At 41.6% G+C, this 142,665-nt stretch overlaps 9 protein-coding genes and 1 long non-coding RNA gene across 24 annotated transcripts in view; 2 read left to right on the forward strand and 8 right to left on the reverse strand.

Moving 5' to 3' along the window:
* Nucleotides 1-314: 314 nt before the first annotated feature.
* ark2n (arkadia (rnf111) N-terminal like PKA signaling regulator 2n) lies at nt 315-10,143 on the reverse strand. 6 transcript variants are annotated; one of them, XM_026173472.2, is made up of 5 exons: nt 9,893-10,115; nt 8,170-9,075; nt 1,194-1,364; nt 645-756; nt 315-526 (listed from the first exon to the last, which is right to left on the reverse strand). In XM_026173472.2, the coding sequence occupies exons 2-5, from the start codon at nt 9,008-9,010 to the stop codon at nt 337-339; spliced, it is 1,314 nt and encodes a 437-aa protein (XP_026029257.1). In that variant the 5' UTR covers nt 9,011-9,075; nt 9,893-10,115; the 3' UTR covers nt 315-336. The 6 variants fall into 6 exon arrangements, with proteins under 6 accessions (XP_026029257.1, XP_026029256.1, XP_026029259.1 ...); XM_026173471.2 differs by having other exon boundaries at nt 8,170-9,078; XM_026173474.2 differs by lacking the exon at nt 1,194-1,364 and having other exon boundaries at nt 8,170-9,078; nt 9,893-10,123.
* Nucleotides 10,144-10,807: 664 nt separating this feature from the next.
* Nucleotides 10,808-15,723, forward strand: atp5fa1 (ATP synthase F1 subunit alpha). Of its 2 annotated transcripts, none has more exons than XM_026173475.2 (11): nt 10,808-10,969; nt 12,088-12,166; nt 12,345-12,514; nt 12,900-13,073; nt 13,399-13,565; nt 14,113-14,413; nt 14,508-14,732; nt 14,802-14,909; nt 15,004-15,148; nt 15,260-15,410; nt 15,497-15,723. In XM_026173475.2, exons 1-11 carry the CDS (start codon nt 10,910-10,912, stop codon nt 15,573-15,575), a joined length of 1,659 nt encoding a protein of 552 aa, XP_026029260.1. In that variant the 5' UTR covers nt 10,808-10,909; the 3' UTR covers nt 15,576-15,723. The 2 variants fall into 2 exon arrangements, with proteins under 2 accessions (XP_026029260.1, XP_080159728.1); XM_080303602.1 differs by having other exon boundaries at nt 10,929-10,969; nt 12,088-12,163; nt 12,341-12,514.
* Nucleotides 15,724-16,549: 826 nt separating this feature from the next.
* Nucleotides 16,550-19,538, reverse strand: hwa (huluwa). The gene is made up of 3 exons (XM_080303606.1): nt 18,957-19,538; nt 18,141-18,336; nt 16,550-17,111 (listed from the first exon to the last, which is right to left on the reverse strand). The coding sequence occupies exons 1-3, from the start codon at nt 19,536-19,538 to the stop codon at nt 16,945-16,947; spliced, it is 945 nt and encodes a 314-aa protein (XP_080159732.1). The 3' UTR covers nt 16,550-16,944.
* A 496-nt stretch (nt 19,539-20,034) lies between these two features.
* LOC113025571 (dnaJ homolog subfamily B member 5) lies at nt 20,035-23,935 on the reverse strand. Its single transcript, XM_026173476.2, has 4 exons — nt 23,603-23,935; nt 22,764-23,022; nt 21,886-22,418; nt 20,035-20,974 (listed from the first exon to the last, which is right to left on the reverse strand). Exons 1-4 carry the CDS (start codon nt 23,918-23,920, stop codon nt 20,741-20,743), a joined length of 1,344 nt encoding a protein of 447 aa, XP_026029261.2. The 5' UTR covers nt 23,921-23,935; the 3' UTR covers nt 20,035-20,740.
* A 7,345-nt stretch (nt 23,936-31,280) lies between these two features.
* Nucleotides 31,281-32,689, reverse strand: LOC145430225 (urea transporter 1-like). The gene is made up of 5 exons (XM_080304959.1): nt 32,681-32,689; nt 32,068-32,205; nt 31,741-31,860; nt 31,671-31,703; nt 31,281-31,577 (listed from the first exon to the last, which is right to left on the reverse strand). Exons 1-5 carry the CDS (start codon nt 32,687-32,689, stop codon nt 31,281-31,283), a joined length of 597 nt encoding a protein of 198 aa, XP_080161085.1.
* A 5,370-nt stretch (nt 32,690-38,059) lies between these two features.
* On the reverse strand, nt 38,060-76,097 carry thbs4b (thrombospondin 4b). Its single transcript, XM_026173477.2, has 22 exons — nt 75,781-76,097; nt 71,823-72,020; nt 71,184-71,446; nt 70,964-71,066; nt 70,749-70,831; nt 70,580-70,631; nt 70,059-70,210; nt 58,056-58,193; nt 56,778-56,855; nt 56,531-56,683; nt 56,350-56,454; nt 56,153-56,260; nt 44,723-44,882; nt 43,716-43,834; nt 43,198-43,250; nt 42,912-43,105; nt 40,712-40,890; nt 40,048-40,096; nt 39,750-39,946; nt 39,467-39,639; nt 39,147-39,286; nt 38,060-38,820 (listed from the first exon to the last, which is right to left on the reverse strand). The coding sequence occupies exons 1-22, from the start codon at nt 75,857-75,859 to the stop codon at nt 38,762-38,764; spliced, it is 2,835 nt and encodes a 944-aa protein (XP_026029262.1). The 5' UTR covers nt 75,860-76,097; the 3' UTR covers nt 38,060-38,761.
* On the reverse strand, nt 59,319-66,446 carry LOC145429692 (uncharacterized). 3 transcript variants are annotated; one of them, XM_080303609.1, is made up of 8 exons: nt 66,303-66,446; nt 66,033-66,134; nt 65,710-65,815; nt 63,953-64,023; nt 63,579-63,852; nt 61,430-61,588; nt 61,295-61,351; nt 59,319-60,865 (listed from the first exon to the last, which is right to left on the reverse strand). In XM_080303609.1, the coding sequence occupies exons 1-8, from the start codon at nt 66,357-66,359 to the stop codon at nt 60,612-60,614; spliced, it is 1,080 nt and encodes a 359-aa protein (XP_080159735.1). In that variant the 5' UTR covers nt 66,360-66,446; the 3' UTR covers nt 59,319-60,611. The 3 variants fall into 3 exon arrangements, with proteins under 3 accessions (XP_080159735.1, XP_080159734.1, XP_080159733.1); XM_080303608.1 differs by having other exon boundaries at nt 61,295-61,348; nt 61,887-63,852; XM_080303607.1 differs by having other exon boundaries at nt 61,887-63,852.
* Nucleotides 67,396-70,047, reverse strand: LOC145429693 (uncharacterized). Of its 2 annotated transcripts, XR_013909968.1 has the most exons (4): nt 68,667-70,047; nt 68,421-68,583; nt 68,109-68,301; nt 67,398-67,813 (listed from the first exon to the last, which is right to left on the reverse strand). It is a non-coding gene; the product is annotated as an uncharacterized LOC145429693 (long non-coding RNA). The 2 variants fall into 2 exon arrangements; XR_013909967.1 differs by having other exon boundaries at nt 67,396-68,301.
* Nucleotides 76,098-86,551: 10,454 nt separating the features above from the next.
* On the reverse strand, nt 86,552-92,899 carry LOC113025578 (BCL2/adenovirus E1B 19 kDa protein-interacting protein 3). Its single transcript, XM_026173478.2, has 6 exons — nt 92,654-92,899; nt 89,577-89,727; nt 89,233-89,314; nt 89,044-89,117; nt 88,257-88,403; nt 86,552-87,322 (listed from the first exon to the last, which is right to left on the reverse strand). The coding sequence occupies exons 1-6, from the start codon at nt 92,694-92,696 to the stop codon at nt 87,274-87,276; spliced, it is 546 nt and encodes a 181-aa protein (XP_026029263.1). The 5' UTR covers nt 92,697-92,899; the 3' UTR covers nt 86,552-87,273.
* A 7,292-nt stretch (nt 92,900-100,191) lies between these two features.
* LOC113025579 (uncharacterized) overlaps nt 100,192-142,665 on the forward strand; it is a 45,472-nt gene continuing 2,998 nt past the window's right edge. Inside the window, exons 1-4 of one of the 6 annotated variants that reach the window (XM_026173482.2) lie at nt 100,194-100,886; nt 107,644-111,428; nt 115,076-115,150; nt 121,217-121,804. In XM_026173482.2, coding sequence (XP_026029267.1) covers nt 108,469-111,428; nt 115,076-115,150; nt 121,217-121,238 — 3,057 coding nt within the window. In that variant the 5' untranslated portion in view covers nt 100,194-100,886; nt 107,644-108,468 and the 3' untranslated portion in view covers nt 121,239-121,804. Of the gene's footprint in view, nt 100,997-107,643; nt 111,429-115,075; nt 115,151-121,216; nt 121,805-142,665 lie in introns of those variants that run through there. The other 5 variants (XM_080303613.1, XM_080303611.1, XM_080303612.1 and 2 more) reach the window with 5 other exon arrangements.

Raw genomic sequence — 142,665 nt, forward strand, 5'->3', positions numbered from 1 at the left:
TAAATCATTCTTGTACATTTCCACCTTCACTTGAGGTGCTGTGCCATTTAGATGCAGCTAAAATTCATAGCTGACAAGCAAAGGTTCAGGGAATCACACCAGTTGAATGGCTTTGATACATGATTGTTCAACAGTAAAGTTAAAAACAAAAGAGTGCTTTGGAGCAGGAAGAGCCCACAAGCGGTTACAGGCGAGGCCACAACTCTAGAAAGGATTCAGTTTAGCTTTAACGTGGAGGACAGGCAAGATGGATGAGGAGCAGTTGGGAGGAAGAGGTGTGTAGGGAAAAAAAAGTCTTCAGTGTATACGTTGGGTTTTTTTTTTTGTTTTTTTTTATTAAAGTAGGTATTTGTGTCCGCCGTCCTCGTCCAGCGTGAGGTCCACCACTTCAGGGGGGGACACCCAGTTGGGCTGAGGGGAAACAGTAGTCCAGAGCTGTGATTGATTTGTGCTGTTTAACTGCTCCCCTGAGTTCTCTTTCCAGGAGGACAAACTCTTTATGACCCCCCCGCAAGGATGGGCGCATCTAGATTTGAAAAGGAAAGAAAAAAAAAAAGTAAAAAAAAAAAAGTAAAAAGTTGAATTCAGTGGAGGGGTGGGCAGTAACAGTAGAATTTTACAGTTTCCCCACTGAAAGTCTTTACCGTGCTTTTTCTTGCACTCCGACTATTTCCACCTCACTGTCAGAGGAAACAATGTTAATCTGGCCCTTGTGCTGAGAGCTCTCCTTGTGCGACAGCTCTGCCTCCATGTGGCCTGAAACAAATGTAGAGGAACACAGTCATGCTTTGTGAGGAGGGCCGAAGCAGTAGAGCGCTTCAGACCTCGCTGACACGTGAAGACAGCAGCTGCTTTGACACAGACACACAAAAAACACAAACCCCAACACAAAACAGAGATGAAGCTGACAGTGGTGTTTGTAAAACTGACTGGACAGCATGGAGTGACACATTAGATGGCTGCCTTTATATTCATGTTCTGTCGGCTGCAAAAAAGGTCAAGACTTTTAGTAACATCAAATGCCAGCTGGCGGTGTGTGGGATAAAGAGTGCTTCAAAAGTGTCTTGCTGAGATTAATAAGACCGCCTCCTGCCACACGGCACATTTCAGCTTACTGATGACAACCCATGCCTTTAAAATGTCCTGCCTTCACTGAGAGGATTGGAATTTATTATACCGGGTTTGTAACTGACCTGAGGTAGAGCTCAGAGCTCTTATACACCCAGAGTGAGCTGCCATATCCTGGCCTCTGTGTGTTTTTAGCTCATGCTTTATCACCGTGGGCCGGACTGCCTCCACATTCATACTCTCGTGGTTAGAATCAGTGTCTGAAATATCATAGTGACCCACTACTGGAGGCCCGTCTGCAGAGAACAAAGAAAACACTTCATTATTCAAATCATGCCTGGGAATAGTGCGACTTCTGTTTGAATGAGAGACTGGACACTGCTTCCACAGACCCGCTAAGTCTTAGCATCTACAATAGACACAAGAAAACCCCCATTGGTCCCCCGTTTCCCCTGAAGTAAAGGTCTACATTAACTCTAAAATAAAACAATGCATTATACTCTTATAAATGATGGTTGTATTTGAAGCACATCAACAAACCTTTTGTTCTTTCCATTTATTGCTTTTTAAAATAACAGCCATTCACATAAAAACTACACTCGAGTACAGTCGTTACAAAACACATTTCAAAATAATCTTACTCAGTGAATGAAATGTAGTGGGGATAGTCAAAAAAACTAAACAAAACAAAGCCAAACAACAGGAGTGTAACTAGAAGAGCGGGAGCACATAATTGTTCTACCCTGTAAAAAGGAGTCCCTGGGAAAGAGAGAGAGAGACACACAGACACAGACAGACACACACTCTGCTATCCAGACATCTGTGGGTGTGTGAGAGGGGTTTTGTCTGGACAGCATGTACTGTGAGAGAACACTGCCTATGAATAGCTGATATAGGTAGATACTAGGGTTACCAAAGAAACCAAGCACTTGCCAATATAAAGGCCATGTATTAGAGATAGAAAAGCACTAATGTAGACCAGGTTAGTGTCTTTGGTAAACAATGGACTGTCCTTGCTGTTGTTTTTAATGCACATTTTGATTTCATGCACAGGCTCTCGTTACTGTGCTGACAAAACTGTTGATTTAAAAGTCATTCTAGTTTTAAGGAGTACAGGAAAGCTGACGCTGGATCTATTTAAATCCGTAATGGCAAAGGAACGCTTTACAAAACAAGCAATCTTCACACAACATGAAACCGTTAGGTCAAGGGAAAACAAGGAAAAAAAATATAGAGATAAAATGTCCCGTCAGTCACCGTTTATCAGCATAAGGAAAAGCTATAGCTTGCACACGTGCTGCTGATGTAAACTAATTTGGCCTTGCACATTCTATATACTAATATACTCGCATGCAAACAGGTGGGGGAAACACGTCGCTTAGCTTTAGGCTCTGTAAAAATGACAGTCATAGGGCTACATATACACATATAGAGAACACTTTTGAACATCTTAACTTTAAATATGATCAGGCCAAAGATTCCTTCATCAGTCTCTGTGATGGTTGTTAGCAGTATTTAGAAATAAGACCCAAATGGTCATCTACATCAGTGAAAACAGTGTGGGGGGGGGAGGGGGGTTCAAGGAGGATTGTTTCCTCCCCCCTTTCAAAGACCACAGGATGTGAACCAGAAGGCCACTTGATCACATAGATCTCACTTTTTCTTTTTTTAATTAGAAAAAAATCCGTAAACATTGCCATGCACCATACTGCAGCTGTATTACTGCTCTATATCTGCACGTTTGATGCCTGGGTTTTCAGTTTAAAGTCAAGATGCGAATACGCAGTGCCTGGTGGGGACACTGGATAAACTGGCAGACCAGTGCAAACAAAATTGAAGTAGACAAATACCCATTACTATAATATGACTGAAGATTTGAGGCCAATGCAGCCAATAGCCACAACAAAAGAACCCATGCCTTATATGATGTTATAAAATCTACACCTAAGCTACTAAAATAACCACAAGTTTTCTTTTCCAGATTCCTCAATCACTCGTTTCATGTTACTGCGCAAATGCAGTGCCAGCAGCAAATGTAACAGAAAGGCCTTTATTTAAAAATGTAAACACGTCTAATCCTTAATATAGATTTTTAAAAAAAGCAAGAAATTGTGTGTGTTAGTATATTGTGTTTATATTTATAGGCATATCTATGTTTAAATGTTCTGTTAGTAAAGCTATGCCACCAAAATAAAGGTTGTCACAAGATTTTCCTGAACTGTTTACAAGCAAAGTGCAAACAGTTCAAGACAAACGGGGGGTATGCAGTGGTAAACCTGATTCTTAAGGAAACAGCACTATAATGCTTTACCCATCATGAGTTCAGAATGACAAGGCACATGCTATTACACAGCAGCACCCCACTTAACACTGCAATGATGGCTACCCATCATTATAGTTCATATGCTGAATGAAAGAAATAAAACAGTTACTCTGTATGTGTCAAAGAGGGTATTCAGCTGGTGCTGAAAAAAACGAAAGAAAGAAAGCAAAGCAATACAATAAGAGCCCTGACTCAGTCTATTGAGAAGCCATGTTTCCGTGTCACAGATGCTGCAGAAATCAAATAGGTGAGTTGAATTTTTCTCAGTGTCAAATCTCACAGTGATTCAGTGCCAGCACACATGCTGAGCCTCAGGGGCCCGTGCTACTAAGCAGGATTCCAAGCTAGTTTCAGGTTTTCAGGGTTCCCCCGCTTCCAAATTCAGTTCCTTCTGCGGGTACACTGCCACATTAGACCACACCAAAATACACGACCTCCTGAGTAGGTCATGTTCAACATAACAGATGAACGTATATAAAGCACCAACTACTGACCAATTGGTTGTCTTTTGTGAAGATCCTTTGGGCTGTACAGCACATGTACTGAGTGGGTTTTATTTCACTTATGCCTGTGAGCATTTGAGCCCATTTCTTCTTTCCATATGTCAAGACTCTTTAACTGATTAAATTCCAGTGCTTAGACCTTATAAAATTTGCAAGAATTTAAAAAAATATTTTACCCGATGTCATTCGATTTAACATTACCCGGGTTGTAGCTGAAACAACAGAGCTAAAATTATCTAAATAAACAACCACAGGTAACACATGAATTTGAAGAAATACATAATTGTAATTCAAGTTATATTTTCTTGTTTGTCAGTGATGGAGCATCATCACTAATGGGCCTTTTAGTAAATTGCACATTCACACAAAATGCAATTTTATGCCAATTTTTCCTCCTGGCTTTTTGCCTGGATTACATTTTTAATTTTCTTCATATCAGGATTACTGTTTGTTCTGACTTTAAGTGGCTATAGTCCCATAGTCTTTGCAGTTGGTCATCTGGTGCCACCATTACGCATGTTATGCGAAAATGCTCATAGCTGGGTTTAATTAAAACAAACAAACAAACAAACAAAAAAAAAAAAAAAAAAAGAACCCAACCGATTACCAGACTCCATGTGACTGTGTTTGCTAGGCTTAACAAAGCCATATAAAGAAGACATGTTAAACCTGCTTCATAGCACGGGCCCCTGGTCTGCACAGAGTCAAGTTCAAATGACCAGTTCAGGCCCAGCTGCTGCTGCTGGTGGTGTTTCTGTTTAGTGCCCTCACATCCTTGAACGGGTATACCCCATTGCTTTCTGCCTTAACTATCTCTACACTTGCCGAGATCAAAGTAAGAAACTGCGAGGGGTGAAGCAGAAGTGAAATCTAAACATTCAAGAGACCAGGGTCTGGAACACCTAGATTTCCATTCTGAGTGACAACTTCAGGGTGGATGTTGTTGTTGTTGTTTATAGGGGTGTGGGTGAGACTGTTGTTCTCTCGTGCCAACATGTAGGCAGCCATAGTCTCTGCAGACTCTGAAGATGGCAAAAATGAGCTTGGGGGGGAAGGCCGTGCCCCCTGTGAGGCCTGCTGCTGCCCTTCTGGGCCGTCACTCGAGCGCTTGGAAGAATCGTTGTCCGAGTCGAGGTGTGCAAGCTTTTCCATCCAGACGCGGAAGCGCTCCTCGGTCTGACGCTGCATCACAGCAAAGCGCGTCATGGCCTCCTCCAGAACGCTGCCGATGCCGTTCCTGTCCCACGAGCCGCTGTCCAGTAACCCATGAATCTGGGATCCCACTCTGGATCTCTCCGAAGCACGTCTGAAGCCAGCTTTAAAGACATTGAGGCCAAGCCATAAGAAAATACAGTAGCACTTTCATGCTTCGGAGGTGGACTTTTGCATTACAGAGAAAATGACAGTTTGTTTCAGGTAACGTGCAGATCGACTCTTTTCATGCTGATGGACTACATCATGCAGTTGTAGCACTCAAATCTGTGTGCGGGATGTAAAAAATGGCTGAAAACATTTCATGTCCTACAGATCCCTGAAGGAAGATAATTGGTGGTCTGAGGGTGACTGATCGAGTGATTTGGAAAAGGTTTAAGATTTTAAAGTAAATGCAACAACCCAAAGCAAAATAACTTCAAATCTGAGCCACAAAAGCAACAGACATAACTAAGAGATAGACTTTATATAAACCAAAGTACCTTTACTAATACAAAAACAATTTATTACGGATCATCTATGAAACACAAGAAACTAAAATTTGATTTTAATGTAAAAATGCTACGGTAATAAAATACATCAAGCTATACGCTAAAGAACACAATCATGATCAAAAGATTATCCAACAGTAAACCGAGTGCTTCTCTTCCGTTGGGAGACCTTTAAACACCAGCCTGATAGGAGCTACTTCTGGAGAATTCAACTCACCCAAAAGATTTCTACAACATGTAAGCAAACTCACGGGGTCTAACGTGCATGCAAGCGTTACAATCAGCGTTTGCCAATGAGTGTTTATTCCAGGTAGACACCTCTGGCCCACAGATTCGCAAAAAGCCATTCTCAATTAGATTTGTATATATTTGTATGCATTTACACTTTCAACAGGATGACAAGAACTCACGGGCTCATCTAAGGTGTTGCAAAATCATTTAAAGTATAGGAAAGCACCCAACTACATTTCTGACATGATTCACTGTAGGAGGAGTGAAGTGTGTGATGGGTCAGGACAAAAAGAATATTGAAACATTAAGGAATATTTAGTAAGGACAGAAATGCAGGAAATGCAATACTAAATGCCCAGCAGTTTTCATGTGAATGAAATACTTGCTAAACTCCCTCTAACAAAACAGACTAATTACTTATGAGGTTAGGCAATCTAGTGAAACACAACATTAGATATTGGATTTTATGTCCTTACTCATGTATAAGCCAGTATTTCTACAGCTTACTGACACCAGCAGTGACTGCAGAGTCTTGCAACTCAGTGAGATCATAGTATGTCTATTTAGAGCAAAGGCTGTGTATATTAATGGCTGACTTGTTGAACTGCAGAACTCACAGTAATGGTTACATTAACTCAACTCTTTTTTTACCACTCTGAGCTGGACAATGTTGATTAGACTCCCATAGCAAATCATCAGTAAGAAAGAGTTTCATGACAATGTTTAAGTCTCTTTCAGACATGGGATATGTCAGATTGCTTGCTTTACCATTCTGTTCCAGTCCTGGTTATCACTCATAAGACCCTTTTCCATCAATACCTACTCAGATCGACTCGGATCGACTGGTTTTCCATTACAATTTAGTACCTCCTAATGTGTGTGTGAACGACGCGATTAATATGTGACATGAACGCTACAACAAAGGTGGACGCCGAGGCAAAAATATACCTGCTACTCGGTCTGTGGCTTTTCGCCAGACTCAGGGACCACGGTTTTTTGTAGCCATTGTGATGCTACTGACCAGCTAATCAGTGGCATGCAGTCTGACGGCATCACATTTTAGTACCTGCTCGGATCACTGGAACCCCGGCTGAGCAAGTACGAAAAAGTACCAGGTACCAGGCAGGTACTATGACCTAACAGAAAACTCTGAAAACTGTGGCGAAACGTGCCGAGTCGATCCAAGTAGGTACTAATCGAAAAGGGGCTTTATATTGTTAATTATATTATTAATGTTGCTTAGTTGTTTAAAGCTTCATTGATATAACAGTGATGGGGAGAGCCATGGTATGTGTGTCTTATTTGCAGGATTTCTCCAGCCAATCAAAAAAAAAAAAAAAGAAAAGAAAAAAAAAAAGCTTCCAAAGAGGTTTTGACCTACCACCAAAGAACCAAAGAAGAACAATCAGGTGATGAATCTATATTGAGACCATTTTTTAATGATCTTTAATTTACTTTAAGCTTTAAATATAATTTTATATACACTGTTGGTTTATAAAGTGCCAAACAAAGTGACGAGGATACTTTCAACTCTGAAGAAGTGTAATCTCCTTTTTTGAAGACTTTGTTTCCTCCTTCATCATCACAAGGACCAGGTTCTGTATGTGTGAGTGTTTGCTGTAGCAGCTCCCAAATACAGCATATAGACTGTGTGAGAGCAAATGAGCTTTATTCTGGGTTGGAAAAAGTGAAAATTCTTCATCATGGATGTCTTACCAAGACAAATGCTAAGAGAGATGTGCAAAGTTGCAATTTCATTAATGCAACTGCATATATTTTAGACTTGTGTCATACTGACAGTGATATGCAAATGCAGGTTGAACCTACAGCAGCTTCAGCCTGTAAGAGTGACGCTCTGTTGAGACTTCTAGATAAAACTGAACAGAATGATTGTCCAGCCAATGCATTCTAAGATGATGTCTGTCTGACTAAAAACGGTACATGTCTGAAAGGGGTAATGCTGTATTATGACTAGGTGCTGGTCCTCTAAACATATACTGTATACATCTAAAGACAACTTGAATGAATATAGACATGGATGGGAAAATAACTAAGGAAAAAAATGACAAAACAAACAAAGCAGCCCTGTTATTGATTTGATGTTAGGAAGGATTTGTACAGTTGTTGTATCAGTTTAATGATTTGGTTGACAATTTTTTTTTAACTCATGCAGGCAGACTTATGTCTAACTGATCAGTAGTCAATACTTTCTTATGTTGTAAACCAGTACTAGTCTGCAATGTGAGTTAGAGATTTATATGAAATACTAAGTGGCTGCTAGTGGACAGTGATGGTAGTAGTACTGAGCTCTTAAGCATGCGTTGTAAACATCGGTTATTACCTGGAATATCTGTCTTGATTGTCTTGCTACCCCCTGAGGTGTCATCATCCTCATCCTCGGAGGAGCTGGTGCTGGAGTCACAAGTGAGCTCGCTGTCACTTGTACTGCTGTCCTGCAGCAGGTTGTACTTCTTCCGTGCTGCTGCCTCTCGTTTTTGCCTCAGCAGGCGCATTCGCTCCTTGTGTTTCTGACTGCGGTGACCTTTCACTTTTGAAAACTTGCCATTGGTTTGTTTTTCCTGGCCTCCTGCGGCTGCTATCATGGTGGGCTGGCAGCGGTTCTTCTTTGCAGCCATTGTATTTGGAGGCACCTCACTCTCTGAACGTGACCGTCGAGACTTCCTTCCCCCTGCAACTGTGGCAGATGCTTGCATTCCTCCTGCCTGCCCAGGATCACCTGTAGCTTCCATGCTGCCCTCTTCCTCTTCTCCTATGGGAGGAGCAGCACCTTCTTCCCCTGAGGAGAGTGTATCAGAGTCAGCCAGGTGGCCACTGGATGAAGGCGAGAGCATGCAGGGGTTCGAGGAGTCACTCTCGTAGATATGACGAGACACGGGTTTGTCACTTCCTGTTGAGGCATGCTGAGACTCTGGTGAGTCTCTGCGAAGCTCCTTCATCAAGCATGGCATGGACAGGAGACTCTGCTCACCTTCTGTATTCAAGGGGCTGTCCGCCTCCTTTTCCCTTGGGGGCGAACTGGTACTGGTAGTGGTTTCTGTTTTCAGATGCTCATCCTGCTCTGCTTGAACAGAAGCTGTGGCTGATTGAGCTTCATCAAGGCACTCTGAGGGGCACTCAGCATCTACAAATTCTTCTGCCTTTTCTGAGTCAGCCATCTTCATGCTAGTTGAGCCCAGCGGCCAAAGGTCCAACAAGCATGGACCAATGTCCCTGGACAGGACCTCACCTGCTGGAGGAAACGAAGCATCACAAACTTTAGTTAAACAATCTAAACAAACTTGAAAGAGAATAACAATTGTTTTTAAACCTTAATTCTTTTAAACAAAACAATTACTTTTACAAAAGAATTATATGAAAAAAAACACAACTTAAAATAAATATCTTGCATGACACATAAATTCTTTACTACAATATTTATTTGGAAATATTTAGGAGACTGAATAATTAACAATTATTACTATAACCGTAAAGTTCTTAAATCAAAGCTATACCCTATACTAAAATAAATAAAAGTGGAATATTATAGTTTACTACTTCTTCCTTTCTAATCCAATTACTGCTTTAAGTATAAAAGCACACAGACACGTTAAATGTCGGACAATATTTGGCCAGAATATGTTTTTAACGGTATTACTAGAAGGTGCTAAGCATCTGCTTTAGTTTTAGATTTCACAGACAGCGAAAACGACCCTTTTAAACAAAGGTTTAAACCCATTAAAGTACCCGTGTAAACTACAGGATGTTTATTTGTTCCCGGATAAATTACTTCAGTTAGTTGTGTCAAGGGCTAGCTGGAACTAGCACACCCTTTTAGCTGCACAGTGAAGCTAACCTCGGTCATAACCTTAAGATTCCCAAACTTGGCGACAGGCAGACGTGGAAAAAATATTCACGTTGCAAGATAGCGGCCTATCATTAGCCTAAAAATGGAAGCGCTACGAATCCAGCCAGAGCTGTAACAAGCAGGATAATGTCAGCAGCTATCAGTCAAAAGCGATAACCAACTTAGCCTTTAAAATAGCACTCGGCTAGTTACAACTTACCGCAGAGTTACTTATATTCTTCTTTTCCAAGTGTCACACTCGACATCTTCAGTAACGTGCAACCTCTCTGATATGTGATATGTAAACTGTGCACCGCTGAATGCACTTGACTTATTTACAACTTGGAAGAATTTGAATGTGTTTTGACGCAGAAGACTCGCAGCTCCGCGAGCCCTGTTTAGCAGTTAGCTGTATGTTTTTTTTTAAAATGTCTCCATCGCTCACAAAGCTACGTGCGCCACTTCCGGTATGCGCTACTTAGACGAGCGCCCCCTATTGTTCGGAAATCAGCACTTCTTCTTCTATCGGCTTCTTTCCCCAAAGGGGGTCGCCACAGCGGATCATCTGCCTCCATCTTACACTATTCCGAGCACCATCTCTGTCACCCCCACCCCTCGCCCTCTTTCTCTCTCTTTCCATATATCCGCATTATTCCTTAGGTTAATGATCTGTGGAGGAGTAAGCCACATGTATGTTAAAGTGTTCGCAGAAAGGAAACTGTTATATGTCATAAAAATGGCCTTCATATATTTATGTATATGTATATATGTGTTTTTGTTTTGTTTTTTGTTTTGTTTTTTGTGTTTTTTTTTGTTTTTTTTTGTTTAGTTTCTTATTCAACCTTTTCGAGATGTTGTTGCACTAATGTTGTCTCCCAACGAGAGATTGTAATATGTGCATAAATTTAATTAAAGTATGAAAAAAAAAAAGATCTGTGGAGTGGAGGAGCCACAGGAGCCGTCTTTTAAAAAACATAAAAATTAAACTGAAGTACAGTCAGTATCCAAATGATTTTATTTTACTGTGATCTATGCAGCTACCGACACACTTTTTAAAGGGAACCCGAAGAAATACAACAAAATAAAGTAAAAAAAAAAATAAAAACTACAAAAAGTCTGGAGAGTGGTTTATTTTGAAGTACTTCCGGGTTGCGGTGACCTCTCTACAATTTGCTGCCGTGTCCGCCATCCTTCTCTCTCCTCTCCAGGAGCAGGACAGACCTCGTAGGACACCAACATGCTGTCAGTTCGCGTCGCAGCGGCTCTCGCCCGCAACCTGCCCCGCAGGGCTGGATTGGTAAGCACCTCTACTTCTATATGTGACGTTTTTGTTCACTTCTTTAAGGAAAAACAAGAATTTATTCGCACAAAACCATGGCGGCTGTTGTGCGCGCGCACGTCTTTGCATCGGAGGGCACTGGGCCCTTCACAGTGCCAGTCACTGTTGCTAACATGTTTGTAGTTGACAGACAGCAAAACCCAACTTGAGGAGTCGATAAATGAAAAAAAAAAAGCAAACGCTGGTCCACGTGTTGCACTGCTAGGCGAGTGTCAGTGGAAATGACAAAGCTGTAACTTGGTGTTGAAGGTCAGGTTTGGCCCCTTCGGTATGACAGCTTTAGTCATAATGTATTTATCAAGCAAGCTTTGTACAGTTCTTTCAGTACATAAAGCAACATTATGGTAGACATTTCACTGTTCTGGATGGATATTATAGACTCGATCTGTACCAGTCATCGGTTGAGATTGTCCTATGACTCTATGACCTGAAACCTTTTATATACAGTTTGTCATACTTAGAACCAGCCCAACCTTTTATAAAATTTTAATATAGCTGCTGTGATTAAATGACACGGTAATGCATGGTGCAGTAGTTCATGTGTATTCTGTATGTAGCTTTTTAAATTTTATTTCTGCTTGTCACCTCTGTGACTCAGGGGGCTATAGGTGATTTAAATCCAGTGGCAGTGACACCTAAAACAAGTCCAGTCTGTAATCTTTACTTTGGTCACTTATTTTTTTTTTGCTGTGTTTTCTGTATTTTCACAATAATTGGTGTTGAGTTGACGGTTGGTAGAAAGGTTCCCTAGCAGCTGGGGATTTTATTAAGTTTATCATCTACTTTTTTATAGACAAAACATTAGACATTTCAAAATTAACAGCACAACAAATCTCAAAAATTATCATACAATGTAATTAATAATGAAAGACAGGGGTTTCATTATTATTTTTTATAATGTTCATTTGGAACGATTTATTCCATGATTGACATCATGACCTCTTTAATTTTAGTTTGCCTAATAAGCTGCCAGTTTATATTTGGTTAGACTGTTTTTAAATAATTAATGATTGAAAACTGCTGTATTTCCAGCCTGGATAAAACTAATTCTTTCGCTCTTTCTTGATGTGATAAAGGTATCAAAGAATGTTGCTGCGGCTTGTGTAGGAGCCAAGAATCTACACACCTCTAGCCCATGGCTGCAGAAAAAAACAGGTCAGTGTTTTGGGAAGTCTGCTTCAGCCTAGAATCTAAGAAATGAATTATTTTGGAACATTTCTCCCCAGCAATGTTTGAGGAAGAACCACTATGTAAAGATCTCACAATATCTGTCTTAATTAGTTTCATAGAACTTTATTAACCCTGAAATGTAAACACTCATTATACATTACAGGCACTGCTGAGGTCTCATCAATTCTGGAGGAGAAAATCATGGGAGCTGATACCAGTGCTGATTTGGAGGAGACTGGTCGCGTACTGTCTATTGGTGATGGTATTGCCAGAGTGTACGGTCTTAGGAACGTGCAGGCTGAGGAGATGGTGGAGTTCTCCTCTGGTCTTAAGGTGACTATCTAAGTCTTACATAATGACCTTGTTTAAATACCACGAGTGAATAAAAATATTTAAACAGTTTCTAGATCATTTTAAGTCAAAGGTGTTTGGAGAATGATAGATTTTTACTTTAGCAGCAAAGAATATCTGTAAGCCACTGGGTAAGCATACTGCCTCAAGTTTAAATCCCAGGTTAATGTGTTGTTCCTTGAAATGATAACCTCTGATAATAAGTGGATCTGTTGGCAGAAAATTGAGTTAAAGATGTGGTTTTGATTAGTCTTTACCCACATACTGTCCTTTAAAATGGATTATTAAACACAGTGGTTGTTCAAGTACTTTGCATGGTAAATTCATGCAAACAAAGGTAATAATGGTTATTTGTTCTCCTACCCAGGGTATGTCTCTGAACTTGGAGCCTGACAACGTTGGTGTCGTAGTGTTTGGTAATGACAAGCTGATCAAAGAGGGCGACATCGTCAAAAGAACAGGCGCTATCGTTGATGTGCCTGTAGGCGAGGAGCTCCTGGGTCGCGTTGTGGACGCTCTTGGAAATGCCATCGATGGAAAGGTACCTGTCAGAAAACCAAGAGAGTCTTGTTTTCCAGATTCTAAATTAATTGCGTCATTGCTTATTCTAGCCGAACAGCACTTGAAACTTCAAATATTATAGTTTATGATCACATGGTTAAATGTAGAGTGTTAGGTATGTTTGATAAATGATTGAAACTGCTGTTTAATAATCTATTAGTAAACTGAGGAGTTGGTTCATTAACTTTCAACTAAATTTCAATATGTGTAAAGAGATTTTTGTTCACCCAATTTTGCTTGGCCTTTGGCTTTGTGGAGTTGATTGATGGTACACTTGATGGTTTTATACATCATTTTCTCCACAGGGCCCTCTGGGCTCCAAGGTTCGCAGGCGTGTGGGACTGAAAGCTCCTGGTATCATCCCCCGTATCTCTGTGAGGGAGCCCATGCAGACCGGCATCAAAGCTGTGGACAGTTTGGTCCCCATAGGTCGTGGACAGCGTGAGCTCATCATTGGAGACAGACAGACTGGGTAAGAGGCTCAAAGTGAATAGCTGAATACGACAGAGTATTTGATGGGATTTCCAGTCCCTTTTAAGTGCTTCTACAGTAGTGGAAGTGACGCTTCCAAAGAAGGGGTCACAGATACCCTATTATTATAATAAGTTGTTGTTGTGTTTTTTAGCACTTGACCATTATTTTTTTCACAGACAAGTTTTTTTTGTTACTTCATAAATGACATTGTAAACTCATTAGTTCATATTAAGCTAAGTTCTGCCAGCTTTGTTTCATGTTTCGTTGCAGATATGATGTCTCATGAAGCATCTGATTGTTTTTTGTCAGATGGGAAACCAAATGTGCAAAATAATTCCATATATCTACATGAGCTTACATCACTGTGAACAAGGTGTCATTTTTGTATGCTGGAAGCTAGGATTTCTATTGTGTTTATGAATAATGGATTAGAAATACACTCTTTATAATATAATACACTTTTTTTTAGACTGTTAGATCTTCTAAAACTGTTCTAAGCACAAAAATGTGAACTGGTGGTTTGTGTATCCTCATTTGTCTTGCAGAAAAACTGCCATTGCCATTGACACAATCATCAACCAGAAGCGCTTCAACGATGGGACTGATGAGAAGAAGAAGCTCTATTGCATTTATGTTGCTATTGGCCAGAAGAGGTCCACAGTGGCTCAGCTGGTGAAGAGGCTCACTGATGCCGATGCCATGAAGTACACCATAGTGGTGTCAGCTACAGCTTCTGATGCTGCTCCACTGCAGTACTTGGCTCCCTACTCTGGCTGCTCCATGGGAGAGTACTTCAGAGACAATGGAAAGCACGCCCTGATCATCTATGACGATCTCTCCAAGCAGGTGAGTTTATTTGGTCTCATGCTACAGAGCGTTTTTTAACACAAGCGTAAAAAACTGTGTTTAAAGTCTGTGTCTGGTTCTTGCTTTCCTGCAGGCTGTCGCTTACCGTCAGATGTCCCTGCTGCTCCGTCGTCCCCCCGGGCGTGAGGCTTACCCAGGAGACGTTTTCTACCTGCATTCCCGTCTGCTGGAGAGAGCTGCTAAGATGAACGACAACTTCGGCGGTGGCTCCCTCACAGCCCTTCCTGTTATTGAGACACAGGCTGGTGATGTGTCAGCCTACATTCCAACTAATGTCATCTCCATCACAGATGGACAGGTCAGTGAGTTGCCTTCCCTCATTTTAATTTGGATCCTCAGCCACCATTAAATATGTTTTCTCCCGCAGATCTTCTTGGAGACTGAGCTGTTTTACAAGGGTATTCGTCCAGCTATCAATGTCGGTCTTTCTGTGTCACGTGTCGGATCTGCTGCCCAGACCAGGGCCATGAAACAGGTTGGTCTTTCAGTCTTGCCTAGTTCTAGTCTCTCAACTGATTTTTGTGCTGGGAGTCTTTCACATTAACTTCATTTTTCCTGTCCATCATCAGGTGGCTGGTACCATGAAGCTGGAGCTTGCCCAGTACCGTGAGGTGGCTGCCTTTGCTCAGTTTGGTTCTGATCTGGATGCTGCCACTCAGCAGCTGCTGAACCGTGGTGTCCGTCTGACTGAGCTGCTTAAGCAGGGACAGTACTGTGAGTATTTGCTGTTTGTATAGAAAATGATGCATCCATATTAAAAAAAAATAGAATTTATCCATTCTGCAGTTGTCTTACTTACTGTGCCCATGAACTTCCATCTTTCAGCTCCAATGGCTATTGAAGAACAGGTAGCAGTCATTTATGCTGGTGTGAGGGGACACTTGGACAAAATGGAGCCAAGCAAGATCACCAAGTTTGAGAAGGCGTTCCTGCAGCACATACTGAGCCAGCACCAGGACCTGTTGGCAAATATTAAGTGAGTTTAACATTTCTAAAGCAGTAGCAGATTCTTTATTTTTAATGCATTGGTTACAATACATCTCAATCTGTTCTTCGTTGCAGGGCTGATGGCAAAATCTCTGAGGCATCCGATGCCAAGCTCAAACAAATTGTGTTGAATTTCCTCTCCAGCTTTGAGTAAAGTGGTGCTTTTTGGTCTGGTTGTTTTCATGTTTGCATAGTTCAGTGTCAGTTATACTTTCTATGAACTTAAAAAAAACAAACTCAAAGGGCACTTGATCTTTAAATGTATAGATTTCTCTGAACAGAGAATAAAGTATTCCACCTAACTCTGACTCAGTTTCCTTTTTTGTTTTTACAGTACTGCTGTTATGTGGAGCTTTTGTATTTTCCCAGTTGCCTATTCTTTAATCATTTACATGTAAGCATTGAGCTAAAGCATTTATTTAAAACTGTAGCAGAAAAAGAACTGCTGCAGTTGTATATCCCTCAAATTTCAAAAGACCAGCAATGCAAATAGTTCTCATTTGTATTCATATGATCATACACTCAAACTTTGTTTCAGTGCCAGGAAATGCATAATTCAGCTTTTTATCAGGTCAGACTCATTATTTGAGCTCAGTTCTTTAAAGTTTCCAAACACTGTTTAAGACAAACTTCCTAGAAACTGGAAGTAAATGGTTGATGAGGATGATCGTCTTGTCGTTGTAACCATATCTCAGCCTAGATCAGTTGTATTAGAGGATAAACATCTAGAGCTCATTGTAAAGTTTTCTAAAGGTTCATCGCACGTGCTGTAGTTGAAGCTTCTTTTAAGATCAAGGCTTGAAGACCTTAAACAGAAAGGAACTGTTTAAATTTTCTGTGACTGAGCAAGATGCATTAATACATACAGCCTGTATTCTGAAAACTGCAAGTTTACTTGAACCACATTGCAGCACTGTTTATGAATACCATTCAAGCCAGTGTCCTTTTATTCTGTGTTATTAATCTACTGCAAAGACTCGGCTGCCTTTTTATTTAGACATTTTTAAAAATAAGCACAATCCCATCACAAACCAGGCGCGCCCTCTGCTGGTCAGGAGAGGCAACTGGAATATGCCGAAACAAAGTATGTAAACATGAAGTTGTTTTTTTTATTATAAAGATTAACAATTTCATCAATAGGTACTTTATTATATTTTACATAGTCTACAGATCAAAGTGAATCAAAGAATTTCAAATCAACTGTGAAACTGATTGTTATGAAAATGTTTGTGATACTTAGAACCAGCCCACTGGGCCAGTGCATGTGAAACTGAGATGAATTAACTAACATCAGTGAAGCGTGTTATCAGTGCACTGACAACATTTGATAGTAACTGAAGTCAAAGTGAAGAAGAACATAGTCTGAACAGGTTCTGTGGAAGAGTGAGTTTTACAACAACAAAAACTATGTCAGTTTGTTTAAAGTGTTAAATAGTGTTAATGAGACAAAGAAATTCTAAAAAAACAACAAACTTAATGGAATAAATACATGATACACATTAATAAACATTAAAAGTACAAATTTACACCCAGTACTGTTTCATGTGGATTGCAGGTCTGCGATGTTTATGTTTGGGTATATTATTCTGTTTGACATAGCAGGGGTCATAATAATCCCACTCCAGAGCTGAAGCCAGCACTCCGTTGGACAGGCCGTCACTGTCTGCAGACAGAATCCGCAGGGAGACCCCTGAAAGGAATTGCATTTCCACTTTAGATGTTTATTGGATCAAAGGTTGTACTTTGCTACACAGTCTGTTTTCAGTGATTGCAAACTGGAGGATTCATATCACACAAACCTTGGATTTTTATGTGCATGAATTACACTCCGATATCTTTTCTTCGTCTGCGGTCAAATTCTATGTGGACATTCTTCGTAGTGAAAGGTCAACAAGAAGAAAACTTTCTAATCTTTCCAAGAATTTAGTGTAGATATTACTGTCCGTGATCACTAGTCTACAGATTTCTGCAATTATTAAAGCAATTATTCACACTTAGACACTTCATTAGGTATATCTAACTAGTTCTGGATAGGACTGCCTTAATTCTTCACGGCATAGATTCAACAGAGTGCTGGAAAGATTCCTCAGAGATTTTGATCATTATTGGCATAGTAGTGTCATACGGTTGCTGCAGATTTCATGCCTAAGGTGCTACTGATTTGGATTAAGTGCATGTAGATTTCAGGTGATTACAGTGAATTCATCGCCATGCTCACAAAACCAGTTTCAGATGATTTGAGCTTTGTGATATGGCACGTTATCCTGCTGGAAATAGTCAGTAGAAGATGGGCACACTTTGTTCATAAAGGGATGGACACGGTCAGCAACAACACTCAGACAGTCTGTGGCATTTAAAAGTTTGCCAGTATCCCTCACACCATTGTACCACCAGCCTGCAATGCTGATACAAATCATGGTTTATGCAGCACATTCTTACGCTACCATCTGAATGTCACGGCAGAAATCGACCAGGCAACATTTTTCCGCTCTTCCTTTGTCCGATTTTGGAGAATCTCTGAGAACTGTGGCCTCAGTTTTTGAATTTGATTCTGCAAATAAAATGTCATTTTATTCCTGACATTTTATTTTCAGTCAGGAATAAAATGTGTTTTCAAAATAAATGCAAGCCCCATTTCATGTATGGATCAACATCAGTTATTGAAGACATTTGTATACAGTGAAGTTGTTGTAGTGGTGATCATTGTGAGGGGAAGTACCTGCACTTGCTCCAAAATCACTATCCAGTCCAGGACCCGCTGCAGACGCGTTCAGACAGGACGCCTCTGAATGCAGGTTGGTGTACTCGCACTCCATGTCTATCTTGTCAACCCTGCACCCTGCAACACCTGGGTCCACACCTGGCAGCATCTCATAAGTACTGCTCCTCCGAATCAGACCCACAAATTCGGTCTCCTGCAGAAAACAAAGGGATACAAAAAGCTGCTCATAAGAACACGATCTACTGCACACACACACACACACACACACACTTCAAGGATTAACATCTTCCAGTGATAAACTGCATCACATCACACTTCATTCAAGATAAAATTAGACTTATTTCTTCTATATGCCAAAATACTTGCAAATATATTTTGCAACATCTAAAATAACCCCAAAAGATCTTAAACGTGCAGGCAAACTATATAGCAGATAGATTACCACCAAACCAGTGCTGCCCAGGGCTTTGGACTCCACACAACCTTCAGAGATTCCTTGTGTAACAACTTTCTTTGGTATATTTTTATTTTACAGATAGTTTATTTGGTAACATCAGAGCATGCAACACAAAAGCAGTTACTAATGGGAGGGTTTTGCTGCTTCTAGTGAGGCCTTAAACTTCTCTTTGCATTTGTACTTAATTCAGCTACCACACACAGGAAACCTGTGCACACAATGAGCGGTAACAAGGGGGTTAACGGGCCCTAAATTGGGTTAATTAAGCCAGTTGCGCAGTTTGAAGTATTTGCGACTCAACGCTTAATACTTTGTCAAAAAAAAAAAAAAAATTAGGGAAAGACCCAATTACTCACCATAGGAGTGTTTGGAGGAACAAGGTTCACTCTGGTTTCAGTCCCTGAATCGTGCGGTAAAACTTGTGCACTCCTGCGCCAGCCTGTTTTGCTGAGGCTGTAGGTCCGTGAGCTGGAGGCCAGGTTTAGTCTCGGGGTAAAACAAGCTTCTGGAGAGGTTGCCCGGATGGTGCTCGGCGCTCTCTGAGACCCTGAACCTGTAGCGCCATCTGGCCTCAGAAGCCGGATCCTGTGATCCAGACCGATCCTTTCCCTGGAAGAAGCTCTGGAAGAAGTAACGGGATGAGGGAGCACGGGCTCTGATAGCGATAAATACGCTCTCCGCCCGTCTTGGCGCAAAGGAAACGCCACATCGGACAGTCTGACTCTCTGAGGAGACCGCAAAAGCATCTCCTCCATGCGTTCTGGCCACAGACTGATTTTCTTCTTTGACAGGATCAGTAACTTGTAACCCAGCAAGAGGCAGTTCAGCAGAAGCAGAACGACCACGCAGGGAACGAGCAAGAGAACGACTAAGGTCAGACTCGTCACAGGGTTCCCTTCAGTCAGACTGGATGCTGTGGTTTCACTTACTTGCGACATTTCATTCCTAAACACATGGAGGCTGAATTTCGGAAAACTTCAGATTACAGGCCGTCTGTCTTTACACAGGTGGCTCGATCTCTTAAATCAATGTGGACTGTCTTTTTTTTGTTTGCCAGTATTTTCTATCTGATGCCATCCTGCATCTCAAATGTATGCAGCCTCCAAATATGAGTGTTGTCCTTAATCATTCTTGTCTCCATCACTGTAGGCATGCGCTCTCACTGCTATCAGAGCACTGGCTTTATTTGACAGGACTGTGCAGCGCTCAGTTGGCCGCCACATAAATTACAGACCAACAGGTGTGCCTTATTGTGTGCAGGATGATGTTAGGACTGGCCGCTAGATGGCAGAAGATGACTGCTATATCGCTGAGCAACTTCAAATCTGGTCTGAAGTGTGATTTAGTGGACTGCAAATGTCTGAGAGTTCACTTATGTAAGTTTAGGATTTGAAAATAATAAACTTTTATCCAATAGTGAGGCGGAAACAGAAGTCAAATTGTTCTTTTTCTTTATTTTTCATGCTTCCAAACATCTCTATATCAAGTAATAATAACAATAATAATAATACATCAGCAGGTGGCTCATTGCAGATTATATACAGACATTTCAAATCATTCAATAGAACATTTGACAGATGAATCTCTTTTAGAGACAGTGTTTCAGCATTTTGTACACAAAGTAGATCTTTGTAGACAAGTATGTTTGCTATTGTAATAAATCAATGCAAAAGATCAGTCATATGAACACCATATAACTATAATGATGACAGTAGTAGAAGTAATAATAATAAGAATACTAAAGTTGTGTTATTTCCCTTACATGTTTCTACCATTGAGGTTTAAGGAAGTCTATACAGACTTGAATAGCACACTGATATCCTGCGAAAGGTTTGCAAGTATAACAGTACAGATAACTCATTCAAGAGAAAGGCTATCGAGTCAATGGATGCCCTCAGATACCAAAGACCCCCATTAATCAGCTGTCAACTCACTGCTCGCACAGCACTGCTAAGTTGGTGTGCATCGTGCCGAGCGCCCGCAGAAAGTCATCTCCTCGCAAAAAGTTGCACGTGATCTACAACTTGCTTATGCGCCGCTTGCCGCTTCCAAACACAATAAGAGGTTGTGATTTGGTTGTGATAGCACCTCGGGCAAGGCTGTGTTTGTGAACTGGTAAGAACTGGTGAGAGTCACCCGGCTAGCACTGTGCCAGGCTGTGCTTGATGATCTCTCGGGACTGTGGTGGGATTCTGTCTGGGAAGGCCACCTGGAACTCAACCACCAAGTCGCCTCGCTGGGATGGGCTTTTGGGCAGGGGAAGGCCTTCGCCCCTCAGCCGGCGGACGGCACCGGGTTTGATGACATCGCTGCAAGGCAGAGGCATCATCCGGTTGTCAAGCGTTGGAACGTTTACTGTGCAGCCGCAGAGAGCCTGAAGACAAGAGAAGAAAGAGACAGTTAGCCCTGCAGACCCATGAAGCTCTTAACCTGTTTCACAATTCTTTTTTGAGTGGCCTAATTACGAGTGGAATCCAGTTTCTCTAAAAGTGTCAAGTTGCATAAGAGATAAATGTGGGGTGTCTGTCCTTCTGAAACAATTCTCTGTGTTATTTTCTGCGTTATGCAACAGACCGGTGTTACAGATGTTATAATCGCTGCTCCATTTACTGGCTCAGTGTGGGCGTTAAGTGTTTTAGTGACTGAAGTGAGCCATAGGAAGATGGAGGAGCTCTTTGAAATGTCATTCTCTGTGACTGCTACCCTGCTAATCTGTGTGTGGGCTGGTGGAAGCGAGAGCCAGAGACAGAGTGAGCCAAAAAAAAAAAAAAAGGCGCCTGCCTTATACAAGCAGAGAAGTCTGCAGCCAGCATAGTAGTTGTGAGGGAGGGTGAAGTGCAATTCGTGGGGGCAGTCAGTATTGGGAGCTAAATTTAGCTCCTGCTTGCTCGCTCTCTCTGCAGGGGCTGATGAGGTAAACGGAGGCGTTGGCAGGCTTACTGCTGTTTCTGTGTTTGTGGGGGTCTGTCAGCCCGCTGTAAGCTGAGGGGTTCAGATGCCCATAACAGAACACTCTGTTCTGTTCCTCAGACTGCAATCAAAGATATTGTCCTCCCTCCCTGCATTTGGCAGAGATTGGACCTTCAATCTTATGTATTACTGCTGTTTTTTTCAGGAATCGATTTTCTCTGGCATTTAAGAAAGAACGTTACTCAATGGTTATATAAAGGACAAGAAGTGGTGCATAGATCTTAGCCTTTATCTGAGTAGGTGTAAGTGGTTGTATCTGAGTATAGGCCACTCATATGTTTCATAATGTATCTGATGGTGATGCACCAAACTCACCTCTTTAAGGGTGATCTTGGCCGTGTAGACGAGGTTGGAGCCCTCTCTCTTGTACTGAGGATGCTCCTGGTCCCTGAGAATGAAGGTGATGTCTGCGGGGGCGCTGTTGGGGGTCTCGTCCCCCTCCCTGGGGAAGGTGATCTTGGTTCCCGATTTCCAGCCTTTCTTTACCACCACATTCAACACCTTCTCTTCTGTTCGCAAGGTGCGGCCGTCTGGGTTGAGGCGGCTGCGGGTAATCTTCACATGCTTGGTGCAGCCCTGCATCACCTCCTCCAGGGTCACCAGCAGGTCGTGCACCACCACTTCGCCCTGCAAGTGCCTCGGGCCTTTCCGCAGGCCACCGTCGGGGCCTGCAGACCCGCTCACGTGGCTGAAGGTGAACCGTCTGAAGGGGTTGAAGAGGTCGTCGTCGCCCTCTTCGTTGCCAAAGAAGATGTCGAAGTGGTCAGAGCCATTGAAGAAGGAGGAGAAGGTGGAGTGGGGGTCGCCGTGGAAATTGCTGCGGAAAATGTTGCCTCCGTTTTTAAGGCCTGAAAAGGGGAAAGAAAACAGGTTCAAGTCAAATTGCTGCAGAACGTCTCCTAATTTAATGTTCCCTAAGTTCTCTTCATGCCACCTTTTCTAAAATGTTGTAGAGACCAAGAAAACTCTTCTGTTTCTCCCTCAATAGCTAATCAGCCTCACAGCTGTCACATTTCACATGTTGAGCTTGTTTTATAGGAGTGGGAGTCATCACACATCAATATTTAGCATTTGATGATGACATGAATAGTTAATCTAATCGCCCACGCTACACTAATCACTCAGATGGCAGTTACTAGTGAAGCTATTTAAAATGCTAGCAATCACAATTTCAGATCCTCGCCCTTCCTCACCTTCTTCTCCAAACTGGTCGTATATGCTTCTCTTTTTGGGGTCAGTCAGGATCTCATAGGCCTCTGCGATCTCTTTGAACCTGTCCTCCGCGTCAGCATCGCTGTTCTTGTCTGGGTGGAACTTGAGGGCCATTTTCCTGTAGGCTTTCTTGATTTCATCTTCATTGGATTCAGGGGAGACGCCCAGGACTTTGTAGAAGTCTTTGCCTGCGGGTTTGATGGGCAGACAGGGCACGTCCTGCTCTGACCTGGTGCTTTCCTGCGAAAACACACAAAAATGTCACATTAAAAACCTGTCTTCACCTTTTAAACATCAGCTTGCGCCAACCTTGTATCCCAAGTGTTGCCAAGCAGTGGCGAATAAGCATGCAAATTCAAACCTCTATCACCTAGAATGTTAAACAGAGTAGCTGATGCTCAAGATATCTTCCAAAAAACTGCTGCAGAATATCTATTAATATGCAGAAAATCCCCCCACCTCTAACAGAGTCTCAGTGGGAAAACACCCTTATCTCCGTGCTGCTGCATGTGCGGTCACATATCCATGAATTTCATAGGCTCATGCACAGCACAACGTGATGGGGGAAAGTCATATAAGAGGCAAAAGACTCTTCCCCACCTCAGCGACTGAGATACTCTGCAGCGATTGGCTGAAAGCGAGCCGGCAATTCTTACATATGAATGAATCCGGTACAACAGTAATGTGCCAGTTCTATACACACTGTTTAATTATACGGTGTCGTTCATACGAACTGTCAGCACCGTGCAGCTTTACACACTTCATACATGCTAAAGACAAACAGCCCCAGAAACTTCCCCGCGAAAAATGCGAAACTTACCGCTGAAGACGAGGAGCCGGAGCTGTCCCCCCTGTGCATAACTCGCACTTTGCACTTGACATTGCCATTTTTGTGCTTCACACCGAACTGGGTCCAGATGAGAACCATGATGGGAAACTTAGCTGTGGTGCTACGTGTGTCGCTGTCCTCGGGGCTGGTGCTGAAATCGCTCCGCTCGCTTGCTCCGCTCGCTTTCCGTGCTGTCTGAGCTCTCCTCGGCTCTCCGTTAAATACCAGAGCGGCGGCTCCCCCCTCCTTTCCCACTAGCCGCTCCATCCGCCCACGCGGTGTGACTGAGCTTTCCCCGGACCCGCCCATTTCCTCACGCGCGGCAGGGGATGCCGGTGTCCTCAGCGCTCTCGGTGAAGAGCTATTGGCGCTCGGGCGATGATCACGCGGATGTTGCAGCCTCCCTTTTCCATCTCGAGACTTGTTTCCGGAGTTCTTTAAGGCAGATTTGAGCAGTCACGACTCGGTACACCGAGTCCTCTTTTTTTCTCCTTCCACAGACAGAACAGGCACAGTTATGAAAAAGAACTCATAAGTGCTGTCTGCCCAGACAAACTCCAGACAGAACATACCCTGCTGGGTGATGGAGCCCCTGTCCTCGAGTGCCATTTTTGCATTTAAGCTCACGCCTTGTCGTTCTTTTTACAGATTAAAAACATGTTTTCAGTGGATGGGAGGAACAAAAATGACTAAATCGTCTTTATGTTGGTGGGTATGCAGAATCATTTAGGAATAGCCATTTCTGAAGTACATATTAATAATGCCATAATACCCATATTAGGCAAGATGCCCTCAGGTAAAAGGGCGTGTCCTTCACACCTAGTTTGATTCAGATCGATTCAAAATAATTATATGTATACATCATATTTATATATCATTGCTTTTAAATTCACATTATGAGCCATCACAGTGCACCTTATACTGTAAGGCAATGCTCATTCAGTTGCAGGGGGAATGTATTCCAGTTAAAATGTATTGTGACTATTTTGTTATGTAGATAATAGTACATGATTCTCTATCTACGACTGTCAAATCTAGATGAGGATAATAAGGATGTGGTCCCAGCTATTGAAAGGAAACGAATATGGCACCACCTCAAGGAGCGCCTTGTTATGAACAGTTTTCAGACACATGATGTCTGTCATAAATTCCACTTTTACTCTTTGGACTTTGTTGAGACTATCAGGCTTCCTCCCACTGTCCAAAGACATGCAGCTTGAGGGGGTAGGTTAACTGGTACTTCTACATTGGCCATAGCAGTGAATGTGAGTGCGAATGCTTGTTGTCTCTCGGTGTTAGCCCTGCAAGAAATTGATTACATGTCCATGGTGTACCCTGCCTTCCACCCTATGGCAGCTGGGATAGGGTTAGATAAGAGGAAGAGGAGGGATACATAGATGGGTATAGTGTGTGTATATGTAGGGATCAGTGATGCATCATCTGAACAACTGTAGTTGGTTGGAGATGATGGTTCACACAGAGTTTGGTATTTTAGTCTTTTATCCTTTTAAGAGAAATGTGAGGGCTTGTGAGATGAATAAGAAAATAAGAAGGAGTGACAAAACCATTGTTTAACATGACAGGGGTACTAACTAGACTGCTGCTTTACACGGTAGTTTTAATCAGACATCTGTTATGTTATGTAATTCAAATCTTTCATCAGACAGTTAATAAAAACTGTTATAATACAGTCGGGCGGCAGGAAAAAGGTAGTATAAATTCTAAGTGTCTAAAACCTGACTTAGCTATCAAGCTAATGTAGTATAACAGCAGAGGACGGAATGCAAAATTATCATTTTTTGGGGCAGTATCACAGTGAGTTGGAGTTATTGAGTTGGATTGCACTCTGTCACATCCCAAACTCCTCATATTTTATATATTGACCATAATTCAAAAGAAAACCACATTTAGATGTTCACGTGACCAAGAGCCAAAGCTGATTTTCTGTACTGTAAAGAGCTGCTAATGGAGATTGATTAAAAGGTCAGAATAGTATCCAAATCCTTCTATAAGTAAGTCTTGTCAGCAGATAGCCATCTTCATAACACCACCAAGCACTTATCTAAGCAGTGATTGTGATTATCTAAGATAACTCAAATTAAAATAAGGTTTTGAAATCCTTTTCTCCCCCTTGGAATTTACTTTAACCATCATGTTTGCTGTTGCTGGATTTGTCCTCCTTTCAATGCCATTCCCCCTCTTGTGATGTTTTTAGTAGCCTTTACTGAACGGATAAGATCGTACAGTAGGTGCAGTTGTGTATAATTCTGTCGTCAATAAATGCAAACCTATGCAAGTAAAGCACTGGGCAGCTAGCAGCAAACAGCTGTAGAAGAAAAAGACAGCTTAGTGTTATGTAACTGAACGTGTTAAAAAAGAAAAAACCCTTGTAAGTGTTCAAATATCTTGTGAAAATTTGAGATATTACCTGAACCTGGCTGGCTGTTGGTGTTACATAAATTTTCAACACATCGCTGTCACTTAAATGTGTTGCCACTTGCTTCAAATAAGCCAACAATCGTCTCTGAAAGCCTGCAGAGTCTAAAGGGCTGCTAGGCGCACACTCCATTCTGGTGAAATGTGTCGACAGGCTGGTTCTCAAGTACATCAAAGACTCCATCTCAAGCCAGCCTGGACCCTCACCAGTTTGCATTCACAGCCAAAAAAAACTAAAGCAAAAAATCGTCAAAACTATAAAAACACAAAGCGTGCCATCTCCACAGCAGCCCCCCTCCACATCCCCCATTCAGTCTTCACACACAGTGAAAACAACACTTACCCCCCCCGAGAAACCGTCCAACTTGGCAGTCTGGGCTCATGTTACACACTCGAGACAGTTTGGATTGACAGTCACGAATCCTCAGTTTTTGTCTTGCATTTTTACAGCATGTTATCTGAGTTAGTCTGAGTGAAGGATGTGGCTTTCTAATAAGCATGTAAATGGAACATAGCATAAGACGAGGATTTAGTAACTGCCAACAAACAGACAAACGGGTCATGTTCTCATATTTGAACTTATTCCTAGTGTCAGAGAATAGTAATAATAGTAGGCTGTGATGAATATGTGTTACATCGTGGCAAAACGTGGATACTAAACTAAACAATGGTGCTGGGATGATCCAGAATCAGAGGTAGCCAAATCTGCTGCTTTTGAAAAATGTCATTATGGCTGACACACTGGCATTTTCTCTGTGTATCTGTGCCACTGAGCACCTAGAAGTAAATTTTTGGTTGTAATGACTACATTAAGCATAAATCTGTGGTAGGAAGTGACTGCCCCTCTTCTACTGGTCCTGGATGAATGATTCACATGATGACATGTGCTGATTACTACACAAAGGCCACTCTTTTGATGAAATTCAGAAAGTCATCTGTTTTTAGTTTTTTTTTTTTTTACTCCCATTGAAGAAAAAACAAATTAGCGTTTCTATTTTGGGATCGTACTACACATACTATGAGATTACGACACACACAGCAGACTGCACTCATGGATATGGAGTCGGTGTCACAGAGAGCGTACATACATGGCAGTGCTTCCTCCTCCGTGATGCTTCAGGCATCCAATGGAGGATGGAATTTCCTCAGGATTCTCCCTTCGTCTCACAGGAAGCAGCAGACAAATTTGGTTCGAACATGTTGAGCCAAGAGCGTCATGCAACAGATAGCAGCTCATCCATACTATTCACAGACTGAGCAGGAGAGAGTGAATCAGAACAGCCAGCATTCATAACTCCTGCCCACGGGAACAGTCAGTGTGTTTGGTCCTGTTTGTCGCACATTCACACTCTGTGTCTCTCTCACAGAGACACATTCAAAGGTGCCTGTCAGTCTCGGAGAAAATAATGCTAATTAAAGAACCAAGCAGCAGTAACACTGTTATTGTTAGGTGGTGAGAAGGCGGACAGCTTACACGGAGCCTGGTGTTCTTTGTGGTGTTGTTCGCGTGTTTTGTAGTAGCTGTACTGAGTGTTCACTCTCGTCTTCCTTTGTCCAGGCTGCTGTTTTTCTCCCCCCCCTGCAGTAGTACATACTGTACTACTTTTTATTGTTTGGAATCAAATACATGAAGTTAACTTTAAATTATATATAACATGTCTGAGTAGACTAAAGCAGTGGTTAAACTACCTATTTCATACTATCAATTACTATTACTTCATGAGCTTCCATAAGCTCACTGCAAACCTCATTAGGTACACCACTTTAATTCTTTGAGGCACAGATTCAACAATATGCCAGAAACACTCTTCAACATTATACCATCACACATTTTCTGCAGATTTGTCGATGATGCAAATGTTCCAAAATTCTCCAAACGTGCTCTGTTAGATTGAGATCTGGTGATGGTGGAGGCAATTTGAATACAGTGAACTCATTATGTTCAAGAATCCAGTTTATGACTAGGTGTGTTATTCTGCCAGAAGCATCCATCAGAAGATGTGTGTACTGTGCTGAGGTTATAAAGGGATGGACATGATCAGCAACAATACTCATGCAGGCTGTGAAGTTTGAAAAATTGTCATCTGTTGCCCACAGTGAGTCAGGAAAATGTCCCTGTTATGCTCCCTCTTTCCAAGGAAGGATCAGTACTACAGCAAGGTCTGCAGGCCCAAACACAATAGTTTATTTTTTTCTATAGCGGTAGAAAATGTCAGGGTGAGCACATCCAGAAAAACCAACAAAACATTAGGTAAAGGGAACACAACTAACGTAACCTAAACAAGAGAAAATGTATTAAAAGAAAAAGACTTCCCACCCCTGCATCTACCAGGTGCATTATTTTAACGAAGGATATTTACAATATTTACAGTGTACATAAAAAGATCAAGCTGTTCTAGACACAGAACTCTCGGTCACACAACACAATTATACACACAGCCCAGCCTTGTTGGAAACAGGAAGTAGGCAGTGCCCAGCCAGTGCTGACAGGTACCAATTTATAGCGAGTACCATTCAGTCTCCAACCAATGGTCAGCTGTCGCCTGGAGCTTACATAATCAAAACACAACAGAAACAATGAACAACGCCACCCCCAGGTGTGGAGGAGCGGACAGAGTACGCACAATGATGACTTGGGTCATAACAATCCTCCACACAACTACATTGCCGTCACCTGAACCACAAGCGCTTATTTAACATGTTGTTGCCTTCCTATCGATCCTAGCCGCTTCTCGCTCTACCAGCTGTCTATTATGCTGTCAGTCTGAAGCAGTCTTGCCCACCCTTCTCTGATTTCTGGCATCAAGGAGACATCTTCACCCAGAGAACTGATGCATGATATGTTTTCTTTTTTTTTTGGCCATTCTTTGTTAGGGAAAAATCACAAGAGATTAGCAATTTCTAAAATGTTCAGACTAGCCCAAATCCATGTGATTTGCCTGATTAGACACTAATGAGCAAAGGAACAGGAGGGTTGTGGGTGTAAATCACTACTACTTAAGAAACCATCTTTATGGCAGACACACTCTGTCCTCCAAAAGCATAATACCAGCCGACTCATAATGATGCTTTCAGTTCAAAACAAGGTGATGAAGCAAAAGCAGACACTGAACCCACTGAGCTCTGAGCCGACCCCCCCCCCACACACACACACACACACACACCACAAACTGATGGGCAGGCAACCAAACAACTGATATTGGACTTCACAAACAGATCCCTGGCAGTTTGGATTGGCAGTCACACCACCTCCACTTTGCCCCCTCCTCCTCCTCCCCCCCCCCCCCCCCCCCGTTTTGTGTGCTCAGCCTCCTGTTGTGTCCTTTCTATTCATTCAATTGACTTGTACTTAAAGTCTATGTTATTAGAGCCCTGCCCACGTAAGAGTGATATTCTAGTTGTACATCTTGATGTATTTAACAGCTGTGGCTTACATACTGTTGCATCTTCTCCATGGAGTGCGAGATTTTTTTACCTTTAACTGCATTTTCTGCAGTTTTATTTTCAAAGTTGTACAGCTTTTCCTGTATATAAAGAATGCAAGCTTATTTAGAGAGAGGCTAATAATTATATAACGAGGCCGTGCAGATCAAGAAACTGCAACACTGCTCAATAAAACACCCTTAAAAGAGCAGGAAAAATGCAGCATATTTAACTGATACCATCAGTATTTGTACCAAACAAGTACAAGTGGATAATGTAACTACAGTTATGGAAGACTTTGGCCTACATTTCTGTACCAGACATGCTATTCTTATCTGACAGCATAGTAGACAGCTGGTAGAGAGAGATGTGGCCAAATACTTTTTATTTTCACTCATTTCTTTCTTTCTTTCTTTTTTCACAGCACTCATACAGGCGACTGTTTGCTAATGCTTCAGCCCTGTCTCATTTTTGTGGGAGTATTGGGTGATGCCTGCAGGGGATGCAGAAAGGTGAATCATACTGCTGAGAGCACACGGGAGGAAGCGACGCCAACCTCATCTCACATCATGACACCGCCGCCCTGTCCTTCAAATGTCACCGGATGAATCGACATTGCTTGAAAAGGCCACCGAAAAAAATCTATTGTCTGAGGTCTGGTGTACTTACAGGCCGCTGGGGAAAGTTTCCTTATGTAACGTAATGCACCAAGAGTTTAAGCAGAGATCTTTTTGAGTATTGTGTTCAAATGAGGGCAGAATTAGGGAATGCATATCAGATATTAAGTTTAAAAAAAGACAGTCATAACAAGCCATATTTTATCACCAGGCAAAGTAATGAGACATTCTCATTTGCGACTCTGTCGCCTTCTCCCGTCTCGCACCTACCCCCCGACTGCAGCTCCCACACATGTCTGGGTGTGTGACTGGCTCGTATGTGTCGTTCTGGCTAGACTATAGCCATCCGCCTTCAAGTGCAGCAGATAGAGACAGACAGATGGCAATAAGGACACAGAAAGATACAGGCAGAAATGCACACAAAGATACAGACCGTGACCCAGATAGAAAAATCATTTTGGTGGAGGACAGAAAGCTAGATGAGGACAGATGATGTCTGAACAGAGATGAGCAAAAAGAGAGAAAAGGGCAGAAAGGGAAGAAGTAAGAAAGCGGGTTATAAAATTTATCAGAGAGATGGGGAGGAAATGATAAGAGAAAACATTAAGACAGATTGCGGAGTACAGAAGGCGGAGATGGATTATGTCTGGCAGTGAGGGAGGTGTTTTTATTTTTGTTTCTCTGCTGGGGGGGGGGGTTATGAAATCTCCCCTGCAGCTCATTTTTTGCACAGCTGAAAACACTTCTGCATTTTCCCTACATATCCTCTACCAACAGCCACTACTGTGCTGTCGAGGAAAGACTGCCCAGTCCCCCCCTAATTTTTTTGCTCTGCAGTCATAACTAATCAGCATGACAAATGTTGTGGTTTGCAAAGTGAAGCTTAATAAAATATGCTACAGCTAAAACACACACACACACACACACACACACACACACACACACACACACACACACACACGTGCTCAGCCTGTTCTCTCAGTATGATTAGATTTACATCCACTGTTGTTACACCCTTTTATTGGAATGTACTGCCCTCTTCAGGGCAGAATAAATACTGAAGAAGAAAATATTTGCTGTTTAGAAATTCATCATTTGTCACCATGCACAATGCCAAATTATATAACAAATTTAGTTATGTAAAGGGGGGGCGGCGGTGGGGGGGGGGGGGGGGGGGGGCGCCAGCCATTCCATCACCGTTCCATTCCTACAATATAAATGCTCACAAAGGTAAATGTTAAGGACAAATTCTTCTTCTCTGCAGCCAGATAGACACTTGGTCCTTCCCTCTCCTTCAGCGGGGCCTCCTCTTGGCCGCTCTTCTGCTGACTGTGCTGAGCTTTCTTTAATTGTCTCTGGTAGCAGAGATTTACCTCGGGGTAGGAGACCACAGACAGAGGCAGTCTGCAGATTGCTGGAATCTCAGAGGAAATGAGGAGAGAGATGAGAGTCGACAGGCAGAAAGGCCACGTGCAGGCCGGTAATGCAAGCTGAAAGGGGATGCCATAGGAGAGGAGAGCGTGACACATGATGAGCACGTGGAAATGATGTTTGCAGACTTGGGAGGAAAGTTTCTGAGCTACTGCAGACATCAGATTTGAGGTTGCTGCAATCATCTGTGTGTATGTGTGCAGAAAAGTTTATGAGTTTCACCAAACAGCAGAACCAGAGGAAGACACCCCCAATGGCACTGGAGGATAGTGCACTATTACATCCCCACAGCCTTGTGTAAATATCCCTTTGAGGAGCAGGCCAGAGCAAGCCATCCACCACACATCAGTGAAAAACACTTTAATCCCCCCATTTGTGTGAAGTATTACACAAATAACAAGCAACTGCATGAATCTGAAAACTGAACGTGTGCATTATTTAAGAAAACATTCCACTGTGCCATTTAAAGAAGCCAGAGGTCATTCTTGAGGCTCAGACATTATGCATATTTCTATGCAAATTGTTTTGAGACTTTCAGCAGCAAACATGCCAGCAGCAGAGCCCAAACGTGGCATGAAAACAAATAGCTGGTAAGCAGAGCAGCAGGGACAGAAGGATGAGACCTCCTGTCCAAGGACTGTCACAGCCGTACACCTGGCCAGCACCAACTGGCACTGACAAGAATAGCTGCAAAATGACAGCCTCCGTTTATTTACATTTTAAACAGTTAGCACTGTTTTTTTAATGGCGCTGATAGAAAAATGTCAAAAAAAACACAAAAAAAACACCATTTAGATATTCATAGCTAGTGGACCAGAAACATGAGGTTTTTTGCATATCTTATGCACTCTGTAAGATTATCTGTGTGAGTAGCTCATGTAGCTGCAATGTGCAGCCACATCCACAAAATTAGATGGAAGGATCTCATTTGTTAGCAACTGAGGGCAAAGCACTGACAACTACTGGGCAGGAAATGAATTAAGAGGAAACTTGGAATCGCTACAGGGTGACATTATATTTGTTATTATTTATGGGGCAAATGTCCAATCAAAGAGAGCCAGATGAGCAGATTCCCTGCTGGATATTGCGCTTTCACAGCTTTTGAAAAGAACAAACAGAAAGGCAACAGCGTGGTAGTTCTATGCAAAAGTCAGGCGCTCACCAAACACATCAGAGACCATTATTTTTAACCATCCAATTGACAAGCTGAAAAATTCAGCCAGCAGGAGCTTTCATTTGCACTGGAAAATTGATGGGCAAAGCTGCTCTAAAATTAAAAAACATGTTGTCCAAAACCTCTAAATCACTCTATTACGACTTTAGAAAAACAGTAAGGCTCGAGTACTTTGATATTTTTCAGTCTGCAGTAAATTGAGATTAAGGACTGAGACTTACTAATCATCATGTTATTGCTGCCACTGTAGAGTTATGGCTGTGTCCTGAAAACACTCCCTTTACAATGCAACATACTGTCATTTATTGCCCCAATTAAAGTTTTTTTAAATGGTAAAATGTAAAGTCATGTTCACTCGCTCATCAGTATGTGTCTCAGTGTCACAGCGTAAGCTAAAGGTAGTGTTCGTGGCTTCCACACCTCTTTCTGCTAGCAATCGTATAATCCAAAGAGCCACATTTACAGCTGACAGTGAAACTAAATGATGCAGCACACTGCCGAACGCTGCTGTACTTAGCTGAAAATAACAACCATGTAATTGACCCCTTTTTCCCTTGAGGGTTTTTTGAGGGTGCTTTATGGTAGATGCATTTAAACCATCGTAATTTAGACACTCAGAAAAAAACAAGGACAAACATATTGCACCGGAGTATATCAGCTGCTCACAGTGCAGCTTATTATACTGGTCTTTAACATTTGACAAGGTGCCTTTCCCATTTACAGGATGCAGCAAATTAATTTCTGGAGGAGAACACTTACTGCAACATGGACATAAAAACATTTGACATGAAAAGCCACCAGTGCCAGTGTCTTTAGGCAGAGAACATGGCCATCACTATGTTCCGTTGTAGGCATATAATCCCACTGACGTGGTCTCCCTGGGCTGAATGTGACAAATATAGCCAAAATTAGTGAGATGCAGCTAAATGAGAAACTGTGTAAAGTACACATGTAAAAGTCAACAGAAGTGTAGGCCCAGGGAATATAAGGGGAAAAGACAGTGATAATGACTTTGTGTTTGGAGGAAAAGGTGTTTTTTCTCTCCCTATTTTCACGATGAACTCAAAGAAGGTTTATTACAGATAAGTAGAAGCCATTGGGTCTCTTTAGTCCCAGCAAAGAAGCCAGACCCAGTGGGAACTAGAACACCTAGAAGACCATTCAGAGCGCTCCAGTGTTCTGTAGGATGAGGTTAACCACAGTTAGGAGCCAACTGAGAGGGCTGATGAGAAATGTGTCTTGGGCTACCCTTTAAATGATGCGGTCTAGCACCTGGATTATTATAGCCCATCTAGTGATAGATGATAAACTGTGATAAACTGACTTCAGTTTTATTAGTAGTACTATGAGTCACCATCAGTCATAATTATTCACACTCAAAATTAACTCCTTGCTGAAATCTATTGCATATCCATACTTCTATTAGTATAACATTACATGTTCCCTGTAAAAAGCCCAATAGGATGGAAGCAAAAGGAACCAGCTGGACTTTCTTCCTTTGAAGGTTTTTGGGGGTGTTTTTTGCTGTTTTTGTTGTAGTGCGTGCTTGTTCATGCAGATCATTAACTGGATTATGTACACACTACAGGTTATAGCAGCTACAGGTTGAATTGTATAAGAGTTTGTAGAGACATTGTCAAAAGAAGATAAAGCCTGGAGTTCAACCAAGTTTTGGTTATATAGCGCCAGTTGACGACAAAGGTTGTCTTTGTATTGAAAGGTAATTACCCTGCAGTATTAGAGAGAAAGCCTCAATGCCCCGCTTCGTGACTGTGGGAAGGAAGAACTCCCTATTAAACAGGAAGAGACCTCTGACAGCGTTTCCCTGACCTTTCCTCTATGACCACCGCGTTCTGTGCATCCATCTTCATCCAGCGCAGGCAGAGTGCACCCTGGACAGGTCACCAATCTATTGCAGGGCTAATACTGAATAGAAGTGCCAGTTAACCTAACCAATGCATGCTTTTGGATTGTGGGAGTGAGCCAGGAGTCCCTGGAGTGAATCCATACAACCACCCCACACAGAAAGACCCTTGCTGGCCAGTGGTTTTGACCATCATCAACATTGCTAACCATCATACCGCTGTGCTGCTTGGACCACAATGAGGTTGAGCATCTTTAAATGAGTTTTTCCTGATGACAACATCTGTCTAGAAGTAAACATAAGATGCAGGAACTGCCAAAAACCACAGTTTGAAATATTACAGCAGAAATAATAGCTCTTTACAAACAACAACATTTCTTTCTATAGTTGTTTTAGCCCTTTGTGACAACTACACAGGGGATTTTCTTCAAACTCAGCCACTAAACTTTAATAATGCTTTCACCATAAAGTGCAAGGCCACTTTTACAGATAAGTGGCCACTAGCTGTCTGCACTGCATCACCTCCTTTCAAGTCAGCAAACTTGAATGAGTAAAAATGCTCTAAAAAGATTTTTACACATTTTGTGATGCAATTATCAGACAAATTTTTGCCTGTGGGATCCACCCATACAGTATGGATGCTCTTTGTTATATACGCAGTATACATACATACATGCAGAACATTCAAAGCTTGAAAGCAGGGCTTCACTTCAACATCATAGTGCCTACATTAATCTTTTATTTAACATTCATAGCCATTGCTCAATATATTCTTTAACCTCGACAGGGTTACTAACTGAGCAGCACCTCAATCTTTGAGATTATGATAACATCAGACCATATTCTGTGGTTTTAATGGCAAGTTTGCAGAATTTTATCATGAAAGAACTTTAAGGTGAGCTGACAGCAGTTCTCCAGAGAGGGGAGCTCCGCTGCTATAAGCAACTGCCTCAGTATTGATATTCAGAGCTCGTACCTTTGGTGAATACCTCCAGATCTACGCTCTACAGAGGATAAGCGATCAGACGTCGGTGATCCCCTCATCAGGGAGAATTACTCTTATATTCAACGAAACACAGCGTCTACATCTCATTTGGACGATAACGATTTGTGGCCAATGTCTTCCAACATCTTCAGTGATCCCCAGAGTTTTAATGTTCAGCTGATGGTGACATCTCAAGGTGACAGCAACACTAGTTCAAAGCACGGCTGTGCAGCCTCACAGAGCTGCCAGCACGGTTAAAGACTCTTGGTTTGTTACCAGCATCAGCTTCTTGTTTGTTGTGTTACAAAATTAAGTTACAAAGAACCCCCCCTCTGTCGGTATGTTCATTAAATAGTTGTTGTGTGGCACAGCACAGACATTGATGTTATCAGGTTTTGTCATCCGCTCTCTGCTTCATCACAAATTACAGACAAGTCAACATCTCCCCGTGCACCATATAAATCAGTGAATGATTCTCTCATGCCCCCTGAGGTGGAGACAACTCCAGCAGAGACGTGCGAGCTGAAATCGAAACCTGGCTGCCACTTTGCCATGGAGTTTCCTCTCCCCCACCTGCCTTATTTATTCATTTTGAAGGAGTGATCAAAGCCGATTTTCCAAAGAGCTTCCCACTGTTCTATCGTCAACATCTTCGGTCACAATTCTCAGCAATGAAAGCCCGGGTGTCTTTATGCTGTGCAGCTTGTACTGAACCCCTTGATCTCTTCAGCTCTGCTGGTAACCTCTTTTCCTCCCTGCTACAATAGCAATTTTCAAACAGGCAACAAATATGGAAACTACTCAACACGATTCCACAGTAAGTTTTCAAACTGCAAACCAAAAAGCCAGGCGATCAGAAGGAAACTGATCAATAACTTTTCTCTGTAACAGCCATCAAACAAAGAATGTGTCTGTAGGTATTTCAGACAACAAGGCTATTATCTTCAAAAACACTGTGCTGATTTTTCATTATTACTTTGTGTTGTTTTCACTGTTTGAGTTTACACACACACACACACACACACACACACACACACACACACACACACACACACACACACACACGCACACACAGTTTTGCAGATTGCTGCTGCGTCTTAAAAGCGGTGGTCCCGATTGCTGCTCTTGAACACCATTTGCAGCATTTTAAATTCCTGTCACGATGAAAAGTGTGGCACCGTATCTGAATTTGCATATTTTTTTCCAAATCCAATTTATAAAAGCTTATCCAAATTCTGGTCTCAGCTCACCATAAAACAGCTCTACCTCCATGTGAATGCAAAGTTCCCACTGGTGAGATTCAGAAGCATCGTGTGGTCTGCCTGATTCTTTAATTAACAAATGTTCCATCAGAGGGATCTGCAGTGGCATTTTAGGACCCTTTGATCAAAACAAAACAGCACTTTCAGCGTAAATGTTGGGCAATTCATTTTTCCTAAGGGGTCACATGAGGTCATGGAGTCAATAAGCTAATAAAGAGATAACATAGAAGTGAATTAAGCTTATTGATGTGGGGCTTTCATAACAGTCCCAGTTTGACATGTAGCCCCTTGGGATAATTAATTGCCCATCCTTGAAAAGCAATGAATGCACGCATCGCATGATTTTTAAAAAATATATAATGTTAAAAATTCTGTATGATTCTTGAACCTGGTCAAACAATCCAGACTAGTACAACTTATAAAATAACAAAACCAAATAACAGCAAAATGTCCTTTATGTGTATACAACATATCTTTATCTCAAAGTAATTAGTGGGCTACATAGAAAATACTTCTACACATTATAATGAAAATTTATTTTGGCCAGGTTCATGACTATATATATATATATATATATATATATATATATATATATATATATATATATATATATATATATATATATATATATATATATATATATATATATATATATATATATAAGTGAAATGATCAAAATCTCAAGGTTCAAATAATAGAAAGAGAAAACCATGTAAAACCAAACTGGCCTTCTAGAGTGAGCGAGACCAGAAACATGATCAGCCCATTTTCTGGTAGCTATTATAAAAAACAAAACATAAAGAAAAAATTGACCCCACAAACACAACGACCCACCACCTAGCTGTCCAATATTAATAGTACTGGAAATTACCAAAATTATTTTTATATTTCTTTACCGGTTAATCCAAATGATGAAATTATATTTTAAATGCTAAAATACAATTATTGTTATTATCTATGAATTTTCAAATTGATTGAAATACAAGAAAAGGTGAAAAAAACCCAGCAAAGCCTGTTTTTTTCTTTTTCTTTTGACAGTTATTTACTTCCATTTCTGACAAGAAAATGTACCAGCTAAAGTTGGGTATAAAAAGGTGAATTTAATTCCTTACATGCCAATAAATGTAAAGACGTGTTTTTTTATTTGGTTTTTATGACAGGTGGTCTAAGAAATCTGCTAAGCACTGTATATCCCAAAAAGCGTTCAAATATGACTTCTGCGTAGTAGTAAAAATTATTATATGATAACATCTCACTTTATTTCCTGGGAAAATGTAGAATTTATTATGAAAAAATCATAATAAAAGAACAACTCCAAGTATAGGGGAAACAAAACTAATAAAACTGTATGCAGCGCTATGGTGTCTTATGCTACATTTTTTGGTAAGGATTCAGCTTACAAGATGATTTAACCACGAGTAAGGCACTAAGAGGAAGAGAAGAAGAGTATAGAGTAGAAGACAAAATAAAAGACACTTGAATTTTCTGAATATGGACGCAAAAAATGAAGTTTGGGTAAAATAACTAAAATAACTGTGCAGGAGATCAAATGCATCAAATGCACATTGACATCTACACCAGAGACTCTTCAGCATGTCAGTTTGTAACTTTTTGCATGAGGAAACTTTGAAAAGGATTATGTTTTACAGAGAGATACCAAAGGGTAAAAATCAAATATGCAGGATTTCTAAGGGGGCATATTGCAATGTATTTGATAAAATCCATTAAACCTAAAAGCTCAGCTCGAGACATTTAAGAGAAATGAGACAGCATGAGAAAATACACACACAGTACAAAGATTGTGGCCATGTATGCACAAAAGCCATAAACATCAAAACACAGACACAGGCATCCACACACGCACACACAAACGTGCGCACACTCGCACGTACACACTCGCACGTACACACTGATGCATTCCTCGTAGCTCTGCAGTGGTATTTTTTTCCGCGTTGGCTTTAGAGCGAGTCGACGCCATGCTGAGTGCTGAACTCCTGGAAATCCTCCGGGATGGTGTCTGCGGAAGTGACAAGTTAGGCGTTATGAGACAAGCTTAAAATCTCATATGCAGTGAGGTCAAACTAATTCTCTTCACAGCTGCAGTCTTTATGTAACAAGATGGAATATGAAGCTGTTGCAGACAACTAGTCTCAGAGGTCATGCAGCAAGATGCTGCACATTCCGTGAGGCTGAGAAAGCCCTTTAGTAAAATGTTGATCAGCATATTAGCATAGTTTTCTGCTAATTACCTGCACTAAACACCAAATTAGGATGGAGCTACTGACAGTTTTCTAGCATTGTTATCCCATTTGTAAATTATGTTGCAATGTTTGATTTCCTTACCATTGCAGCGGTATTTCAGATTGGACCAGATAATGTTTTCCTGCGAGAAACAGAACACGCCAAGTCGTCCTCCTCTCATGGTTGTGTCGATGGTCACGCCGGAGTCTGCAACCAGCTCAGTTCCTTCGTAAAAGCGGGCTCTGTACAAAGCACAACAAGGGATTTTTACCTTAGTTATTAAATTACAACTATTAAGACTAAGAAACAGCCAGCCTGGCTTTCCAATGGCTGAACATACAGTTTGCACCTACACACAATGCTGACCGTCTCATCTTGCTCTTGGCAAGAAAATTTAGGAAGCCGTAAGAATTTTATAATACCTGATGTATCCAACCTGTGGGCGGTGCTGCAGGTACCAGCGATAGGACACCTTATCCTTCCAGCCCACATTTCTCGGGTCCTTCCACAGCAGGCGCACTTGGTCGGTGGTGTCTCCCGTGTGCCACAGTGAGTTTCTCAAATGCTCGCCGGGGCCTGATCTAGACTTCACAGCCTAACGCAGAAGCAGAGACAAGTAAGGCGATTGTAGAAGCAGAAGGAAAACAAGAATGTGTAAAACAGGTCGAGTGAGTAAAACTAAAGTGAGATGACTCGCCCTCTCACCTTCAGCTGTATGCCGGGCTCGGCCACGGCTCTGAAGGGGGTTGCCTGCCAGTAGGTCTGTTCAGTCTGCTTCCACATCACCACGTAGAAGGAGGATGAGTCCTGGTAACCAAAGATGAAGCCAGCGTAGTCATCATCAGTGACTGTATTCACGTGAAAAGTCCCCTCAAAGTCCACGCCGCTGAAAGCCGTGTAACCTGACATCAGAAAGAGTAATTAGCGCATTAGATACGACGAGTAGTTTCTTGCACACAACACTAAAAGTGATATTCAGGTAAAAAAGCTAAATACACCTTACCGACAGCAAGTCCAGGATCACTATTCATGGTCTGAACGATTTCCATTCCCTGATAAGGAAGAGATGTTTTTAATGATGAATGATGCACCGTGAAACTTTTAATTTCAAAAGCTTGTATTTGCATTTCAGGTTTATTAAAATGTGCTTGCACACGTACTTTTTTTAGGCCATGAATTAAAGCTGCCGTGACTCTTTTTTTTCTTTTCTTTTTTTTAACACACTGTGAACAACACGACCTTTCAAGTTGATCTGGCAAGTGCCCTATATACACATTTAGCAGCTCTGATTTTTTTTTCAGTTTCTGGCCACAAACTGAATACAGATCAGCACCCTGCTTTCAGCGTAATTTTTCTGTTCTTCCAGCTCCCGAGGGCAACATCTGCTGAACATTAGCTGCTAAATGCACCAACACGTTCATCAGCTACCGACTAAGTGTGTCTCAACATGTAGTGTAGCGTGGGTTTTTAGTTTTTTGGCAATAAAAGGCTGCCTGCTGGGCCAGAAATCTATTCAAGGAGAGTGGTAAGAGTGAACCAAAACAGCAAAGCTGGACAACAAAACACTTGGGGAAATCACAAAAGTCAAGTAAAGTCAAGCATGTGTATATAAAAATATCTGCCTATGATGGATAAATTTGAATGATCAGTGATAATAATGTTCATACCTGGTTCAAAACAACCCAGTTGGGGTCAATCTGGGCATCGCCCTCGGGGTCCAGCACAACAGTCTGATAGGCCCTGAAGTCAGTCAAGGTAATCTCGGCATTTTCAGGACAATTATCAATCCTGTCTATCACTTTGTCCTGGTCAAAGTCAGACTCACAAATATCTCCAACACCGTCACCTGAAAAGTTAAAAAGTACAGTTAAAAATTGGGTGCATGAGTAGTTTCAAATCTTTAATTTACTTTGGAAACACAATAGTGTATGATCAAAATATCTCAGAAGCTGTGCAACCTCATTGGATAAATGATCTCAAGTACTGTACTTTGTCACTACACAATAGCCAGCCTTGATAGCCGGGGATAGACCGCCAGGGCCTCTGCTCGATGCGTTTCACCCGACCCCTTTAGTGACTCCTGTGGGTGGTGGAGGGCAGGCCTATGCTTAATCCATGTGAGCTAAGGGCCAGCCACCAGCCACTCTCCTTCAAGCTCCCTCCACAGGCCAGGGTCCAGGGTGGGGCTACGGTAACCCTGCCCCGGGTAGGGTGACCTGGTCCATTAACTTCTCTCCTTTCCTGAATCTGAATGGATAATGACTGACAAGAATGAGCTTTCTCTGAGGGGCACCTGAGATGGGGCTAGTAATTCATTCATTCATTCATTCATTCATTCATTCAAGCAAGGGCTCAGAGTGGAGCCACTACTAAACACTGAAAGGTTTTAGTATCTGACAAGGATGTCTCTTGGGCACCACCAGGGAGAAGGCCCCGTGAAAGATCACGGGGACACGCTGGAGCGATTATATTTTTTGGCTGGCCTGGGAACACCTCAGTTTGCCCCTGGATAAGCTGTAGGAGGTGGCTGGGGAGAGGGAGGACTGGGTTGCTCCGAATAGGCTGTTGCCCCTGCAACCCGGTCCCAGATAAGCACATGAAAATGGATGAATTGATGCACTAAATGTTGTCACACAGTTTTTAAAAAATTGCTGAAAAATTAAGACCTTTTAGTGAAGCTCACTGCAGTCCACACCCTCCAGTATGACAGACATATACTGATATGGCTTCTCGCTGAGTCTTTAATAAGTCAAAATCAGCTCTGAATGTGTCTGATTCTTCCTAAATGCTGTACCGAGACACAAACATAAGCCGTCCACGTTTGCAACTGGGATTTTGTGATAACCATACATTATTCTGTAATGTTGAACCACACATAATGTTACGAATGGACTGCTACCTTTCAGTAACAGTAGTTTGTACAGGCTCACAGAGTGCACGATTGAGTAGAAATCTAGAAAAAAGATTACAATGTCAAAGGGAACCACTTTGCTTTTATGTAGTTGGTGGGAATTATGAGAGTGCCACACATCAAAGGCCCCTGAATGACAGCGAGGGGGAAACAAAATCTGTGAGGGCAGAAAGAATGAATCACTTTGTTGTGTGGAGCAAACAGCAACTAACCACCAGACGACACACAAACGAAAGAAACCTTAATCACGACACAGGCTACGTGCTTTCTGGTCTCTGCTCAACAGGGGACAGCAATAGCCCTGGATGGCAGTTACAAAAAACAAAACCCTCTGTGCGATAAACTTCAAAAGAAAACCGAATTTAAATCAAAGGGAGCAATACCATTTCTTAATTCATAGGTCTAGATGCTACATATTAGCTGGCAAAAATACATTTGTCTAACAGTACAGCTTTGGACACATGACATTTAAAAGGGCACTGATTATTAAATAAAAGCAAATATCTGACTTTTGAGTTTTGTTAGGCTATTAAAACTGTGCTACTACCACAACTGGCTACACAAGAAAAAGTTGTGTGTTGTAATAATGTAAGTAATGGTCTGTTAACTGAATTGACACTCCACTCCCATTAGTTTCAGAATCCATTTTCACACAAGTAATGTCACAGCGAGTCATAAAATTGGCGAATGAGTTTAGGCTCGCAAAAATTGCGCTTTTTTTTTCTCCTCACAAAAATTGCCACTTAATCTTCCCAAGGTTGCTACTGTTTGATCCGCGTGGGTGTGAAATAAATAATGTCAGTAACAGTGCAGGGGGAAGAGAGACGTTCTCCCGAAATTATGACCATTAATCTTTCAGCATCAATCTGCTTTTTAGCCAAACGTCTCAACAAAAACAACTGAACATCCCTACAAACTCATTTTTTTTAATTATCAGGGGACAATCTGAAACTCACTGTTATCATCAATCTGATCAGGATTTGGTACCAGCCGGCAGTTGTCTGGACCCGGTGGTAAAACATCCGGTATCCCGTCGTTGTCATCATCGTCATCGCATTCGTCACCCAGCCCGTCTTTGTCAGTGTCCAGCTGAGAGCTATTGATCACGAGTGGGCAGTTATCCTTGGTATCCTGGTGACCATCGCCATCACTACACAGGAAGCGACGCAGTGACATGAGTTAAATTGAAATAAATGAATAAAAGCTATACTGGTACTGTAGATATCAAGATAGTGTTATCACCTGTCTTGGTTTGTATCACAGGAATCCCCAACCAAGTCATTATCAACATCAGACTGAAGAGAGAGCAGACAGCAATGAGACAAGTGTGAAAATACAACTTTAATCCTGCAGTTAAGATCTTATTTTTGTAAAGGTAAATGCACAGTGCAAACAGCTTCGTTCATCAGTAATATGGACCTTTTGAATGACATATTAGAACTGCAAACTATAGAACAAACTGCATTTATCTGACTTTTCTCTGATCATTAGATAATTTTTCCTTTTATTTCAAAGAAACTGTTAGTGTTTTTTTACGGAGCACAGAATGTTTGAAGCACTTCAACAGTGTGTTGATAGTATATTTTTGTATTTCATAAGATGTTGAATTTGAAATCTCATATCTCACTCATAACTATAGTGGTTAGATAAATCTAGTGAATCAAACACTAAATACTACGAGCAAAATCAAATAAACTATCCTTATGTCAGTGTATTTAGTTAATTTACATGACCGCCATACATCCACCTGTATGACTGACCTGATTTGGGTTGGGGATGTCGGGGCAGCTGTCACAAGCGTCTCCCACCCCGTCTCCATCCCGGTCCAGCTGGTCTCTGTTCTGGACACGCTGGCAATTATCCAGGAAGTTCTTCAGACCTGCACATCGATCAGGTGACACTCATTTAACACTCAAACTGCCACCAAGTGGGTTTATAAAATATATAAATGTGCAAAGAATTTGATGAGCAGTCAGTTAAGTCAACAAAGACTGTAAATCCTGCATGTCAGCTGTAAAGATGTGCATTTGTTTGCTTTCTGCGGCAGTGGACTGAATACCTTGCTTTAAAAGACAGATATGAGTTTGGGTCACTATTTTCCAGGAAATAATCAGCAGTATTCTTTGTAATATAATCACAGCAGCATACCTGTGGAAAGCAAGCTGTATTACTGACAGAGTCATCTTTATCATGAAACACGAGCAACAGGTTTATGCTGCTGTCTCACTAAAGAAATGATTTTATAAGCTGATCTTTCTAATATCACCACTAGGGTGCACTGTTGCATTTTCTATGTTGTTCCAGAGAACCTGCATTCAGATGGTATTTTACTTCATCACAGGGAGGCAGTAGCAGCACTACTAATGCATAAAGGTCAAGCAGCAGCAGTGGAAGGAAGAACTATCTTCTTGTCCTGTGGGGGCTTCATGAGGTATAATCACGCTGTTGAGTGATCAAAGGTTGTACTCGCTTTGGGGTCAGCCTGCTATCGGCTTTCATCATTTATTTTTTTCTTTACGGTGTTGTTTATTCAGCCTGAGCTGGCATACAAAATCTATCCTAATATAAAGTGATGCGTTTAAACAACAAAGGGATCTGTAACTAACTATAAAAGTTGCATGCATCCTTGTGAGTAATTCACTACGAGACCACAGCAGTGGAATCATAAAAGGGAGTGCAGGGTAAGAAGTCATAACAGCAAAAGCCTCCAGTGATGTTGATTATATAACAAGAGCGTCAGCATCAGTGATGTCATTTCTCTCCTCACCATCTCCATCCATGTCATCATCACAGGCGTCCCCTTTGCCATCACCGTCAGTGTCCCTCTGGTCGGGGTTCTCCACCAGGCGGCAGTTATCACAGGCGTCGCCGTGGCTGTCCTTGTCGCTGTTCCTCTGGTCCACATTGGCTTTTAACCTGCAGTTGTCCTGATGAAGAAGGAGCGTGTGCACATATTCATGTATGAGTCATGTGAGTGGGTAATATGGTGGGTAAAGCGTAAGCCTCTGTATGCTTCAGGGCTGAAACCTTTTCGATTTTTATGAGATTGATATCACTGTGCATCTTATTATAAAAGATGAAATCTTTTGTTTGTTTCTTTGGCTGCCTGTACTGTCAACATGATTAGGAGTAGCCAAACTTAGCACATAGGTACATCTTAGCCCCCGATTCGTATTGTTAGGGATATCAGTTAAAATCATCATGTTGCTTTGCAACAACCTGGAAGTGAACTAAAAACAAAACAGTTTTTGGTCATATAAATGACATCTACTGCCCACACTTTTAACTTTTCTCAGTGTCATTAAGCATGTAATTTTGCCAACAGCAGAAAAAAGCCAAAAACAATAACCTAGCATGGACATGTACTACAGGGAGTGCAGAATTATTAGGTAAATGAGTATTTTGTCCACATCATCCTCTTCATGCATGTTGTCTTACTCCAAGCTGTATAGGCTCGAAAGCCTACTACCAATTAAGCATATTAGGTGATGTGCAACTCTGTAATGAGAAGGGGTGTGGTCTAATGACATCAACACCCTATATCAGGTGTGCATAATTATTAGGCAACGTCCTTTCCTTTGGCAAAATGGGTCAAAAGAAGGACTTGACAGGCTCAGAAAAGTCAAAAATAGTGAGATCTCTTGCAGAGGGATGCAGCAGTCTCAAAATTGCAAAGCTTCTGAAGCGTGATCATCGAACAATCAAGCGTTTCATTCAAAATAATCAACAGGGTCGCAAGAAGCGTGTGGAAAAACCAAGGCGCCAAATAACTGCCCATGAACTGAGAAAAGTCAAGCGTGCAGCTGCCAAGATGCCACTTGCCACCAGTTTGGCCATATTTCAGAGCTGCAACATCACTGGAGAGCCCAAAAGCACAAGGTGTGCAATACTCAGAGACATGGCCAAGGTAAGAAAGGCTGAAAGACGACCACCACTGAACAAGACACACAAGCTGAAACGTCAAGACTGGGCCAAGAAATATCTCAAGACTGGTTTTTCTAAGGTTTTATGGACTGATGAAATGAGAGTGAGTCTTGATGGGCCAGATGGATGGGCCCGTGGCTGGATTGGTAAAGGGCAGAGAGCTCCAGTCCGACTCAGACGCCAGCAAGGTGGAGGTGGAGTACTGGTTTGGGCTGGTATCATCAAAGATGAGCTTGTGGGGCCTTTTCAGGTTGAGGATGGAGTCAAGCTCAACTCCCAGTCCTACTGCCAGTTTCTGGAAGACACCTTCTTCAAGCAGTGGTACAGGAAGAAGTCTGCATCCTTCAAGAAAAACATGATTTTCATGCAGGACAATGCTCCATCACACGCGTCCAAGTACTCCACAGCGTGGCTGGCAAGAAAGGGTATAAAAGAAGAAAAACTAATGACATGGCCTCCTTGTTCACCTGATCTGAACCCCATTGAGAACCTGTGGTCCATCATCAAATGTGAGATTTACAAGGAGGGAAAACAGTACACCTCTCTGAACAGTGTCTGGGAGGCTGTGGTTGCTGCTGCACGCAATGTTGATGGTGAACAGATCAAAACACTGACAGAATCCATGGATGGCAGGCTTTTGAGTGTCCTTGCAAAGAAAGGTGGCTATATTGGTCGCTGATTTGTTTTTGTTTTGTTTTTGAATGTCAGAAATGTATATTTGTGAATGTGGAGATGTTATATTGTTTTCACTGGTAAAAATAAATAATTGAAATGGGTATATATTTGTTTTTTGTTAAGTTGCCTAATAATTATGCACAGTAATAGTCACCTGCACACACAGATATCCCCCTAAAATAGCGAAAACTAAAAACAAACTAAAAACTACTTCCAAAAACATTCAGCTTTGATATTAATGAGTTTTTTGGGTTCATTGAGAACATGGTTGTTGTTCAATAATAAAATTATTCCTCAAAAATACAACTTGCCTAATAATTCTGCACTCCCTGTAGTTTGGGGTGAGGGGGAATTCAGTGCCACTTGGCTCATATTTCTGCACATAGCAAACAGCAACTTTTGTCCCTTAAGTATAAAAATTTGCAGTTCCTCTTTAAGAGTTAAAGGTATACTTTATAAAGGATTTTGGCTTTGTTTGATGGTAATTAAACACACTCTAAATATCGGATGTTCAGTTTCTCCAGGCAGTTTAATTTGCTTTAAGTCTTTTTCGTAAGCCAGCATTAGCATCCCAATGCATCTTGCTAATCTAAATAGTGTGATATTATTCTGTTATTATATGTTACCTTATAGATGTAATCAAAATAGTTGAATTAGGATATTGTTGTAGATCATATTATACCCTTTAAAATAGAGTGTGTGATCGGTATGTAGTTTAGTTCTCATTATACTTTTGAGTTAACAGAACATATTCACATATTAGTTCATTAGATAAATGTGCATCACTCTGTATCCTTGATCTGCTGGGAATGTGTTACACTGTTTTCTTGACATGCTTAATTGTTGAATCATGAAGAGAAGGTTGTAAGCAGGAGACTCTGTGTCTAAAGACAGGGGAGATAGACAGACCACATTCCACACCCCCACCTTACAGAAAGCAGAGAAACAACTGCCGAGGTCATAACTTAGGCGCTGTAACAGAGAAAAAATGTGATGTTTTGGCTTTTACGACTAGCTGGGGGCCACTAGAGACTATAAAAAGCTGAGCAACCCGTCACCATTTTGAGACATGTGCCTGACCCTCTGGTAGCATCTCTCCCGTCCGGACGTTCTAATGCTCTTATTGTTGAATTGTATGCAAATAAATGATTGTTGATTGAGCATTTATACACCGAGTATTGTCCCTCCTTCAGCCCAAAGATTCAAAGAACTGCGTGTTTTCAACAACTTGGTGCCGTGTGACCCGGATCTTTGGTGTGCTGAGGAGGTGCAGATTTGACCTTTGGTGAGATCGTGAGGCGAGGTGAACAGAGGACCGGTCCAAAAATAAAAAGGTAAGCACAGCCTGTTGTATTATAAATACCAAATGTGCATATTGGGCTTTCCAAATTAATCTGTTCACTGAGTCACATGTATTTTCACAGTAAATTTGTCGGTGTCTGGTTTTTGGCGCAAGATACTAACAACATAAGTTGAGGCTGAATTCCAGGGTGTTAAATAAACTGCTTCTACCGAGATACTAATAACACACTACGTTGGTCTAGATTGCAGTAATCTGCCTCTACCGAGATACTAATAACATACTACGTTGGACTAGAGTGCAGCCACTTTACCTTCCACATTTAATTTTGTCTAATACTGGCTTCTGTAGCAATAATACGTTAGAATTTCTTCTGAAGACGCGGCCATTAGTTCAGTACATTGAAGTCGAGGTTTGAAGTTTGTTTATGATGTCGGTTACGTCCTGGCTCTTGCCGGCTGTGAAATAGAAGTTGATTTAAGGAAAAGCAGATGCTGGCTTCACGGTGCGGTTAAACACTGGCAACGCGAGAGCGAAACACGTCCGTAGGTTTGGTTTATGATACGGCGTGTTCCGGTGATATGCGGCCGTGAAGTGCAGTAGTGGTTGGTGCTAATTTTAGTACATTGAACAGAGGTTTGACGGTGGTTTGTGGCGTCAGTCGAGTTTTTTTTTTTTAAGGGCTGCGGTCATAAAACAAAGTAAAATTTTACTTGCCAAGAAGTACATAGAGCAAAACCTGGTTTATGATGTCTGGTATAACTTCGGGGATGCAAGCATCACGTTTATGATGCGACTTTGCTCCGTTGTGGCGGTCATAAGCGCAGAGAAAAGGGTATTTTGGTCTATGGTGCAGTGTGCTTTAAGAAGATCTAATAGTTGAGCTCAGAGGTTTCTGTGTAAAATTCCCGCTGAGGAAAAGTGTTGTGTGTGAGTGTCAAAGCGCGCTCTGGGTGAGAGAGTGTGTGTGAAGCTGCGAGGCGCGCTCTGGGTGCTGTCTTGTGGGTAAAGCGCGCACTGAGTGAGAGTGTGACTGAGGCGCGCTCTGAGTGTGTTTTGTGTGGAGTGTGAAGCGTGAACACAGTGACAGTGACGGTTAATGTGTTTGATTAGGAGGACATTAGAGCAAAGACACATTTTTAGGATCAAACGTTGATGCCTAGTGTACCTGTGGACCTTTGCCCTAGGAGTGGCGACCCTCCTGTCCAGGGACGCTTGGCCAGGACCGGCGGCGTCCGGGTGCCGAGGTGGTGACTTGGGGAGGTGAGGGCCCCCGCATAGCTACGGATATAACACTGGAACGGCCGTGTAATCACGGGTTCTCATTTATTCCGGACTAGAACAAGACACATTTTTGCGAACAAACGTTGAGTCTAGATTAGTAAAGAAATATAAAAAGGTTGAATTCCTCGTTTCAGTGGTTGAAATTGTTGTGTGCCTGTCCCCTGACGAGTGTGAAATTAAAATAAAGAGGGAATTTGGAGCCACATAGAGATAGATGGGCATAATTGGGTGTATTACTCTGTGGTGTAATAAAAATAAAAAGGAGAGATAGTAAGAGGTGTGCAGTGGAGAATTATGGAGGAGTACAGAGAGGAATGTGTTGGGAGACTGGCGTACAGTTTACGCTGTCAAGGTAGGCGTGTTGCCTGCGTATCTGTTTAACAGTGATGAAAATGAAATTAAATAAATCTCTTAGTGTGTTAATACAGGAAGCTGCGGACCTGGACCAACTGCCCCCACAAGCACAGCGGCCGAAGCAAAATTATAGGTAATGGGAACCACACCCAGCACGAATCAGCAGCTGTGAAACAGACAGCAGCGAGGAGAGAATTAGAGGAGAAATTAAGAGAAGTTTTAACACATAAAACTGGGGCCAACAGACTTGTGGAGGTTGGGAAGGCGTCCGGAGCATCACAACAAAAAGGTGAAACAAAAACACACACAAGCAGAGAAATCTGAGAGAAAGGCTCCTTTTAAGGTAACGCGTAGTTTGAGAAAAGATAAAATTAACCTGCTTTTATACAAATGCACATACACGCAATGAAGGAACAGCTTACACTCATGAACACGTGAAGATTTTCCAGCAAGGTTAAAGAAAAATTAACATACTTAAATGATGAAGTCTATACATTACTGACAAAGAAACCCTCTGGGTTGCAGGACAACAATTTAACTAAAAAAAAAAAAAAAGGAACACTGGTCTAACCAACCAGGCAAGACACAACAAATTTAGTGGTTAAAAGATTCAAATTGTGACATGTTTTCTGTTGATTGATTAATAAAAGTGATTACTGAATGAAAGAAAGTTCCTTTTTGGGTTTTTAAACATGATCTTAAGAATTTTAATATGTACTTGTGTTGTCCTGTCAACTTGGTGGGTTAGGAGTTGATTATATCGGGAGAGAAAAAAAACAAAAAAAAGGGGGAGAGAAGGCTGACATAGGGCCTGGCCCCATTGTCTCCCCTCTGAATAACACAGCCAACACAACAACATTTTCCTGTTCGTTTGTTTTTGTTTTTTGTTTGTTTTTGTTTTGTTTTGTTTTTGTTTTTTCTATACATATTTAATTACAGGCTGCTTTGCCGGCCCTGAAAGCCGAGGCTGACTGGACTCCTGCTCTCCCCCATACGTGACACTGACCAAATGCTGCAACAGCTGGACCCACAACAACGACCTGAGAATGTCAACAGACCTGCAGGAATGTGATCTCATGCAGCCGAGACGGAGAGCACTAAACCTAAGGCCCGTTTCACTACACGGGGGAAAATTCCCAGACTGCGTCAGCTGACAGAGCTGTGACGAGACGCCCGCCAAGCCCGAATGAAAAGTAAGGCCGAGCGAAAGAATGCTGACCTTGATAACTTTGCATTCACACTGTGCAGGACAGTGATGGACCAACACGGATGATCGGGTGGCGAAAAAGGGCGTGACCGAGACAAGAGGAGTAACTGAGGACAGAAGGCACCTCAGAATGGACAAAAACACAGAAGAAGATGCAGGTTTCACCTGCGGTGAACATCGACACTGGAGAAAGGACTGCCCCAATTGGGGTCAGAACCAGGACGGACTGAATTTTGAGCAGCAGCAGCAGCAATGGTCGCAAACAAACTGAAAAAGGAGGGGGGCAGGACCCCAGGGCACGCTTCAGGCCGTGGTTTACCCAGAACACCAGAACAGGAAAGTGATGAACACAAACACACACACAAACACACACATCTACATGCACTGACTCAGAATGAAGAAAAACACACACACACACACACACACACACACACACACACACACACGGGAATGTTGATTCACTGAGAAGTGATGCACACACATACACATGCACACGCTTGTGCAATAAAGAGTGATCCACACGCACACACACACACACACACACACACACACACACACACACACACACACACACACACACACACACACACACACACACGCTGATGCAATGAAGAATGCTTTGCTTATGCTGATATGCAAAATGCTGCACACAAACATCCCAATGCATAATTATTATGAGGAGCCATTGATTACTTAGAATGTGTTATATGTCACCTAGAAGGCATTTATGTAGATTTTAGGAATAAGCTCTAAAACGGTTTGGTTATGAAAACAATGTCTGTGCGTGATGTCTGTTTATGGCTCAAGGCCTTAACTGAATTCTTTGCTGTGCTTCACACAGCCCTGATGAGGAACAGTGGCACAGAGTGAAATTGATGAATTAATAGTGTAAGTTTTAGGTCGGAGTACGGCATTTTCTGTGATTGAGTTTTAATTCAAGGAGGAACAAAAGGAGTTACGGCACCTGAGGTTCTCATTCCCACACAATATTGTCCCGGCAGGAAGCAAAATTTTCCTGTGAATTTCTGGTTGATTGTTTGGTTTTGTTTAGCGCTAGCTTGATTTTATCAGTGAGCTTTGGCTTGTGTTCTTTCTCGTAAGCGAGAGAGGGATAGTTTTATGCTTGGACATGTCTGCAACGGGCCCTAATTTGTGTTATTTTAGTAGTATTTTGTTGGTTATGTCTGTTTTCGTTTTTGTTACAGTGCACTGGAGAAAAAACATCTGAGAGGTGTGATCCACCGGTGGTGATATGTTGATATTTTGTGAGTTCATGATTTAACAATCAGCTCGTTAAACAAGGCCTGAAAGATTGAAATTTAAAGCGCTATAAAATATTATTACTGTAAACAGTTGCAAAGTGTGCTTCTCCATGATTGTAATTGGCTTGGGAGAAATTCACTTATAGGGAACACTGATCTAAAAGGATTGCACCGAGTCAATCCGGCCCAAAAAACAACAAGGAATTGTTTTCCTTTAAAATGATGACGTCATCTTGCTGGTGATGGAGGCTCGAATAGGTTGCGCGGGAGACTCCATTATCAGCAACATCTGGTATGAATGTGCATGGAGGTATGCATGTGAATGGACTGTGATGGACTGACGACTAAAAGTTTTGACTGACTTGATACTGAGACAATGACTGCACCAACTTTAGGATTAGTAAATGCCAATAAACAATTCATAAACAATTCACCCAGCCGACAAGAGAAGGGTGGATGCTTCGCTTTGTTTTGTTTTGTTTTTTCAGGAGCAGGAGGATAAGAGAGATTGGAGGAGGAGACTCTAGCTTCACATAAGTATGAACTGCAGACTTAACACTGTGGTTGCTGATTTTGAGTTACTGATGTTTGCATTAAGAAAACTGTGCTATATTAGCTGTGTTTTGATTAAGGTATCATGTTATATTATTGGGAATGCCAGAAAACAGCTAACCCCAGATAAGGCAGCGTGATGGATCCCGAGACAACAGGACTGGGACATCTAAATAAAGGTGTGAAACAATCGCCTTCAAAAGGTTATCAATTCACTTGAACCAAAATTAGGACCACTCGGTGCGGCAAGAGTTAATAGTTATTAGTCTCAACACCCAAGGATAACCAGAAGAGCATGACTGATATGATGGTACTGGGATTTTGTTACACTTAATTTTTGCAAAACACAAATAAAACTAAATTGAAACTAAGGATTTTCAGAAAATAAAAACTAGACTAAACTAGCAAAGAATTGGTAAAAACTAATTACAACTGGCAAAAAATTGAAAATCTGGAGTCGAAACTAAATAAAAGATAAAACCTAATGAAAATGGCGAAACGTTTAAAACTCTGGTGCAGAGATTGGCAAATCTGACCAGGAACGTTATAAAATGGATTGTCAGAACAGTCAGCGTTAAAGCCACATTTGACAGTCCATACTAGGATGGCATTGGACATCTTGGGGGTGGAAAGGGGTTGGTGTGACCAAGGTGTGGTTTGGCTTGTCGTATGTATATTTGAGATCATATGGCTCTGGATGGACCGGTTACCAGGGCATGGAAGGAGGACAGACTCATTAAAGGAGGAGAAGGAACTTGCTGGGATTGGAGATCCTCTGGGTGAGTGGTTGATTAAAAGTATGCATAAAATAGAAGTTATCTGTTGTTATTGATTGGTAATAGATTGATAATTGGCCACATTTACAGCTGTATTGACTTGTTGTGGACGTAGTCGACTTCAGGTTTAAACACTCTAATTAACAGGGTGAAAATAGTGACATTAAAGGAAGAGTATGCAGCACCACCCTGTCAGACGCCAGTGATGGTTTTCATTGCAGGTGTAACCATGATCGTTTTTATACATATTGCAACTTGTTGCTCATTGTAGAGTTGTGCTCAAGTTAATAAGGGTTAAAAGCTACAGTCAGCGCGAATGTCTGACTGATCTATTGAGGGAAAAGGCTTCGAGCATAGAAGGCCGCACGCGCTTACAAAACACTGATATCATGTTATTCTTTGTGATCTTTTCTTAAATTATGTCTTTAAGTTTAGTTTAAATAGTGGCAGTTAATTAAACGAGATTTATTAAAATATTAAATACCTGAGTCAGAACGTTACACGCGGATCACCTTAAGAGTCTGGGAAACTTTGTAGCTGCCTAACTTTTTTGAATGTTCTAGCTCCGTTGATTTGACACATTGGAATGTGTCAAAAAAGGGGGGGAAGGTTGAGCTTTAACATCAAACCAGGATTATTTGAACATTTTATAACTTCATTTGTGTCTTTAATAATTTAGGAATGGTAAAGCTTAAGCTAATAGCGGTCCGAGAAGACGGACCTTTTAGAGAATCAGTGAAAAAGCATAAACTATCACTTTCATGTTTAATCATTACTCATTGAAATGAACTGAATAGCGTTTAGAAGATTTGTTAATTTTTTGTCTTTTGTTAAAAAGAGGGGTTTCAATAATTTTCAGACACACCTTGCAAATGTGCTTATAACGAGTTGGCACTCGGCCTTTTGAAGGTCAGAAGCTTCGTTCGGCGTGACTGTCCGGACTGATAAAGTGTAAGAAATGCCTTGAGTGCGGAGGGCGAAATGCAAACATGCTTACACACACATAGATTATGATTAGAATAGGTCCTGAACATAATATTTTAAACCAAATTTGAATCATTAGAACAACAATGGATAACAATATTAGATTATCAAGGCTAGGGAGAGAGGTGTTTTGGTTTTCTGTCTCTTGCAGAGAAAGGAACAGACACCAGACGGGGACCCGGAGATGTGAGGACCCTTCACAGCAGGGACAGATGTAGGGACTGCCGAGACAGCAACTGGGGTCAAGTGTCATGACGTTTGGGCTCCTGGAGAAGATGGATCCCACAAACACAGCAATAACCATGAAGGGGTTGGCGAAAACCAGGAACACCAGACCAACGAGGTTCGAGAGGCTCTTGGCAAAAAGGGGGACACGGCGGTGACCCCAAAACACACAGATCCTTGTTTGAAATCGCAATAATCCCCAGAACTGTGCAATGACTAAAGGGTGGTCTAACCCCGGAGGACGAAGAAAGAAGCTGAGAATCACCCAACTGGAAGACACTGGTAGCTGCAGCAATAAAAATAAAGGTTAAAAGCTCCTTAGACAGAGGTTCTAGTCTAAGTACATTTGAAAGGTATAAGGGGGCATTAAAATGGGAGTGGAAAACTGGAGCACCAAAATAAAGCTGTGGGAAAATTGGGAATGATGGGAGTGCCATCTGTAACTGCTGTTATGGTTGTAAATCTAACTTTGCTTGCATCTGAACTGCGTGAACACAGAGGTCATCCCCCATATGGTCCACCCGTCAAAAGGGGACAGAGGGCCTCAGGATCAAGAAAACCTGGACCTTGCAACGCTGAAGTGCATGTTATTAGTGATCTCTTTAATGAGAGATCAAAAGAGGGTATTGTGATATTATTCTGTTATTATATGTTACCTTATAGATGTAATCAAAATAGTTGAATTAGGATATTGTTGTAGATCATATTATACCCTTTAAAATAGAGTGTGTGATCGGTATGTAGTTTAGTTCTCATTATACTTTTGAGTTAACAGAACATATTCACATATTAGTTCATTAGATAAATGTGCATCACTCTGTATCCTTGATCTGCTGGGAATGTGTTACACTGTTTTCTTGACATGCTTAATTGTTGAATCATGAAGAGAAGGTTGTAAGCAGGAGACTCTGTGTCTAAAGACAGGGGAGATAGACAGACCACATTCCACACCCCCACCTTACAGAAAGCAGAGAAACAACTGCCGAGGTCATAACTTAGGCGCTGTAACAGAGAAAAAATGTGATGTTTTGGCTTTTACGACTAGCTGGGGGCCACTAGAGACTATAAAAAGCTGAGCAACCCGTCACCATTTTGAGACATGTGCCTGACCCTCTGGTAGCATCTCTCCCGTCCGGACGTTCTAATGCTCTTATTGTTGAATTGTATGCAAATAAATGATTGTTGATTGAGCATTTATACACCGAGTATTGTCCCTCCTTCAGCCCAAAGATTCAAAGAACTGCGTGTTTTCAACAATAGCAAGCGATTCCCCTGATGTCAGCAAATGGTTGTATCCACACCAAACTTGTGGCTTTGTAAAGGTAGCCAGTGGGTGACCTCAAAGTTGCTACATCCACATTTCTGTGCATAAATGTGGTGTCTGTGGATATGATATGTTAATAGGTGAATTTGGAAAACAGCGGCAAGTGGATTTTGTAATCTTTGGACAGAGCTAGGCTAGCCCCTTTGCCCACTTTACAGTCGTAAAATAACCGTCTGCCAGGAGCAGCAGTCATTTTAGTGCACATACACATAGGAGGTATTAGTACTTTTACAAGCTTAATCAATCTAGGAAAATTAGCAAGACAAACAAAAATGAGAATCTTTAGGTATAATATGTTTTAGAGGCATTTGTTGCGAGATAGCCACCGACCTGTTCGTTTGGAATACCATCGCCATCTGCATCTTCATCACAGGCATCTCCATAACCATCTCTGTCGGCATCCTCTTGACCAGAGTTAGGAACAAAGACACAGTTATCCTGCAAAGACATGTGACAGTATGATGATTAAATAAAGATATACCTGCCACAGCAAAGCTGCTAATCTTGACAACTTGCACCATGGTTACCTTTCTGCAGTTTGGATCTTTGCATTTGAGTTTCTCATCTGGATATCCATCAATGTCCGTATCCTTTCCACACAGGTATCCATTTCCAGCCCAGCCAATTCCACACTGACAAGACAAATGAAGCTTCTTACAAACTCATTCATATACTGCACATAAGCATTTGAGTGATGAAGAATATTACCTGACAAGAGATGGATCCGTCTCTTTCTACAATACACTGAGCGTTGACATCACAGGGGTTGGTCAGGCTGTTGCCACAGCTGATCTCCGGCTTACAGCCCTTCACCTGATCTCCTGTGAATCCTGACTTACAGCTACCACAGTGATAGGAGCCCTGAGCGGGAATTATCACAACTGCACATGAGCATCTTTGAGTAGCAATAAAGACCTGTAGTAATGGTCATACAATACATCAACGGTGTTCTTACCGCAGAGTTGTGGCAGTTCGAGTTTGCAGTACAGCCTCCATTGTCAGGTCCTTTGCATTCATCGATGTCATCGCAGACCTGGATTGTAAAAAAATGAGCAGACTGTAACAACTTGTTCAGATTTAATTGCTCCAAAAATAAGTGTAAAAAATACGCCCCAAAACAAAACAAAGGATGCCATATAAATCCTCTAAAGCCCCGAAACAGCTGAAGCTGTGCTTTATAATACTTACAGTATTAGAGCACAAATTAAAGTGGGAGTAATTTATGCACACCGGGTATTTTAGGTGTTTATTTTGTAGGAATCTAAAATGCATTAAAAGGGTAAATAACACGCTGCAGACTGCAGGTCATATTTACAAATTCGGAGCAATAAATAAGCATGGAAGTAGAACGTAAATCAGCATATTGAAAAAACGATATCCATCTGTTCCCGCCAATCAGGATCTGGTGCATCAAGATAAACATTTAGTGTGGCTAATCCTGTGTGACATGATGGAGATAATGAAAGCAGTCCAACGAGGTGGAAAAGTTATGTTTTCTTCATGTTTTAAATTTGGTGTCTTCATTGCTCTCGACCAAGTTTGTCAAACATAAGGCACAGGGGCCAGAATTGGCCCGGAGAAGACAAACCGACCCACTGTATGGTGTTGGAAAAAAGTGAAGTTGGGTAAAACTCTGGAGTTTTAACTCATTTGTAAAAGTAATGCAATTTTTCCTACTGATAAAGACCGTGCCCGTGGCCATTTACACAACACTAAAGTAATTAAGTAATTAATAAACAATTACTTGTGCCAATAGATTTCTTTCATTCACTACAGCTGCATTTCAGGTAGAAAAACTGAGATTTACCACTGAAATTGCCCTTTTCCTTATATTAAGATATCTCAAGGATTCAATGGCCCGGCCCTCTTGAGGTCAAAGTGGGTTCTATGCAGCACATGATATCTAATGAGCTTGACAGACGTGATCTACTGGCTGACTGGACTCCAGTGAAAACCCCCATAGGTTTGTGCAAACTTTTTTAAACACCTAAAGTAAAAGTCACTTGTGTTGGCACATTTATTGATTGAACTTTTTTGCTCTTTTAAAGTGAGAACCCTCCTTTATTGTTTAAATGCTTAAATAAATAATTTTATGGTAAGATCAACAACATATTGCAATCTGCTGCTGGATTCAGACTACATTTAAGTCCATTTTTGTGTATGTGTGTGTGTCTTTTTTGATATACACTGATAATAATATTCTGTTTCCTTCATGATGCATCCACTGTCTTACCTGTTTATTGGTCTGAGCGTACACTATGCCCACACCCTCCACTGGCAGGCCGGTGTAGCCCAGCGGACAGGCGTCACAGCGGAAGCCTGGGGCAGTGTTGACGCAGCGCACTCCAGGAAAGCAGGGGTTAAACTGACACTGCAGAAAGGACATGAACTCTGTTGAGCTGCAAAATGTATGTGGTTCTCAAAGGGCTTCTCCCCAAAAGCTTTTAGGTCTGATGACATTGCTCATGCAAGAAAGAGAATGCTGAAGGGCCCAGTCCTCAGAAAAGAGGTCAGTGCAAACAGAAAAGACAGACAGGCAAACACGCAATCTTGTATTGCCATCCTTATAAGGTTCTCCATCTTGTTTTAGAAAGTTCTACCTTTACCTGCTTTTTTTGGTCATAGTCTAAATTATAGAACATTAGTCTGTGTGAAATATCTTTGCTTCTCATGTTCCAGTTTAATGGACCCACTGCCATTCAGTCTGTATATGCTGAAAATGGTGAAAAATACAGTGAGATGCATTTCTTTCACCTATAAACAGATCGTCAAAAAAGTCATTTATGGATCAATTCTGGAGCCACCATTATTCAGTGACATCAAGGTGTATTTGAGTGTACTCCTTAATCGCAGCCTGTTAATTCACACTGTTTCTCATCGGGATCCAAAACCACTAATATGAACTTGCTGCTATGCCAAATAGATACACTCAAAACATTTATCTGTCTTTACCCTAGCTATAATCTCATAAACCAGCAGCCCAAGTAGTAGCCATAAAATACTCGAAAGGATGTCGACAGTTTGCCCTTACACCACAGGTCGTAAATTTATATTGATTGTCATGAGGACAGAAGCATGGCAAGACGCACACACACACACGCACACACACACACACACACACACATACACACGCACACACACACACACATACGGGTCTATGTGGTATGGCGGGACTATACTACGTCAATCCGCCCGGTGGTGGTTTAAGTGGACTACCCTTTTGAAAGGACTTAGAGCCAAGGGAGCGAGGTTAAAGTGTTCGAAAAAATCTGAAAAAAATTTGGGTCACTTCAGACCTCATACACTCCCTATAGAAGTCTAGATACACTGATACACACCAACCAGACTCTATTGTGTTTTCTGGAGACATTGTCCACTTGACAACAATGTGTTTTATGAGGTCCAAAAAAAACAATATTGGGTCTTTAAAGGGACAATGATGTAATATGTAAATAGCTCATCATTACCATGAATACACATCTGACAGGACACAGGATTACTGGAACATCATTTTATTAGTGTTCTTGGATCTGAACATTAATTTTAACCATAAATAAAAAAAGAAATCTATGGACAAAAATGCCCACGCTTCCCACAGAAATATAAAAATATAGAAAACAGAAAAATTAAAAACATTTAAAATGAATTTTAATAGTTTAACCCTTTACAGCCGATCGGAGCGGGCACGCTCTGTTTTGCGTAACTATTTTTAAATCCCGGTAGCTCTGCAACCACTTAAGCTAGCACAATAATTTTTTTTGCATATGAAACTGGAGGAGTTGTACTTACATCTTATGCCATCAGCTTGTCCTAGGTCACAGTTTCCTTCCACATATAGCTTTGCAAAAACTGCATAAAAATCACTTGCAGCAACAAAAACATGATATTCCAGAAACACGCTTCGCCGATCCATCAGCTGTTTGTAACACTTCCTACGTCCATCAGCGCGAACTATCACATGACCGCATGACCTGCCCGAAACCGGAAGTGACGTCATTTTGCGGAAATGTAGTTTTTTACGATCGGGCCCTTATGAGCTTGTGTTTTACTTGTTATGTGTTTTAAAAAGTTATGTTTGCGTTTATGACTTTCTGTGTCGTTTCTGGGATGCTTAGGACTCATATTGCACTGCTGGAAATAGTTTATTTTGATGCATATGCTGTTATTTTGCAAATTTGCACTATAATATTTATTTTCGTTTTTCCTGCAGTATATAAAAATTGGTGTATTTCAAAAATAAAACTATGAAGACACTCAAAATAAATTTCCTGTGGTGGGAAACTAGTTTGTGTAACTTTTTTGTATTTACAGTTTTGAGGGATAAGCCTCTTAAATTTCTCTAACTAGAAATATATGTTAAAAAAACAAAAACGATTTTCAATTTTTTTGTAGTTTATTGCACTTTTTTGCAATTTATGTAATTACTATGCACCTAATGCAGACATATTAAAGTTTGGGCTATAATGGTTGTATTGATGTATAGCAACTTGAAATGCTCCCAAAAATGGCTCCACAGCATGTAAAAATACAATATAAGCTCTGGCGAACTTGGTTCTATGGTAGGTCTTAAAGGGTTAAAGGTAAATATTAAGGGGAGAAAATATGCATTTATAATTTTTTATTTTAAATATAACCCGTCAAAAAAAACCCTAAATAAATTAAATGTAAAAATTATGAAATACAAACTACTTCTGTATTTAACAAGAACTTTTTTTTCTTTAAACAGAACATCAGTGTTAACAACAATTGGCAATCTGACCAAGATGTAAAACCACAGCTCTCTAAACAGTTATTTTAGTTCATTTTTTTCCTGCCTTTTTGCAGTTAATCCTCTGTTTCTTACAAAATCTCTTATGTTTTGAACTGTTCTTCCTGCCAACACCGGATCTTCTACCAATTTGCAATGACTGCATTCATTTTTGGTGGCTAGTTTCCCTTCGTTTATGTGGTCTTTAAAATGCCTCATCACTGCAGCAACCTCAGCCTTGGACCACATGTTTTTGGGAGCTCTTCGGGAATTGTGGGATTGAGCAGCATTTTTCTCTGGAAGATATATAAAGTAGTAGTAGTTAAAACAAACAAAAAACCAAACAAAAAAAACAAAAAACATTTGGTGGTTAAAAGAATGGATGCTACCCTGTACTAACTTCTGAAATGTGTTGCTACCATCAATATCAAAACGAGCTAAAATTCTCTTTGAAAATTTATCAAATTTCTAAAATGAGACATTTAGTGTTCCGCTGTGAATAAAAGACTGAATAAAAAGTTGAATAAAAGTCTCTTGATGCATGCTCAATCATCCAGGTAAGTAAATCCCAAAACGTTGATTCTGTTAATCTGGACGTAGCGTTTTCAGTGGGAGAAACATTTTGTCACTCATCCAAGTGACTTTTTGCCACCACTCTGCAGTTTGCCATATGTTGCAAAGTGATGAAACAATAATAAGCTTAGAGAACCAACTGCACCCCTTACCTTCAGAGGGAGCAGCAGTCTCACTTGCTGCAGGCATTGTGAGTGGTCCTTCATCTGCTGATTACACAATTTGATTAAGTTTTAATATTTGTAACAAACATTTTATCCACAGAAACCAAGCTAGTGGTAACTTACCACAATCTACAGTGTCTTGGAGCTGCGCTGTGTTTGTGGAATCAGCTACTGCATGTACAGGCTCACTGGTGCCACACGCCAACATTGTGAGTGCTGTGTCATCATCATCTGATTCACTCTCACTGTCCTTTGTTTCAGCATCACTTAATGCAATTTCATCTGAGAAATTGTGGGAAAACCCCCCCAAAAAACCAAACACAAACCCCCCAAAAACCTCACATTAACAACGAGATATGACAAAATACAGAACAAATACTGGAAATTATAGTACATAGTTTTACTATTTAAGGCCACCACTCTGCAGTTTGCCAAATGTTGCAAAGTGATGAAACAATAGACTTCAAGAACCTTAAATCATGGACATTTAACAGAATGGTCTGTGCTTTTAGGTTTTAATTCTGTTGATAAAGCATAATATTCAACTACTGCCCTAATATTTGCTCCTTTCAATACAAACCTTCTATTTTGATCTCATCCAGTGATTTCCCCTGGATCTGGGAAAGTTGTCCTTTTTCCAGTGTTAAAAGCAGTTTGGAAATCTTGGCCAGCTGTGTTGTGGGAACTGGTAATCTGTAGAATTCGCGGTGAACGCGGATATCATGACCCAGGAAATCTGCAACCTGATCAAGTTCGTTGTTTTTCAAATTAAGGACTTGTGAGAGTGTGGCAACATGTTTTCTGAGCTGTGTCGATCTTAGATACTCAGGCTGCTTTGCTCCACACTGGTGTGCATGAACACGCAAGGAGTCCATTCCTCTGTAATGACTCATTGATCGGGGTCTTGCAAAGAGGTAGATATTAGTGGCACAAATACCACAGTCAGGCCTCCTACTAACCAGTAGTGACAGAGCATCCAGCATGCTTGGTGTTAGCAGAACTGGAACATTTCTGTCCCTTTTTCCCATTATTTCTATTCTACAGAAATAGTTACAGAGTCTCTGTTCCATTTCTGAGAGCCCCATGGCAACATCTGTGTGGAGTGCTGTTTTGTCTCTTTCAAGAAAACTTTTGAGGCGCATCTTTGAAACCTCTCCAGAACGTCTTCGGTTGAACACAATGATTTGTGAGAGTGTAACTTGTGCAAGTTGGGCATAATTCTGAGCTGTGGCTTCGTTCTCCAAGCTGCAAAAGGCACTTTCTGCAGATTTTTGAAGGTAGTGATGGAGAATCCGAACATCTTCTGTAAAGGGCAATGTTGATGGCTTGTTAAACTTTGCCTCACTCAATGTGTTCAAGGCACGGTGAGACACCATCTCAGACCATTTGGAGACATACAACTTCTTGAACGCATCAGTGGACTTGATTAGGGCTTCATCCTCTGTCATGAGGGCACGACAATGGATAATGTCAGACATTTTATGCAGTGTATGTCCCAGTTTCAGCGCAAGGCTTGGAGTTTTGTATGACAGTGTCTCTTCATCAAAACCTGAAACTTTCTTTACTGCTTGCACAACTCTCTGGAAATTAGCAGGCTTAATAGCTTCTTCCATGTTATGCACTGAGAATTCTGTGCGCAGACACAACAACAAACGTCCCGCTTCACGAAGCTTCTGTCGTATATAATCATACTTTGTAGGGTCTTGTCCATGTTTATTGTAGAGGGACTGGGCAAACTGAATAACAGTAAAGTCATTTCGCACAGCTGAGGCAATCTCATCTTGTTTCATAACAGCAAGAACCTTCCAGACTCCACTTGACACCTGCGGATAACACTGAGACTCCAGAGTTAAAGCCAGGCCGAGTACTTTGGTTCTTCCAGGTTCTTTATCCGTGTCATCTTTTGGTTTGTTAGGACATCTGCGGACATGTCTCCAAAGATCCTTGCGAACATACATCCCTTGACAATAAAAGCAATGAGCAAACTTTCCCTCTACTGCTTTAATCTTGGGTCTTCTCTTCACTTTCAGTGGTCCCACTCCACCATGCAAAACTGCAGCATTATGCTTAAAATTTCCCTTATTTCTCAATTTCTCTAACAGACTTTTACGCTCGTTTGAGTCTCTAGGCAGGGAAAATGCATGCACAACATCAGGAGCCGTTTTGTGCGTTTTCAGGTGGCGGGAAATTTTAGCTTGTGGTTTGCCACAAAAATAGCAGTAATTTCTTTTACTTAAAGTCATTTTTTCTGATTCAGTTTCGCAAAGCTCACTTTTATCTTGTGGCTTGTCCTTTGTCAAGTTGTGGATTAAATTCGTTGAATCTGATTGTTCATGCGCTTTGGAGATGTCATCTTGGCATAGCAGACCTTTTGATGTGCTTGGCAATAATGAGATGTCTTCATCTGAATCTTCATCATATGACTCTGAATCTGGCACATATTCTTCTTCTGATATGCTGTGGTTGCCATCATCATCGCTTGATATTTGATCCAGAACTGAATGTGGCAATCCATCCTCCCCTGAATATTCAGAAATTTCTTCTTTCTGGAATGTAAGAACAAAAGTTTTTTTAATTGATCAATACTTTAGACAGGTAAAAAATAAACTGAAAAAAAGTCAAGCCAAATATGAATGGGATACACACCTGTGTTGACTGGTGGCAATTCTGATTTGCCAATTTTGCAAGGCAAGATTTGTGCCAGACCCCTAAACAAACTGAAACACATTTTGATAGACTTAATTTAGCTTTGCAGTTCTATTTAAGCGAAGTAGTTTTTTGTCAAAGCATTGCAGTAATGTCAAATGCTGAAAAAAAACAAACAAAAAAAAAACTGTTCACATTAAGGATATTTTAATGACTACACATACACTGCTAATCCCCCTCCCCCCCCAAAAAAAGGACATCCCAGATGTGAATGAAGGAATTATTCTTATTAAATACTTTGTTCTTTAGGTAGTTGAGTGGCATGAAAGTGTGTAGTTGAATGTGTGTGGCCTCCAGATGCCTGTACGACTTCCCTACAATGCCTGGGCATGCTCGGGATGAGGTGGCGGATGGTCTCCTGAAGGATCTCCTCCAAGACCTGGACTAAAGCATCTGCCAACCCCTGGACAGTTTGTGGTGGATGGAGTGAGACATGATGTCCCAGATGTGCTCAATTGGATTCAGGTCTGGGGAACAGGCGGGCCAGTCCATAGCATCAATGCCTTTGTCATGGAGGAACTGCTGACATACTCCAGCCACATGAGGCCCAGTGTCGTCTCGCATTAGGTGGACCCCAGGGCCAAATGCACCAGCATGTGGTCTCACAAAGGGTCCGAGGACCTCATCTTGTTACCCAATGACAGTCAGGCTCTCTGGCAGGCACAGAAATGCCACCCCTCACCATTACTGACCCACTGCCAATATGATCATGCTGGAGGATGTTGCAGGCAGCAGAACATTCCCCACGGCATCTCCAGACTGTCACGTGCTCAGTTTGAACCTCCTTTCAGCTGTGAGGAGCATAGGGTGCCCGTGCTGAAGTTGCCAAACTTTGTGTTTTCTGGCAAATGCCAAACATCCTGCATGGTGTTGCAAGCTCAATCCCCACCTGTGGATGCTGGACCCTCAAGCCACCCTCATGAAGTCAGTTTCTGACCATTTGAGCAGACAGATGCACATTTGTGGCCTGTTTGAGGTCATTTTGCAGGGCTCCTCTTGTTCCTCCTTGCACAAAGGTGGAGGTAGCGGTCCTGCTGCTGGGTTGTTGCCCTCCTATGGCCTACTCCACATCCAGGTAGCACCTCCATGCTCTGGACACTACACTAACAGACACAGCAAACCTTCTTGCCACAGCTCACATTGATGTGCTACGCTAGATGAGCTGCACTACCTGAGCCCCTTGTGTGGGTTGTAGACTGTCTCATGCTACCACTAAAATGAAATCACCGCCAGCATTCAAAAGTGACCATAACATCAGCCAGAAAGCATAGGTGCTGAGAAGTGGTCTGTGGTCACCACCTGCAGAACCAGTCCTTTATTATGGTGAATTGACTATAATTTCCACTTGTTGTCTACTCTATTTGCAAAACAGCATGTGAAACTGGTTGTCAGTGTTACTTCCTAAGTGAACAGTTTGATTTCACAGAAGTGTGACTGACTTGGAGTAACATCGCATTGTTTAAGTGTTCCCTTTATTATTTTGAGCAGTTTATGTTATGGAATGGGGAATTGAGGACAATCCCAAGTATACCATTTTTACAAGGTCCTGCACCAATGAGGTAATACTGCATTTCTTTAATTAGACGTGACCACCCATTAATTAAAAAGGGAGCAGTGTTCATTTCAGCACGTCTTAACTTGTTGAACTCTATTAATGCTTTTTACTATACACTGTACCTATTCACTAAATGTCTCACCTTTGCACTTAAAGCCAAGCCACTTGAGGGAGGAAACCGGTCCCACACACTGAATGCACTTGTCCAAAGATGATATTGTTGTGCACACCAGACGATGATTGTGACACTGTTAGCAAAATATTGCAACATTTATTTGTTTTGGACAGTTGGAAAGGTGTGTTTTCAATTCAGTTGCAGATATCAACTAATAAACTTCGTCCATGTAAATCACATCACACCCAGGTGACTGCCAAACACACACACACACACACACACAGCATCCATAAAGAATGATGATAGATTAAATTATTAGTTCATTAAGTGGTACACTGGATTATATTTACCCTTTCAGGCTCTGGATGTTTCAGGTCCAGATCATTGTTTGGAAAGCTGTTTGGTTGCGGCTTTAGGCAGCTCACAGTCTTCTGAATCTGGCTGGTCTCAGTCTTCGTGTGTAACAGATAGAGAATGAAGACAAAAGAACAGTAATCTGACAGTTACTAAAAATGCATCACTCAAGAGGATGAATAGACCATTTCACTATCGGCAAATAGCGTAAGGTACACATCGTGCATGAGAAACATTCATTAAAATCTGTCCTAGGTCAATGTTACCTCTTCAAAATCTTGCACTGAAGAAGAATGCATGGCTTCTGAGCCTTGCTGAGGCATTTCTTCATCAAGATCCTGCAACAAAGAAAAGATGGCACAAAGATTAGACCAAGTGCTCTTCTTGCAACTGTACTGGGCAGGCCTGTGCTTCTGTCTTTAATTTGCATGTGTGTGTGTGTGTGTGTGGGGGGGGGGGGGGGGGGGGGGGGGGGGGCTTTTCACTCAAGAAATGTTTTCTTCTGAAAAAAATACTGGCTACAATAGTTAACAACTGATTCCTTTGCAATCATCCACCCTCTTCCACTTATCCTTATCAGGATTGTGGGGTAGCAGTTTTGGGGCCTATACCAGCTACCATAGGGCAGTACAACCTGGACAGATCACCAGTCTAACATGGAAGGACAAGCATTTGCACTCACACCAAAGGGCAGTTTTGAATCACCAGTTAACCTAACCCCATAAGCTACATCTTTGGACTGTGGGAAGAAGCCAGAGTACACAGCCAGAGAGAGCCCATGCACTAAAGCAGTAAAAAGTGCCTAAAAGAAGTTAAGAAGTTGTATAGTACTATCTATCTTAATGTTCAAGCCTGAGTTTCAAAAAATTTCAACATAGAAACAAAGCACATGCAGTCAGCTCTGCATGCTGTAGGTCAAACTGTCAAGACATACGAGAAGACCCCTCCTAAAACCAGAGTGATGTCACCATGAAGCAAACTTTGACGGAGTCCCCCAATAACAGTGTGGTCCTCCTAAGTCACATTTGGGTGGTTAACACACACACACACACACACACTCAGATGTTATCCAGACTTGCACTTTGAAACAATGAAAAGGACCTACAAGCCACGGTCCATGTAAATCACATCACACCCAGGTGACTGCCAAACACACACACACACAGCATCCATAAAGAATGATGATAGATTAAATTATTAGTTCATTAAGTGGTACACTGGATTATTTCTAACATTTTGAGTTATTTTCCAGTGTTAGAAAATCAGCACTGCTCAGTGTTAGCCATTGTTAATCTTCAAAACTGACTAGGTTACTTTTAAACATATAACACTGTCAAAAGTGTTAATTTAACACTCAACAGTGTTGTATTTAACACTCAGAGGTGTGGACCCTTATAGACACTCTCCAGTGTTAATTTAACACTGGAGATTTTGCTGTGTAGAATCACATTAAACATCAATCACTGTTAAAATTTAGAAACCGAAAGCCATTTTTTATTTCTGCATACCTGCTGATATTTTTTTAGTGCTTTTAGAGGGCTTTGATGTGGCAGCCATCACAATTGCCTGTTTTCCATTAGTACCTACCCCTGTTTTTCCAGTAGGTTATAGTACCATGTAGTTTTTCAGTAACTACTGCACCAAGGTTCCAAGTGATCCAAAGTGATCAGAAAATTTGACATAGACTGAATGCCACCAGGTGGCTGGTCAATGGTGTCACTCGATAAGTTATGAGTGCGCCTCCTTCGTGAAAATCCAAGCCATCATTTTTGAAACTCTGAAATGTTTGAAATAGCGACCAAAATTAACAGCGTGATCCCTGAATTGAACACTAAAGTATAGACTGAGCAGCAGGCATTTTGTCACCTTGACGTCCATGCTTGCTGTGGCATTTATATCACTGGATGCTCGGCTGCATTGCTATAGTTACCCCAGGCACAGTAGGTGATACTCAATTTCAGTGAAAAACTAGATGCCCTAAGTCACGTTAAGCCAATTTGAGTAGGTACAAATGTAAAAATGGCTTAGGGTATGCAATTTATCAGTTCCAAAAAGTACAATTGTAGAAATACCTTGCATCTCCAGAGCCAATCCGAGTCACCATAATTATAGTCTATTTCTTCGCCTGGACTTATGTCTCTGCTTGCAAATAAGCATAGATGGGGCTTTCCATTGATATTTAATATTTTCATCTTAGCACTTGGACTGATGTGGTTGTCGTTGACAAGTCTGCCTAATGACCCATCTTCTTGAGATGCATCCACACTGTGGGGTTAGGCAAAAAAGTATTAGCTTAACTAGTTAGTTAAGAAGCTTTTTTTTTTCATAAATCAAAAGCAATGTGTCATTTAATCTTAATCAAACTACACTGATATAATACGCACCACCAGAGTTTTCCATCAAACTTGAATTCAAACATGAACACCTTCAGGCTGTCATGATAAACTCTGTGTCTCCGCTCACATTCTTCTTTTGTTATGAGTTTACCTCTGTATTCCAAAAGAAAGTCTCCTTTTTGGAATGGAACAGTCGTGAAAATGCCCCGACCTGAATTGCAGAGGCATACCAAGTGAGTGACAAAAGACAAAGTGACAAACTCCAAATCTAATCCAAACTAAAGACCAACTTACCTTTGAAGGCATTTATGTAGTGGATATCAAGTCCCAGTTTGTCCCTTCCAGCAGAAACATGACAGACTGCATCCTCCCGTGGAGGAATGCGTCTCCTTCGCATGTTCTCCTGTACGATTGGCTGTATTACCAAAGCATATAAAGTATTACGATTATCGTCATCATTGTCATCATCATCAGTAGTAGCAGAACTAGCAGTAGTGTAGTTTACAGCATAAACACAGCTGACTTATTCATAGTGCTAATTTATGCCTTCTTTTAAAATGTTAAAGGCCTAGTACTCAAAATGGCGACATGTGACATTTCTGTAATGGCGACTGCAGAGAGTGATACAAGTACTGAGAAAGCTTAGGCATCAAAACTGTAAGAAGTTTTTTCTTCAGGCATATAAATAAATACACGACTAAATACACTTATACCCTTGCTTTTATTTTAGGGCTGTCAGCAGAATGACAGACATTGGACAAACTGCCCGAAATTAGCTAACAGCGACATCAGGGATTTTGACTCAGACTGCGCTGGTTTAATTGTTAATCGCGTTAGTCGCGATGTCGGCATTAACACGTTTAAGCCACAATAATGCTTTAACACCGAGTAAATCCTAACACGGGTTAGCCCGCTTTATCGCGTTGACGCGGTTAGTCGTCAGCCCTATTTTATTTACTAAATGACAAACGCTGGGGCCGTTTTACTTCTTCAAAGACTCACTAACAGTCCATAAAGCATAAATTAAACCAGTTTAATATAGGCCTGTGCACCTATAATTTCATATAGTATTAAAGTCATGGTGCATTTTACATTAAAAAAGGCTTACCTTTGTGTTTTTAATCCGTCTTCGTATTGCCGTCGACATACACTTGTTAAAGGGCACGCGCGCGAAAGTTGTGGCGCCGTTTCCTGTAGGTACCGCCTATATATATAGCCTACCAATCACAATGACTTCCGGCCGTGTGTATTGAAAATGTGTATTAAATTGCAGTACCTACACACATCCACTCTAACTCGAAACGTCGCTGTGCAATACACTGGAATACACAAAAATCAGGTGAGGGGTATAGGTGGACTTTTAAGAAAATCAGAAAATCTTTTAATTATAGTTTAATAAATGAATTTACACTACAGTTTAAGCAAATACAGGTCAAAAGATAAATAATGACCTCATAAGAAGTAGAAAAAATTATTATTTAGACACTTAAAAATGCATTTACAAGTCATGTTTTAGGGGGACACATGAATACACAGCAAAAAGTCGAAATGTCCCCGGAGCCCAGGTACAGCGCAGGTCAAATGTCAATCCATACCACATAGACGCACTCACACACACACACACACACACACACACACACACACACACACACACACACACACACACAGAGCGATATTGAGCTTTACCTCGTCGACATCATCACAGTTAAAACCATCTCCAGTGTACCCATCAGGACATGGTCCACATTCAACACCTTCTGCTGTTTCTATACACATGTCGTCACGGAAACAGACACCCGGTGCACACCTTGGCTTCACCACCTCTGTGCCACCTAGACCTTTAAATAGGAGGAAATAAAGATTTTTTTTTTAACCATCTGTTATTCATTCAGTAATATCAAAATATCATGTAGGCACGGATACTGATAAGGATGTACTGATACCATTATCACGTGCGATCTGCTAATAGGATAACTAATTTATTGAGAGAGTTTTGAGTCTGAGGGGTCAGTGCAGAAACAAAGCAAAAAGAAAGTCTTCCATTAAATTAAAATGTGCACATTTGTGCCATTTTAATTTGCATTGTGACACAACATGAGATAATGAAAAAAAAGAAAGTGATCAGCTGTGATAAATTAAACAATTGGAAACTGGTCCTCAATTTTCCTCTCTACAATGACTGACAGCTACTATAGACATTATCTTACCACAGGCCTGACACTCTGAGATGGTATTCCTGAGAAAGGATGTTTCTTTAACCTGGAACGGGTCAAAAATGAACAAAAGTTTATATTCAGTCAGGCGAGCTGTCAGGGAGGTCAGGATTGACGGAGCAGAGATTAAGTGGCCTCAGAGGGACTGCTAAGAGGTGGTTACCTGCTGAATTAGGACGTCTTTCAGCTCATTTATCACCTTCGTTAACTCCAGCATTTGATTGGACAGCTGCTTTGTGTTGACCCCTGAGGGAGAAGGACTGTTATTTTATTCAGCTGAAACAGAGCTAAGGGCTTCTCAGAGTCTGCCCCCCTTTGACTCAACATTTCCTATCGCTGAGAGTGTTTTCACTGACATTTCCACAGAAAGAACCTTACCCAGAGTCTGAACTGAGTCTCTTTGCTGGAAGTGGCAGTCTTGTAGCGACGCAACGTTTTCAAATGAGTCCCCAACCACCAGCTTTAGTTCATCTAAGCTTTCCTGTTTAAAATCAATCGAGTGAAAGTGCACAGCTAAGCCATCTGGAAACCTACAGAGTCATTATCGTGACAGAAGGGCATTCACTATTGTGTGGAAATATTGTAAGCGATGGCTCACCTGCTCTCTGGCTTGCATAGTCTTTAGTTCCACTGTGCCATAGCCTGCTGGCAAACCCTGGAAGGCAGCAGGGAGATCCCTGACTGTCTCCACCAGCCTGCAGTCCAGATGCAGCTCCACCCCGCCTGGCCCCTGCTGCTGCTGCTGCTGCTGCAGCCCCCTGAGGTGGAACAGCAGTCGGTGTTGCTGGCCATCTGCCAGCACCAGGTTGTTGAATGTGACAGAGGCCATCCTCTTGTCACTCCTCAAGTACCGTAACACGGCTTTAAGAGGACACGGCATGGAAGAGGAAGAAGGAAGAAGAGGTAATGAATAGAGCAAAATTGACTGTGTTGCTGTAAAGGGTTTATGTGATGTTAAGCATTGATATTGTTTGCTATTTGTTTCTCTATCTGTGCTTGGATTGCGTCTTAGCACATAGCAACAGCAACGTCATTATTTGTGTAGCTATTTGGCCACAACCAAAATAGTTTGGGGCACAAACTCAGTACAGTTCATTATGTGGGGGCAAACACTGTCTGCTGGATTTCAGGTCTGTCTGCAGAGTCTTTAAACATTATCACGTTTAATCCATTTTTAATATGAAGACATTGATTGGCGTAGCTTTAAACAACCAGCGCCTCTTTGATGTCCTCCTACCTCGGTTGAGCTTCCCCATCACTGTGAACTCAAAGTACTTGCTGTTGTCCCTGGGGTTGTGCAGGCCAAACACAGTGGTTCCGGTCTTGGGCTGCAACTTGAAGGAGGTTAGGATGAAAGCCTCGTTCACCCCTTGCCCGGTCAGGCCCCCCTGCAGCAGGTCTGGCAGGCAGTCGGGTGAGGTGAGCAGATCGTAGACTGTTGAGACAGATAGCAAGGCAGGGAAACGGGAAAGCACATGAGTAATGGATGATGTGAATATTTACAACCCGCAGCGGCGCTCTGATCCGAGAGTAAACACATTCCGAGTCGACAAGAAGAAGATGATGATGTTGACCCAGCATTAGATGCTCTAGCAAGACGCTGTGTCAATCAGTCAGCGCAAACTTGGCAGGCTGGGTCGGCTCAGGCAAATCAAAAGGAGGCGGATTTGTAAGTAAACAGCATACAGTGACGTTAGATGTGTGCTGTTTTTATGATCTTCTCTTAGGTTTGTTTTAAAACTGTTTGAATTGTAAAATGAGATGGAGCTTCCGCTTGCAGACAAAAGCACAGTGAAATTTAGATGTTCTGACTCAACTGACAGGCAATTTAAAAGTAAAAAGCCAGAGAGGAGCAGAACACTGGTGCTCATGGTCAGAGTCTCCTTTTAATAAAGTGGCTTGGGAGCTGGGCAAACCACAAGAGGATGCGCATTGAATCTCTAGTCCCGCATCTGCACCATCGTGAATACACAAGTACCACTGAAACGGTCCGCACGGCCCTCTGTCGTGAGGGAGCAGAAATTGCTCCCAAATGCTTCCGCTGACTGTTGTCAGCCAAGATTGCCCCAGATGAGATCTCTCGCTCTTTCTTTTATCTCTCTCGTCTGCCTGGGGTCCCTTGTGTTTTGTCAGACACAACACAGAGCCTTTAAATATGTGCGCAGATAAGTGAGACTAAGCCACCGAAATGCCTGCTTGCACCGTGCTGTCAACACTACTTCCACTAAAAATGTAAAGCTTTTCGAATCCTTTGTGTTTGGTTTTTATCAAGATAAGAACTTTTTAATATATAAAAAAAAAAGAAAAGAAAAGAGAACAAAGGAAGCTCGATGTGTGCATCGTGTCTTTAGTGGCATCCACACACACGAAGCGCACAGTCCTGCTTTTCATAAGTCTTCTGGACAAAGGGCTTCGCAGGGTCAGGGTTGTCTTACACAGGAGACCCTGAGAAAGTGTCTCACTTCACCCCCCGATTAACCTCAGATTTCAAGCTTCATAAAACTAGTTCAGCTGAAAGCCATAAAGGAAAACAGTGTCTTGACCTTTCCTTAACACCAGCATATAAATCTGTCACGGTGCGATTACTGTAAAGAGTGCAAATGGCTGGCATTCCTTGTTTTAGCATTTCAGCACACGCTTCGCACTCGAGCATTTCTGTGTGGCAAGCTTTAATTTATCGCATCATATTTAAAGGCCAGCCATAACAGCAGTGAAGTAATTACGTTAACAACATCGTAGTGTATAGAACAGAAGAAGCAAAGTCACATTTAGCCAAGAGTCATCTAGCTACCCAGGACCAAAACCATGATATTCAAACAATATTAGGCTTTTATGTGTATTTTTTTAGACATTTTTAAACATCACATGGCATATTGTCACTTTTAAGATGTGTAAGTGTTTACAAATGTAACTACACGTGCACTCCTACTTTACTTCTGACACTAGCTTTCCTTTTGGCTTCCATTAAGTCTTGAATAAACTTGAGTAAAAACTAAACTAAAATAAGTATAAACTAAGTAAAAACGTGCTTTCAGCATTTCTCTTGCTATTTTTGCATTGCTGTATGTGTTTTTAATTGATTTACTTGTTAATACCCTCGATCTTTAACATTACGGTGCGATAATGTTGGAAAGCAGATCACATGGTCTGTGCTGACATGGGGAGTTGTCATAAACCCAGAAACCCACTGCACTGATGTCGCAGCTTCAAACAAGAACAAAGCACACATTGAGCAGTGTCCAAAAGCTTCCCCCCCCCACTGTAAACACAGAGCAGTATTCTGTAATGTGTATTTCTCCAGGAGACCATCATGATTCTGCGCTGACACTGTGTCTATTCTTAAAAAGTGAAACTAAATAAACTGGATGAAATATATTCTGTTGGATGAGTGCAGCCTACGTGAATCAATGAATCAGCTAGCCGTGTGTACATTTACAGAAAGATATATTCACGTAAACACAGAAACTCTATGTGTTATTGTCATTATCACTGATTTAGGTTACGTTTACTTTCAGCTTTGTTCTTAGATCCACGCTGACATTTGAATTGTAAGCGGAAGAAAAATGAATGGAAAAAAGTTGCTGGCTTTGACTTTCTGCCACCTGTTATCATTAATTCCCCCTCTCTTCTACAGCGTGTCTTTCGCCCTGTCCCCCTCCTCTCAACCCCAACTAGTTGTGGTGGACTCCTTATTGGTTTGTCCCGGAGGTTTCCTCCTGTTAAAAGGGAGTTTTTCCTTCCCACTGTCGCCAGTTACTTGCTTGTAGAGGGGCATTTGATTGTTTGGTTTTTTGCTCTATTAATGTAGGGTTTTGTTTTTTTTTACAATATAATGCACCTTTACTATATAAGTAAAAACTGAATTGAACTGAACTTGTCAGCTGAGCTAAACAGTGAGTTAAGACTCACCATAAACTCTGCAAAGATAAGCAGAGCTGGATATTCCCCCCTTTTACCTCATTTTAAAGTTTGATATAGCTCGGCCTGGAGGATGGCCCAGAGGAAAGAGAGTCCGCTTTAAACTTCAGTAATATCATCTCTCAGTGAGCCATCCTTGAGATGTTAATATTAATCAATAACATAGATAACGCTTATGGAATGTCATTTTTGAGCACCTAAAACCAGACTTGGCTGGTTTAAATGGATCTCACTCCTTGTTTTGTGGTCACGCAGACAATGAGCCTGAGAAATGATAGATGACAAACTCCATTAATCTGGACTTGTTTTATACATACCATCAGGCACCTATTTGCCAAAAGACTCCAGGGATTAATGGGCATTTTAAAGGTATGCCATCAATCACCTGGTGGGGTTTGCAAGAAGGGCGATAAACTCTAAACGCCAACATTTCTATGCGTCGCGTAGCCCCGAGTTTGTGTGTGACCTTGAATAAATGCGGGCGCGTGCGTGTGTGACTGCAAGCACGTGTCAGACAGTGTGAGAGAGAAGAGAGTCTTGAACTTCAGTACTGCACCCAGATCATCTCTGATTATTCCCATGTGTGTGACCCAGCTGGGATTTTCTTTAAATTAAAACGAGCCAGGAAGCTGAATCTCCCGAGCCGAAGTAATCAAGCAGATCCGGCTAGATGGATATCAAAATCAGGATGTCTTTACTTCAGCGGAAAGATGGTGGGATTTAATACTCAAACTTTTGTCTACTTTTAATATTTTTTTCTTATCTTTGCCTGCTTCCTGTCAGAAACACACACACCCAGCCCAAATAAAAGCATTTGACTGCCCCATATCTTCTACAACTCACTGGGATATTTAGCATTTTATTCGCACCTCAGCGAGTATCACACACATTGTCTGATCTTTTTGTGTTTGGGCCTGCATATCATATTCTCTTTCACAGTGTCTGCTTCATCCATAATGCATTAAAACTCATACATAAGTGTGTTAAAATACTGAGAGGTGGAGCCATTGAATCTTTTCTGACAGCTAATGAAAATGGACGATTACATTGCAGGCAGGGTGTCAGAAATAAAAAAGAAAAAAGAAACCTTAAAGACATCGTTCCTTATGTGTGTTTGTGTAAACCTAAAAAAAGGAAAGATGTTTTTCCACTTCTTGATTTTTTTGTCATCCCAAGCAGCAACCATATAATCCAAATAAAAAAAAATGCAGTGACATTTAAATAACTGACATAAAAGCGACTCAAAACACTTCAAAAAAAGAAAAAAAGACACTCACCCAAAGCCTGTGCTTCCACGTGTAAGCACATTTTTAATAGCAGCTGCAAGGCCAGTGTGAGGGCCGTCCACACGTTCATTTTGTCCTTCCAACTGGTCCCAGATCTGCAGTTCTCTTTGTAGCTACTTAAATGTGTCTGAAACTCCAGCAGTTTCCCCCCGTTGAGGCGTATCTGTGTACTTGTCTTCCTTTCTGAATCAAAAATGAGGCAAAACTGTCATGTTAAGCCTAATAGAGGGTGCTGACTGCTTTTATGTGTGTGTGTGTGTGAGAGAGAGAGGGAGAGTGTGTGAAGAAGGGATTGTAGGAGTCTTATTGAGGGAGGAGCAACAGGGCCAGAACCTGCTTTTAAAACCCTCCTCAGGCGGCCCCATGCAGAGAAGGAGTGACCTGGGAAAACTCTTTGCATTGGCTCCTGCTGGCTGCTACCAATTCCCACAGGCGCCTTCACAAATCTGCTGTACACGGTTTGCTCCCTTTAGAGTCTAGGAACCCACGTTTGGCCACCAAAAACACGTTTCAAACCAGACCGGAGTCAGAATATTTTTAGACTCTTGAGTTCAAGCTTGGGGTGAATTTCTGAAAATGTGTTTCCCACTTCCAGCAAACAGACTTCTAGTATTTATTAACACTCTGCCTGAAAAAACTAAAAGACAGATTTTTTTTAACTTTCCTTACAGGGATCAGATGTAACACCTTTCCTATCTGCCCCTGGTTGCCACTTCCATCCCTGGGCAAGGTCAGGAAACAAGCGCTCTGCTGCTCGTGCCTCAACAAGCCGCGTTAAGCGGCCAGTAGAGCTTCAGACAGGCTGCTGGCTCACATGGCCTCCGGGTCGTCAGCATGTCTGGCACCGCGTGACCGGCCACAGTTGGTAGAGGTGAGGAAGCTCAGGTCAGAGTTATGCTTTGCTTGTTTTTCCCTCTTTCTTTCACTGTTCCATTTTATGTTTTTAAGTAAGTTCCTCCAGCCTAATTCCATGTTACCACAGAACCTGTATTAATTATGTTGTACTCTTTCAAGTCTTAGTGGCTACAAGATGATGTTCCCACTTAAAAGCATAAACACGAGTACCTATAGCAACAAACAACACCAAATGAGTCACAGTTTCCATACGCCAATACAGGTGCTCCTTGTGGTTATCCAGAATACAGCCGCACTGTTTTTTGGGGTTTTTTTCATGCTTGTGAACTGTTACAGACTCCATTCAGTCAGCAGCAGGGCGCTCAGAGTTTTATCTGCCCTCTGATTGGCTTTTAGAATGATGCTTTGCAGGCGTCGGGGTTCTGGATGACAGAAAGCTCCACAGACCTCCATGCGTGGTCGGCAGCCCAAGCCAGGAGCTCAACAGACCACATCAGTTTGCTGGAGGCCCTGGACTGACTCACATCATGGTGCGGTTGATGAGGTCAGACAGTGAGCGCTGCAGCTGGCTCAGAGATAAAACTAAAGCCCAAATGTGTCTGACACCATCGCCTGACTATTTTTATTTGTGACATCGATACAACCAAATCCCGAGACCCTCATACCCACACTCGTAACTCAACTTACATGACGTGTAACAGACATTAAAGATTACAACACTGCTGCAACTCCAAAAACAACAAAACGTACTGTGTTACCAATAAGTACTACGTAGCCGACTTCAAGTTACGGCTTTACGGAACATAAAACAACACTGAGAGCTGTTCCCTCGCTCAGAGGAGGTCTGACAATTCGCATTTTTTAAAACCTTTCAACTCAAAACAAAGACAAGACAAACAGGTCAAAAAACAAGAGTGATTAAATGTCCATAATAGGAGGCAGGTGAGGCATTAACAGCAAAGCAAAAGATGTTTTATTGTAGGAAAAATGAAGAAACTACAGATATTTTATGATCACATTTAATTTTAATCAGATTCACCTTTTATATTTTTTTATTTAAGATGTTTTTTTGGGTTTTTTTTAAATTAAACTCAACATTTTTCTTAACTCATAATGAACTGGTTTGTGGTTCTGTCACACTAGAGTAAAAACTGGATGCCTGCCCCTTCCTGAGCCTGGTTCTGTCAGAGGTTTCTTCCTCTTAAAAGGTAGTTTTTCCTTCCCACTGTTGCCTAGTGCTTTCCCGTAGGGGGTCATCTGCATGATTGTAGGGTCTTTGTCTTGCAATATAAAGCACCTTGATGTAATTGTTGTTGTGATTTGGTGCTATATAAATAAAATAAAATTGAAATGAATCAACTACATTGATTTTTTTCGAACTTGATGTCTGATTGCAAATATCTGCAGCGAGAGGTATTCAACAGCCTCAAAATTTCGGGCAGATACTTTTATTCATATGCTGGATCACCTGGTGGGAGGTAACCTGTCTCCAAACAATGGCAGTCTGACACTGACTTAATGCAATCATTCTCGAAGAGATTGCCAACACATTGCAATCGATCTGAGCCAGTTTGGAGCTTGTCCTTCAATGTAACTCTTTGCAATAGCAGAAATGAACAACTGGTTGCCAGCTGGTTGTGTTCTGGTATAATGTTATATGTTTTTCTGCAGCTGAATTGTTCTTCTAGACTACACCACTCCTGTAGTTCTAACTACATCACTCCTTTTGTGGAAGATGTAGAAAAATTATTTCACATTTCTATTTAAGGTGAATTTCTGCATGTACATATTATGTACATGGCAACAGATTTGTGATTTTTCACTGATTTCACAGTTAATCGCTGTATTATCACAAACATTGCCACCTTAACCCCATTCATTTGTAGGCTGACAGCAGGCTGACTTTGTTTTGTTGACATCCTGACGCACAATAGTTGCGTTGAAGCCTGCAGCTGACTGCTAAATGTCACACACCTGGTCCATGTCTAAGAAGGAACCATTTCAAAGCCATCGTGTATCCGAATAATCCGAATAATACTGGTCGTGTCGCAGTATCCAACCACTGGTTTCCCTAGTGTGTCTATAGCATTATTTTTGCAATCAGGAGACGTAATTGCTGTTTTCCTTCCTCTGGTGTGAGATCAAGCTGTTTGGATTGTGCAGAAGTTTGTGCGTGTGTGTGTCTGTTTGTAACTTTTCACCCTAGTTCTGAATCATATTATTCACACGGCACACACAAGAAAATCCTGTACAGTTACTAAGTTTATCTGGTCAATGTGACATTTTCTGGCATAACTGAAATGATTTACAGGTACAGACTTTGGGGAAAGTGTTTTTTTTTATGTCAGGGAAACTACACTATTAAAGAAAATAATAATTACATTCCTCATAAGAAGCTCTTTCATAAAACGACTTACATTAGGAGGTCTGAAGAACGGACAGACTTTTACAGACACAGCTGGAGGTGACCATAAGTCTCCTTGCTACTGCGCTGAGTGGTTAAGGGCTCATTACGCTGTAGGATGTAGAGCCTTAACAGGCACTGCACTGTCTTACCTGATGAAGTTATGTAACAGCAGCCAGTCGGCAAGTCACAGGGGTCTGAGCCAACACCTCATTAAATCTGTCGCTTCTATCGAAACCTCACCCCAGTCTGGTGGAGAGGACTCACTCCAAACCTGAAATTACAGCATTAAATTGCCTGAATTTTTGGTGTTAGGCAGACTGTAGCTCTGAACTCAAGGCAGAGGCCTAATAAATGGACCCACATCCTGCAGCATATTTAGTCTGCAAATTCTTGAGCCAAATTGGTATGTCATGGTGGATAACGCCGCCGAGTTTCCTGGAATCGTCGAACTCGGCGCAGAGGACATGAATACAAATTATACATCAAATGTTGTAGAAGTAATATGGTACAAAAAAATGTGTAGAAATGAGGCAAAACTTATTACTGTTGTAGATTCAATTAGTACCAGGCCTTGAGGTATTCGAGCTGAAGTTGGACTTGTCTAAAACTTAGAAATAACAGAATACCGATTAAACTGTTGCTGCTTTTTTCCTCTTTACTTTTATTTACCTGACCAAATTGCCCAACTTCATATCCCTGTAAAATCGCTCAAGGCGGCGTCAGTTATGGACACTGTAACGTGATCCTGCTCTTGTTGGAAAAACATAGCTATTATGTTAGAAGATTGATGAAAGGTGCACAAAGATATTCTCCGTGCAATAAGGGAAAATACCATTTTTAAAACAACAATGCGGCCTTAGTGTCTCGCTAGATTACTCAGTATTATGCAAGGGTATTAATGAAAGCCCCCGCAAAGTCAGCGTTAGAAGTTATGGTTGATGGTTTTGCCATGTGTAAACTGTGAGTTCATTCTCGGATCATTTCAGACTATACAGCTGCTCTTTCAGTCACTCGCACCAGCTGGATGCGTTCAGACTCATTCACTCCAACTGAGTGGATGTTTCGCCTACACCTACACACCTCACTCTGTAGATGGAGACTGCTGTAAATCACTGCTTTAGTTTCTCGACACCCAGTCAGCTAGGCTGTGCATTTCCTTTCTTTCTGTTTTTCATACAAACCACCCCGATGCAACCTTTTCCTGTTTTTCTGACAGTTTTTGACTGTTTTTATTTTTAGCCATGCTAGCAGCACAACTTTAAAAGACATTACCTTTGCCTTGGTTCAGACATCTCACTGAGTACCGGATGGACTGCCATGAAAACTGATACAGACATTTATGTTCGCCAGAGAAGGAATTTTACAGACTTTGATAAGTCTCTAACTTTTTCTCCAGTGCTACCAATCTTTACATCGATTGGACGAAGGCACACTTTGACAGGTCAGAGGACGAGATGATAGGAAGGCAACTCAAATTTATACTTCTTACTGTTAAGGTATACAGAAAAGCATCTTTGAAGGCAGAACACAATAAACCTTGAAGCAGATGGGCTACAGAGGCAGAAAATTACACCAGGTGCCATTCCTGTCAGCTAAATCAGGAAACCAAGGCTGAAAATTGCACAGGCTCATCAAAATTGAATGAGAAGAATGTTGGCCAATAACTTCAGATTGCTGTTGGTGGTGTAATGATGTGGGGGCCTGTTAGTACCACCTATTATTTAAACACCACAGCCTACCTGAATATTGTTGTTAACTGTGTCCTCAGTGCATCCGTCTTCTGATGGCTCCTTCCAGAAGGACAACCAGCCATGTAAAGTAGAAATTATTTCTTTGGGATGTGGTGGAACGGGTGAATCGCATAATAGGTGCGCAACTGTTTCCAGCACCTTCTCTGTGCCAGGAAGATTTAAGGCAGTTCTGAAGGCAAACGGGGTCGGACCCAATATTAGTAAGGTGTAACTAGTGTCCTATGAGTGCACTTTACATCAGTGGATGTCAACGATTAAATTATGTATAAATTGTGTATTTGTTCCACTACATGGGATATAAAGCTACCCTCTTCTTACTGGTGCATCCAGTCATTTTAGCATCACTGCCATTACACACAGTACCCCCTCACTTTCATGTGTCCATATTCAAAAGGAATGTTCTGCTAAGAGTTTTGTGCCTAATTTACTCCCTTAAAAAATTACAAATAATACTCAAGCTTGTAATGGAAACAGTATTTTAGCCCACTCTGCATCTACCCTTAGCTAGCTAGCTACAGAGAAACTTTTAAAACATGTAGCTTGCTGCTAGAATGAATAGTTTTGCAATTGTAACACAAAGCGACATGGCAATGAACTTGTGCTTACTTACCAAATTCAGAAACATTTGAAAAGCTTTCAGTAAAGAACACTTCGCAGATCCTCCAGAGTGAAAAAATGCTGCATTTGCGTAAATGAAACCAACAGAGCCCTATTTGGTTTTACAAATCTTTATCTTACTGCATTTGACTGAGTAAAGTGAACTTGTTATAGACTGAAGCAGTACACTGATTTATACGTGTAGACTTAACACAAGAAATAAGCAGGATTAAATATTTACCATCTAAAAGGAGCCAGAATTTTTTTTCTTTTTCTTTTTTTTGGAGTGTGTGATCTCAGACAGGGGCACTCTGTGTGAAGTAAAGCCTTATTTGTTTTGCATTCAGTATTATTTTCCAAAGCTTAAGTTGTCATTAATGTTCCTCAGCTTTGTGTGTAAGGATGCACTCAATGAACCGAGTATGTGTGTGTGTGTCTTGTCTGCTATTATACAAAGTCAGAGCAAAGCCAACCATTGCCAAATACATGAAAAAAGACACTCTGCCTTTAACAATATTTTCTTTGTTCACAATATAGACAACAGGACAACAGACACCAGTCACTAGTGTCCAACGTAACTTCACATACTTAGCTTAAAATCTGAGATAGCAGTAAATGAGTTGTTTTAGCTGAAATATGAGAACTGCATGTCCAGACAAACCGAGTTCTGCAATAGAGTAATAGAGCAGCAACACATCGGCCGAGGGTGAGGTAGAAACAACACTAGCAGGACAGACAACCACAGAATTCTTCTTCTTTAAATCCAAAATCTGAATCAAGCTTATAGCTCTCATGCAGAGGATTATGCTTTAAATATAAAGATAAGAACATGTTTTTAGACAGTTTGGCCTACAAGGCAATCACTGGTGGAGGATTGCTGTCAGGAGAAGCTTCCTTTTTCACCTCCGAACAGCTGGTGAATCTCAGCAAATTAAAGGCTAACGGTCAACACAGACCCATTTGATGTCAGCAAGACTTATGGGAAAGGGAATTTTTTAAAGATATTTGATCATCCAGCAAGCTGTTCTGAGGAAGCATATGCTGGAGGCACACATCTTAATCCACCTATCCTAATCTTCTACTCAACTCAGCAAAACACGAACGGGACGGTTCTCTTGGCATGTCAGGACAGCGCACGTGTACACTTAAAAATTGAGTTGGTTTGTTTACACAGCATGAGCAGTGACACATTGTGCTTCACTGAGTCTTATTCCGGGTGCTCTCATCTAATCCTTCACACATCTGGTGCACGGAGACCAAGCATGTCTGGGCTAGAAAGGTCCACCTTGCTGTGGGAAAGAAAAAAAGCACTCGAGTGGAGAGCACACTGGGTTCAGTTCACGTCCACACCCGGGCCGCGCTCACCTGGTTTGATTGAGCGCTGCACGGAGGAAAGAAGGACGCACACATGAGGTGGAGAGGGAAGCCAGCACATGGAAGCAATTATTGCCTCTTCCTGGTGTGCAGTCTGGCCCAGCAGATACGAGCACAAGGCGAACACGTGTGTTTGGGTACATGACAGGTAGAAAGAAAACAAATTCTGCTCGCACACAAAAGAGCTTCTTTCACTCACTCTGTTCCACATCGAACGCTTGTCACATTTCAGGCTTATTAGACAAATTGCTTCTATTTGCTCAAGAGTGACAGGAAGAATGGAAAAATGCATAAAACTCAAAACAAAAACGTTGCCGTCAATGCATTCATCGTGCCTACTGAATGCCAAATTACATCTGAAGAGAGACGCAGCGACTCCCTTCTACAAACACTCAGTGTAGCAAATATCAAATATTGGAGATGAATGTGTTTATTCCACATGAGTGTAACTATTTAAGCCCACACAATGCAAACAGAAAAAAGGGTTTTTCATTTTTTCATTCCTGTGTGGGAGTGTTCACGGTCCGGTAAGCTGTGTGTGGTTATGTGTCTGCTATTTGACTACGTCATTGTGTTCTGTGGAATTATAACCTACTGTCCCTCATTATGAGTGGCGCACGAGGGGGAAGTGGGCCACATGTGGTAAAGCGATGTTACTTGAGATGGAGGCTCAAATTAGTGACCTTGTTTTAAAGTTAAGGCGCAAACGCCGTGCCAGTTCAACTGGATTCTTTTGTTGTGTCCAAACTCTTCGAAACTGGACTCTCTATTTCCCGTCTAGCTGTATAGGAGGAGGATATAATGGATTTCCCAGAAAGACAGATGTCTGATCTCTGAAGTGTGGTCCAGGAAATGAACAGATTTCTCCCATATTCTGTCTGGGCCTCAGTCTCCTCTCACTTCAAGAACAGGATTTGGATTTTCTTTCGTAACACCAAAAGCTCAAAGTCATATCTATAACCCTATTCAGCATAAATCTCATTGTCTAGTAATATCTTTAAAGAAACGATGTGGGGAAAATGGTGATTTTTATTTTACTTCTTTGATAGTAGTTGTAATTGTTACCATCTTGAGGGAGGATATTACAGGGCTGGCAGATCTTAACACAGTCCTGTCCTATAAAGAAGCCATGGAGGATCACACCAAAATAGGATGAAGCTGTGTGGGAACACGGTGATTTACAACAGCCAGTGCCACCTGTGGCTGCTTGTTTGTCCAAATAACAAGATAAATGGCTTAGGGGGTTGAACCAGGGACAATCCACAGGACTAAATTAACAGTCTAAAGAACAGTTCAGGTGTGCCACTCCTCTGATTTTCTTCTTTTCACAGAGTTTTGTATCATTTGATGTGATCTGACAAGGCAAGAAACAATTATGTGGGTTGCAAAGGAGCCAATAGTTTAGAAGCCTTATCTAAATCTCTCCCACCCTGAGGGACATGCTCTTGGTCAGTCACCCACATAGGTTCATACAGACATTATCCACATAATAAGATTTTGTGCAGACATGGATGTATTTTGTGTTACTTTGTGTTAAAGTATTTCACCTTTTTACTCTACTGCATTTTGTTTACTTTAATTTCAAATTAAAATATAGACCTCCTGGTTGCTGAGCTAAAGCCAGGAGGTTATTGGAGAGAATCTGCCATGTGTTTTCTCCATCTTCTCTCCAGTGTCCTGACTCAAAAAAGAACCCCCCCAAAACAGAAACCTACCAATAAAATACATCAAACTGTGTAATCTGTTTAAGATTTTACTGATCTTATGCGTAGAAGAGATAAAGAAGGCACCGTGATGGAAGAACAGGAAGAAACAGATTCTGGATGCATCCAATCTTCAGAAGAAGACCTCAGCAGGGAGAATCTGATTGTGTGATCCAGCAGTCGGAGCTGTATCACAGCAGCTTTATATATATTTCAGGATGTCAGTGGGGGCAGTTTGAGCTCTTGTTCGGAGAGTTGGGACCAAATCTGAGGAGGCAGTTTGTCTGAGGTATTGCACCAGTTCCACTAGTATTTCACGTGTTGCCAAATCCAGCGATTGGACTCTTAGATCTGGTTATTTTGATTCAAAATATAGGAAAACTTGGGCTTGGTTAAAAAAAAATGTCACAAATTCGTCAGATGAAATTACATGGTCACTGTTAAAAGCTGCAATTAGAATAGGTGAAAAATATTTTTGACCCAAGTAATATTAGCTGATTTTACGTGTCTGGTGTGTAAAGGCTTTTAGGGTTTGTGTGACCACTTAGACCTCAGAGAGTGACACAGCTATGGCAGCATAGTGACCACGCCCCTAATAATGCTAAATTTAGACCTTAATACAATTTAGAGAACTGTAATAGGAACAATTCGATCCTTCTACAGTTGTCATGAAGGAAAGTATCAGCTCTACAGACTGAACAGTTTTGGTGCACATTTGACTTACCTTTTGCTGCTGTTGTTTTGTTGTTGCTTGAGCGGTGATTTGGTTACATTCACGATGCACGTGGCACTAAGAAATAGCCTTCAACCACTGGGAGCCTTTGCAAGCTCTATTATAATGGTTTTTTGCATGAATAATTTCAGCCCAGAATTATAATTTGCTGTTGTGAAATGAGCTCTTTTCATAGTTATATTATTACTTGCTGCTAATGTATTAAGTACAGCTCATTTCATTTACCACGACGGATAGAACAAAAATTTCAACTTGCTTTTCTATTTAAACAAGCTCCAACACACTTGAATTACTATGCTGTGTGACAAATTCATTTATGTCAAAGATGATGAATGGGCATTTCTGGAGCACGTGCATTCACCTCGTTCATGAACTAAGCGTTTCCTTTTGCGCTGTTGAGTAAAACTGGTGCCAAAACATGCACCAGTAACTACCCATAGATTGCTTGGGCGTGTTATGTGTTGGGGTCTGTGAATGGAAACCAGGTGCTCTTGTGCTCTGCCAAAGCAGGCCTGTTGATGCATCGTCAGCTTGGTGTGTCTAGAAGTTGCTTGCTGTGCTCATTAGCGCAGCAGGACCCCTCACATCAAACGCTCTGCTAATGGCTGATAAAGTAATTGTGCTTGGTCAGGCTGGACAGAAAACAAATGGGGCACGTTTATGTCCAAGGCAACCGTGCAAAACCCTGGTGGCTTCTCAGTCCCAGCCCCACCCCACCATTCAAAATCCAAGCCAGCTATTTTTACAACATGTTAAGAGGAAACAGCTTTTTAGTATATGGGAAGGCAATAAAATGTCAAATCCTAGATTCAAGTCAAAGCAGCAACTTGTTAAAAAATATAGGGAAGAGGGTGACTTATGTGAGGTAAGAATGACAAAGGCAGATGTCATAAGGCTCCTGGAAGGTTTCGGTTAGACAAGAGAAAGAGTGCTCACAGGGGAACAATGTGCTTAAGGAGCACCGGTGGCATACACACCAAAGAGCTCATCAGGACAAACAAACAAAGTCATTAGCAGTGATTTACCTCATATGAAAACAGGAATCAATTTTAAACAGATGCTGCGGTTCATTTGCAGGTTGTTAACATCACAGTATGTTTTAAAAGTCTTTTTGTTGTTGTTGCTGCTGCTGTTGTCTCTGCATGCCTGCAAGTAATCTCCAGACTAGCAAAGCATAGAAATGTACACATACAGTGGCCAACGCTTACTTCAGCACATCTCTGTGCTTTGCTGGCTAAAAATTCTTCACTTTCCCCACATGTATTAGAAAAGATGAGCATGTGTACAATACATGCTGTCAGGGTGAGAGCAGAGGAGAGGAATAAAAGACCCGAGAGACACATTAAGGTTTGGAGGAGTGAAGTTTAATGGGATCGTGATTGCCTTTGTCGGAGGTCAAATATTTAATGGGTTTACGGGACAAAAAGCACAACCAGAGCCTCTCCTATTCACTCAGCCAACTAGAAGTCCCTACATTAGATTCACCATCAGGCCGACCAAAAAAAGAAAAAAGGAAAGAGCTAAGAACCGCTTTAAGCAGCTCAGTCTTACAGAGGATCATTGCTTCTGACAAATGACAGACATTTTGCTTTTTCAGAGGTTGGGTGAATGGGTATCGCACATTATCCTTTTCATTTTGTTGGAACACACCGTTCCCAACAAACAGTTTTCATCTCCTCCCATCAAAGGGATTTATTATTCTAGCTGAGTAGAATTCTCTTTCCCTCTCTTCTTTTGTGTCAGGAAAACTACCCCCCCTCGGATTACACTCCTGATTAGCTGGTTGAGATCAGTGTTACTTTGCGGGAGAGTAAAAGTGACCTCAGTCTGACTCACTGGTCAGCAGCCATCTGCTCCCAGGGCCCTATGAAATGCACAGACAACAAAGAGGCTGACAGAAAAGACAGAGTACTGCTGGATAGATAGAGAGACAGGTACAGACAGGCAAGGTCCTATTTTAGCCCCATGACAAAGAAAGGAGGCAAATGAGTGCATTACAGAGGGTGGACTTTGATCTTATTGGCCACACTGTTAGCAAATAGGGGCACTGGCGTATAGTTGCTGTCACAGCGTACTGGTGGTGGATGCAGCCAATCGCTTTCCTATGTAGATCCTAAAAAGGAAAAAAAAAAAAAAAAAAACAGGAATCAATGATTGATCCTTTGCTATAGCCCTTGGACCCCAGTCACACAGGCGGGGAGACTGTTAATCAAGCACTTTGCAACTGCTGATCATGAGGATAAAATATGTATTCCCCAACATGTTGGAAAGTGATTGGGGGAAGTTGCAGAATACTGCTAGGTAAATTTGGTTGCAAAGAGAAAACCTCCCTGTGATTGCTTTGGTTGCTAACATATTTTATTTTGCATGTATGATGCCGACTTATCTGCAAACATTTGCTAACTAACCAATCAGTAACAGTGGAACTGCAAAAACTGTGACAGAAAGGGACAGAAACCCTTTAAAATACAAAAAAAATGTGCCTTTTGAAACATTTTGGTTTCAGCAAAAGGGAAAAATGGTTCTTTGAAAGTTATTTGTTTCCAGTTTGCATCACATTGTTTCAGTGTGTGCAGACAAATCAGCATCTTCCATGCAAACTACAGGAGACCATGGTAATCTGCTAGCAACCAAAGCAATCACAGAAAGGTTTTGGTGCAGCATCTTCTTTGTGACTAAATTTTCCTAGTAACTCACAAACCAACCGGCTGTAGTATATGGATTTTTTGACACCCGATGTATCAAATAAGTGAAGGCTATAACTCAGAAACTAAGGGCACTGCATTATCATAAGGTAGCAACTTGTCAGTGAAAAGGTAGACCCTCCCTACCGTTAACTTGTCTCAAGCTTGTTTTTCTTACATCTATAGCTTCAGCTGCACATCAGCAACATCATTTTAAAACCACTTAGAAGGGCACACAGGGGTCAACTCTTTGATCGCTTTCTTAATTTGCACACTTTCCAAATTCTACCAGGATGAAAAGCATCCAGGTTTTTTTTTCCCAAGTATTACCAAGAATGTCAAGTTTATGTGAATGAATCTCACCCGACTCCAAGCGTGAGAAGGTGTGAAGCCAGCAGCGAGGGAATAAGAATGAGGAGAACATCGGAGGAGAAGATGCCTCTCTTCATCACCTCTGTCTTTCTGACACTGAGGGAGCTCTGCTGCTTTGGGTGCTGAAACACAAACTCTCTGCAGAGAAGGAAGAGAGAGGCGTCGGAGATAAGAGATGCGGAAGCACGGAGATTGAAAGGCGGGGGGGAAAAAAAATAAAAATAAACAGAGATAATGAGAGCACAAGAGAGAAGCCTGAGAATACAAGAAAGAAACCGAGAGCCTGAGAACTGCTATCTGTCAAACAGGCTTATTTTATTGCAGGAGATTAAATGTCAAGTGCGGCAGCATAAATAAAAATGAAAGCGATTCATGGGCTTCAAAGGTATAATCCAACTAAATTAAAAAAAACAAAAAAAGACAAAAACAATGTGCTATTGAATGTTTTGTGAGTAAAACAGGCTTTTTATAAACACACAAACAAACCAAAACAAACAAACAAAAAGCTTATTTTTGTTTACTTATACTTGTATGCATATTTAGAGGGCATACTGCCAGGGTGACGTCATGAATCTTGGCTGGTTCGTGTTACAATTCATTTTTTCTAAAATGTATTATTTTTTTAAACTAGAAAGAATCTTTTAATTATGTACCTCTGGAGGCGCGGGCCTCGAGTCACCTGCTGTCAGTCTTTAAGCCAAACTAAGCTACTTGCCTGAAGGAGTAAATCATCACAGCAGGAATAAATAACAGTAACATTCAAAGGAGCTAGGCTTACTTCGGTGGCATGTTTTCAGGTCTACTGGACCAATCCCACACCCAGTCAGTGTCCACCCGTCGCTCACCATCCTCCTGAACGCAACAAGAATCAGATGATGTTGAATAATTTGAAAAAATTATATATTTTTTTGATGTCTTTATCTGATAAATATTAACCATGTCTCTGTGTTCAAATGAAAACCAGCACCTGTATAGTGACACAGTCACTGTCGTGCTCACTGGTGGGTCTTGGTGAGCCGGTGGACTGTGGAGTCGTGGCCTGTGGAGGACTGTGGATTAAAAACAAACAAACAAGTGAACTTGTACGAGGTGGGTGCGGTCTGGAGAAACAATCAAGCTGCAGCGTGATAATTTTACAGCCCAACAAACAAGAACAGAAAAAGTAAACACGCCGTGGAAAACAAGCAAAGTTCCTCTGAGCACAAAACAAACCTCATTACTGTGCAAATCACTTCTACACCTCACTGTGCAGCTCGCCCGCCCCAAACTCCCCAAACAAAACAAGTTCGTGCCAACAAACTGCATCATTACCTGTCTCTACTCCGCTCGCACTCCAGCTGTGCCTCCAGGAGGATCCTCTCCAGCTCCCCCTGCAGGGCGGTGGAAACGCTGTCCTGCGGCCCTGTCAGGCTCTCTCTGCGGCTCACGGCTGCAATCAGCTCCTCCAGCTCGACCCAGGAGCCTGACAAGAAAAAAGGAGGGCAAGCTGAGTTTGTGCTGACGCTTAGGTGTCGGTAAGAAGGGGAAAAAAAACAATGCTTCTCAGTACACCTATATTAGATTTCTAATAAGCCAAGAAGGAGTCATGATGTGGAAAGTAAACAAACAGAAGCCATTTTATGGAGCTTTTAACATTTATGGGCATTTTGTTGTCTTGTTTATAATCTTACTATAATTACAACTGTACATATTTCATTTTGAAGTCTGTTTGATCCCAGAAAGGTCCAAAGTAACCGTGTTGTGCATAGTTTTACATGTGAAAAACTCATTTTTAATGTTCTATGCAATGATGCAGTTAGCCCACACTTTCTCCTGATTCTTTTATTTATACTTGCCATTAACGTGACTTAAGTCATTTGATTACCCAACTATGTTATGCAGATTACTTCAGCTTTATTGTCATAATGACATATTCAGATTATTTTTACTGCCAAGTAACTGATCCTAACCCGGTTCCGAAACATTGTCAGAGCAAATTTCACACTGCATTACTGATGCACGTTTTTAGGTCCTTCCTAGAACTCTAATCTCTTTAGCGCCGAGTGGGCAGTGAATGGACAGGTGTGTGTTGTTGTCCACTGGCATGTGGAGATTTAGAAGCTGCCCTGCGGCTGTCCTGACATGACACGCAATGACCTCAGAATCACAGAGCTCGTGGCTGGATGGAGACACGCTGAGCCGCGTCCAAAAAACACACATATTATCATATATAAACAGTGAGAGCAAGGCAGAGTGTGCCTGCTTCTTCCCATCAATGAGTGCTGAAAAGATAAACTGCATATGAATGAATGGACACGGGGGCGGGGTTTGGTGATCGGGCACAGGAGCAGAAAGGGATTTACACATGCACGCATATACACATATGCATGCTCGCATGTTGTATGGTGTGTGCGCTCCCACAGCTAAACAGTGGGGCAGGGCTAACTCAGCCTGACAGCATGCTTGCTTACGCAAGAACTTATTTCTGTGAGAGATTAGCCATTCACCCTCTCCCTTCCTCTAGCTGTTTCTCCCTTGTCATGCTGCCCCACATCTCTCGGACAGAGGCAGCACTTACGAAACAGCTCCCCTCATTTACCTACCAAAGTATCCTTACTCATCTGACCTCTCTGACTGTCACTTTACCTGGTTTATGACGCTTTATAACAAGAGGCGGTGGATGCATGAGCGGGCACAGTGCTGAAGGGGGTGGAAGCAAGGGATGGGGGGAAGGGAGGGCAGAGGAAACTGTGCCATTGCCCTAGTTATTTTCCTACAGAGGGGAGTTGTGACGTAACAGCTGCCTTGTTGGCTGCCTTATCTATGTGATGCCACTCTGCAGCACTAAATCAGTTTCTATGGCGCAGTCCTGTACACATTCATCTGTGCCGCTGCCAAATCAGCTTTATGTAATGTGGAGCCAGGATGTGAAAAGACTCAATGAACTGCAGCACAACAGATTAATTTGTGCTCTGCTAGGATGAGAATGACTGTTTCCATTTTAGGGCCAAGAAAAAGAAACAAAAATTAGGGTGTGAGGTGCAGTTTGAAAGAATGGCTGCAGGGCAATCAGATTATTTTTGGACAGCACGGGAGATTCAGATTTTGTTTGTCTTTCTAGAATTGAATATAAAGTTACCTTTAAAGCAGCTGTGTCCTATTCATGTGGATGTAAAAATAAAAAAAAGATAAATAAAATATGAAAATATGGTTGCATTTATAGTTTTAATGTATTGATACAGACAATAATTGTGATTCTTTTTACATTTAAAAAGGCTGTGATAGAAACGGGCATGGAGACCCTGAAATAAAGTGGGAAAAAGAAGATCAATACCTAGCTAGCTAACTATTAACGAAATGTGAAGACACGGACTGGTACTTATATAACACTTTTCTACCCTAATCGAGTACTCAAAATGCTTTTTTACTACAACCAATCACACACACATTCATACAAGCACTTTTACATATCTATGCACCTTGTTTAAAATTGACACACACTCACAGTCCAATGGATTCATTGTGGACAACTCATCAGCATGCGGACTCAAGTAGTCAGGGATCGAACCACCAAGCTTCCAATTGGTAGACAACCCACTCTACCTTCCCTGTTAGCAACAAATGTGAGGGAAATCTGTTTATGTTTTGTGTGTGTGAAAGTAAAAAAATGCTGGTGGATATATTGGATTATTGGATTTTGAAATTACCATCTGATAGTTTCTTGTTTAGCAAGAAACTATCAGATGACATATCAGCGATGCGTTTTCAGTTTTGGGCTGAAATCAAATATTTGTCAAACTGATCTTTTATTATTTATTTATTTATTTAGTAAACAACCTGCACATCAGTGATTTCCACTGTACAGCTCCCAATGATACAGCTCACAGTGATCCACATGTTTTACCCAGCATCCTCTGTTCCAAGCAATGTGCAGCCAGCTAAGTGGAGCTATAAGTATCAGAAAATCTCCGCAGCTTAATTGGCTTACAGAGATACAAACAGGTGAGTCAGGGAATCCATTTACACAATGACAGTAGCAACGACAATGACAACTATAAAACTGCCTGTGCCTTGTTTCCGTCTGTGGCCTCTTCTCACACCTGCTCTCAGAGTCTGACAGGCTGTTAGTATCTTGTCTCCATTGATAAGCAGCCACGGCTGGCTAGCTCTTCATTCAAACACACTGAGGGAATGAATGTTCTCATTGCCTGAAATGTTTTGCCCACACACTGTTGACATTTGCATCGTGAAATTGGAGTATAAATCGACCCGTGCGCACGCAAAATTAATTTACAGCCTGTTTAAGGTATGCAACAATCGGCTACAGACACGCTATTAAAAGGCAAATAGTTAACAGTGATGACGTAACAAAGAAACAACGGCCTGGTCCATGTGCCACCATCACTCACCGTAGAGTCCGTCCTCTGGCGTCTGCGAGCCGGACAGAGACATGTTTGAACGCTGGGGAGAGGCTGGAGAAAGAGCTCGGAGAGATGCTGACACTGACCCAGGAGGACAAGCAGGTGCAAAACCGGTCTCTACCCTGTACACGTTACCCTCAGTCACTCTGCGTTGTTGTGTAGTCTAAAAATGACACCGACGCAGCGCTAATCCGCTCCCCGTGCCCTCCCTTCCCCGCGCGCACCCCCTCCCTCTCCGCTTTCCCACGTGTCAAGAAGGAAGAGGTAAACAAACAGACTGTGCAGCTTAACATCACACATAGATGGATAGATAGTCCTGAGCACCTATTCAAATTGTACCCACCATTCACACCATTAATGATCTGTTAAGAGCAGTTACTAGGTAATTAGTATCTATACCGACGCTGGTGTGGGTACTGGATCGATACTACAAGATAAGATTGATACTTTGTTTCTATCCTCTAGGTTCAGTATGTAACCCACTGAATTGGATTAAATTAATTCTTTTTTTTTTGGAAATGAAAAAATATACCTCAAACATGCGCTGTAAAGAAAATGTCTGAAACTTTTGTGTACATCTATTTTATGTATTGCCAACACAAGTATTTAAACAACAGAAGTTGACCCACAATCCTAATATATAAAATAATAATAATCTTCTCATAAGTTGTGCCCCATTACTCTGCTCTGCATATGTTGAACTATTGTTAGCATTGGCATGGCTATTGTTGTGTATTTATTGGTATCTGATCAATACCAAGATTTGCAATATCGTACAGCACTAGCAATTATTTACAGGGAGAATGAACAAAAGTAAAACATTTTATGTGTTAATGACTGTAAAACAACAAATATGATATTGGCCTTGAGCACAGTGTGGGTAATAGTAAAGAGCCACTGGGTGATCACTGTGTGCAAGAGTCACTAAACTCTGATCGATACTGTAGGAGTAGCAGGTCTTGTAAACTGTGGACAGATGGACGTGGATGCAACATTGTATCAACTCAATGGGCCACAATGAGCTGAAAGCCCAAGACCGCAGTCTGTTATGTTAACACAAAGCAAGTAGTGATTGACCTCTGGAATCAAAGTGCTTGAATAAATACTTAAACTGATGGCGATGCCAATCAACCAGCCAACACTTGATTGTAAATGGGCAGAGGTCAACAGTCTAGTATCGTTACAGGTGGAAATTCTACCCATGTTGGCTTTGTTGTAAATTTTAAAGATTAATGGAGCAAATGACTTTCTAGAGGGACTAAATACTGAAAGTAATGCATTACATTTTCTAAAAGTACTTTGTAGTAGATTTTTATCAACACTTAGATACAGAAATACAGTGAAAAAGTGTTAGCCCCCTTCATGTTTTCTTTATGTATATTTGTTCCAATTACATTTTTCATTTTTTTATTATTAGACAAAGTTAACTAGTAGTGTCTCCATTAGCAGTGTATTTAGAGTTAGATAGTACTTGACAGCATCTTGGATGCCACGGTTTTTCTGTGGATTACTTCTGCCTCTTCATGTAAGCCCACAGTGACTTCACGATGCCCAAAACGGACTCCGGGGGGTGATTCCATCTGTTGCAAAACTCCTTGCTCTTCTTGTGGCTTAAATTCAGCCTCTGTCTGTATATTTGCACTCATTTATGGGACACTTTAGCTATTGTGATGGATAAAGGTCTAAACTTTTGCACAGCACCTCATTTCAGTAAGCTGAATTGTAGGCCTGTTCTTCATGTCAGCGTGTCATGCTTTGAGACTCTCTCAAAGCAAATACTTTTAATTATTGTTTTACTTTGTAAAAGATGATTAAGTATACTTTTCTTGGTTCTGGGAACAGGCTCTTACATTCCTCTGGAGATTTATATTTATATCACCTTAATTCTGCACGAGAGCAGTTTATTTGTTTGATTCATGGATGGATTATAGGACAATGGGCCAATTGGCACAGACATGCAAAGGCGTTTCCTTTCTTCCTTCCCACGCGTACAGATATGCATCATTTGTAGGCATTTTGTAAATCTTTTAGTATTTTGCATTAAGTGCTGCTGTTGGTTTAAAAAAATCCGCTTACTCAGCCATTATAATAATGCAGATTTTTAATGAGAGCGTACTGCATTGTAGGAAATGACTGGAATTTATATAGTGCTTTTATATTCTTACTGACCAAGTGGTTTAGACTACAGGTCACAATGCTTTCTTCTTTACGCTGTAAGCACTTTATTTACATTGCATCCACACTCCATTTAGAATCAACAATTACTGCGTGTAGAAACTGTACAAAGGCCCCAGCCAGGGTTTGAACCAGGAGCTTTCTTGCTGTTTGGCAGATGTGAATGACAAACAGCATGAAGAGTGAGTGGACATTCTTAATTTTCACAGAGCTCTTTGAGTTTACAATGGGTTATAGGTTATTTCATTTTAAGGGGACACTATCCTTCTTATTTATTCTCTTTTATTTTTTTCATCATTTCTTCCTTTCTATTAAAATAATCCAGGCTATTGATATGTTTTATCCATTTGTTCTTTTCTTGCACCCACAGTTAGTGGTAGAGAAGACCTCAGGGCTTTGAAATGTGTGATAGATGTGATGGTGTCTGAGTTGTAGTTATTTGCTCCTCTGACTCTTCATTGTAGTTTTCTATACTCTAATTTGCCCAGTGTGTGCCAATAAAGTCAGCTTCTGATCAGTTTACCTCTGTGGTTACTACAGATACTTTAGATCTTTAGCAACTTAAAATAATTCAACCAAAAGACCTAAACAGTGTTAAATTACCATATGTAATCATGCGATTCTGCGCATTACGAATAAAAACTACATACATTTTTACTGCTACCAGAGGAATTAAGAGCGTGCTGCAAATCAAATGCAGTTGCTTAATTGATCATCATCATGTGTGAGGACCTCTATCAAAACAGACGCTTTGGCCACTCTGTAGTGTTCAGGTGTGTGTTGACAAAATGCCACAGTCTTCCCCGGAGTGAACATCGCAGCAAATTCCTCCCAAGGTCAGACTGAAATGCTCAGAGACTCCTCAAAAAACCCAAGAGCTACATCTCAAACTCTACAGGCCCCAGTTAGAAGAAGACTGAACAAGTACGGCTTGTTTGGAGGGGTTATCAGGAGAAAGCCTCTTTAAAAAAAAACAACATGGTGGCACAGCTCAGATTTGAAAAGCTGCATCTGAACAAACCACAAGACTTCTGGAAAAATGTCCTTTGGACAGATGAGACCAAACTGGAGATGTTTAGCCATAATGCACAGTACCAAAGCAGACAAAGCATTTTAGCACAAACACGTCATAATACATGTCAAGCACAGTGGTGGAGAAATGATGATTGGGGATTGTTTCTCTACAAAGTATTCAAGAGTCAAAGAATGTCTGAAAAAGAACAGAACCTAAAGGTTTGTCTACAGCTACTGAATCATGTGGTGTACTTACTTTTTACAGGGCTGTAGTATACAATAAAGCATTTAAATGACTCTTTGTCTCCTCTAAATCCCAGAGCCGTCATAGCTACATAGTCTTTACAACCCAAAAGTGTATCTTGGCTATTTAATCAGACTACTCTGAAGCAGGCAGTCCCCTCCACTGCACTGAATGAACTCAGACTGTGCAAACAGTCTAAATATGCCCCCACTGCTTGTGAAAAATGACACACAAACCTGTTTTGGTTTGAGTCTGGAACGATGCAAGTCTGTGGACTAAGGTTTTATGGATTATGCTTATTTTTTTTGTCAGGGATTGTGTGCGAAAAACACGAGGAGGAAGACATGACAGCATCTGCCATCAAACCAGCATCTTTCAGACAACTAGTCCACTTTTATAATCTCCAAGCTACAACAACAGCAACCCCATAAAGTGCCCACCTGTTATTTCCACAAGCCCAAAATAATACTGCAGGCTAAAGGCAACAGAGAGAATGCAGGGAAACAATAAGATCTGCCTTTGTTTCTAACTAATGATAGAGTACATGAAAGTAATGGCACACGCACACACTTTTAAAATATGTATCTTTGATTTGTGTTACAGCTTTCACATTTCAGCCTAAGGAGGCTCATGCAAAATGTCTGCTGTTTGATATTATCTATAACCAAACTAAAATATTTTCAAATACTGGCACATCTGTTATAATTATTGCATTTTTTTTTCTATGATAAAATCACAGCTTCATAGGTCTCTAAGATAAGGTCATTGCTCAACTCTAAAAAACACTTCTAACGTCCTCCCTTTTTAATCTTTGGCAAGCTGAACATCCTGGAGAGTCGTCTTTGATGTGCGCCTTAAAAACATCAAATGAAACGGACCAAAGCAGATCAGGGCGTTCATGGTTGCTGCATCATCACTTTATCAGCTACATGTACCTGGAACATAAGGGAAAGAGGGAAAGGGGGAAAAAGTTTGAATGAATTAAATCAGGAACGTGTGTCAGATTTTTCTGTTTTCTGCTCTGCATCAAATAAACCCCATGGCCAGTGATTCATCTGTTTCTGCGACATTTCTTTAAGACGCTTGGCGGTACAGAGGCTCTGCTGGATTTCATTCATCACAGGAGGATGCGCACAGTCGTGCAAGAAAAGGAAAAAATAACCATGATCATCACGTTTATTCTGATAGTTGCTAGTAGTTTCTAATTTAGCAAACATAAAGCCCTTGAGTGTCCAATGAGTTAAAAGAGCATTTTGGTGAAATAGATTTGCTTTTCTTTTCCTGAATCATTTGGAAAAGTGTATTGTGACGCAACACTGCCCAACACTTTATGAACAACATCCCCACCTGGTGGAAAGAGGCCTTAAAAAGCACCACGTCCCGAGGCAATTTTATTTACCTCTATTAAAGCTAGAGCCGCCACATGCTGCGCGGCATTTCATTGATCCAAGTAAAACTGGTTTAGAGCCTCTAAACTGTTTTGTAAATCACTTTCCAAGACTTATTATTTGAGGGTGGACGTGAGGCCCCGGCATTAGGGATGATGCAATGTTTTGTTAGGGCAACAGCAGTAGCCAGAAACCTCTCGATTTTCACAGTCCATCTTCTCACCCATCTATTATTTTGCCAAGCAGCATTTTCCCTTCTGACCTCCAGCCTTGTTTCGAGACGAGGGGACAGACACGGAAAGTCATTATTCAGCCCAGAAACAAAGCGGGAAAAGTTCTCCTCATCCATCAAAGCAACTAAAGATATCTGACACTGTCCTGGGCATGGCTCAGATCAAAGAGGGAGATGCCAGCTGTACTCAGGTCCGGCAAATGACTCGCCACCTCGTTCATCCATCATGTTTGAAAAGAAGATAGCAAAAATAATAAAAGCTTTTCAGGTAATGGCTACAGTTAGATATCACCATTAGACATGCCCCCTTGCCTCAAACCTTGTATTAGGCTGTGATTGATGACTTGATCTGAGTGTACATTATAGGATCTGCTTAAAAGTCTTTTTTTTTGTCTGCAGACACACAAAGGCTGATTAATGAGTGCCACGGGAAACTAGTGGTGTTCCTTTGGTGGCTCTGTAGGTGCTCTCTGAAAACAAGATCTGACTGAGTGCAAGCAGGCCACCGTTGGATTAGTTTAAATAATAATTACAATCCCCCGTCTCACCCAAGTGCATGGTAACCGTGGGCAGCACAAAGCCAGAGAAAGCCAAGCAAAGGGTTTAAAATGACAGCTCTGTGCAGAATATAAACTTGTAGCTTTGTGTGGCTGTGCTTGGTCACAAACCAAAGTATTTGAATAAAGTGAAATTCTGCTTCATATTAGCACTAGATGGAAAAAGTCAAAGGATCACCATAGTGGAATTTGAAGTTGTGGACTAGCACCAAAAAAATGTGGCTCTTCATAAAGCAGTGTGCGCACGGCCTCCATATCTGAAAGTCTCTGAAGCTATAAAGAGCTGCTTTTAAGATCTCCTAAAAATGGCTTGACCCTCACGCAACTCATAATCCACAGTGAAGCGCATGAGACTGTAGAGAGCCTCAAACGTCATCAAAATTTAATGGACAGTACGCTAAACACCACCTGAAGCTCCGCCAGCAGAAGCTCTTTGTTGTCCGTAAACTCAAGGTCCTCGCTTTAATCAGCAGCCTGCTCTGTCTGTTTAGATGCCTCACTGAGTCTGTCCTCCTGTCATCATCCTCCGCTGCTCCATCTGCCGTTCCACCACGCTGACAGCCGCAGACATTGATTCTAACATTACGAGCTCTTTTAACTCTCGAAGGAGTCAAAGTGGCTTCGGTCGTGCAAATTGAAGCTCTCAATCCAGCGTGCGACCCTGGGTGATCCTTTCAAACACTGTGTCACTCTGCTTAAGTACTGGGATGCAGATGTTGAGTGGCAATTTCCAGGGAAAGCAAAAATATATATTTTTTTATATATGAGTCTGTCTGCCAGGAGGTTAAATGCAGTATCTGTAGTAGTGCATGTAGCTGCAAGCCTTAGTATTCACATGTACCCATGCATTATAGTATATTATATCCTGTTCTGTATGTATGTTGCAGGGGAGTGCCTCTCCATTCAGCTCCACTTGCTCTAAAATCACTGGGAGTCATTATGCACTTTATGCATGTGATTGCACTTTAAATCCATACAGTTCTAGAAAAACAAAAAACAGAACATCTTAGACATTAGGAAAAAAAAAACCCAACAAGATTTGCTGGGATGTTAATGTAAGTCTGATCGCGATGGAGGAGATGGGACAAGATAAGTGATCAGAGCTGATAAAATGGGATGAGGTGTCTCAGCCCTGAAGGCATTTAGGTGTAGACTTTATCTCTCTATCTCTGCAGAGTACAGTGGTTTCTGCTGCCTAGCCTCAGGTAATAACAGCCAGTATAGCGATGATAGTTTCGATGTACATCAGTTGGTCAGCACCCCCTCGCCCCACCAAAAAACAAAAAGTGAGCTTGGAACTTTAGGCAGGAAAGAAAATGAGGTGAAAAGAAAAAATCTGCGATTGATGTAATACAGGTCGGTGTTTTTTCCTTTTTAATTTGCATGCACGGCACTTATGCATGTTAATCCAGAGGCCTGAAACCATGGGAGCAGTTTAACCTTCATTGACTACGGAGCTTCCTCTGCCTTTGAGGGCCATTGTCCATGTGTCTCTATTATCCTGCTGGTCACGGTTCCCCCCTGCTCTGCTGCCCCCGCTCATATGGGAGATATCTGTAGAATAATTCTACCTGTCTGTTTCTATCGCCTTCTCCCTGCTTCTCTCCCCCTCCTTCCTTCCCCTCTCCATGAATGACCTTTCTGCGTTCCTCTCCAGCTGACCTTGGTGTCCTGTCAGATCGTTCCTTTCCTCCACCTCGCACTACTAGCCTCTACGTACCACCGCCCCCTTAAACAACCCCATGCTCTTCATTTCTACCCCCCACTGACTGCTTCTTTTGCTTCTTTCCTCCATGTCCCTTAGATCCGCCCCCTAGATCACTTTCCTTCCCTCTCTCCTCCCCTCTCCTCCTCTCACTGTCTCCTCTCTTCGCTCTCTGCAGCCGTACATACTCTGCTTTTTAATTAGACCGACTCACTAGCTCCACCTCCCCCTACCTCCTACTCTCCATCCCACACTCCTTCTCCCCCAGCCTCTCTTCGCTCCCCTCCCTCCTTTTGCTTACAAGGAGACAGGGGGCTTGCATGGCGACATGGAGAGGAGGTCATGATGAAGAGATGCAGAGAGAAAAGGCGAGAGAGCAAAAAAGGAGCAGGACGGGGAGAACTGAGAGGAGCATCTGAGACGATAACTGCCTGTTTGCTCACTCTTGCCTTCTTACTCCCCCTCCTGTCCTTTCACTTCCACACACAGAACAAACGCTCAGACAACTAGGTAGGCACAGCGGAGCTGAAAGCTGTGAGGGATGGATAAAAGGGTTCCCACGTGAAAGGCATGAATCTACGAGAAAAGAGGAGGGTGAAATAGAGGAAGACACAACCAGAGAGGAGGAGGAGGAGAGAGAGAGAGAGAGAGAAAGAGGTGAGCTGGAGAGGAAAGGGAGACAAGAGAGGAGCAGATGGACTCTGCACAGAGGAAGGGGAACGGTGCGAAGCTCACTGAGAAGCAGTGACAGAGAGGTGGGAATTAAAAAAAAAAAAAGCAAACATGAATGCCAGAGGGATGGAAGAATGGGAGGAAGCGACGTGAAGGAATAGCTTGGGAAGAGGGAGCGAGCACTTGTGGGAAGACAACACAGAAGGAAAACAGGAAGAGAGAGAGAGAGATGAGGTATGTGTGACTCAGTTCTGTGTCCTGATGGAAGATAGTACAGCAATCTCATCAGCAGCCTTCTTGCAGCATCACCATAGAGATGGAGAGTTAGGCAAATCAGAGAAGAGGTGAGATTTAAAAAGCAGCGTACAAGTGTCTGTGTTGATTGCGTGCAGTGGACGTTGGCAGCGAGGACATATTTGACTTATTGTTTTGTTTTGGCTCCCATCAGCCCGCTGAATGGTCCTCGCATGCGTGCACACACGTGCCTGCATACATTTTGTTTACATACTCGGCAGGTGTGTGTGTGTGTGTGTGTGTGTGTGTGTGCACATATTCCAGCAGTGGGGGTGTGCCCCTGCTGATTTGTGAGTGTGAGTGAGAAATCTAGTGATTTCTGGATTTTTGCTTTACTGCAGGTGTGGGAGTCATTTACTGATACTGGGCAGCTTTATGAGAAGCTTACAGAGTGAGAAGCTCAGATTGGTTTGTCGGTGGTGTGGCGTTGCAGGTTCCAGCAGCGTGCTTTCATTGCACATTTGTCATGAGCAGGATTGTGTGTGTGTGTGCATGTGTGAGTGTGTGAGTGTTTGTAGCTATGCACAGAAAGTTTAAGGAGGAGGCTCTGAATGGGGGAATTCCATTTGTATGGATTTGTGTGTGTGTGTGTTTATTTATGCACGCGTACACGCGTGTGTGTGCTGCTCTGGCAACATGAGCATTTCAATTTCAATCATATTAACATGCTTCAGTAATCTTCTCACACATGTGAGAGTAATTGTTTCTCATAGTTTGCATATGTGTTTGCATCCGTCACTGAAGCAATCTTGTCACTGGCGCGCATGAAACAATCCCAGCCGTACACGTACTCCTTCGCGTGGGTGCGCACACACACACACACACCTCCACGTGCACGTGCGCAGGTGCAGATTCGTGCGCCCGCTTTTTCCTGTGTGAAGAAACGCTGTGCTGTTAATCCCGACTGTTGTCGCGCAACTCTTTCCCCCTTGTTCTCTCCCTCCTTCTGCGCTGCACCACTGTATCGCTCCCTTTCATCTCATCTCTCATCTCTAAAGAGGTCAGATATTGCTGTCTCTCGGCTCTTCCGTCTAGCACTTTTTTTTTCTTTTAGCACATTGCTTTTAAAAGAAAGAATCTGTCATCTATCTGCGTCACTTCATTTTCTGTCTTTGCCCAGGAGAAGTTAACGTGTCCTTTTCTTTTATTCTTAATTTCATTTATGCACTTGGAGAATATGCCTATCTGCGGGCCAGGTGTTTCCACTGGACTGACAGCATGCTGGCTTCATAGGTAACACACTATGATGTACTCTTGGGACATTAGTTTGGACAGCAACGTCGCAGCCTGGCAGAGAGTAACCCCCCCAGGGGAGTGGACTGTGCTGCATACGTGTAACATGCTGCTGTGCACTGGACATGTCCGTCTGACCACGAGTTACGAGGTGTTGCTGAATTCACACAGAGACCTTGGGAACCTTGGAAATCTGTGGCACAGAGTGGCGAGGAGACGTGAACAGTAGAAGAAACAAACTGAAGCAGCCAGCGAAGCAAGACAATTGGGCTTGCAGAATGAGCACAAGGAAGAACAATGTTTACTCTGGCTTTCTTTCACAGACACCCAAACATTCTCAAATTTGCTCACAGTTGGCTAAGTATGCTTATCACCATCCACTGGCCTACATATAGGGATTTCATATTAGGCAGAGGATTTTGGTTAAAAGAGGACAGATGGAACAAATCATTTCTGGCACTCGCGCTCGGAAAGATAGAGGTAATCCAGCCATCCTTGAAGAAAGCTGGAACAAGTAGAGTGTCCTCTTTAGTAAGAAGCTGGTGAGAAACTTTGCGAGATAACATATTATGCATGTTTGAATGACTTTTTAAAGTCATGAAGGCGTCAGGAGAAGCGAAAGTATTTGCCACCTGAGGTGTGCAGAGCATCGCAATAAAGCACTTTAAATCACTGTGGTACAGATCTGTTATTAAATACAATTTTAAGAGTGTTCTGCACTGAAACTCAAAAATGTTCCATTTATGACACAAATTCAAAGACTTACTGCTTCAAAACAAACCTGCTTTTCCAAATTAAGACGTGTGTGTATGTGTGTGTGGTGGTGGTGATGGGGGGGCTAACGGTATTACCAGGCCAGAATCTCATGGTTATGCCAAACACTGTGAGGTGAATAATGATTGTTTTCTTGTCGCTTGGGAACAGCAGAAGCATGTAGTAAGCACAGCTTGGCCTTCGGGTCTGAAAAGCAGAGGCAATGCAAAAAGTGTCTTTAATTTGTTATAATGACCAGCAGGGGGAGACTCCTCTGGTTACAAACAAGCAGTGAGATTGTATAGAAACCTATATGAAAATAACTATATTATAAATCATCTGATTTGTGACTTTCATTAAACACTTTGCAACAAGAACAATCAAAGACTGCATACTCCTGATGAAGTGGAAAATTTCCAGTCTCTGCATCCAAAAGGCTAGCTCCATCTAGGCTAGTTTTAAGTATTGTCTCGAAGATCAAGACAGCATTACCCATTTTCTCTTCCATCAGTCTAATGTTTTTTGTGACGATATAGTGGGAACTTTTTGCCCAGAGATAAATAATTGTTTGTGCAAATCTGTCCATGACTTTCTTTAGACTGATCATTCTGAAAAACAAACCAAGCCAAGCACAAAACCTTATTGGTGGAGTTGCTTAGTTTAAGCCTTCTTCAGTACAGTAACGAATGCTCACAATTAGAATAAACTGGAGGGAAAAGAAGGGTGTGTTTGTTGGACTGAAATGCTAGCTACCAGGTTTTCGTCCTAACATTCTGAAACTTTAAATTTGACATTTTAACCATGGTCGTCCAGGTTTTGGGATTAGATGTCGTGAATAAGAGGTCAATCAGACCAGCAAGCCAAAAGCACCATTAGCTTATATGGTAGTGATCATATAAATAGATGATATAACAGGGTCTGCTTTCTCATTAAACTTTAAATTTCACTGTAGTTTATCAAATGAGCACCTTACTATACTAAGAAAGCTTTTCCACTAGTCATTTAAACTGTAAACTATTTAGGAAAGTGCCTGCTGAGTTCATAAATCAAGTTGCAGCCGGAGGAGTCTCCCCCTACAGGTCATTGGAAATAATGTAATTTTATGATAGAGTTTCGTTAGAGATTCGTTGAACAAGAGACACATGCAGCCATCAGCACCAGTAAACTGCACAAGACCATCTTTTTAATGCATGGCGGTTAACATCCAGAGGCTAAACTTCTTTCATTCTCAGCCACGGTGGTTACCACTTGGGCAATAGCTTTATTTTATACTGCTTGATTATATAAAACTTCCTTTGCAGCTAGAGCTTGCTGAAAAACAGCTTGTCAAGATTGAAGCTGGTCAAATTGGAATGCCAGTAGCCTACATAGTCATAATCAAACAAACCAGCATTTACATTTAGACGCTATTATACAAGTGTCTGACAGGAATGACAATGGCTGTGTTCGCCGTGTTGCGTTGGGTATCTAATGAATTAAGAATCATAATTTAATTTGTGTTTGTTTAATTTAATTTGCTGTTAAGCATAATCTGGCTCAAGACTTTCAGCGATGAGAGGCAGCTACAGCAGTAGTACCGTTTTCTAATTTAAGTACCAGCACCGAGGACAATACTTTTACTTGCTTTACTTCATATACTCCCTTGCTTCTAATAATAATAATATGTTAAACCTATATATAATTCTAGGCTGTTGATTTGCGCGTGCATGCAAAAGCCTTTTATTTGCATTTTTAAATGCACTTGCTGGTTTTATTGTATTAGATAAAACTGAACATCCCTTTGTTTGTGAGATTGCTGAGCTGTACTACACTCAGTGCTTACCTAACAAAGTAGTCATCTGCAGGCAACTCCCAAGGAGCTGCTCTTGAATTGGAAATCTCTTTGGACAAGAACACAAACACCAAAACGGCTTATGCATTTTGCATCTCGTCTCTGAGCCGACCGTGGTGTAAATTTCTGTGACAAAGCACAGGTATAACTCTTAACCTCCGTGTGCTTACAGGACCGATAGCTGATCATATAGCTTTTCTTAGTTCCTCTCCACTTCTCCCTTAAATGCCCTGACACGCTGATGCTCCTGATTTACCACTTCACTGAACCCTAACCATGACATTTCCTCTGCTGCCAGGGGTTGCTTCCTCCTGCTTTTGCCCCCCCTCTGCCTGTCTGTCTCCCTCCGCCTCTTCCTCCCTCCTACTTATTCCAATTCCTACTCCTCTTGCTTTGCTATGTGTCTCATAGCATCTCTAAATATATCCCAGCATGTCTACCTCCTCTCCTTCCTCTTCCTCTTTCTGCCTCCTCTTCATCGCAGTCCTCTCTGACAAATTTTAAGCGTGCCTAGACAATCTGATCTGACATGTCTTTACATAACAATCCAATCCATGACACCTCCCATCCCCTCTGCATAGTTGGACCCAAAAGTGTGCTACTGGCATGGATACAGTTCTCGGTATCCTTGAAATCATCAGAATGTTATTATATCTGTGGAACCAATCTTGACTTCTTCTATTTTGAATGTTCAGATGCGTTTCTAAGAGTCACAACAGCTTAGCACGGGATGATCAGATGTGACCTTAGCATTTTCATGATGCACACACACACACACACACACACACACACACACACACACACACACACACACACACACACACACACACACACACACACACACACACACACACACACACACACACACACACAGGAAAGAGAATAGGAGCAAAACCTTTGCAAAGAGACTATGGTACATCCTAAACAATAACTGCTAAGAGTTACGACCCTTGCTAGGATTATGCCACTGCACACCTTCCACCTCTTCCCTGGTGATTTATCTCTTGTCTGCCAATAAAGCTCAACATGGAAATGTCACATGTGCAAAAGAGCTGCCCTCAGCCCTAGCGGTAAGCCCATGCAGCATTAAGAGGGGGATTCATTAAACTGTCAGCGTAAATTTTGATCCGAGGGTAGTTTGCAGAGTGAGGGGGATGAACTGTGGAAAGCACTAGACAAAAAGAGGCAGCAGAAGAGATTGCTGCAAAGCATTCGGTAGATTGGGAAATAAAGATAGAGCTGAGAGTGGGTAAAAAAAGGAGAACGGCCAGATGGGAGAAAGATGAAAGGAAGGTGTGCTCAGGGTGACACGTCCAGAATGAGTAAGGGTAATGGCCCTATGATACGTAGAGGGAAATCTGTCAGGGTGAAGGTTGAAAGGCTGCTTCGTACAAGAAATGGGTAGACCATCGACCGGAGTGAAATTGGATATTAATGAAAAACACAGGAAGGGTGGAACCACTAATTTATCCAGGGAGAAGTGAGGAAAGGAGAAATCACCATCAAGGTCAAATGAACAGAAGTTTCTATGCTATAGATGAACCGTAGCTTGTGTTCTTGAGCCTCCGTAGTGCACCGTCACCCACGCCCGCATCTGAAAAAATGTGTGCCTCAACTCAGAGTCATTTGTTTTTTCCGGGTGATTCATAGTTAAGCGGCTCATCTGTATACATGGCGGCGATAAGAAAGTAAAATGAGAAGGAATCCCGCGGTTTGTTTCTAAATCCATTAATATATCACAGTGTGCATGGTTGATATTTCCCCTCAAGGCTCTATCTGCTGTGACTTTAATCATGATTAATCCAAATAACCATGTTTTTAAAGAGGTTGACGGGAGGGAGGGAGGGAGGGAGGAGGGTGGGGGCAGTTGTGCCAAAGATCCTCCTCTTCAGTGGAAAGAAAAGAGAGGAAAGCGAGGAAAACAGTGGATGTAAATAAAAGTGGCAGCCCCTCGGGTATCTCTCTCCCTAAATAACCTGGGAGCTGTGAAGGAGTCACTAATTACCCCTCCCACAGAAGATGGGAGGGTGGGTGGGGTGAGGGGAACAGAGTAACAGCCAGTCACACTCGCACAACAGAATTAGCCCGAGCCTGTCAGTGTCAGAGGCTATCACGGGGAGATAACGAGGAACAGATCCATAGATCGTGTAAGGCAAATGACAGCATCACGCCCGGCTGCCTGTTTCGCAGACAGGAAATGAAGTGATATATACTGCATGTATCAAGGCCATAGATCGTCAAAAACAGAGCACGGAATCGGGGTGACGAGAACATACTACTAACTGCAGCATGGTGGACAGACTGTCACAAAATGACCAGATGAATCAGAGAGGATGTCACCATGGCAGATCATCAAGAACTGATAACAGGGCAACAGACTGTAAAACATGGAGGAAAAAGAGAAATCCAAGGAATACGACAACAGTCGTACTGTGTGCCCATGAGCAGAAGTGATACTCAATGCAAAAATTATTGCTGTCACTAAAACACGGCTACTTTTAACAATACTGAGAGGAAAGAGCGTAAAAAAGGAATGAAACATTATACACCCCCCTTGGCCAGTGTGAATAGGCCTTAATTACAATCTCTTTTCACTTGTTTTCAGTTTACATTTCTCCACTGCTGATGATACACCGAGCCTTTTTTTCTCTCTCTTTTCCAACCTCCATCCTTTCAGCACTTTTTCTGAATTCATGTCTCCTTTTCCCATTCTGTGTTGACCCCCGCTCTCATGCATTTCAAAATAGCTGCCTATCTTACATCTTCTTCATTATCGGGAGGAACGAGCACATTGTGTTTCGATGGAAACTGAAGCACAATAATATGGAAACAATTACAGTCTCTTATTCGTCTCTCTCTTTATCTTTCTCCTCTCTTTAGGAACTCATGCTGCCTTCGACCATGAGAGAATGAGTCACGGAGAGAAGAGCTGAGAAAAGAAAGAAGCAGAGAGAGAAAAAGAAAGTGATAAAAAAAAATTTAAAAAAGGAAGCAGAAGAGACCAAAAAAAGTTTAAAAAGACCAGATCATTATGGGAACGCAGTCAAGCCAATCCCGTACTTTGGCCATCCAATCTCCTGAGGGCCCAGGGGACAAAGCAGGTGGAGAAGGACAGGCTGCCAAGTAGACCAGCCAATGTGATGGACAGACAAAGGATAGGCTGCATTCCCTTCCTCTCCACTTATCTGCAGGTAACCTCCCTGGCCTCTGCAAGAGTTCTTCTTGCTGGAACGTTAAAGAGAAATGTGAATAAGAGGCAAAAAAATACATGTACAACTTCAGAAGACATGAAACAGCATGGACATTTTAAAGAATATTTGATGCTGCATATATTTATTTTTATATAAGATTTTAAAGGGAAGTTTAAGACAAGTTTTCTCACAGATATCTATACTATACCTTGAATTGGGAAAATGGTAATCCATCTTTTCTTGAGGACAATCTTATTTGCAAAGGAAGTCCTTGGTGTACAGATGAGCTGAGCAGCTAAATGCAATACTGTATAGAGACTGCTACATCTACAGTATTTTCTGGGATGAAAGTGAAACGTAGTCAGTCAATCGTATAGATCTCTCACTGTTACACTGAATATATAGTGATGGAGCGATCGCTTTCCTTGTTGACACACTAACACAAGAGATTCTCCACAACAGCAACCTGCCTTCACAGTGTGTGGATGTTGTGGGAGCGACAGAGGCTGGAGAAATGGTGAGCAAAGAGCCTGACCACTTGCTCACAGGCCAGACCAATGGCAAGAGCAGCTTGGCAGACAAGTTACCTGGGACAATGACCGTGCGCTCTGTGCTTCTCAATCGAGACTCCCCCGATATCGAAAGTCGCCTCAAGCGGCGCCGCAACCGCACCCACCAGGTCCGCTTCAAAGACCTGGAGGATGGTAGCAGCAGCAGTGGCAATAGTGGAACAGGGGAAAACAATAGCCATCAGAAGCCTGTCAAAGACTGTGACAGTCCACATCCTCTTCGCAAACACAGCAGCAGGTCCCCCCTGCCATGGACTGACAGGGACAGGCCACAGACCAAGGATCTACCTGGCCAAACCTCTGTGGTTGGGGCTGTGCGTGGTGACATGGCGAGCACTATAGAGGTGGTGGCTGCCTTTTTAGCTCGAGCGCCTCCTCATCCATTGACACCTGGTCCTACACGTCGAACCTGGGCACCACCGCAGGCTAACTCCCTAACCTTGCCAATGACACGCAGGCCGAGTACAAGCACCAGCACAGCCATTCAGACCTCCCCATGCCTGAAAAAGCCCCAATCTCTCCCTTCCTCCCACACTCGTAGCCACAGCCTTGGGGACTCAGTTGGGGTGGATGGGGATGACGAACATGACTCTCAAGACGAGTTCCTTACTCACAACCATGTGTTGTTACCTGCGTCCAAAGATCAGAACGGCCCTCCTGGCCCAGGGGAGCGAACTGTGGTGGAACGAAGGTCTAAAGTATCAAGAACCGAAATTAAGTCTGCTGTAAAACCCTCAAGGCACAGCTGCCCCCCTTTAGTCCTTCAAAATGCTGAGCCATACCACTGTTCCTCTGTATCCTGCCGAGATGGCCCCAAACGTCAGGGAAGCATTACTCCCTCAGCGATCAGGAGGAGAAAGCGTCTAAATAGGACAACGAGTGATCCTGGAAAGGAAGTGCACTACTGCACCACTCCCACACAGACTGAAAGTCCCCGTCCATCCCCACCCCCTTCAAATACCAAACTCTGTACCACTCAAGTTCAGACTGAGAGCCCACCCCCTCCTTTAAGTTCAAGGTACAGCACCGCCCAGAGTCAAACTGAAAATCACCATTCTCCACCTTCAAGTGAGGAACAATGCACAACCCAAATTCAGACCACCAGTACCAATCCAACCCTACCTCTGAATGCTCAACAGTGTACCGCTCAAATACAAACAAGCTCTCCCAGTCACTCTTCTCCTGATCGTAAACTTTCCACTACACAGACACAAACTAAAAGCCCGTTTGCTTCCCCACCTTTAATACCATCACCCAGCTCAGTGCAAATTCTGTGCAAGCCTATATCCCCAACAGTGACTCCAGACCCTCCTACTACCCAAACAACTACTGTGCCTTATTGTACATCTCCCCCACCTACAAGTGCACCAATACAAACTCCTGAGCACTGCACAAAGCTACCTTGTACTTCTCCAGCCAAGTTAGCTTCCACAGCCCCACCTCCTCCCAAAGCACTTTCCATTCCTTGCGCCACTTCTGTACCTACTGTTACCCAACTCCCAGTCCCCTATTACACTGTTGTGTCCCCACCAACAACACCCAGCACAGCCGCAGTCTGCTCCAGTGCTTCTTCAGCTGCATCGCCATGCCCCACCCAAAACTGCACCCCCCTTATGTCAAACGTGGTGTCATTCCCTCAGTTAACCCGCTCCACCTCTACCCCAACTATAACACCCATTGTAACTCCTGCTGATCCCACCAAACAGCCAACCCCTGCCCCAAATGTAATACATCAACCACCATCAGCAGCATCAAATGCTACACCTTCATCAAATGTAACTCCCTGTACATTTGTTACTCAAACTGCCATATCTTGCACATCCATATCATATTACACAACTACACATGCAGTTGGTCCCCATGCACCTCACTTGAACCCAACTGCACCTTCTTATGCCACAGTTATTCAAACTGTCTCTCATTGCAACATCCCATGTCAAACTTTGCAAAATACCTCTTCTGCTTGCACAGGCATAACCCCTTATTCCTCCCCCGTCCCAAAACTGAAATCTTGCACTTCTCCGCCTCCGCTTGTGAAAACCTATGTGTCCACTCTTGCAAATGTTCAACAATGTGCAACACCAACTAAAGCCATTCCTCTGTACTCTTCCACATTTCGTGCTGCACCACCGTACACCCCCCCTTCTCAGACCCCGTACAATGCTCAGGATAAGAGGGGCATTCGACTTCCACCTCCTCCTCCACCGCCTCCACCATACACACCACGAAAAAAGGGAAATGATCCGCCAGGTCCTGCAGTCCGAACACCCATGCTCAGGGCAGACAGCAAGGTCAGCAACAAAGATAAAGATAGAGAGAAGGAAAAAAAGGAGGATATAAAAGACTCACCAAAGCTCTGTGAGAGAGCCAGCTCTCTGAAGCACAGAGCTCAAACTCCGCCAGTTGCTGTGATGAAGGGAGAGAAGCAGTCCTCCTCCTCCTCCTCCTCTCCTGCCAAGGCCTGTTTTAAGCCCAGCTGTCTTAGCTCAGCCCAGGCTCAGCTTGGGGCGCTACACAAAATGCTCTGCTCAGGAGCCAACGTCAGGCCGAACACCCCCAACAGCCAACACGCTCTCCCTCCAAATCAGCAGGGATGCTCTGGATCCAGGGGCTGCTCTGCTTCTGGGGGGCGGCCTACAGCTGGGCCCCTGACTGCCACCCAGGCTGATACTCTGAGACAGGTCCAGGAAATTCTGGGAGGGTTGGTGTCTGGGGCCAGGTGTAAATTGGACCCATCCAGGGTGACAGAAAAGCTCTTGAGTCCCAATGGCCCTCTGCATGATATTCGTAGCTTGCAAACTCAACTTCACAGCCTGGAGGGGGTCCTGGAGACCAGCCAGAACACCATTAAGGTCCTGCTGGATGTCATTCAAGACCTTGAGAAGAAGGAAGCTGAGAGAGATGGGTGAGGCTATATTTAATTTCAGTGAGACAATTTACATAATGAAAAAGTGAACCTGCTTTGAATGTTATTAGACAATTAAATGACTGTTATCAGTTGTCACCCACAGATCACGCGCACCCTGCTGTACCCACTAGTAAGCCAGGAGGTGCAGTATCATTCTTTCTGATCACTGGTTGACAGAAAGTGACTTTTATGTAAGCCACATGAATAACACATAAACTCTCCAGTGTACGTTTCACCCTGGTAAGACAGAAAACTGAGACTTCTAAATTGTGATTATTATGAACAAGTCTGTTTAAATTAAAACTATGATCTTTAAGTGCTTCACTTGAGACTTTGGTGACTTTGGGGATTACTATAACATAACCAAACAACCAGTCAACAATAAACTTCATATCAACAGTAATAGAAAACAAAGAGAAAGCACAAGTCTCATATGCACCTGGGTTCATCTGATTTATAAAGCAATAATGTACTACTAAGCCTATTTGTTGATGATCTACTGGCTGTATTTTTTTGCCACAATAACAACTGATAATTGACATTTTACAGTTTCTCTCAAACATAGAAAAAACACCATAGTTAACCTGCAAAAGACTGTAACGTGACCCGAACCTTTCAGAATAGGCTTTTGTCTCAATGAATAAGTTACTCCTGCCAAAAAATGACAAGCTCATTTGACACTGTGTAAACCAGAGTCATCAGAATGTTTCGGTATTTGGTCGAAATAACTCTACAAGTGATTTCCTCATCTTCTAATTTCCCTAAAAAGTTTTGTTCTACATGTTTCTATTGACAGTGTTTCTATTGACTATATTGCATTCGGCTTATTTTCCTGATGATAACTGAGTGCTGTTGTGTATCAAAGTGAATTCAGATGATTTATCATGCAGTGTTTATTGCATACTTTGTAGAGCAAAAGTACACATACATTAGCATGTAATGTGATGAATAAAAAATTCCTGCAATTATCATACAACATAGTAAATTGCAGTAAACAGACCGTAAAATGTAAACATAATTGCAAAGTACCCCCCCCCCCACCACCACCACCACCACCACCACATAGATTGTCATCGCTTTAAGCACATAGCGTGGAAACAAGACACGGTTTTCTAGTATTCTACATCAATAAACAGTGCTGGAATCACTGGACATCCTGTTACTCTGTTGGCCACAGATTCTCAGCCACCTCACACCTAATGTGTTCGCTTTCAGTGTAAAAGAGAAAGAACCATTGAATGCCGCATCCGTCCTCTGCACTCTCCAGGATCTTCTTACATTCATGGCAGGCTGCTTGCCCTATAAAATGAGTTGGCTCTTCAGTGTTAACAAACTGTTGTAACTCTGTTGCTCTCAAGCTCTATAAAATATATACCTACACCTGGATCACCAGATTTTGGTTTTCTGGTGGACTATTCTGCATTTAATGACATACATAATAAAGTGCAAAACTATTTTTTAAAAAATGGTAAATGGCCTGTATTTATAATAGCGCTTTACTAGTCCCTAAGGACCCCAAAGCGCTTTACACATTCAGTCATCCACCCATTCACACACACATTCACACACTGGTGATAAGCTACATTGTAGCCACAGCCACCCTGGGGCGCACTGACAGAGGCGAGGCTGCCGAACACTGGCGCCACCGGGCCTTCTGACCACCACCAAACACAAAAAAGTCTGCTTTTAATTACAAAGACATGCCAAGGTTGTTAGCTATTTGCTTAAATGTCCTAAAAGATATTAGCAAATGCTAAATAACAGACGATAACAAAGAGAAATACTCTCTTTGATGTGCATACATTTAAAGCTGAAGGTTTTCAGATATTGTGTGTGACAGTTTGGACTGTTATTGAAGAATTGAGCCAAAGCAACTGGGAACAACCGAAGCTTGTTGAGCCCAAACTCTAAAAATATGCAATACACATACATGCGCAAATCTTACATGACAGCAGGGTCAGCACATTTTAATAGTTTGCTGGACTGTTCCGCAAGTAGAGCTCATTTCCTGAGCTTGCTATTAAAAAAGGCTGTTGGCCTTTTTAAAAAAATCACACAGTCTGGAATTTAATTCTAGAAATTTCACACACTAGTGAAGATGGCCCCGGATCACACCATTGTTCTTTGGCACCACGTGCCCAAGGTGGTTTCCAAAGGTAGTGTTACCAGTAGTGTGAAAGGTGCTGCTGCCTGGGGTTAAATCAAGAGCCTCAAAAGGGCTTGTTTGGTTTTAAAAGTAGTGTGAAAGCCCTGGGCTAAAAGAGGAGCTATCCCACAACTGAAGCTGTAAATATGAAATGACTGCAACCCTTGGGCTAATGGAACTGTAAACCCAAGGCTACCAGAGCCTTGCAGCACAGTTCCAAGCACAGTGTGAGAAGCCATCTGTTAATTTTTAACAGTCAATCGCTCAGCCTTTATTAAATTTAGAAAGATGGATAGATATCAAAGCCAGACATAACAGCGCTTTGCACTAATAGACTATCTCTTCTCTCATGGAACGGAGCAGACAAGTGGGTTGTTGTAGACAGATTATTCTTCACCAAAAAGGGAATATCCACAGCCCAGCAGTAATAACTTTCCAGCATCGTGTGCTCTGAATATTACAGATAGATGGTTGTTGCGCCTAAGCCTTGCTGTGATGAAGCTCCTCTATTTATAGCCAATCCCCCTACTGCACACAGTGTCAATACAAAGCTCTGTGGACAGAACACAATATAAATTTGGTCAGAGTGAAAAAGGCAAAAGCTAAAACGGCAGGTTGAGCGACAGAAAGAGGAAAACGCAACACCAGATTGAGCAGCAGCAGAAAGCAGGGGAGCATCTGTAGTTATTTTTACGACGTCTCATGTCAGTCAGGCAAGTGTCAGCTCTCAATATGCTGAGGAACTGATCTCATGTCAGACCACGGGGAGGCTTATGGGAGTTTGGGCGCACCTATTTCGCGAAGCCTTGTTCCTCATGCATGTATGCAGCAGGCGGGAGAGATTGTCATCAAGTGGTTTCAGATGCTCCATGCCTCTTTAGTGTAAAGCCATTCTCATCAAGTCTTTAATTAATCTGCTTCCTACATTGTAAGCAGCTTAGTAATTTCTTCTGCCTTATCATTCCAAAATAGTACATGTTTGCGGGGGGGACGCGAAAGAAAAATCATGGATACACAGGAAGGGATGCGTGTCTGTGAATCCATGGAAAGACTTGACTGATGTCTGAGCAGCGTAATCCAAATCACAGTGTTAACACTAATGCCAGCCCTTTGAAGACATCTGAACATGTGACTGAACAGCCTACTGTCTCATAAAGTGACACATCTTGCATGTTCCAGTATTTAAATTCAGTCCCCGGCCTTGTGCACGCAGACTTGACTTCTACCTCATAAGCATTATTTTATGCCTGGAGTGATATAGTGACTCATGGTTTACGTAACCGACCGAGCCCGTTGGAAGGGGTATCGTTCATTAAAAAATGATCAGGGGTGATTTCAGGGAGGAGATTGGTTTATATTCAGGACTTCGTGTGCCAAAAATTCGACTCAGCGAGGGAAAAATGATAACCTCAATATGTCTTTGTGGGCTCACACAAACACAAAACCATTCCTCTTTTATTTTGTTCCCCTGATATGTCATCTCTGCGCTTCTCAACAGAAGACATTCCTACAGAACCGGACAGGACATCGAGAACTGTGGGACCTGCAGGGACTGCGCGTGCATCATCTACAGGTACGTGGATGTATACGTATTTGGAAATCTGACTGTTTATTGCTTGCATCACACGTGAGCACCGAGAGCACAGAGCTTGTGTCGGTGCACAGTTATGTGCATCACGCTGTCACTTTGAGTCACATCAGAAGTTCAGTTTTATGGCTTGGTAGGATTGCCATTCTGCTCTGTGTGACAGCACGGACGGATATGAAGCACTCTGAATATGGCCACTCGTTGCATAAACACCGCTGCCAGTTTTGATCACTGAACGCATTTATAAGAGCTGCATTAATCGCAATCATTCTCCTGCTCCTCCTCTAAATTAATAGGCTAAACAAGAAACACAGACTTAAGTCATGCACCTGTGTTCAAACCACTTTTTCCCCCTCCCTCTCCCCTTTTTGCTCCTCTCATTTTTCAACTCTCGTCATCTCTCTTTTAGACACACACAGGCACTCACACACACATAGAGTGACTCCAGAATCATTCTGCTCTGAGATTTGAATTAAAATCAGTCAATTAACAAACAGGATTTCACACTTTGTGAGAGGGTGAAAAAAGAACAGAAAAGTGGGGATTGTGACAAAATTGAAATCCGTGTCTCCTGCTTGTACATGTCAAAAACTGTGGGGGAGGGGAGGGGGTCCTTCAGAGAGGAGACAAGAGGAGAAATGAAACCCATGATAGAATAGGAGGGGTGACAAGAGTGCTTGCATGCGTGGATGTAATTTGATTATGGCAGGATTAAAGCAGTACTCTGATTATTAAAACTTTCATTTAAACACCTCGGATGGGGGCTAAGAAATTATTTCATAAATCTGCGAACGAATAACTCAATTAAGGAGACAAAATTCATCATCAGTCTTTTTAATTGTGGTCTGGAGCGGCGAAAAGTGACATACATTCACCTCAGACTGATTACTTCCAGTGATTCGATTCCGTGCCCACTCGCTCGTTTGTTATTTATTATTTTGCTTATTATTTTATTAATAAGGTGTTTCCTGTAGCTGCGACGTATCCTCGACCTTAACTCCATTATCAAGCAAATGGCATTATAACTGAAGCTTAGTTACTGTAAACCACATAAATGATTCAATCAAACTATTATCCTAATCTGATTGTGTTCAGTAATTTATTTATACTGTGTGTGTGGAGAGCCCCTCTGTCAAAACACATGGAAAAGACAGTGGGGGCGACAGTTGAGGACAAGAAAGCAAAAAAGAAAATAAAAAACAGAGAGATCTAAGAGAAAAGAGAGATTTAAAATGAAAGATGAAAAGAGGGAGAAGAGGCCTATAAGAAAAGTGATTGAGTTGGAAGCTAAATAGGGGTTCATCTTGAAATATTGCCACATTACTCCTCAGGAATGTCTGAAGCAGTGACACTTCCTAATGTTAAAGTAAAAAAAAGAAGAGAGATTCAAAAGTTATCACTCTGGGATGTTCTTCGCAGTTTTTTTTCTCTCGGGTAGCAGTTCTGAAATATTTGACTTAATACTGCGACCTGCCGATGACATCGCAAGCCTCGGTTTTATGGTCAGATGAGGACTTATCAGTCAATCTGCCGCCGAGTCGACATGCTTCTTTCCATGTGTGACAAGAGGATTTTCCTGCTTTGAAAGGGGGGGGGGGGGTGGATTCTCTTTTCTCTGCGACTCAAGTAGAGCCGAGTTTAGAAAAAGAGAAGTTGGCAGCAGTACAGAAGAAGGTGAAGATAAAGCGTAGCCTGAAAAAGTGAGTGATGGAAAAGCCCTGAAATCTGACAAGGCAGATTTCATCAATTAAGAAGCTTCTTGGAATCTTAGTCTTCGAAGAAAAGCCCAGCTCAGCACGCCGCACTCTGCCAATCTAGTTGAAAAGCTGAGATGGGAGTTTATTCAGAAAAATGAATTCCATTTCAGAATTTTTGTGCAAGACTATTTGTCATTGACAAGTCAGCCGCAACAAATTTTAGCCGAGTGATGTGACCGAGATTCATTTCAAAGCGAAATAAAGAGTATTTATTTTCACGGATCAGATAGGTACTTGTATAAAAAGGGTCGCGATAAGCTCGCAGGTCAATACCGCTACAATCAAACCGTTGTTTTGGTTAGTTGGCCGGCAGCTCGTACATGTTCCTCAGGCATGTGGTGCTGGTGCTTAGCCTTTGATAAAAGTGGCTGCATGCTTGCCACATCGAAAAGGAGCCAGCAGAGGTTGTTTGCGATGGATGGATGGATGGATGGATGGTTTGGTCGTTTGGGTCCAAAGTTCAAACTACTGACCTCAGTGGCTCTGTGAGGGTCTAAGGCAAGAAACTACACAAATGCAGATTTTTCTCCTGATGATTTTCTTCCTCTAGTAATGACCCCCAGCCTCCACTGCATAATGCAGTGTAATGTTCAGGTTTCAAACCTGCTAAAATGCGACCAGATTATTAAAAGGCACAGAGGCAGAGCTGGTGCCAGCACTGGCAGGGCAGCGGCAGAAAAGAGGACTTTTCTGCATTTTTGATTCACTGCACTCAAAGTGCTTTTTTTGGCTGTGCCACACAGCTGTTTCTGGTATGGACACAAGCTGAAACCATAGTATGTTTTTGTGTTAGATTTCATCTACATTTAATCTGATTTTTCTTCCATTGCAATTTTAAGGAAAGATTTTGAGTTAAATCTTATACCTGGTGTTGCTGAGCAAAATTGAGTTGAAAGACACAGTTCAGTTCAGTATTTGTCCTGAGTGATCCTGAAATCCAATTAACAATAATCATCAGTGTTTGGCTTACAGCTTGCAGGTGGAAAGAGTTAATGCAACGATACATTCTAGTAGAGAGTCTGCAGTTTTCAAACACAGCAATTACACTACGCTTTTGATCCTGTGTAGTAAGTGTTTTTTCTCCTGATTGCCTCAAAGGTCGAGAAAATCCATATTATTCTTTTCAGACTTTGCTTTTGTGACCAGGACAATGACATTTTTAAATTTAATTACTGGTTACCAAAGGGCAGTTTGAGGCGTAATCAATCAGAAATAACAAAGAAAAGAAAAAAACATCCAACTTATTGTCTAGGAAAAAGTTATGTTACGTAATGATATGTGTAAGAGTGGGATTGTAAACCTTGGAGGAAAAAAAGGACAAAATCTAACCCTCACTTTAATGCAGGCACCAAGCTGGATATGATAAGCATCTCTTTAAAAAAACATAAACACCTAACAACATCATGAATATGTTAAGCACAAAGTTGTTATGATACATGTGTATTTAAGCATGCCTTTGTGTGTTTGCGCACAGGGCTTTGTTCTCTAGTTTCTCAGGACATCGGCAGAGCTTATATCAAAATGCTAATGACACTTTAAGCATGCAAATGTAGATTCTAGTGGCTACAGAGAGAAACATTCTGAGCATTTTGTACCCAAACACGGTTCATAAACAAACACTTCATTTGTTCTGCCTTTTTTTTAAGGTCTCATTTTACAGGACGAATAATGCATGATGTATCTGATGTTATTTATCCAGCACCACTGGCACATTAACTGCATATTAAAATGTGAATTCGATTGTGTGGCCATGCAGGAGTGTTAATTAGTGAATGCGTTTGTGATCCCCACCCCCTTCTCTCCCTGTTATTCTTTTTGCTAATGGCGAATGTGCTGTATGAAATGAAGTAGGGAGGTCTAACAAGGAGCTGTTGTGCTTAATCCCCGTGGAGTGTACGGAGACAGCAGCCTAATCAGATCTGTACTCTGCTGCTTTATCTCTGCAACTGCTCTGTCTATTGCTCGATCACGCGTTTCGCTGGAGGAGCTTGATGGGCCGCGACTCTGAGACGGATTAATGACTCCGTGGACGATATGTTTTCATCTGAACTATGAGTCTACTAAAGTTTGCTCTTTTTTTCCTTTCTTTAAAACAAAACCTTCGTCGCCTTCAGTGAACAGCAGATAATTGAGGGGAAAAAGGAGTGCTGAGGAAGCATTTCTGCCTTTCTTGTTTTCCTTTTCGCTGACTTTTATCCACGGAGATATCACTCGTGTTTGTTGCCAATCTTGTGTGTGGCCTTGTTCCACGCTCATATTGTTTTCTCTCCATTGCTCTCATTTAGTCAGACTCTTTAAACAATTGTCAATGAGTGCCTGTTCACATCAGTGATATGCATATGCATGCCCAGGCACGGTGGTGACAGAGGATTTCTTTTGCGTGTCTCGTAAGAATCGGGCCGTAGACTGATCCATCGGGATGATTTGAGATGAACATTTTGTGACAGTGCCTACAGTAAGAGTTCTTCGCTCCCCAATCCCACCACACACCGACCGTGAATCAGCGCTTCCTGACGCACAGCTCCACTGGCACAACATTGCACGACAGATATTCGCACGCTGTCCCTCGATTGTGATAGACCCCAGAGAGAGTCGGCTGAGAATAAGAGAGTCTGGAGACTGGGCGTGGGAGATGAATTGCGGATGACTCTCGATGCATCTCAATTTCTCCTTTTTTTAAAAAAAAAATTTGGCAAGTGTCCCATCCCTTCTTCTCTTACTTTTTCCCCTGCGCAAATGTCTAACTCTTGTGTGCAGTGAAATATTAATCCACATCAAGAATTCATCACAACGGCTTTAAAAGATTTTAAAAAGTAATAATAGTGCCGGGGGAGACTTGGAGTCATCTCTTTGTTGGCTCGATATGGGTGGAGGATGATTGCCAGAGACGCTTGTCCAGTGGATTTCTGTGATGGAGCAGCTCTGCATGCCTTGCATGATTAAACATGCAGCACAATGCAAGCTGAGTTTCAGACAGAATTAATTGATTGAGAGAACAAATTGATTGTTTGTTTTTTTTTGTTTGTTTTTTAAACAGCATGTGGCTTTTTTTGTGATTCTGTCAAGCTGTGAAAGGCTGAACAAGGGAATAAAGAGAAGCACACTAAAGTGAAGAACCTAGTAAGAAAATTCATAGTGTCTTTTCAGGAACTCAAGTGAGTGTTAAGAGTTGTGGGCTGTGTTGCATAGAGCCCTCATTCATACTACTCTTGGCCTCTGTAATATGCTTCTGTCTCCTTCCCTATCGCCAGAGTGCCACTTCACAGCTCGGTCTCACGTTTCTTTCCACCACCTTTGAATCACCTTCTCATCTGGCCCAGAAGGGCATAGCAGTCCAATTCAAATATTCTCCACATGTTCCTAACTGTGGCCCATAGCTACAAGACAGCTTCTCATTGTCCTGCTTTTATCCAGACGAATATGCTATTTTACAGGCATCAGAAAGAGGCGCCTTTTCCCACAGATTGCTTGTGTCACTTCCTCTGCTCTGCCCCCACTTCTCCGTTCTCCCCGCCTTGAATATAAATACATTTCACACCTAAATGGGGATGAGGTGAAGTGGTGCAAACTGGCAACTCTGGATTGGGTATAGCAGCAGCAGGAAAGAAGGATGAGAGGAACATCAGAGAGGTGTTTAGTGGGAACAATTGCTACTTACAGCACTGGATTCCCTTCAATAGATAAATGAACCATGACCCCAACATGTTTCTATGCACAGTTTACTGAGGCAAATCAACAATTGCACTATACATGCAGTATGCAAATCAGTAGACACTCGTCCCAAAAAAGTCTGCACCCCGATGTGCACATATTTAACAGAGCTCCCCTTGAAACACAGTGATGTGTGAACTAATTATAGATGAACTTCTTATGTTCACGTACACAAGGATATGTCTGAACCTGTATGTAGCCTCAAGGCTTTCATTAAACATTGACGATTCTCTTCCATTATCATAACAGGGAGTGAGAAGACCTGACTGAATAGAATAGAAAATGAATTCTCAGGGGGGAAAAATACAGAGAGGAAGAAAGAGGAGGAGGAGGAGGAAAAGAGTGCATCTGTACTTGAAGAAGCAATGGAGCAAAGCGGGGAGGAAGATGAAACACAAAACCTACTTTTATGAAACATAAACCATACAAAGTATAATTTAGTGACAGAGGGACCTGAGTGTGTTTGTGTAAAAGAGAGTGAGCAGACGTCGTCCAGACTTGACTGTCACATACAGCGTCAGTCTCACAAATCAAGCAAACTCCATCTGTTCCACCATTAATCTGATTTGCTTCTACATTGCAGGGCCAAGTCTGCAATAATTTAAGTGAATGTTCCTTATTTTGAGGGGTTCCTCCAGTCCTGTGACATCATCTGTGCAGCAGCAGTGACAGTTTCGGGAGCAATGTAGTACTAGTGCTGTGATTTGTGACCTCAAAGACGGTGTAAAGAACCCTCCACTGAGACTGAGCTTCCTCTGCTGATGCTAACATGCCTATGGTCCTAAATGTAAAAAACTGTAAAGTCTAGTGGCAGGTTTCTGCTTGTTTTTTCTTTTTTACTGTTTATTTTATTTTATGGTCCACAATTTTTTTTAACATTCTGGTGTGATGTCAAAGCATTGTCAACAACTGCAACGCACCCCCCCTTTTTTTTCAGAAAAAAAGCTCTACGACCCAATGAACACCTGCTTATTCATCACCAAACAGCAGGCAGATGTAATTAAGGTCCATCCACTTATCTAGCAATTTGCTTGTCACCCCTGGGCACTAGTTCCACTTGCACAGCTCACCCTCGAATATATTTTATATCCCATCATATGTGAGTCAGTGACATCCTTTGATCCTATATGTTTCACTTCCATCACACTAAATAAAGTTTCTGTTTCTGTCATTGCGTGTTTTTCACCATCTTTTAAATTACTGCCATCTTGTGGCCACAGTTGGCTATTGTCTCTGGAAGCATGCTTAACTCTGCTTTAATACAATTCCTCTGGAATCTGTAGTATTTGCCAGTTTTATGGAAATGTCCATGTCCTTTTAAAAAAAGGCTGGAGTTGGGCGAGCCAGAAGGCCAGCAGCTTTTTATTCTGATTATTTACACATGAACATTGTGGTTAACTTGAGAAACTGATGTGAGACTTTTATGCTAGACAAACTGTAGCTGACTCTACTTTCATCGGTCTGTTACCATATCTGTGTTGTATGGAAACAATAGCAAGTAAAGTAGGAGGATCAATTTTCTCTCACTAACCAGCTTTGACTAATATGTAAGATGGAGAAGAGGAGGTTCGCCGCATTCAAACATTTTGTTGCAAGAGCAAAAATAAACAGAATAGCTCTTAGACATGATATATTCAAAAATAATTTAGTTACCAGTCAAAACAATTTTAACTGAATCCTGAGGCTAAAGCTGTCAACATCCAGTATCCAGGTGTATCCCGATCTAAACTGCCCATAACTGAGCTTGGATTTGCTTTTATGGATGTCTTCTACATCCAGAGTGTGAGCACTCCATGGGAAATTGATCCAAACATACAAGCATGAATTCTTTACTGTACAACCTAAGCAAATGGAGGGAAAAAACTAGAGAGAGAAACAGAGAGAGACATGTAAATGGAAAGTGATAGAAAGACAACAAAAAGCTGATACCTGGTATATTGCGAATGTAACTGGATATGACACGTTTTTGTCTCTCTAAAGAAAGATTTGTCAGAGTCTTGACAGTGACCTTTTGCTAACAACCCCATCAGAGCTTTAAGACCTGTGTTGATGTTGGGGCATGTGTGTGCACATGTGCACGTCTTCCCCCCGTGGATGAGCCTGATAATGGAGAAGTGGTGTGTGTGAAATGTGTAAAGGGCAAGGCAGGCAGTTCTTCTGCAGTAATCCATCTTTACTTCAGGGCTGAGCCATGGATCAACAGGCATCTCGCGGGGGAGAGGGAGAAAACACACTGTAGGCATCAATCTCATTCATATGAATCTACACAGTCGAAATGTTCAGCCAGCTGGAGCACGAGATTTTCACAGTGAGAAAACAAGAAAATAGACATGAAGAGCATTATTGGCTCTACATACTTTTTTTTTTTTTATCTTGAACTGCTGACAGCACTACAGCTAGGTCAGAAAAGGCACCGTGGTATGTGACGTGTTCATAGTGCATACATTGAAAACATGTTTGTCCCAGACCATTCAGAGGAGATGTGAAACCATAAAATTGTTTTATGTCCTTACAAATGTGTATCCATCCACTCGTGAGTTTGTTTGTGTGTGGAAATGACAAATATAAACCTGGGTGTGAAACAGAAGGGTGAGAGACACACCAAGAAAAACAGGAGAGCGAAAACCCTTGTTCATGCTGCTAATCACATACCGAACTTGTGCCAACAGTGAGTGCCAGATGGTGCCCATCACCATTGTGCCATGTCTTTGAAACAGGGAGGAGAGAGGAAGATCAAGAGTGGCATGTGGAACAGGGAAGCTCTGCCTAATGTGGATGATGTGTCATATAAATAATAATCAGGCTAGAATCTCACCCACAGCTAAATTAGATCCCTAAAGCTCATCCACTAGCACCCACTCTCAATCTTCTCCCTGCTTTGGCACTGTGCCTCTGTCATTATCAGAGATGATCAATAGATGCGATATTAAATGCTAAATTCTTTTTTCCATTGCTCTAATAGTATTCGTGGGGACCACTTTATTTTGGGTGATATAAGTGGTAACTGTCTGCTTGATTGAGGATAATAAGTCAGTGTATAATGTTTTATAGGCCCATTATAGTGTTGTTTTTGAGTTGGCAATTTGTATGAATATCCCTTTGGTTGGTGTTTCACTTCCAACATAAACTCTGGGGCATGATAGAAATTAAACATCAGTAGATCGTGATCTCCATTCTCATTACAGACAAATATGTTTATACGTCTCCTAAACTAAACTCTGGAAGACAAGATGAAAAACAATGCTATAGAGCCATTTTTTATTAAAGTAACACTACAGCTTCACCATTTTGATCAGCCTTACTTCATGTAAAATCAACTGGCATATTCTACCAGCCAATTCTGTTAGTGCAACAATCCTTCAGCCCAGTATCACCCAAAACATGTAATAGACACGCTGGTCCATTTCACACTTTGCCTCTCTAAAACATGAAATGGATACGCATGCAGAAGTTGCATTAGTGCATGCAATTGGTGCAATACGAGCAGGGTAAATCTCTTGCTGGTAATCTCCCTGCATTACCAGCAGAGGGAGATAATATATTTAAAGCCACAAAGTTGGTAGTGAGCAAAAAAATTATTAAGTATATTCCAGGGTCCTTCATCGTTAGAATCGATTGACTTGAAATAAAAAATGTCCTTCTGCTATTAATGCAGCTTACTGCAACTTAAAGCAACTTCTGCAACTTCACATTTTGGAGAGGAAAAGCCTGAAAGGGACACAGTGGACCAGCGTGTCTATTAAACATGTTGTTGGGGTTGAAGCCTTCCAACCTGAATGCCCATTAAGGTTGCTTTTCACAAATCTTCACTATCTAGTGAAGACTGGATTTAGAAAGAAGTGAAGGTTTTCTTATAAATAAATGACCTTGAGCATCATGGTTGAAAAGTTAAACATGCTAAAGTTATATAACAGTAACAGTATAAAAAAATCTTGTATTTGGAGCAGGAAACAAAACATTATGTTCCATGATAAAATCCGATGTTGGCTTACCCAGCCATCTGCCTCAACCGTCTCCATGAGCCCTTTGTGGCTCAATACCTAAATCATCTCACTTCTTCCTTTACTCGCAGTAGTTACCTTTACTTTTGTTAGTGTGAGTCATGGGCAGTGTTGGTCAAGTTACTTGAAAAAAGTAATCAGTAACTAATTACAGATTACTTCCCCAAAAAAGTAATCCTGTTACTTTACTGATTACTTATTTTCAAAAGTAATTACTTACTTAGTTACTTTAAAAAAAATATTTACAACCTGAATAGGTAATAAAGCAATAGATCTTTTAGCCAATTCTATTTTTTCTGCATAATCCATCATATAAAATGTAATCAAATAAAAAAGTCACTTTTTGAAACTAGTTTTATTAGTTTTAATCTTTTAACGTTAAGCATCAAGCAAACATTAAATTGTATGCACCATTCTCTGACTGGAAGAAATTTGTTTAACATTTAAACCTATTTTCTGCACATTCCAGCACATAAAATAAAATAGTTACAGTGGGGCAAAAAAGTATTTAGTCAGCCACCGATTGTGCAAGTTCCCCCACCTAAAATGATGACAGAGGTCAGTAATTTGCACCAGAGGTACACTTCAACTGTGAGAGACAGAATGTGAAAAAAAAAATCCATGAATCCACATGGTAGGATTTGTAAAGAATTTATTCGTAAATCAGGGTGGAAAATAAGTATTTGGTCAATAACAAAAATACAACTCAATACTTTGTAACATAACCTTTGTTGGCAATAACAGAGGTCAAACGTTTACTATAGGTCTTTACCAGGTTTGCACACACAGTAGCTGGTATTTTGGCCCATTCCTCCATGCAGATCTTCTCGAGAGCAGTGATGTTTTGGGGCTGTCGCCGAGCAACACGGACTTTCAACTTCCGCCACAGATTTTCTATGGGGTTGAGGTCTGGAGACTGGCTAGGCCACTCCAGGACTTTCAAATGCTTCTTACGGAGCCACTCCTTTGTTGCCCGGGCGGTGTGTTTTGGATCATTGTCATGTTGGAAGACCCAGCCTCGTTTCATCTTCAAAGTTCTCACTGATGGAAGGAGGTTTTGGCTCAAATCTCACGATACATGGCCCCATTCATTCTGTCCTTAACACGGATCAGTCGTCCTGTCCCCTTGGCAGAAAAACAGCCCCATAGCATGATGTTTCCACCCCCATGCTTCACAGTAGGTATGGTGTTCTTGGGATGCAACTCAGTATTCCTCTTCCTCCAAACACGACGAGTTGAGTTTATACCAAAAAGTTCTACTTTGGTGTCATCTGACCACATGACATTCTCCCAATCCTCTGCTGTATCATCCATGTGCTCTCTGGCAAACTTCAGATGGGCCTGGACATGCACTGGCTTCAGCAGCGGAACACGTCTGGCACTGCGGGATTTGATTCCCTGCCGTTGTAGTGTGTTACTGATGGTGACCTTTGTTACTTTGGTCCCAGCTCTCTGTAGGTCATTCACCAGGTCCCCCCGTGTGGTTCTGGGATCTTTGCTCACCGTTCTCATGATCATTTTGACCCCACGGGATGAGATCTTGCGTGGAGCCCCAGATCGAGGGAGATTATCAGTGGTCTTGTATGTCTTCCATTTTCTGATGATTGCTCCCACAGTTGATTTTTTTCACACCAAGCTGCTTGCCTATTGTAGATTCACTCTTCCCAGTCTGGTGCAGGTCTACAATACTTTTCCTGGTGTCCTTCGAAAGCTCTTTGGTCTTGGCCATGGCGGCGTTTGGAGTCTGACTGCTTGAGGCTGTGGACAGGTGTCTTTTATACAGATGATGAGTTCAAACAGGTGCCATTCATACAGGTAACGAGTGGGGGACAGAAAAGCTTCTTACAGAAGACGTTACAGGTCTGTGAGAGCCAGAGATTTTCCTTGTTTGAGGTGACCAAATACTTATTTTCCACCCTGATTTACGTATAAATTCTTTACAAATCCTACCATGTGAATTCATGGATTTTTTTTTCACATTCTGTCTCTCACAGTTGAAGTGTACCTCTGGTGCAAATTACTGACCTCTGTCATCATTTTAAGTGGGGGAACTTGCACAATCGGTGGCTGACTAAATACTTTTTTGCCCCACTGTATTTGTGTTTACACTCACTCTTCCAAATAGATGCAAGTAAAACACAGCAGAAAATAAATAAAATCAAAGACTCAGCAGTCCTGTTTCTCTATTTTCACCTGTATAGCAGGCAGGCGGAGGTTTGCCCTGGTGCAGGTGTGTCGCAGCGGTCAGTGGAAGGATCTGGGAGTTTCTCTGTGAATTTCACATTCCAGTGGCAGCGTACTGTTGGTGCTTGTTTGGAAGTTTAGGGGGGGGTTTTTCGCTGTAAAAAGAAGTTTTCTTCCTACGCAGTGAGCAGCGGACGCTAATGATTTTGTCACTTTTTACAGAATCAAACCCAAAGTACTTCCACTCTTTAAACGCTGCACGATCATATGCTCTCCCGCATTCGATATATTATCCATTGTTGATCTGCACACAGCTGTTGCCACAAACGTTGCACTTGCTTATGTCATTGTCATGAGATACTCTTGCAAAAAAAGCCCGGTTTTAGTCATGCAGTAACGCAGGTGCTTACGGGAAAGTAACAGTAATCAAATTACCTTTTCTGCAATAGTAATCCCTTACTTTACTCGTTACTTGAAAAAAGTAATCGGATTACTAACACGTTACTGCCCATCTCTGGTCATGGGTCAGTATAAATCATAAGAGCAGCTTAGATGTATGTGTAAAGGTGTTTATACATACATATATCAACAGCCAATCTTGGTTAAGGACAGATATGTTGGTATTGATGTTAGGGCTGTTCGATATAATGATATATATCGGAAGACGATATAAAAATGTCTATCGTTTCATTTTACGCTATCGTTTGTTTCGTGGTGTCGCAAAATAAACCGTTTGCGGCAATATTGGTCACTGTAGTGGCTATATTAATTTCTTAAAGTTCTCTCTTTCTCTTATATTTAATATAACCACACTACGGATGGACAAGCGCCTGTTTTTATGCGTTGTCATTAGCAACAAGGACGGTAAAACCATCCCGTGTCCGCTTGTTTATTTTCCACATAAACCTTTCACAATAAAGCTCAAGATCCTGTTGAGACTTTTCAAAATAAACCGAATCACGTGAAAGAGTATGCAGAGTATTTACGGATGAGAAGCAAAAAAGAGGATCAGCACGGTGGCACGGTGGTTAGCACTGTTGCGGCACAGCAAGAAGGTCCTGAGTTCAATTCCACCATCAGGCCGGGGTCTTTCTGTGTGGAGTTTGCATGTTCTCCCCGTGTTTGTGTGGGTTCCCTCCGGGTACTCCGGCTTCCTCCCACCGTCCAAAGACATGCAGCTTGTGGGGATAGGTTGATTGGATAATCCATATTGCCACTAGGTGTGAATGGTTGTCTGTCCCGTGTGTTGGCCCTGCAACAGACTGGCGACCTGTCCAGGGTGTACCCCGCCTCTCACCCCATGACAGCTGGGATAGGCTCCAGCGACCCTGAAAAGGATAAGCGGAAGCGAATGGATGGATGGATGAAGCAAAAAAGAGCCGTCAGGTCCTAAATATAAACCTTAGACTCAAACGTTAGAACAGGCTTTTCTCCGCAGCACGCTGTGTAATAAATACTCACAAAGAAAACGGTGGCCGTTAAAACTTATGTCTAAAAATGTATCGTTTCATGCATCAGTTAAAACACTGGACTCCAGGTACACGGCACCCAGCTGGAAACACTTCATGCAAGTCGAGCTGCCCGAGACTCACAGAATTTACAGAAAATGTTAAATTTTTGTGATTTATATCGTTATCGGGACGATAGATGTCTTATATCGGGATATTAGCTTTCATTAACTTGTGCTCCACCTTTAATATTTACAGCACTGTCTGCAGCCATGTAGCAGAATAGCATCCCAGCAGTAGTGTGGTATTAAGTGGTTTCACACTTTCTATTGTTGTTTAATTTGTGAAACACACTGCTGCAATGTTGATGAACAATGAACCCTTCATTTTCCTGTTTCAGTATATCATAACCCTGACCTTAAATGACACAATCTATCAGAATTGCATCCAACCTTAAAATAACCGTATTGGTCATAAAACACACACCCTGAGTTTTTGGTTGGGTTTAGTCTGTTTCTGAAAAAAAAAAGGATCCTACCTTTTTCACAGACTTCATCATGAATGGACTAATTCAGTGTATTTACAACAGGAATGCTTTACAATACTCATCAAATCTAATATCTGATACTTTTTTATCTTTTAAAAGACATAAAACAAATGGATTATGCACGTCAAACATGGCTGAGATTTCTGTTTTTTCCGAAATAAAAATCCTCTTTGTCTAAAAGGGAAGTAATCATTGCTAATAATCCATATTAGCTGCAGCTGTGCACAAATCTTTCAGCTCATCTTAGCCGCAATCTTTCATTACCTTGAAATGTTGATGCAACAAAACCACACCCCTTTATGCAGAGCAAGCTACTAAAATAGTATATGTTTATGAATGGCTATGACAGATATAAAGATGGATTGATCTTAACTGCTAGTTGGTTGTTTTTTTTTACAAGTGGCAAGCTGCCACCATGCCATCACACCTCTATCTTTCAGATCTCCTCAATCACCATTCATCCATCAGAGCCTTCCGCTCCAGCAGCTATCACTCAATACCTCAGCGGTGCTGAAGACAAACTGGCACTGTGTGCAACCAGCTATCACGTTATGCCTTTGAATTACCCCTCAGCTGACTTACTGTACAGTTGCTGGGTTGTGGTAATGTCTAAGTAAATTATGGACAAACCTTTGGAGCAACGAGAGAACTTTGCAGTTCTTTTATGTGCAACCTTGCTGAGTTCTGGATAAGTATTGATTGTAGGCGGGTGCTGAAGAAAAATCCTGGCTTGAGTGTTAGGACAGACTGGGTAAGCACGCCTCATCACATATGCTGCACTAAATTTGGCCCACAACAGCTCAGAGAGGCTGAGCAGTAAATTTTGGTCCAATTTTCTCAATACCAGCACTCAGCTCATATCAACACAAATCTACATTGCTTTGTGTTTAACCACTATTACACACTGAAGCTGTGCTTATACTCAGAATTACAGCTCGGCTGAATTGAAATGACATCCACCATCCAACTTTCCTGCTCAGTTGTCCAGAAATGGTGCTGTATAGGCAAAGTGCAGACATGTGAAAGATTTACCATTAAAGCCCCCCCCACTCCCAGTATCCATTTATTCTGATGTCTGTGATGGAATTCATGGCTTTTTTGTTTCTCCCAGCTTCTAAGGTATAATACACTTGAAAAGTGCTGTACTCATTCTTTCTTTCCTTATATTCAGTGGCATATGGTGACTTTTACACTGCTCAAGCACCTAGCCATAAGAAGCTGCATGGCTAGGTGCATAATTTTGGTAGTGGGACTGAAAACACCTGAGTTCAAAGATTAAGAGATGTGGTCCAATGCTTTTGTCCATATAGTGTATGTGACATTGCTGACTGTCAATATCTACACGTGGTTAAAAATATAAATGAAACTTAATGTGGCAGTGTAACTGGTATGTTGACACAGTAGCAAAACAGCCAGTTAAACTTGGTACTTTCGGTGAATAGAGTAATATCTCATACATGTATGAACCCTGCACCTGTTCAACTTTTTATCAAACTCTGTGTCCTTTCTCCATCATTTGAATCTAATGATAACAGTCTACTAATAACAGTCAGCTACGTCACACATTGTGGTCAAGGTGATCAGCGTGACAAATCTTGCTTGTTAAGATGCTCAATCACAGAGTAATTTGCTTGGTTACTTCACTTTTGCTTACTATCATTCCACACATATCTTCACATGTGTATAATAACACACAGATCATAACTAATCTCAGAGCAGTGAAAGAAGCAGAGCCAGAAGTAGCTTGTTTAATATGCTGGTCAACTGTCTGTGTGTATTAAACGAACAGAGAACAGAGGTTTATTCACAATATGCATGACAGGCAATGCCGTTTGTCTCTCAGCTCACAAAACACAAGTCTGTGTTAATGGGACAGAGTTACGCCCATGAAAATGACAGAAACTATAGATTCCAATAACTCAAAGTCAAGCTAACTTCTAAAGACAACAGCCAACTGCAGCCATAAGATGCCAGTAATTTAAAGGACAGATGCAAACTGGGACAAGACACTGGGTGAAATGAAAGGAAAGAGATTATTTTCACTTTGTGTGTTTTTAGAGTTCAGTGGGCAAGCAGTGCTTGACTTGCTTGCTCTTATAACAATAAGATTACTTAACTAACCCTCCACAATTACCCTCATCTTATATGACTTATTACTTTTGTTTTCTGTCTTATACGTTTATTATTTTTGTCTCTCTGTTGTTATCACGGTCATTTGTAAACATGACTTTTCAGGAAAATTGCTTAGTATAATTATACCTGCTCAGAACTAAAATGAATTGAATGGGCTGCTAGCACAACTTCCATGGAAGAATAGAAAGTATAAAAGATGGATATAGCTGCTGTGACATCACTCATTGGTTTCTGAAGTGCAGCTTTGTAATCTCACGAACTGAGATGAGACAAATGGGGGTGGGTTTGATTGTCACAGACAAGTAATTAGTCAATGAATGTGCGGATACATACAACGAAGCATGGCATGACCAAGATTTATAAAATAGACCTAATTCTAACTCGGTGTGACCAAAAATGAGTGACTTAGCCCATAGAAGCTATAGGAAAGTGTAATTTTAAATGTAATTTGCTTGTCAACTATAGCTGGTCAACATATGTAGTGGATTTAGCAGAACCAGACATTGTTCTTGTCTTTAGAAAATGGTAAGGAGCATTCACAGCTACAAATACTCGTTTTTCAGTGAGTAAACAAAGAGTTTCTGAAGAATATATCAGCTGGATGTGTAAAAGTTATCAGAGCACGACAGCTGTCTCTGGGGAAACATCTTCTGCCCTGACCTCTGTAAAGACCTTCCTGATGAGTTTGGTCAATCAGTTTCACATCATAGTGAATAAAACATTAATTCAATTTTGTTAGCCAATAATTAATTGGTTTCAAAACACCAGTGTTGTTGTTGAAAACACTCATCTCAAACTTTCAAAACAGGCCTTCACAAACCATTGGGTAACATAGCGATGGCTACGTTATAACATCTATAGGCACGATGGATCAGTTAGCGTAACTTAATTTCATTTTCTATAAAGAGCAAATTCTGGTGTCATTTCATTTTGCCTGTAAGGTGGCTGTGTTGGTTTACAGTTCACCTCCTCTGTTATGCTACATTTAATAATCGAGTTGCTCAAAACAGCTCATGACAGAGGCAGTTAGGTGATAGCAGCATGCATGCACAGTGACCTCCCAAAGTAATTCAGTAATGAATGTGAATTCACAGCAAGCAGCTCTTTTCCCACAGAGCAGACCATGAATGCAAAGGACAGCCAGCCTCACTCTTGGCTGATGGTTTAGTGTATGTAAAGCTTTGTCTCATTTATACACTTTGTACACCATCATCCCATGGTACAATGAACTCTACAGAGTAAACAAAGCACTAAGACTTAGACTACAGTAGCGGGTCAAGTCTTAAGCTGATAGAGGCTAACTCTGTAAGCTCCTGGGCAGCAGCTGCTTTCATTTCTTCATCCCTAGCTTATGCTTCCTGACCAATCAATCTTAACCTGACTTGCTCTTTATTTAAAACACCATGCAGATGCAGTGGATTTTAAAAAAAACCCAACAACTTAAACATTTTAGATGTTTACACTTTATCTCATCTTTTTAATAAAAAACAGTTTATGTTACTTATTCATGCACATGAAGCGAAATACAAACAAGGTGAGATGGGTCCTTTTTTCTCACTGGGATTAGCTGTGTGTTGATTTTTGAAAAACAAAGCACTTTTGAAAGTGCCAGCGGTCTCTAATAAGGTCACATTAGTCAAATCTGTGTGGGTAATTGCTATAAAAATGTAAATATTGGGTATTCATTATTTGAGTTGTGAAAGAAAAGCTATAGAGAGGATAGAGAATTATGTTAAAGTTGCACAAGGTTAAAACATCAACAACAGGTTTGCCTTTGTTTATTCTGAATTGCTGCCAAGAACTTCAGCACTTAGTTATGCAGCCAAATGTGCCGACCTTGAAAAAAGTCACATTCATATCCAAATACAAATAGCTTCAATACATCATATTGCTCTGTCGTTTGCAAAGACGTTTTTTGCTGTAAAGTGATCTCAGTGCTGATGGCGTGCGTTTAGACATTTAGCATCCTATGATTAGCATAATTATAGAGTCAAACCCTATCATGGACAGCATAAATCTGTGATGATGTGTCCCTGAGGTATTATTCATGTATCCAGTGTCTTTCATTTCTTGTTCAGTCACACAGTCTCCTTTCAGTGAGCCAGTCTCAGTCTGCTGTAGGCATCCGTCTCAGCTGGTTCTTGCCCGAGTCGGCTATCTTGTTAGTGAAGCCTGCTGTATCTTCAGATTTTTAATTAGATTTCTTCCAGACCTCTTTGAGTTTGATAAATTAAGGTCTGTAACTTACTGGTGTCACTGTGTTTCTGTCCAATACAAAAACTCCTCGGATAGCTTTGTGATTACACTGGGATCAACCCCAGTTCAGGCCTCCAGAGGAAACATGTTTCATCCAGCTGTCAATAAAGTGAATCTGACGACAACAACAAAACTTGGTTGTAACCTGGCAGTCATGCTTGTCATGCTTGAGCTCTCATCTTAATTGTCTCATTATCTTTAGATGTAAAACAATTTCTCATGATCATTACTTAATTATTTGAAGCTCTTATTTAGTTTCAAAGTGCTCCATCCCAAGATACTTATTTGAAGATGTTGTTTTCAAATGCCAGACATTTCTTAAATTTTCCCTATTACATGTCTTGAGATGCAGAGACTGACTTCAGAGGAGCTATGGATTGAAATGCGACACTCTCTAAACCAAACCAGTGTCTGTATATGTACTATGTTCAATTTATATTAATGTCATCATACTCAATTAGCTGCACTTGTGAGAAAGGTGTGAATGCAGATACGTGGTTCAAATTATTGTGTGTACCAGTTATAGACAAATAAAGCATAAATGTAAGGATAGCTTTTTGGAACTATAGTACTGCTTTTCTCACAGCCAGTTTTGAACAATACAGTGCAATTAGTCTACAAATGTAGGCTAACTGGTCAATAATACTAATGATAGTACTAATAACCACTACAATACATTACAATTTTATTTATATAGCATGTTTAAAACCAGGGGGTACACCAAAGTGCTTCACAGGGAGGAATAACGGTAAATGATTACACTGAACAGTAAGTCGTTAAAACAAGGTAAAATAGAGGAAACAGAGAACAAACAAAAGCATAAGTAGTGTAGAGATAGGGAGAAATCATGATTATCCAGAGAAATGAGTAGCGATAAAGCAATTAATGAGCGGTGAGAATTAGCGAGTCGGAAAAGCCAGGTTGAATAGGTACGTTTTCAAGCGTGCTTTAAAGGATTGAATAGAGTCAGAGGCACGAATGGTAGCAGGAAGACTATTCCAGAGGTTTGGTGCTACAGAGGCAAAGGCACGACGGTGCCTGGGCTGGGCCAGAAGTAACTGACCAGATGATCGTAAAGAACGGCTGGGGGTATAGAGACTGAGGAGGCCGATGAGATAGTCAGGGGCAAGGTTATTTAGGCATTTGAAAGTAAGCAGCAGAACTTTAAAATCAATACGAAATTTAATAGGCAGCCAATGTAAGTCAGAGAGCACTGGAGTAATAGAGTCAAACTTTCTAGTTCCGGTTAGGAGACGAGCCGCAGCATTCTGAACGAGCTGTAATCGGTGGGGGTGAGCAAGCTGGAGTCCAGGGTAGAGCGAGTTACAATAATCTAATCTGGAGGTCACAAAGGCGTGTATCAGTTTTTCGAGATCGTTGTACGGTATTAAGTGTTTGACCTTTGAAATTTGGCGCAATTGGAAGAAGCCAGATTTAACCACTGAGGAAACCTGTTTATGCAGCTAAAGTGAACTATCCAGGCAAACACCTAGATTACTTACAGTATCTGTAAGAAAGCAAGCAAAGGGAGGAGGGAGGTTTTATTCACCAATGATCTTGTGTTTAACAATGCCATCCCGCTCTTAGTCTCCTTGTCCTCGACAGAGGCGCGTCTCAGCGTACTTAGGTGCCTGCGTTGAGCGCGAGTCCCAGAGGTCCCAATCCAGGTCAGAAGCGGCGAGCACACCGGAGAGGTCGGATAAAATTGAAGTCCAACAGGGCAGATCCAGCGATGGCTGAGCAGTTTGAAGGGTGGCCAGCGGTGGGAGGTGAATGGAAGTTGCAGAAATTCTGGGATGGGAGAGGAGTTAGCCGCGGCATGTGCCTTAAGTAAGGCTTTATTGTGAACAAGTCAAGAGAAGATCAGTATTTCAGCTGAAGCACCACCAAATCAATGTTATACAAATATCCTAAGAGAGCGATGTGGTTGCCTTTGTAGTTCAGCATCAAAATGTCAAAGAAGTTGATCATTGCGGTGAATAATCAGCTTGTTCTATAGGAACAAACACACACCTAGCTAGCCAAGACGTCGCCTTCACAAGCAGTCAGCAACCAGATTTGTTGTTAAAAAGTACTAATGCATTACTTCCTTTATTTTGCAATAATCTGATCTATTTTTCTCACTTTATGAGAGACAGTCTGACACAACTTGTATTTTCCCAACACTTGTCCATCTATAGTTCCGTTTTTTTATTGTTTTGTGTCCAGTTTTGACGAAGGACATGATGTTGGGGTTTCACCCATGTTTGCTGGGAATATGTCCATGTGAATCCTGCCTCATGTCTGTCTTTTGGCTGTTGCTTAATTAATGTGTAAAATCAAAATGACAAATGCATGGTGCATAATTTCATTAATACTTACAACAAAGGTATTTCAGTACAATTAAAACCCCATCAAGATGAATAAAAATGTAAGTACAGTGGTCCCTCGTTCATTGCGGGAGTTAGGTTCTAAAAATAACCCGCGATAAGTGAAATCCGCTAAGTGGCCAACTTTATTTTTTTTACAATTATTATAGATGTTTTATGGCTGTAAAACCCCTCACTACACACTTTATAAACTTTTCTCCAACAGGCTTGGACATTTTCACATTTTTCTCTATGGTTTAAACTCTAAAAGTTCAAACCTTCATAGAGAAATAAGTCCAGTATTATAGAATAAAACCAAAGGCAGCTGTGCAAAATGTTTCATCGACATTTGTCGGGGAAATGGGTGTTGGGTATACCCATATAAATGGGTATTGTTGGAGAAAACTTACAAACATACAGTACAGCACTTCAGAGTCACACGGCTATCGATCGAAGACTTAGATAAATTTGACAAGCTGAATGCATTCTGTAGTGTACAGGAGACACGGCACGAGGTGATTGACAATGGTTTACAGCCAATCACAATGCAGAACACAATGCGCTGTTTAAAAAAAAAAAAAAAAGCATGCAAAATTGCACCAAAAAAAAGCCGCGAAACAGCGAGGCTGCTTAACGTGAACCGCATTATAGCGAGGGACCACTGTAAACCTAATGTTTCTTGAACGCCCCCTACAAAAAAAAAGCTATTTCAAAAATAAGACTTCAGATTAATAAACTTTATTTACTTTGTTTTTTTCTACAATAGCTTTCTAAACTCAAAATACAAGGGCCTTCACAGAAACAATAGCATTTAAAAACAATCCACAAATTGTTATCATTATAGCAAGCTGTTCATAGCATTTGACTCAAATTTTCTGTTGTTCAAAAGATAGTGCGGCCTTTCGTTGTGGATAGCGTGACTGTAGAGTCCTGGTGCTATCACCAGCTGTGTTCATGTAGTTGTGTATTGTTTTCAGCTTACAAACCTGCTTCTCTCCCTCTCTCTCTCTCTCTCTGTGGTGGTTGGGGGAAGGGGGCGAGGGGGTCATGTGGTCACGGAGACACCTGCTGTGGTGAGGAATGGTTTGCAGTATTTTGGCAGGTGTTTATGTGTTTGTCTGTCTGCATGTGCAGAGATTGCGATATCAGATTTTCACATCACGATGATCATGGTCAAAATACTCCACTGTAATATCTCTAGAGAATTTGAAAACAATAGAAATAATGCTGTTATGTTGTATTTGTTTATGTCTGTTTTCGTTCTGGCAAATTTGACTCAAAATCCAAATACGTGGAGGTGATGAGCATCTGTGATGATAACTAATCAAGCTTTTGTTTTTAAACATGAGTTATCGCCACAGCCTTGCTCACAACTGGGCTGTAGATCATCCTGCCTGTTAAGGGGCCAGAGGCATGGTTTATCCTGGAAAGGATACAAACCACACAGTTAACTTACAGTCATATGTTAGTGGAAGAAATCCAGTACCAAGACGACATTTGAGCATGGAAGCTTCTATAGTCCTAGAACGCTGGTGATCACTGGTCAGATGCCCACCTATACTGGTGAGCTGCTACATCTGTATGTAACCATGAGGTCTGAAAGGTCAGCTGATCAGAGCTTGTTAGGCATATTTTTACACTTGTATTTGTTGTATCTTATTTTATATTGTAAAGTACTATTTAAGTAAACTTCACTATTGACTTCCTACTGACTGGTCTCAAATAGTTTTCATCATACTTGTGGGACACATCCTTCATCCTCATCTGCTGTCCTCATCAGAGCTTAATTCTTTTTTGTTTATATGTGTTACCTTTGGGCCATCTATTAAATAGATTTAAAGGTATCACCTGTTCTTTCTATGCCTACTATTTCTATGCAGATGATACACCGTTATGCTTTTTCTGTTTAGCCCAACAACAGAAACAGCCTTTCCTACTTCAATTAATGCTTCTCTGCCATTGCTAATTGGTTGTATTCAGATTTCATCCATCTCAGTTGTAGTAAAACTTAGGATCTAGTGTTTGGCACTGACATCGGCCCCATCGCCAGTAACATTAGATCATCCGCTAAAAAACCTGGCGTACCAGGACGTGTGCTGAGAGACTGCGCAGACCAGCTTGCCTATATTTTCACCAGGATTTTTAACCAATCCCTTGAACAGTCAAACGTCCCACCCTGCCTCAAGACCTCCACCATAATACCCTTGCCCAAGAAATCTCATATCTCTAGCCTAAATGACTATAGACCAGTGGCACTAACCCCGGTGGTGATGAAGTGCTTTGAGAAACTTGTGCGTTACCACATTACAGCAGCCCTACCCAGCAGCCTTGACCCACACCAGTTTGCCTACAGAGCAAACCGATCGACAGAGGACGCCATAGCAACAGCACTCAATGTAGCATTAACACATCTGGAGAGGCAAGGAAGCTATGTGCGTATGCTCTTTGTGGATTATAGCTCGGCATTTAACACCATTCTTCCATACAAACTGGACGCCAAGCTAAAAGACCTAGGGCTTCCTCACAGCACCTGTAAGTGGATCAATAGCTTCCTCACCGACCGCAGACAGAGAGTGAGAGTGGGACGTTACACATCTCCAGCCCTAAATCTAAGCACTGGGTCGCCACAGGGCTGCGTGCTTAGTCCACTGCTCTACTCGCTTTATATACACGACTGCACCCCCGCCCACCAGAGCAACGCCATTGTAAAGTTCGCAGATGACACTACTGTGGTGGGGCTCATATCTGGGGGAGATGAGTCTGCCTACAGAGATGAGGTGGAGCGGCTGTCTTCATGGTGCAAGGATAACAACCTTCTCCTAAACACGAAAAAGACCAAAGAACTCATAATTGACTACAGAAGACACAAGACAGAAATCCAACCACTAATCATCAGCGACGACTGTGTGGAGAGGGTGGCAGACTTCCGCTTCTTGGGAGTCAGCATAGAGGGAAACCTATCCTGGAGTGTGAATACCTCTGAGCTACTGAAAAAGACACAACAGAGACTGTACTTTCTGAGAGTGCTTAGGAAGAACAACATCACACAGAGACTGCTGGTGTCTTTCTACAGAGCCTCCATCGAAAGCATACTAACGTACTGCATAGGCATATGGTACGCTAGCTGCACAGTGGCTCAGAGGAAAGCACTCCAGGGAGTAATCAACGCTGCCCAAAGGACAATCGGCTGCCCTCTCCTCAAACTGAAAGACCTACACAGTTCCCGCTGCCTCAAAAGAGCCCATAACATCATAAAGGACACCTCACACCCTGGACACTCCATGTTCGAACTGCTGCCTTCAGGTAAACGGTATAGAACAACATACACAAGGACTAACAGACTCAAACACAGTTTCTACCCAATTGCAATATCATGTCTCAATGCTACTAAAAGTAGATGACTTTCATTGCCCCTGTTGTCATTTGTGCCCTTGATGTTGGAAGGCTTTCAGACATGTTTTGTTGGATGCGCTAACAAATTGATTGAGTGATTGATTGTTTGAGTGATATATCAACTAGGTCGTATGTTGAGTGTCTGTATGGGGCCTTAGGCCTGGATTGCTTGGGTGTATCTACGGTATGAGAATACTGTATTTTATATGTATTTCTATCTTTTATATCCTATCATTATAGTTTTTAAGTATTTAATTATAGTTTTTAAGTATTTATCTTTTGTGATGTTGCACTGACCAGAGACATCTTTCAATTTCATTGTACCTGTGACAATGACAATAAAGAATATTCATTCATTCATCATCATATTGTTATTATTACTTATTTGCTTACTTACTTATTACAGCCTTGAAAAAATTCAGTTGCACTTTCTATGCAGTATTTCTAAGTGATGATCCTAGATACTCGTGCTTGTCGTTCATTTGACTCGAAGATCTTGAATGACTTGTACAGTATTGCTCAGTGCTGAATATTCCCATTTAATACACCTCTAGTTCCTATATTAATTATAAGCATTACGTTACTCTCTGCTTCAAGAGAAAAACCAAAACAGACATGTGGTGTAGTTACACCAGAAACATGGGTCAAACACAATATTGTAAAAGTATATACATATACAAGCAGCAGTACATGGGTCAGTGTCTGGGAAAGATTGAATTCAAGATCCCTCATCATAGTTAATGGTTTACTAAAATAGACGTGCTCAACAAATCACACCAGGCTGGATAAATTACCACCTTAAGGGAGAATGAAATGCTAGATTCAAACAACTGCCTTGGACACTCCTAACACTCTGTCTGTTTATATCCCATTACCAAGTCAGTTCAATCTGAATGTTAATCCAAAAGGAAAAGAGGCGCCTTTAAAAGTAAACGACCACAGTTTGGGACACTCTGTGACAGCAAAGCAGATGATGAGGCCATCTCAGAACAATATTACCTCATGGTGCAGCCTGTTCTCCTGAGTACTAATATTACAGATTATCTGTGCGTATCAAGGTTTTGTAAGAGTGTATATGTGTGTGTGCATATACGTTTATCTTTTGTTTTGCATCTGTGGGTGCGGTGGCTCAACACTTGGCTCTCACACAGAGACTGCCTGTTCATCAAACCCTGTCGTAAGGAAATGTTCGGGGCTTTTTCTTTCTTTTTTCTTGAGGGATATTCAGGACATGGGAGCGAAAATTGCAAAGATATTTCGAGTTGATTGCCTTTACGCTGCTATATTTCTGCCCAATGTCTCTCCACCACTACTCAGCAAAACCACAGAGGAGAGATAGAGAAGGAATGATGATCTCCTGCTGGTGCACTTGAATGAATGTTTTATAGATGGAAGGATGAAAAAGAGATGAAGTAGTGTCCAATCTCTATGCCTATTTTTTTTTTTTTTAAATTGTGGTTATAAAATATTATTTTTACCTTGTCAGTTTTTTTAATCATATTCAACCTGACTCCGTAACACACTCATTTACAGAAAGTGTCAAACACGCAGCCAAGCATCGTCTTCTTTTCCAACTGGAATTTCATCCGACTGATAGTCTGATAGTGTTAATAAAATTGTTAAGAGCATTTTAATCATTCTACTTAATTTGCTGTTAATTTTTCAAGTAGTTGATGGAAACAACCTTGAATTCTGTAACTACAAATATGCTGATTCAATCCCCTGTAGAGATGCGCTGTGGTAGTGCTCTTTGGCAAGGTCACTGTCTCCCAAACTGAATGATTATAAAAGGCAGTTTCTACAATAAATCTGTTAGGATTGGACCAGCATGTGCAAAGTAAGGTCACTCAGTGGGAATGAACGGCATACTTACACTTTAACAATGTGAAATATCATATTTTTTACGTGATCTCAGTAGACTTTCGACGGGTTTTGATGTTGACACAGAAACTCGGATGTCTGTTGTTTCAGTCACTAATAAATGTCATTACATTCATTGCTCTTGGAACTGAAGAAGCTTCTTGGATGAGAGGTGAAAAGTCTTCAAGGAAACTTAAAGAACTTCAGAAGCTTTTCTTTCTTTAGATGCTCCTTAGACAATGACTTAACTCCATATCCAGTTTAAGGGTCTCCATGAGTGCAGGAGCCTATCCCAGCTGCCAAAAGTTGAGTGGTTGGGTACACCTCTAGGTTATCAGTCTGTCGCAGGGCTAAGACATAGAGACAAATAACCTCTCACACTCACATATATATATATATATATATATATATATATATATATATATATATATATATATATATATATATATATATATATATATATATATATATATATGTATATATATATATATATATATGTATATATATATGTATATATATATGTATATATATATATATGTATATGTGTGTGTGTGTGTGTGTGTGTGTGTGTGTGTGTGTGTGTGTATATATATGTACATGATATGATATAGCTATCATCCAAAAACGTCGCATAAGGTTCAGTTTGTCCTTAAACTTTGCCCTCAAGTGGACAGCAAAAGAAGCCATGTCTTTAAGAAATCAGAAAAAAATCCAGCAAAGACCTGACCTGAAGAGATGCATCGGGCCCTTCAGTTGATCCTTCTGCTGAAGCCTCAGCAGAAATGGTCTCAGCAGTAATGTGGCTTTCAGGAAGCCATTCTTAAGGAAGGGGAAAGGCTGAGGCATGCCAAATTACACAAGAACTGGGCTGAAAAGAAGTGTCAATGGGTCTCAGAGTTATGAATCAGAATTTGATCTTTTTTTAATCCAGTCAACATGTAGAGAAAGGTATAGCAATGAGTTTCTATTGCTATCTGCAAAACACGGTGGAGGCTGTGTCATGGTTTGGGCTTCCACTTCAGCTAGTTGCATTGGGGATCTTGTCAAAATGTATGGAATTATCAATGCAATATGGTTTTTGATCCGTGATGCATTGTGCAAGTGTCTGATTAGCAACATCTTCAATTTTCAGTATGATAATGATTTCAAACACACCGCCAAAGTGATAAAAGAATAACCAAAACTGTAGATCTCACATAGTGAGAGCTGCTATGATATATGGTTTGGAGATTTTTTGTTGGGAATGACCAAGAGGGACAAAATTAGAAATGAGTACATCAGAGGGACAGCTCAGGTTGTTTGGAGACAAAGTTAGAGGCAAGACTATGATTGTTATTGTATAAGAAGTACTCAACTGACCATGCAAATAAAAATAAAATTGAGACTTTAAAACATAAAAAAAAACAAATTTGCAAAAAGCAAAAACAGAGAATCATTAGCACAAGCCCTTTATGACTGCACAGTGAGTCACGCATTATCTGGAAATGATCAAAAGAAGACAGCCTACGAGGTTTCACAACAGACATGGACACCTCTGGTCAACAAAAAGGTCAGGCTGGAAAAAAGAAAGTAAGAGCCTGGAACAAAGACTGTCTGATGTGAACCTTCACAAATTAAAGCTGAAACACGGCACTTATGATGCTGTATTATTGTATTTCAGAAGGAATGTGCTAGAGAACAGAGCCCAAAGAACTAAAACATGAAACCGTTCTTTACTTAACTCACGTATATGTATATTAAAGAAGACTTTCCTTTATTCATTACTGAATAACACATTTTTTGTGTATCTATGTAATACAATTATACCGACCAGTGCTATGTACTAATTTTATATGCCCTGTGAAATCACTGCATCCATATGT

This window comes from Astatotilapia calliptera, chromosome 7 (assembly GCF_964374335.1).
Source record: "Astatotilapia calliptera chromosome 7, fAstCal68.1, whole genome shotgun sequence".
In the NCBI taxonomy this organism is placed as follows: domain Eukaryota; kingdom Metazoa; phylum Chordata; class Actinopteri; order Cichliformes; family Cichlidae; genus Astatotilapia; species Astatotilapia calliptera.

Coding starts and splice junctions, on each gene's coding strand:
- ark2n (XM_026173472.2), bottom strand. CDS start 9,010: ATGAAGATGGCTGACTCAGAAAAGGCAGAAGAATTTGTAGATGCTGAG. Junction 757..1,193: donor AGCTCTGAGCTCTACCTCAG/GTCAGTTACAAA, acceptor CATTTGTTTCAG/GCCACATGGAGGCAGAGCTG. Junction 527..644: donor GGAGTGCAAGAAAAAGCACG/GTAAAGACTTTC, acceptor TTTCAAATCTAG/ATGCGCCCATCCTTGCGGGG.
- atp5fa1 (XM_026173475.2), top strand. CDS start 10,910: ATGCTGTCAGTTCGCGTCGCAGCGGCTCTCGCCCGCAACCTGCCCCGC. Junction 12,515..12,899: donor AGTTCTCCTCTGGTCTTAAG/GTGACTATCTAA, acceptor TCTCCTACCCAG/GGTATGTCTCTGAACTTGGA. Junction 13,074..13,398: donor GAAATGCCATCGATGGAAAG/GTACCTGTCAGA, acceptor TTTTCTCCACAG/GGCCCTCTGGGCTCCAAGGT.
- hwa (XM_080303606.1), bottom strand. CDS start 19,538: ATGTCGCAAGTAAGTGAAACCACAGCATCCAGTCTGACTGAAGGGAAC. Junction 18,337..18,956: donor TTCCTCCAAACACTCCTATG/GTGAGTAATTGG, acceptor TGTTTTCTGCAG/GAGACCGAATTTGTGGGTCT. Junction 17,112..18,140: donor TGATTTTGGAGCAAGTGCAG/GTACTTCCCCTC, acceptor AATTCCTTTCAG/GGGTCTCCCTGCGGATTCTG.
- LOC113025571 (XM_026173476.2), bottom strand. CDS start 23,920: ATGGGCGGGTCCGGGGAAAGCTCAGTCACACCGCGTGGGCGGATGGAG. Junction 22,419..22,763: donor CGACCAGTTTGGAGAAGAAG/GTGAGGAAGGGC, acceptor TCCCCTTTTCAG/GCCTTAAAAACGGAGGCAAC. Junction 20,975..21,885: donor CCAAGATCACCCTTAAAGAG/GTGAGTTTGGTG, acceptor TCTTGTCTTCAG/GCTCTCTGCGGCTGCACAGT.
- LOC145430225 (XM_080304959.1), bottom strand. Junction 31,861..32,067: donor CGTTTGGGCTCTGCTGCTGG/CATGTTTGCTGC, acceptor TTTCACTGATGT/GTGGTGGATGGCTTGCTCTG. Junction 31,704..31,740: donor TCCTCTGGTTCTGCTGTTTG/GTGAAACTCATA, acceptor ACATACACACAG/ATGATTGCAGCAACCTCAAA.
- LOC145429692 (XM_080303607.1), bottom strand. CDS start 66,359: ATGCCTCAGCAAGGCTCAGAAGCCATGCATTCTTCTTCAGTGCAAGAT. Junction 61,352..61,429: donor CCAAGACACTGTAGATTGTG/GTAAGTTACCAC, acceptor TTGTGTAATCAG/CAGATGAAGGACCACTCACA. Junction 60,866..61,294: donor GACTGCTGCTCCCTCTGAAG/GTAAGGGGTGCA, acceptor TATATCTTCCAG/AGAAAAATGCTGCTCAATCC.
- thbs4b (XM_026173477.2), bottom strand. CDS start 75,859: ATGAACGTGTGGACGGCCCTCACACTGGCCTTGCAGCTGCTATTAAAA. Junction 70,832..70,963: donor AGACTCAGTTCAGACTCTGG/GTAAGGTTCTTT, acceptor CTTCTCCCTCAG/GGGTCAACACAAAGCAGCTG. Junction 70,211..70,579: donor CTCAGAGTGTCAGGCCTGTG/GTAAGATAATGT, acceptor TCCTATTTAAAG/GTCTAGGTGGCACAGAGGTG.
- LOC113025578 (XM_026173478.2), bottom strand. CDS start 92,696: ATGTCTCTGTCCGGCTCGCAGACGCCAGAGGACGGACTCTACG. Junction 89,315..89,576: donor TGCGAGCGGAGTAGAGACAG/GTAATGATGCAG, acceptor TTTAATCCACAG/TCCTCCACAGGCCACGACTC. Junction 87,323..88,256: donor CTTCTCACGCTTGGAGTCGG/GTGAGATTCATT, acceptor TTTCCTTTTTAG/GATCTACATAGGAAAGCGAT.